The 123,153-nt window shown below is 38.3% G+C and overlaps 1 protein-coding gene across 2 annotated transcripts; it reads left to right on the top strand.

The window, feature by feature from the left end:
* Positions 1-42,536: 42,536 nt before the first annotated feature.
* Positions 42,537-115,708, top strand: ZDHHC15 (zDHHC palmitoyltransferase 15; the record flags this gene model as incomplete). 2 transcript variants are annotated; one of them, XM_080719512.1, is made up of 11 exons in its annotated part: positions 42,537-42,672; positions 62,551-62,577; positions 73,928-74,022; positions 76,491-76,611; positions 82,740-82,809; positions 84,508-84,540; positions 85,291-85,411; positions 90,861-90,993; positions 93,233-93,359; positions 100,216-100,319; positions 115,662-115,708. In XM_080719512.1, the coding sequence occupies 11 exons, from the start codon at positions 42,537-42,539 to the stop codon at positions 115,706-115,708; spliced, it is 1,014 nt and encodes a 337-aa protein (XP_080575638.1). The 2 variants fall into 2 exon arrangements, with proteins under 2 accessions (XP_080575638.1, XP_080575639.1); XM_080719513.1 differs by lacking the exon at positions 62,551-62,577.
* Positions 115,709-123,153: the final 7,445 nt, after the last annotated feature.

Genomic DNA, 123,153 nt, shown 5'->3' with positions numbered 1-123,153 from the left:
GTTCTAGCCCACCTTCCAATCTATGTAGGTATGACCGTTAGCCAAGGGGCTCATCACCCTGCCATCCTGACCAGGGTGTGAGGAAGTCATTAGTAAGGTAGTACTAATAGATGGAGAGGAAAACATTCTCTATGAACTATAGCACATCTTCTAGCATATTCTGTGCTCAAAGTCTCCTCATAAGCCCGGCTACCTTATGAATCTAGGCCCTGTACCTGTAAAGACCATACCTTTCTTTGTGCTGTCACTTCCCTCTGCAAGAAGATTCCTGAACACAGCTCACAGAGCTAAGCAAAGTCAAGACATACCCCCTACCTACAACATTCACTCCATGGTAATTTGTGTTAAGGGGTGTTATACCCTCTAGTGGAATAGTTGAGTATAAAAATAAGTAAGGTTTATTCCATACATTTATAAAACCATAAGAAGCAGAGAACAGTGCTATAGAGTTATACAGGGTATAAGAAAGACAGGTCAGAAAGAATCAGCTTTAATTACAGGATCATGTACAGGGGATGTGACTCAGTGGTAGAGCACTTGCCTAGCAGATACAAGACCATAGGTTCAATACCCAGTACTGCCAGAGTTATTTTAGTTATAAGGATCAGAGGGGGTCTCTCTCAGTGGCTAACAATCAGGATATGGAAGCAGTTGCTAAGAGAAAATCTTTGAAAAGAAATTTCAAGGAAGGATGAAGAGCAAATGAAAGACATGGGGACAGACTTTCTTGGGCTTGGTGGTAATGGCACACAGGGGACAGTATTTTTTAAACAATAGGTCCCTAGTTCTGTGACTGGAAACAGGGTTCCAGCTGCTTCATGATAGAGAGGGTCTATTAATATAGATGCAATGGTGTCAAGCCAGGCTGTCACCTTCCTTCTCCTTACCCACGCAAGGGACAAGTTCTGTGTTAACTCTATCTCAAAAATGAAAGTCTTCACTGGTATGGTGGCACCCACCTATAGTCCCAGTGCTTAGGAGCCTGAAACAGGAGGATCATAGGTTGGAGGCCAGCCTCAGCAACTTAGTGAGATCTTATTTCAAAATAATAAAAATCATAATTAAAAGGGCTGGGGGAGCTGAGTGTGCTGGCTCACGCTTGTAATCCCAGCATTTGGAAGGCTGAGACAGGAGGATCTCGGCTCGTGGACAGCCTCAGCTACTTAGTGAAACCCTTTGCAGCTCAATGAGACCCTGTTTTGAGCTTCTGGGAAGATGGCGACCGAGAAAAGCAGCGTTTACAAGCCCTACTAAAACTCGATCTCTATTGCCACAAAATCAGTGCTTTTCATAGCCAGAAAACGCCATCAGCAGAGAAATAAAAAATGTAAACACAAGGGACAGAGAAAAAAAAAAGACTAGAAGAACAACCAGAGACCAGAAATCAAGCCTGCAAGGTAGCAGCGGGACCACGCCGGCACCATCTTCCCTCACAGCACCAGGATCTAGAGAGGAAAGGTAAGCAAGGAGCTGAAGTGAGCAGCTGCAGATCATTTGGGTGTAATTCAGCAGTTCTTTCAGCGCAAAGAACATCTAAAACTCCCAGTGGTCAAGCTCATCACGCCTTCCAGGGACTCAGAACAGAGCTCAAAAGCAGAAAAGAAATACTCCAGCCTCACAGCCGAGGGCGTGGCAGCGGCGCCATATTGCCAGCAGCTCCAGCCTCATGGCTGAGGGCATGGCAGCGGCGCCATATTAACAGCAGCAACAGCGAGTTCACTGTGCTCTCGACAGCTCCTGATCAACACCCACAATAACCGTGAGTGAAATTGTGGCCCCTAAAGGAGAAATCCCTGTACTGCATGCCCAGGGACTTTGATAATCTCCCTGGGTCTGAGATTTTGCAGTCCAACCCAGTGAAGGAGTAGCGGTGGCAGATATTACCACAGACTCAAGATACAGAGCACCCTAAGTGAAGTCATAGTGATCCAGGGAAGGCACACACTTCTGAAATCATGGGAAAGAGGAACAACAATAGAGCAAAGAATGCCCACAACCCCACAATATCAGAACCTGATAACACAGAAATTCAGAGATCTTCAGAAGATCAAATCAGGAATATAACTGTTGAAATAATACAGGACCTTTGAAAAGAATTTAGAGAGAGTCTAAAAGACATAAACAATGCACTCATTGAGGTAAAGGCCTCAATTCAAAGTATAAACAATCAATTAGACCACATGGAGAAAATAATCTTGCTCCTAGAAGAGGATCACTCCAAAAACGAATGCATAATTTATAACTTAGAAAAAAAATCCGACAGCAGGAATCTGACATTGAAGAAATATGGCCCATTTTAAGAGAGGTAACCTAAGAATAATTGGAATAGAGGAGGGAATAGAAGGTGAAAACAAAGGGATCGATAATATCTTCAAAGAAATAATAGCAGAAAACATTCCAAACATAGAGCAAGAGATCGATACACAGGTCCAGGAAATGTATAGAACTTCCTTTAGACAGGATCAGAAAAGAAGTTCCCCATACCACATAATTGTCAAAATGACCAATGTGGAAGCCAAGCAGAGAATCTTAAAGGCAACAAAAACAAAAGGCCAAGTGACATTCAGAGGCAAACCAACTAGAATCACTCCAGACTTCCCAAACCAAGTCATAAGAGCCAGAAGGGCTTGGAGTAACATATTCCAAACTCTGTAAAAAAACAATTTCTAGCCCCCAATTTTTTTACCCAGGAAAACTATCTATCAAATTAGATGAGGAAATAAGAAGCTTCCATGACAAACAGAAACTGAAGGAATTTATGTCTTCAAAACCAGCACTAGAGAAAATACTCAAGGAGATTAACTACAAAGAAGAAATAGTTAATACACACCAGAACCAGAGAAACAAGATTTTCCATCCAGCAGACAACTAAGCAAAGAAGAACATATTCATGTGTTTATTGGTTAAAATCTTTGGAGATTCACTATTTATTTTAGTCTTTTACCTATTTCTATATTGTATTGTTTGCTTTTATTGTTGCTAATTTTTAGGATTTCTATTTGGAATATTAATATACCTTCAGATATAGCATTTGGAAATATTTTACCCCATTCTATCAGTAACTTTTAACTGTTTACATTGTCTTTGGATGTACAATTTTTTTTTATTTTTTAGGAAGTTTGTTTATTCTGTTGTTGCCTGTGCCTTTGAAATCATATCCAAGAAATCACTGCCAATTTCAATGTTGTGAAGTGTTATGACCCAGGTTTTCTTCTAAAAGTTTATAGTCTTAAGATTTACATCTAGGTCTTTTATCTATTTTGAGTTAATATTTTTATATGGTGTTAGGTAAGGGTCCAACTTGATTCTTTTTCATATAATTATTATTTTTCAACAATATTTAGTGAAAGGATCATTATTTCCTTCACCAAATGTTTGTGGAAACCTTGTCAAAAATAACTAGCAGCACAATTTGTAATAGCCAAAATATGGAACCAACCCAGATCACCATCAACAGATGAATGGATAGCAAAACTATGGGAAATACACACAATGGAATTCTATTCAGCCATAAAGAAGAACAAAATTATATCATTTGAAAGAAGATGGAAAGCCCTGGAGAACATTATGTTAAGTGAGATCAGCCAAGCACAGAAGAAGAAGATACATATGTTTCCTCTAATATGCCCAAACTAGGAAACACAAAGAATACCAGAGGGACTCCAGATATTGAAGGGGAAATACTAGCTAAGTTTGGATGGTAAGATAGGAGAGGAGGAAGGCCGGTCTTGATTAATAAGGGTCTACACCTGAACATGTGTAAAATTATGAATAAGACATGGTTAACCTGGACAACCATTGGTGGGGGGGGAAGGGAAAATGGGGGCGGGGGGGAGAGGGCACCAAATATAGTGTAAATGTATACTATTTATGTTCAATAAAAAAATTGTTATAATAAAAAAAATGATTGGGAAACCAAAAAAAATAAAATAAAATAACTTGACCATATATGGAAGAATTTATTTCTAGGCTTTTTATTTTACTCCACTGGTTTATATATCTGCCTTTATAGCAGTACTATACTGTTTCAATTAATGTAGCTTTATAAGGTTTGAAATCAGAAAATGTACATCTTCTAGCTTTGTTCTTTTTCGAGATTGTTTTGGGTATTTAGAGTTCATATTTCTTGTTAGGATAGATTTTTTTCTGGAAAAATTGTATGATAGTTTCACCTTAAAAAAATATCCTCTGGTAAGAAAGAAAGCAAAAAGAAATATTGAAATGTTATCTCTAAGTGATCAAAAGTTTGATATCAGACAAACGAATCTGTTATGTGAGATTATTGTTAATTTTGGATAAATTGCTATAATATTAGATGTCAACCACTAAGCCAAGCATGGGAAGGAGAGAGGGGGAGGGAATGGTGTGGGGTAGGGGCTAACTGGGCAATGCATGCACATATATCTACACGTTTTTTTTTATCCCATTGTGATGTATGAATGCAGTCCACCAATAAAAAATAAAAATAAATAAATAAATGAGACCCTGTTTCAAAATAAAATAAAAGTAATTAAAAATTAAAAATAGGGCTGGGGGTGTATCTCGGAGGTAGAATGCCCCTGGGTTCCATCCCCAGTATCATACAAAAAGGGCTGGGGCTGTAGCTAGAGGTAGAATGCCCCTGGGTTAGATCTCCAGTACCAAAAGTAAAAAATAAAGAGTCCTGATCCCAGGCATCCTCTCACTGCACCAGATTTCTGAGAATCTCCTGATGACTAATTCTCAACCTTCACTCAACCTATTACACTGTTGCCCCAGTGACATTTCCAGTCACAGACCCACATCACTCAGCACCATAATACAAACATTTATAAGCATTTAGTTATTGCCCATATATGGAATGTACTCAAATCTCCTCTGATTAATACCTGACTCTTTCCATAGGACAGAACAGCACTATCCCACTGGCTCCCCTTAGAAAGGCCCTGAAACTGGACACAGTGGCACATCCCTGTAATCCCAGCACTTGAGTGGCTGAGACAGGAGGATCTCAGGTTCCAGGTAGCTTCAGTAAGTAGCAAGACCCTTAGCAACCTAGTGAGACCCTGTTTCATGGGTTCAATTCCCAATTCTTTCTTTCTGTCTTAAAGAAGAAGAAAGACCATGGACCTGGGGTAACTTGTTCTTCAGTCCATGCTGAAATCCTTTCCCTGGAGGAGGGACTCACAGATACCATAAAGTTGGAATTTCCATCATTCCAAGACTCACTTTTCATTTTTTTGTAAAAAGGAAAAACTTTCAGTTATTTAGAAGAAATGTTAAATGAGTATGTTACTGGGGAATATTTCCTTGTGATGAGTGTGAGACCATAATCTCTTGCTATTTTAATTTAGAACTTACCTTGTAAAAAGACATGAGGCTGTGGCAAAGCCTTTAAAAATATCTGAATTGATGTTTTTACAGGTACACTGTTTACATTACAATAGTGAGTGGGGAACTTTAATTAGCTTTGATTATAAATATATATAACTTTAATTATATAATTGAATAAGGGACTATTAATTTTCTTTATTTTTCACCTTGGATATTTATTTATTCTTCTAGTCTTATTGCAACTTTGTACTCTCTGACAAACATTCCCTTATCCCCACTCCCAGCCTCTGTTAACTACCATTCTACTATGTTTTTATGAGTTCCATTATTTTAGATTTCACAAATAAATGAGAACATACTGTATTTATCTTTCTGTACTTTGCTTATTTCTCTTAGTATAATATCCTTCGGGTTCATCCACGTTGGCACAAATGGTAGAATTTTGCCTTTTTTTAAGGCTGAGTATCAGGTTTCATCTTTCAAAATCACTAATCTGATTCTTTTTTCATTCCTAGACCTAAAACATGTTTTACGTTACCTAAAATCTAAGCCTGGAATCCCCAGGGTTGACCATATAAGGACCATCAGTTTCTAATTTCTATCTGCTTTGCAAAAGCAGACCTTTAAGTAGACCTGAATGGCACTCACTAAAGGTAATGGGGGGGGGGAGTTAAAGGGATGCTGGATTTGATCAGTGTATGCTATACATATGTATTCAAATATCACAGTGAAAGTACTTCCACTGACATTATGTACATATGTGGGAATACTAATGTTAATCTCAATACCCTGTATGGGGAAGAAGGAAGAATGGGGAGGGAGCTGCATGTCTCTCACTATCACTCTGAATTACATTATCTGAGTAGACTATAAAGCACAATAAAATAATAAAAATTTCGCCACTCAGTAAGCTCCCAATAAAGGCTAGATAGCCTTAAAAAAGAAATATCACATTGAACCCCCATTGATATATACAATTAACACATGTTAGTTAAAATAATTTTTTAAAAGGTTCCACTTTCCCTAGATAACTCATGATCCATCCATTGTGGACTATTATGTCCCTAAAATAATCTTTGAATTTTCTAAGATTGGATCCTTTTACCTGGTCTTGTGATAAAGTGAGCCTAGGCCTTAGCTTCAGGAATGCCATGATGTTACCCTAGGTGACCCAAGGCACTAATGTTCATCACCAGGTACCTTGTTAGTCACATATAACTGCCTGTTTGGCTTCCATAACTCCTGCTTGGCTTATACCTACAGAGCATCAGAGGCCATTAGGAACTTTATATCCTTAAAACAAAAGATGGACAATAAAAGGGACAGACATGAGTTGTTGAGCTCCTGCACAGTGCTATTCCTGTACTTTCTGTTTGACTTGTATACCCACTGAATAAAACTGTTGATTGTCCATTCTATGGGAACTGAACTCTTTACTCCTGACCTTGTGATTTTTTTCAATTTTTATTTTTTATTATTTTTCTTTTAATAGATTTTTATTGGTGCATTGTAGTCAAACATCACAATGGAATACAAGACTTGTGAGGGTTTCCAAGCACACATCATCCAATTGGCCCTTATCCAATCCCCATCCCACTCCCTCCCCCTCCCTCAATCCTATACTTGATTTAGTGATTGACTTTGATAGATTTGTTTATATACATCATGTGTTATAAAGAAAGTCCATCTTCCCCCATCCCATTCTTTCTAATTGGTCACCTTAATTGTTCCTCCATAGGGCCCCTTCTTCAATCAGATTGCCTCCTATTACCCATTTCTTCCTAGTTTTTGCATATCAGGGAAAGCATCTGATTTTTGTTGGTTTCTTTTCTGTGATATTTCTCTGTGTATGCCACATTGCAAGTTCTGATCCCACTCTTGAAGGCCCCGGCACTGGCCTGGCTGACTGGTAGACTCTATTTCCGGCCTTGCTGACTCCAGTACTGGCCTTGCCTTAAAGGAAGCTCCTATCCCAGCCTCATTGGCTCCAGTTATGGCCTCACCACATGGCAGGCACCGATCCCGGCCTCGCTGGCCCTGGCACCAGCCTCACTCCTTGGCAGGCTCCAATCCTGGCCTCGGAGGCCCCAGCACCAGTCTTGCCTCACAGCAGGCTCCGATCCTGGCCTTGCTGGCTCCGGCACCAGCCTCTGACCTTGTGATTTTTTTTTAATTTTTAATTTTTTTATTTTTATGTGAAACATATTGAAAATGCCATACATTCAGTCTGTGCTTGGTGCCCTCTCTCTCCCACTTCCCCTCCCCCCCAACAATGAGTGTCCAGGTTGACCATGCTACATTCATTCTTTTACACATATTTGAATGTAGCTCTTCCATTAATCAATCTCAGTCTTCTTCCTCTCCTACCCTTCCATTCTAGCTTTGCTGAGGTTTCCCCTCCATTACGAGAAGGGACATATGTTTTCCCTGACCTTGTGATTTTGATGCATAAAAAGAGCCTTGAGAAACTGCTTGGGGCTGCACTCAGGACTAAACATGCTGCAGTGACTAGTCGCTGGCCAGCTAATAAAGGCTTTCTATTCTATTGGCTTAAGCTAAGTCTGAGTGGTCTTCTCTGGTAGTCACCCTATAACAGTCTATTTGCCCCCATAATTATGCCATTCAAGGCCATGATCACATGGCCTCACTGAGATGAGAAATTTATGTCTTCCCATAGCTGAAATTTTTGTCACTCCCCCTTTCTATCATCAAAGACTATGTCTATCACTGTCATAAAATAAGAACCTTGTGATAGACTGTCCACTACTAATCTGTTCCCCTGGAACGGAAAGTAGTCTCACAGGCAAGTAGGGACAGACTGAGAGAAGACACACCCTTCCTATTGTCTCTGGCAGCCAGTTCAAGGTCTTTCCTTGGATCCATTACTAAGGTCATTGTGAACAAATATCCAGGCTTCCAATTTCTCCCTCACCCATCTGATCTTTCCCCTGTTTTTCCAATGTTTTTTCCATACAGGAAGCTAAAATCACTCAACACCACAACAAATATGATTTTTTAAAATTGAGAAATTTTATCGCTTCTCGGCCTTTTGGCTAAGATGAAGTGTAAAACTGAGAAATTTTCCATGTACTAAAGAAAATACTAAACTTCTTTTTGATAAACATTCAATATTTTTCAGGATACAACCTCACCACTAGCACCCACAGACATACCAGTCATCCTAACATTTCTTACATGTGGCTAATGGCTCTTTAACCAAATTCTGAAATAGAAAAATCTTACCCTTCTTTCAGTCCAAGCTCAAATCTTATACATGCCACATTATTAATAACCCCTATATTAATCAAATTCCCAGTTAAGTTGGTTCCTCACTATCTGCTTCATGACTTAATATCCCTAGGTGTTACATATCATTTTCCTCACAAGTGTTAGAAAACTCATATTCTCTTTAACTTTGCAGAATTTCCCATGTTCCTATGACCTTTGCAAGTGCCATACCACACTGCCAAGACATTATCTCTCACTTCTTGCCCAGGCAATGGCTGTTCACACTTTAGGTTTCAGATTAGACATCACCTTCTTCTAGAGGCATGCAAGTCCTGGTTAGGTACCTCTCATAAATTTCTAGTAAACCTGGCACAAACATTTCACTTTTTTGATTCTCTAATGTGTTGTAGTTCTAGGCCAGAAACAAGAAGGTGAAGTTTGAAAACAGTTTTTTGAGCCGGGCATGGTGGCCCAAGCCTGTAATCTCAGTACTTGGGAGGCTGAAACAGGAGGATTACAGGTTTGCGGCCAACCTCAGCTATTTAGTGAGGCCCTCCACAACTTAGAGAGATCCTGTTTCATAATAAAGAATAAAAAATAGGGTTGGAGGTCTTGTTTGGAGGTAGAATGCCCCTGGATTTCATCCCTATTACTGCAAAAAGAAGAAAGAAGAGAAAAAAGTTCTTTGAGGAATTGATAACTAATCAGAAAGATGCAAAAGAATGAGCAAGTGAGGTTGAAGTACTCCACTTTTCATGATCCATGGGGCAGATAAAAAAATCTGAAAGAAGATGTCCAAGAAAATTCCCCAGGTCACATACACCTTAGTGATCTAACCAGGAATAGAATCAGAGTATCACAATGCTGATGTCAGGAGTCTTGCTTCATTTCATGTTCCTTCTCCATAGCAAAAGATGCCCCACTGACTGCAGTTCAGTGTGTGGTTGATGCAAGTAAAGGAATTATAATTCAAATGTTATTAGAACATACAGACAACTTGCTGACAAGAGGCAAATCATGCAGGAATATTTTGAGCTTAAGAGTGCCTTATCTTGTGCTGGTTGTAGTGGCACATGCTAAAATCCTAGTGCTTGGGAGGCTGAGACCAGAGGATCACAGTTTCAAGGCCAACAACTTAGCAAGACCCTCAACAACTTAGTGAGACCCTGTCTCAAAGTAAAAGAGTAAAATAGGGCTGGGAGTATAGCCCCTGGGTTCATTCCCTGGTACTGCAAAAAATAAAATAAAACAAAACCAAGTCATTATCTACTTTCTTATGGATATTTGGGTAATTAAAAATGACCAACACCAGATTAATGTATGTAGGTAGGAAATAGAGAGGAGAGAATTAGGATACTTTTTGACTATTTGCACAACACCCCACTAGCATTACTAGCTTACTTAGTCTCCTAGCCTTTTTCTATAAAAACTTTAATGTATACACCAGTACATTAAAATCATGTACCACCAGTACATTGGTGGTACAAACAAGAGGAATAAAGGGACTTAATAGGACCATGAATTGCACAGCACAAAAAATTTCTGAGTCTCTTTGCATATTAACAGTTAAAGAAAAATGTCTGCTAGTCTCTTTCATATAATAACTTTGCTGGTGGTCATAAACAGGAACCAGGGAAAGGATCAGAAAGCAAAGCATCAACTTTTGGACCCATTATATATTTCTCATACCCATAGTCTCTAGTGCTTTTCTTTCTTTTTTCTTTTTTTCTTTTTCTTTCTTTCTTTTTTTTGGGTGTGGTATTAAGGATTGAACCCAGGGACATTCTACGTCTGAGCTACACCCCAGCTCTATTTTATTTTTTTTTATCTTGAAACAGGGACTCACTACATTGCTGAGGGTCACATTTAAGTAGTTACTGAGATTTGTCTCAAAACCTGCAATTCTCCTGTCTCAGCCTCTCAAGTACTGGGATTATAGGTGTGCACCACCACAACTGGCTGGATTCTAGTTCTTAAATCCTAATCAACTGCTCTGTGAGGAAATCAGATTTGGATACGATACCAATCAATGATTCTTGGCATTCTGGCCCAAGCATTGTATTAAAGAATAATGTATTAAAGAAAAAAAGTAATGTATTAAAGAAAAGTAGGTACATGCCTTGGAAGAGCATCCATCCCAAGCAGAGGAACCAAAATGTCACTCATGGATGAGTACAGTAAACAATAGCAGAAGAAACCCAGCCTGACTCAGATTCAACAGAGCCAGCCCTGGGGAAGTCTTTCTCTCTTTCATCTTATTTAATAGGAATTTATAGATTTTTGAAATATTTTCACATAAAGTATTTTGACTGGAAAGTAGAGAAATTAGGAAAATACTCAATTCTAGACTAACTCACAAGGGGAAGTGACTTTTCCTCAAAATATTCAATAGTGTCTTCATGCCCATATATTACTTTTAAGGAATCTCAAGTCCACATCTTATTGTATGCAGTAGACACTTCCTTTGTTCATGTTCTTTGTCAGTTTAAAGACTCTCCCTCCCCATTGCGAAGAGCAGAGGCAGTTGGCCTAACAATATGGAAGACCTGAAAATTTCTGGATTAGCCCTCGAAGTGTGGCAGGGGAGAGAGTAGTCCTTGGAAACAAATCTTGGAGCAAAAGCAGGTGGTTTTTATTATCCTTATTCCTTTCTATTTGCCCTCATCATTTTGTTCTCTCCTCCATCTGTATCTGTTACTCTAAGATACACATCCTTCCTCTGAGTCACTGAGGCTGGAGACCAGCCATCACATATTTCCTACCCCTATTCAACCCTGTGCTTTTGATCTCTAGAAGGTGACTACATTATGTCTACTATTTATTCACATAGTCTCTATTTATTTGTTAAAGTTATATAAGATTTTTTAAGGTCTGTGCTTTTTTTTTTCTTTTTTTAAATTGGTGTGTTGTAGCTGTACATCTTAATGGGGTACAAGATGGTAGAGGCATACATGCACACATCACTCATTTAGCCGTTCCCCAATTCCCACCCTATTCTCTCCCCCCTCTCTCCTTCTCATGTTTGGTTCAGTGATTAACTTGGATATGGTGTACATCTTGTTCATGCCTCACAAAGACTCCTGGGAGAGCTTTCCACATGACCAATACACCAGCAATCTCAGTCTCTCTCTTGCGCTCTCACTCTCTCCACACCTCCATTCATCAGCAAGATTTCATTTCATTCGTCCTTTATTTCATCCCACTGTCCCAAATCTCATTCAATCAATAAAGATATATTTATTGAATATATATTTGTTGTCTACTGTGATCCATGTATGCTTTGGGAATTTTGAGAAAACCATTACTTGTTCAACTTTGCTTCCAGCTTATACCTGAAAACCACTTGATTAAATACACATGAACCACCAAAATCAGATTCTTGATTGTTTTCTAGCCTGCAAGACATCTCCAAAGTATGTATTTCAGGTACAACCAACTCTTTGAAGCTATAGTTTCCATCTTTTTTTAATTAAAAAAAATTCTCTCCAGATCCTATTTTATTCCTTCTTCCCTGTACCTGCTAGTCAGATTGGTAGTGATACCTTTTTATCTGCTGGACACAGAATTATTTGAACTATTTCCTTCATCTAATCAGTTTTTCAATACAAACCTATGCTTTATTTGACCATATCTTTGTTGTCAGAAAAATTTAAACTTAAATGTTATATTTTTCCAAATCTTTAGTAGTACCTAACAGGAAAGAAGTACCTATTAAAATTTGCCTAGTCTCTTATCATTTCTCTGTATAAATACATAACTACCTACTACACACTCTTCTAAGACCTTTATATATGCTAACTCATATAATCATAACAAATTATTATTTTATCTCTATTTTGCATATGATGAAAATGAGGCCCAGAGAAGCTGAGTAGGAATCCCCAAATAGCACAGCTTCTAAGTGGCTGAGCTTGGATTTAAGCCCAGAAAATCTTTCTCCAAAGCTTGCTTTCCTTGAATGATTCAGGCTCAGTCCTTTTACCTGAAATCCTTGTCTCCTATATTCAAATCATGCTCAGTTCTCGCCTTATTCTAAAGACTTCCACGGATGTCATGGACTAGAATGAAATACTCTCTTTCCTGCTCTAACTGAATGGTCTTTACTTATCTCTCTGTTTCTATATGTCCTATATTGTAAACTCATGAAGGATATATGTGTACTCTCATAGAAACACTGGGAACACACTTGTAATACCAGTGTTTGGGAGGCTGAGACAGGAGGATCCGAGTTCACCACCAGCCTCAGCTACGTAGGGAGGCCATCCACAACTTAGTGAGACCCTGTTTCAAAATAAAGAATAAAAAATAGGGCTGGGGATGTAGCTCCAAGGTAGAATGCCCCTGGGTTCCATCCCCAGAACCACCAAAAAAATTGCCCTATGACAGGCTTTGTTAGATGAAAAGAAGCCGGGTGTGGTGGCACACGCTTGTAATCCCAGTACTTAGGAGGCTGAGACAGGAGGATCATGGGTTTGAGGCCAGCCTCAGCTACTTAGTGAGGCTCTCAGCAACTTCGTGAGACCCTGTTTCAAAATTAAAAAAAAAATAGGCTGGGGGTATAGCTCAGAAGTAAAATGCCCCTGGGTTCAATCCCCAGTACTGCAAAAAAAATTAATAAAGCAGAAAGAAATTGCACCATCAATGATGCTGTTACTGGATTGAGAAGACTCAGATTCAGGAAAAAATGAAGAAAAGAGAAGGAAACAGTGAAAAAGGTACAAAGGAAATGGGGAGACCAATCCCACCTCTTTAGGAATATTTCAGGCAGGGAAAAAAACCCAGCAACTTTTGGATAACAAGACCATCAAATCTGTATGAACATGTTCAATCTACAAGAAACACAATAATACCATCACAAGTAGTCATCATTTACTCTAAACGTTCCAAGCTAAAATAACCGGAAATTGAGAATGAAACAAAGGTGTCTAGCCCACTGTACTAGATTCATTTACACTTTCAATTTGGTGACCATGGCATTATGCCATTTCTGATTCCTTGAGGCATGTGACAAAAGACAGCCTAGTCTCCCCTGAAAGAGGGTAATAGCCTTCCGTGCACTGAATTAGCACATTCAGCATGCATTCTTAGTTGGAGTAAAAGCTTGTAGTGGAGAATCATGGCCATTCCCTGGAGGAGAAAGGGCAGTCCTGGGGACTAAGACATCCATCCTTTCAGTCTGGAGCCTTACTTACCATCTTCTTTTTGCTTTTATACCCTCACTGGTCTTCAACAGAAAAGCAGCCACCAAGGCCTGGGAGATGGCAAAGAGGAGCAGTTTATGAATTCGGCAGATCCTGCCCATGACAAATGAACCTCAAAATTCACTTAAGTAGCAGTCTTCATTCATTGCCTTGTAGATTTAGAAGAAAGTTCCTGGAGAGAAAAGAATACTCTTTTATACTTCAGATTATATGAGTCATTCTTGCAGGGAAGAAAAGGCATCAAGTTCCACCTTCCTGGCCTCTCTGAACAAACAGATGTTATTAATGTATTTCATATGAGAGCACATCTGCGCATCAACATCACTTTTGACAAGGAAGGAAAAATGTGGAGCAATTATACCATTTCAGCCCTGGTCAAGTCATGTTCTCCAGCCTGCCTATCAGAATGTGATGCTGGCATGTTGGCACTAGGGGCAATGTTGTCTAATAAATACATGCCTTACAAACCAAGCCCTAGAGAAAATTTCTGGAACTCTCTGCAATAAGGAATGTAATGGTAATTTCAAAACTTCAAGAAAACAGAGTATTTTCCCCTTTATATTTATTTTGTACTATGTTCCTCTCTGTCCTCTCATTTTCTCAAAATGGAGACCCTCCCACCCCAATACACACGCACGCATGCACACACACACACACACACACACGCACTCACGCACACACACAGCAAATTCCTTTTTTTTTTCCAGAACTAGGAATGGAACCCAGGGGCATTCTACTTCCAAGCTATACCCCCAGCCCTATATATATTTTTTTTACTTTTGAAACAGGGTCTCACTAAGTTGCTGAGAGCTTCACTAAGTAGCTGAGGCTGGCCACAAGCCTATGATCCTCCTGTCTCAGCCTCCCAAGTGCGGGGATTATAATCCTGTGCCACCACACCTGCTGCAAATCTCTTTCATATACTTACTGTTTTGATGACTTCTCTGGTCCCTGCATCTAGATTCTTCCTCTCAGTGCTTTTAAGTGTCTCTATAAAAAACACAAATTGAGCTGGGTTTGGTGGCACACGCTTATAATCCCAGTATTTGACAGGCTGAGACAGGAGGATTGCAGGTTCGCGGCCAGCTTCAGCTACTTGTGAGGCCCTCTCCAAATTAGTGAGACCCTGTTTCAAAATAAAAAATAAAAAATAGGGCTGGGGGTATAGCTCAGAGGTAGAATGCCCCTGGGTTTCATCTTTAGTACCACACACACACACACACACACACACACACACACACACACACACACAGACTGATTGATTGATTTTGTTAGGATTTCCCTGCATGGAAACATCTGATCACATAGGATGTTCCACTTCATATAACAAGGGTTGGCAACAAAATCTTCTCTAAAGGGCAAAAGAACAGCTATCTTTAGACTTTGTGGGCCCATGTAGTCTCTTTGCAAGTATTTAGCTTTGTTGTCATAGCACAAAAGGAGCCATAAACAATAAGACATCTACACGCCTGTGCACTGACTCAGTTTACCCCAGCATCCATCAGTCCTGCTCACTTTTTGACTCTGAAATGACTGAGTAACAATAATAATAACAGGAGAAATTACTGAAAGAAAGTGGTCAAGGCAAAGAAAGCTACTAGCAGTTGTTTCTTTGTGTGTGTGTGTGTGTGTGTGTATGGTATTACGGATGGAACCCAGGGGCTTTCTACCCCCAGGCTATACTCCTAGACCTGTTTTTATATTTTATTTGAAAACAGGATCTCACCAAGTTGCTAAAAGCCTCACAAAGTAGCTGAGGTTGGCTTTGAGCCTGCATGATCCTCTTGTCTCGAAGTTCTTTCTTTCTACTCTCCTGTTTTCAAGGATCTCTGGCCTCTTCTGAGGTACTACAACATAACATTCAAGAGCTGGAGCCATGGAGTCAGACTGCCTGCATTTTGAATACTGGCTCAGTTATTTACTCTCTGTATAAATTATAGGCAAGTCTATGTGTTAGTTTATGTATCTCAAAACAGGGAATAATAATAATACAATCTCTGAGAATTTTTAACATGATTAAAATAACAGCACACACAACACCCTTATAACAGGGCCTAAAGGGCCAGGCATGGTGGCACACTCTTGTAACCCCCATACCTGGGAGGTTGAAACAGGAGGATTGCAGGTTTTGTGGCCAGCCTCAGCTATGTAGAGCGGTTCTGAGCAACTTAGTGAGACCCTGTTTCCAAATAAAAAATAAAATAGGGCTGTGGGTATAGTTCAGAGGTAGAACACCCCTGCATTCAATCTCCAGCACCAAAACAACAAACAAACAAGGTAAGCAGCCACTAAGTGTCAACTCATTATTCTGGAAATCTGGACAGAGCCAGCATTCAAAGGACTGTTCAGGTGGTTTTGACTCTGCAGACTTTGACATAGCTAGTTGTGTATCAGGGCCTGTGTTTTAGAACTTCCACTGTGATACAAAATAGAAAGCTACCTACCAAATATACTCAAAGGATTGCTGTTGTAGAACTTCATGCAATTGGCCTTTTAGCCACATCACAGGAGGGAAGAGTCCTTTCAAATAAAAAACTTAGTAGCAAAGCATTTTTTTCTGCCATTCAAATCAGTGGCTAATTCCTGCAAACTTTATCATACTTTCTAAAAAATATCTAGGATACATGCAAACATTGTGTGTGTGTGTGTGTATGTGTGTGTGTGTGTGTGTGTGTGTGTGTGTGTGTGTGTGTAAGCCTCTGGGCTATACTCCTGATTCTTTATGTTGAAACAAGATCTCACTAAGTTGCAGAAGGCTTGCTAAGTTACTGAGGCTCGCTGTGAACCTGCAATTATCCTGTTTTAGCCTCCCAAGTACTAAGATTACAAGCATGCACCACCATGCCCAGATTTCCCAACCAAACTATTCTGTTCTTTTTTTTTTCAGGTTGGGCATGAAACCCAGGGGCATTTGACCTCCGAGCTACGCCCCTGGCCTATTTTGTATTCTTTGTTTCGAAACAGGGTCTCACTGAGTTGCGGAGGGCCTCACTAAGTAGCTGAGGCTGTCCACGAACCACAATCCTCCTGTCTCAGCCTCCCAAATGCTGGGATTACAAGTGTTTGCCACCACTCTTGGCAAACTTCTCTGTTCTTACATTCTTCCTCTGACTCCTTTATCTCTGTTTTTCAGAGCAGTTTTGTGCAAACCCAATACAAATATACTTTTTACTACCCAATTTACAAGCCATAGATTCTTCCTTGCTACTTGATAAATGAATCCTCAATTCCTCTGCTGGGTATTCAAGGTCCACCACATGTTGTCTCCATTGCACTATTTTTGTGTATGGTTGTGTCGGTGAGAATTGAACCAGGGGCATGCTAACTCTGAGCTACACTGTCCTTTTTTATTTTTTTGAAATCTGATCTTGCTATGTTACTGGGAGCCTTACTGAGTAGCTGAGGCTGGCCATGAACCTGCGACCCTCCTGTCTCAACCTCCCAAGTACCAGGATTACAAGCATGCGCCGTCACTCCCAGCTGTCCATTCTATTATGTTAAAAGGGAATTCAGTTCATACATTTTATCTGCATCATTAGTATTTTATATTGAACTTCTTCATTTTTAAATTGAAATAAAGCAAAAACAAATTTGGGCATACAGTTCTAAGAATTTTTATATGGGCATAGATTCATATAATCCTTACTCTAATCATGACAAAGTACAGTTACATCATCCCCAAAATTTCCTTCATGCCATTGTTTAGGAGTCACACCTAATTGCTACTCTCAACTTCTGGGAATACTAATTTGTTCTTTGATGCTTTTTGTCTTTCTTAGAATGACATGTGGATGAAATACTAGAGTCTGACTTTTTTCACTCAGCCTCTGATAACTGTCAACTTCATTGTATTAACAGTGCTATTTGTTGCTAAATAATATTCTGTGATATGAATGTACCACAGTTGTTTTTTTTTTAGCCATTCACCTGTTGAAGGGCATCTGGGTTCTTTCTACTTTGTGGCCATTACAGATAAAACTACTATGAACATTCATTTACAAATTTTTATGTGGATATAAGCTTTAATTATCTGGGAAAAATGCCTAATAATTCAATTACTGTGTCATATAGTGTCTTGGTCCATTTTCTGATGTTAGAATAATAAAGACTTGGTAATTTATTTGGGGGGTGTCTTTTTTTATCTTTTTGGAACTGAGGATTGAGCCCAGAGTACTGTACTTGTAAGGCAAGCGCTTTGCTACTGAGCTACATCCCAGCCCCAAAACTTGGTAATTTATAGTGAACAGAAATTGACTTAGATCAGGATTCTACGTAGGGGTTTGGAAACCAGTCGAGGAAGTAACCGCTGAGCTAAAGCCGACCCTAGATCAGGATTCTAGAGCCTAGGAAGTCCTAAAGTTTGGCATCGGCAGGAGGTGAGAGCTCTGTTGCACAATAATATGGTAGAAAAGTAAATGAGCACATACAAGACAGAGAGAGGAAAAAGTCAGACAGAATTCATCCTTTTTATCAAGAACTACAATTAACTCATCCACTCCTATGAAAATGGCAGTAACACATTCACAAGGACAGAGCCTCATGGCCTAATCACTTCTTAAAGAGCTCACCTTTCAACACTTAGAATGGCAATTAAATTTCAACATGCATTTTGGAAGGATGGTCAAGCCATAGCTTATGGTAATTGCATGTTTAGTTTTTAAAGAAACTTCGAAACTGTCAAGAAGGAGGCAGCTAAAGGCAGACAGAGGCCATCCAAAAATAATAATAAGGTAGGCTCACTTCAAAAGGGAGAATAATGAGGATGTTAGATGATGTCCTGGCAGTGGCACTCATGAGAATGTAGTGAAACAAAAGCTTTATAGCTGTTTTCTTAAGTTGGTTTACAATCCAGAAAACAGAATGGTGGGACTCCTTCACTGCTCTCTTTGGTAGTCAAAGGATGACTATCTAAGCAGGATGCCTTGCCATCTCAGAAAGTAGGATTCCACCTTGATTTACTAGCACTGAGGCAGCCAGAAAAATCTCCAAAGAGAGATAATAAGTTGCTTGCCTTGTAATACCAGGGCTGAAGAGCAAAATAAATAGCAGAGCCTTAACAACAAAGATTTCCATTCAGGCATGGTGGTACACACCTGTAATCACAGTACTTGGGAGGCTGAGACAGGAGGATTGCAAGTTTGAGACAGCCTCAGTATCTCTTATCTTTGAGGTTTAGGTCCCTTCCTCCTCCTCCTCCTCCTCCTCCTCCTCCTCCTCCTCCTCCTCCTCCTTCTCCTCCTCCTGTTGCACAATAATATGGTAGAAAAGTAAATGAGCACATACAAGACAGAGGAAAAAGTCAGACAGAATTCATCCTTTTTATCAAGAACTGCAATTAACTCATCCACTCCTATGAAAATGGCAGTAACACATTCACAAGGACAGAGCTGTCGTTTTCTTCTTCTTCTTCTTCTTCTTCTTCTTCTTCTTCTTCTTCTTCTTCTTCTTCTTTTCTCTCTCTCTCTCTCTCTCTCTCTCTCTCTCTCTCTCTCCTCTCTCTCCCTCTCTTTCTCTGTTAGGTTGGCTAAGGGTTTGTTAATCTTATCTTTAAAAATTCCAGTTTTCATTTTATTAATCTTCTGTTTTGCTTTTTATTTTCTATTTCATTCATTTCTGCTCAAATTTTGATTATTTCCTCCTTCTGCTGCCTTTGGGGTTAGTTTTTTTTCCTGCTTTTCAGGGGCCTGCCTTGAGGTACAGCATTAGAATGCTTATTTGGAGTCTTTCTGTTTTTTTATGTGGGCACTCAATGTTATCATTTTTCCTCTGAACACTGGCCTTAGAGTGTACCATAGATTTTTTTATGCTGTGCCTCTATTTTCATTTGAGTCTAGAAATTTTTGTATTTCTCCTCTTATTTATTCTCTGATCCAGTCTTCATTTAGTAATGCCACATTTAATCTCCATACATTTGTGTAGATTCTCTGGATTTCTTGTTGTGGATCTCTACTTTCACTCCATTATGATCTAAGAGTACGCATCAAATTAATTTTTTGAATTTGCTGGTGCTAGTTTATGGCCTAGAAAATGGTCTATTTTGGAGAAGTTTCCACGAGCAGTTGAAAAGAATGTATATTCAGCTGCTCTTGGAAGAAATATTCTGAAAATGTCAGTTAGGTCAATTGTTTGACAGTGTTCTTCAGGTCTGACCATCTTTGCTAATCTTTTGTCTGGATAACAGATTGGTATGAGAGGCATGTCGATGTCTCCTGAAATTATTTTATTGCAGTTTATGTGCATTTTTAAGTCAAGAAGAGTTTGTTTTATGTAGGTAGGTGTGCCAATATTAGGAACATACAAGTGCTGGTTTGATTGACATGAATTTTTTTTAACTTTAGCTTATCTTGAAAGCTTTCATTTCTCCATTAATTTTGAAGGATAACTTTGCTGGATATGGCAGTCTTGGTTGGAAGCTGTTTTCTTTGAGGGCTTGAAGTACATCATTTCATGCATGCCCTCCTGGCTTTCAGTACTTGGGTTGAGAAATCTGGAGTGATTCTTATTTTTTGACCTCTGAATGTCACCTGGATTTTTGCTCTCAACCCTTTTAGGATTCTTTCCTTGGCCTCATTGTTGTACATTTTTATTATAATGTGGCATGGAGATGATCTTCTCTGGTCTTGTCTGATTGGGGTTCTGAATGTCTCCTGGACATGGATGTCCTCGTCTTGATCTAAGTTTGGGAAGTTTTCTGATATTTTTTCTCTTAAATTCTTAATTCCCTTTGTCTGATACTCACCATGTAACTTTGATGTTATATTGAGTGGAGGAGAGAGAAGGTCCTCTGTCTGTAGACCCAGTGAGCCTGGTTGCATGACCTAAGAGCAGCACTTTGGGGTCTGTGCTTATGATGAGATTCACACCACCACCACCCTTTTGTTATTTCCAGGAGGGAAGTGCTAGAAAGAGCCCTGCAGACACTACCCAGACTCCATGGACCTTGCCGCTGGTACAGGGTCTGTGGAGGGATGGGCCTTGTTGGTGCGGTGATTCACAGTCTCTTTGCAACACAAGTTGGCCTTCTTGTAGCTTGGGCTCGTGCTTCCACCATTGAGTCTATAGCGGAATCTGTACGATTTTGCAAGCAAATCCTGCTAGCAGTTCCTGGCTGATGATGCTCCTGGGTCTGGGGTCCTGCTAATGCTTCTTCCAGTGTAGCCTCTAGGGGGCGCTCCCTGACCTAAGCCAGTCTGTCGACCTTGACTCCACAGATAGGCCTTGCAGGTGGTGATGCTTGCCAGTGTCAGCTCTGTGCAGCAGTTTGAGATCTGGTCTGTATGGGCTGGTCTCCAGAGCTGTGCGGATAAGCACTGGTGCTGGGTCAGTGGGAGGAAAGGGCCCCTAGTTTTACTGGGAAAACATGGGTGCTGGGGCACATAGCTTCCTTGGTTGCCACCCGTAGGCAGAGGAGCTCCTCAATGTTCCTTTCAGGCCAGATGGTACCATGTTAAGGGTTAAAACTGCTTCTGCTGGGACCTGGCTAGTGGGAAAGGGGTGAGGCTCCATATTGCGCCCGCGACAACCAGTGGTCCAAAACGTTTCAGCGAATGCCAGGAAGAGGAGGAACCTCCAAGGGTTTTGGTGCTGGGCAGCCTGCGTCAGCGGTACTCATTGGGCGGGCTGAGGAGGGCGATAATCTGCACTGCATTGCCAGGGAAAGTAGCACCAGGCACTTGTGCAGTGCAGCCCGCTGGAGGGGTTTGGACCCCATTCAGCGCTGTGGAGTGCCGGCACAGGGCTCAAACCCCTTCTGCCGATCCCACTTCTATGAGGTTGGGGGAGAGGGTGCTCCACTCCCCTGGTTTGCCACTGATTTATCAGTGTCCCAGATAATGGCTGGGGAAAATTTCTTTATCAGCTTCTGGCTACAGAGCTGTTCCACATATCCAAAAGAGCCACCTTTATGGATTAGAGTTGTTAATTGTTTCTACTTTACTCGCTTACCTCAGGAAGGCTAAGGGAAAATTCTTTCAGTAGATTTTCTTAGTGTGCTCCAGGCTTTGTGTCCATCCCATTGGCCATGTTGAGACACCGTCTTCCCCCATTTCCTTCTATAAGATGAATTTTTCCTTTTCTTATGATCTCAGAGTCAAAACAGGCGCCAGATACCAACAGGTAGCAGCAGAATCTTATTCTGAGAGATTATGTAGCCTGAGAACATTCTGATCATCAACTTCAGCTGCAGCATAGCAGACAGATGATTAATAAAGTAGGCCCCAAATACTGCTATCCTTAGAAGGGCCTGCTCATAATGTTGGTCCTTGGCTGGCATATGAGAACTTGGCTCTTAGAGTATTCCCAGTCAACAGTCAATTGATTGGAAGTAGCACACTGGTCCTAGACTATTTGTGCAAGCAAGGTGGTTTATGCTGAACACCTGCCTTCCTTTTGGGAGACTGGTATTTTGGTTTGTGCTAGGCACAGAGTGCTAATATAATTAGTCACCAATACAAATCTTGAGTCCAAATTCTCTAATGGGATTCCATGGTACAAAATATTCCACGCATAGTGCTGCATTTCATTGCTGGGGGAGAGCGCATGCTATATAACCCTTTGTTAGAGAAAGACAGTATACAAAGTCTGCACACAGACTTCTCCAAGACTCTACCTGTGCCTTTTCTCCTTCTGATCTAGCTATATATCCCTGCTGCATCAGTACAATAAAACTTAATAAATACAAAGACACGCTGAGTCCTGTGAGTTTCACAAATCACCAAACCTGGAAGTAGCCAAGGGGATCTTGACATAAAATTGCTTATTTATCTAGCTACTCACATTTAACCCCAATGTTCAATAAGTGTTCTATGACTTGGAAGAAGTAACCTGAATTTCAGTTATGTGGTTCTACCATATTACCTTAAATAGCCACTGCATCCTATTCAAAACTCTGAACATGGCTAGTTATGAAAAAAAACTATTATACAACACTTATTGAATACCTACTGTAGGTCAGGTATTTTGGTTTCAATCAGAGGACAGGTATGGAAGGTCCACACTATTACTCTATCCTATTCTAGTCACCAAATTCTACATGAAATATCATGCCATTGGACTTCATGAAAAAATTTTATTGTATCGTTCTCCTTCCTAAGGGCACTATATTGCAAGTGACAGAATCCCTACTAAGATGATTTGTGTCCCTTTTTCTGGAATCCCATTCACGACTAGTACTGCCACTTAACATTTATTGAAGAAGTATTCCATTTCCATGAAATTTGTAACCTGAAATTGACTGAGACTCTCATTTAAAATCATGATACTGAAAAGCACTCTTGTGAACCCTCTATATTCAGCCTAAATGCAGATCTCCCCTGTTATGTTCCTATACTATGGACTATGAGGAAAAGAAACAGGCATGCTTTATCAAAGTTCCAGAAGTACACTGACACTGTTATACTTCCTCAAACAATGTAACTAGTTCTATGTTACCAGTCTAGTTTGACTTCTGTTTATAACAATTCTTGACAGTATTTACCTAAATACCAGTTTACAATAATGGCTGTCACTTCCATAATTCCCTCATACTGTCAAGCAATACTAAATCCTGACAGGCCCCACAGTACCCAGGAAGCCTACAGGCCAGTTAAGAAGATCTACAAAACAGTACGATGAATAGCTCCAGGGGAGATTTAAAAGTGTGATACACTGTCTTCTCTCTTTCAAACATATCACCATTATCTAACTGTGCCAATAATGTCTGTGGCCATTGAAGACCATGACAGCCTTTCATGTTCCAATTGCTTCCCACTCAAACAGTTTTAACATCTCTTCCAACACTCCCTGCTATATCATACCCATCAAAGCCATCCCCTGTCTCTCCACCTGCCTGGGAAACTTCAAATCGGAAACCAGAATACATGGTGAAACAAGTATTTGATTCTCACTGGTACTAATCAGTTGTAATACCTAGTGTAATTGGATGAGTATTAGCTAGAACAGTTATGGGAGCTTTCCTGCCACTACAGAGTGCACCTGAATATGCTAGAATTTTCCTTCAGGCCAGTACGCCTCAACCCAGAAAACAGTAATGTCTGTCCTGCCATTGTTTCTTTCATCCAACTGACCTACCTAGGCATTACACATTGGCTTACTCATAAAACCAAGCTACAGACAGTGTTGTGGTTTGGATAAGGAATGTCCCCGAGAGAAGCTCATGTGTTGGCAGTGCGGAAATGTTCAGAGGTGACATAATTGAATCTAGGCTCTAGTTTCATTAGTAGATAAATCCATGGATGGATTAATAATTTGGATGGATTTACTGGGCAGTAACTGTAGACAGAATGTGGCTGGAAGGAGGTGAGTCAATGGGTTGTGGCCTTGAGGACTATATCTGTCCTGTCTCTCTGCTTCCTAGCTGCCCTGAGTGTGGAAAACTGTTCAAAATTTAAATAGCATTGGTTAATGGAGTTATAAGTTTCTTTATTGCTTTGGCAGAAGGCTACCTTTCTTAAGAAAACTGAAGGCAGTGACCTTGATGCGTCTCTGCTATCTAAACTACTTCACTTCATTCTGTAATTGTTTCGGCTTGTTTTGCTGAAGGACAGAAGGCTGCCCTGTGAAAAACGCTGCAGTAATGATCGCCCACATCCTTGCAAAACTTTCAGACAAAAACTTACCTTCTAAAACATTTCTAACATAATGCCCTACTTCTATAGCTAGAGACAAACAAGAACTTGATGACCCGATCATAACCTTGTAAATGCAAAATAAAAGAACTGAATTTTGTTTGAAGAGTTGGTTCTCTGCCCTTCTCCACCCTCCACCTCCTCAAGACCAAATATAAAGTTTCAAGGGTATTTTTTCATCACATCATCCCGAGCACTGCTGGTACAGAGCCTGATACTTCAGCATCTTCCCTCTGTCAAACCCTGCTGCCATGATGTCTCCACCTTAGAGCTGGCCAGCCATGGACTGGACCTCTGAAGCCATGAACCAAATTTAGCCTTTCCTTCTCTAAGTTGTTCTTGTCGGGTATTCTAGTCACTTTGATGAAAAGCAAACTAAAATAAACATTATCAAGCATTCTAATAATCAACTCAGACCTTCCTCACTGCCTCTCTAAACTCTCCTCACACTTGTTCCTTCCATCCCAACCACTATCCCAATTACTCCTGCCATTGATTCCAAATCATTTGCATTTGTTCTTTCTCTAATCTTTATGTTTCCTTGGCTCTAAGTGTTTGGTTCTGAGTCTTAGGTTCAAATTCCTGCCTCAAACTTTCTTTGACTTGGAATAACCTTTATGGATTACCCCTCCTGCTTCCCTATATTGCTTTCAGCTCTTTGTTCTCTGGTGTAGGCATCCCAAGGTGGCTTGGATGTAAACTCTACTCTTATCTCGAGTCCAACAATCAAGTGAGATTTCTCCCTGAGATGCAAGAATGGCTCAAAATATACAAATCAATAAATGTGATACATCACATTAACAGAATAAAGGCTAAAATATCATATGATATTTTCACCAGGTGGAGAAAACACTTGAAAACATTTAACATACCTTCATGATAAAAATACAACAAATTATATATGAAGAACTGTGCCTCAACATAGTAAAAGCCACATATGGCAAGCTCACGGTTAACATCATACTCAAAACCTGAAGGGTCTTCCTCTAAGACCAGGGATAAGATGAGGATGCCACCCTTACCACTTCTGTTTAATATAGTACTAAAAGTCTAAGACAAATCAAGCAGGCAAGAAAAAGAAAGAAAATGCACCCAAATTGCAAAGAAAGAAGTAAAAGTCTGTGTTTGCAGAAGATATTAAGTATAAATAACCCCTAAAGAACACAACAAAACATGTTGGAGCTAACAAATGAATTCAGTAAGATTTAAGGATATGAAATAAATATAACAAGTCAGTTGCATGTTTATATACTAACAACAAACTATCTAAAAATAAATTAAGAAAATAATCCAATTTGCAATACCACCAAAAATAACAAAATACTTAAGAATAAGTATTTTCACCTCCTAACTGAGGAGATGAAGGACTAGACACTGAAACTCTGAAACAATGCAGAAACAAATTAAAGAAGACAGCCAGGTGCCATGGAACACACCTGTAATCACAGTACTTGGGAGGCTGAGACAGTAAAATTATAGGTTCGAGGCCAGCTTTAACAATTTAGCCAGACCCTCAGCAACTTAATGAAATTCTATTTCAAACTAAAACATAAAAGAGGGCTGGAGTTGTAACTCAGATGAAAAATGCCCCTGGATTCAATCCCTAATACCACTCCCTAAAAATAAAGTAATTAAGGAAGAAACAAATAAATAAAATACACTATGTCCATGAATAGGAAAAACTAACATTGTTAAAATGTCCATACTATCTTAAGAGATCTACAGAGACAATGCAACCCCTATCAAAACTCCACAGACACTTTTCTCAGAAATAGAAAAAACAAACCTGACATTCATATAGAAACACACATTTCAGAATAGCCAAAACAATTTTGAAAAAGAGCAACATATCTTGAGGCCTCACACTTACTGATTTAAAATTATATTATAAAACCATAGTGATCAAAACAGTAGTGTCCTGGTATAAGAAACAAATAGAGAGTACAGCCATAAATCCATGCATACACACTTAACAACAATGTTCCAGAAGGGTGTCAGAAATACTAAATGTCGGTGGGATAGTCTTTTAATAAATCTTCTTGGGAAAACTAGATACAGGCATAGACATGGTGGTGCACACATGTAATCAAAGTACTTGGTAGGCTAAGACAAGAGAATTTCAGGTTTTCAGATAGCTTAGCAATTTAGTGAGGCCTTCCATAACTTAGCGAGAACCTATTTCAAAATAAAAAAATGAAATAGGGCTAGGGTTGTAGCTCAGAGGTAAAATGACCCTGAATTCAATCTCCAGCAGCACCAGAACCACCACAACAAGAAAAAAACCCACAAAACAAAAAATAAACAAAAAACTGGATATTCACATGCAAAATAATGAAATAGGTTCTAAGACTTAAACATAGATATGAAATCACGAAATTTCTGGAGAAGGCTCCTGGATATGGTCTTGGAAATAATTTTTTAGTAGGACACCAAAAGCATATGGAATAAAAAGTAACAAAACAAGTGAGACTACATTAAATTAAAAACCTCCTGTGTGGCAAAAGAAACAATCGACACAGTGGAAAGACATGTGTCCTATATAGGGTGAGCATCCCAAATCCAAAAATCTAAAACCTGAAATGTTCCAAAATCTGAAAGCTTTTGAATGTCATGTCAGTGCTCAAAATGTTTCAGATTTTATAACAGGTCAAAGTTTGTGTTTTGGGGATAGGGATGCTCAACCAATAAGTTTATACAAATATTCCAAAATTAAAAGCACTTCTAGTCCCAAGCATTTCAGATTAGGAATTCTCAACCTGTATCAACACATTAACTTGCATAACTTAAATGTATACCATTTTTATTTGCCAGTTAGACCTCAATAAAGCTGAAGGTTTTTTTTAAATAAAAAATTTAGCCGGGCGTGGTGGTGCACGCTTGTAATCTCAGTACTTGGGAGGCTGACACAGGAGGATGGCAGTTCGCGGACAGCCTCAGCTACTTAGTGAGGCCACCCAAAACTTAGTGAGACCCTGTTTCCAAATAAAGAATAAAAAATAGGGCTGAGAATATTGAAATAGGGCTCAGATGTAGAATGTCCCTGGGTTCAATCCCCAGTACTGCAAAAAAAATTTAAAAATATTTGTGGTTCAATATTAGAACCCTTTTTTTCTTTCTCAGCATTATTCATTAAGAATCTGAATTGGGATGACTTCCGGGAAGATGGCGACCGAGAAAAGCGGGGCTTAAGAGCCCCGCTAAAAACAAATCTCCATTACCACAAAATCAGCGCCTTTCATAACCAGAAAACACCATCACCAGTGAAACAAAAAATCACCAGGCTCCAGAGAGAAAGCGGACTGAGAACAGAGCCACAGAGGAGATACACCGGCCTCGCACCCGAGGACGCAGCAGAAGCGGCAGAAGCGGCAGCAGCGCCATACTGCCGGCGGCACCAGCGCCATACTGCCAGCGGCACCGGCGAATTCACAGGACGGCTACAGCAAGCCGAGGTGAGCCACTGCGGAACAGCTAGGCGGGATTTCTCCGCGCAGAGAGCATCTAAAGCTCCCAGTGGCCGAGCTCAGCACACGCTGCAGGGATTCAGAGTAGAAATCAAAATCAAGAAGAAAAACGCCAGCCCCATAGTCGAGGGTGTAGCAGTGGCGCCATATTGCCACCGGCGGCAGCAGCAGCGAATTCATCGAGGCCAGTACAGCTACATCTGCGTACTCAAGAACAGTGAGTCAAATTGCGGGCCACAGAGGAGAAATCCCAGTACTGTACTCACTGGGACTTCACCCAGCGGGGGAGGGGCGGTGGCAGAGATATCACACCATAGGAGAACGTGCAACCTGGCACCCCCCACAGTCTAAAGCAGCCTCTATCGACTCTCTGGGTCGGAGACTCTGTGATAAAACCCAGTAAAGGAGTAGTGGGGTCTGAGATACTACTGACTCGAGATCCAGAACACCTTAAGTGAAGTCATAGTGACCCAAGGGAAGAACCCAGAGAAGGCACAAACATCCGAAATCATGGGAAAGAGGAATAACACTGGAGCAATGAATGCCCACAACCCCACAACATCAGAACCCGATAAAACAGAAAATCAGAGATTTCTAGAAGATCAAATCAGGAAAATAACTGTAGAAATAATAGAGGTGCTTCGAAAAGAACTCAGAGCCAGAAAGAGATAAAGGATGCAATTAATGAAGTAAAGGCCTCAATTCAAAGCACAAACAACCGATTAGAACACATGGAGAACAGAATCTCGCTCTTAGAAGATGAGCAATCCAAAAATGAACGCATAGTTTCTAATCTAGAAAAAAATATCCAACAGCATGAATCTGACATTGAAGAAATATGGGCCCATTTTAAGAGAGCTAACCTAAGAATCATTGGAATAGAGGAGGGAAAAGAAAGTGATACCAAAGGGATCAACAATCTCTTCAAGGAAGTAATAGCAGAAAATTTTCCAAACATAGAGCAAGAGGTTGATACACAGATCCAGGAAACTTATAGAACTCCCTTTAGACAGGATCAGAGAAGAGGATCCCCACGCCACATAATTGTCAAAATGACCAATGTGGAAGCCAAGCAGAGAATCTTAAAGGCAACAAAAGCAAAGGGCCAAGTGACATTCAGAGGCAAACCAATTAGAATCACTCCAGACTTCCCAAACCAAGTTATGAGAGCCAGAAGGGCTTGGAGTAACATATTCCCAATTCTGAAAGAAAACAACTTTCAACCAAAAATTTCCTACCCAGCAAAACTTTCTATCAAATTAGATGGAGAAATAAGAAGCTTCCATGACAAACAGAAACTTAAGGAATTTATGTCTTCAAAACCAGCGCTAGAGAAAATACTCAAAAAGATTAACTACAAAGAAGAAATAGGTAACACACTCCAGAACTAGAGAAACAAGATTTTCCATCCAACAGACAACTAAGATTGGTTATCTGTGGAGACTCATTATTTATGTTAGTCTTTTACCTATCTCTAAAGGGTATTGTTTGCCTTTATTGTTGTTAATTTTTAGGATTTCTAGTTGGAATATTAATATACCTTCAGATATAGCATATGGACATATTTTATCCCATTCTATTAGTAACTGTTAACTCTGTTTACATTGTCTTTGGATATACAATATTTTTTTTTATTTTTTAGGGAGTTTGTATACTCCTCTGTTGCCTGTGCCATTGAAATCATAACCAAGAAATCACTGCCAATTTCAATGTTGTGAGGTTTAATGACCCAGATTTTCTCCTAAAAGTTTATAGTCTTAAGATTTATATTTAGGTCTATTATCTATTTTGAGTTAATATTTGTATATGGGATTAGGTAAGGGTCCAATTTTATTCTTTTCCATGTAATTATTATTTTTTAACAATATTTAGTTAAAAGATTATTATTTCCACCACCAAATGTTCGTGGAAACCTTGTCAAAAATAACTTGACAATATAGGGAAGAATTTAGCTCTAGGCTTTTATTTAACTCCAATGGTTTATATATCTGCCTTTAGAATAGTACTACACTGTTTCAATTATTGTAGCTTTATATGGTTTGAAATCAGAAAATATATATCTTCTAGCTTTGTTCTTTTTCAAGATCGTTTTGGGTACCTAGAGTCCATATTCCATATTCCATATTAGGATAGATTTTTTCTGAAAAATAAATATATAAATATATGATAGTTTCACCTAAAAAATAGAAAAAAATATTCTCTGGTAAGAAAGAAAGCAAAAAGAAATATTGAAATGTTATCTTTAAGTCATCAAAAGCTTGGTATCAGACAAATGAAACTGTTATGTGAGATTATCGTTTTTAATTTTAGATAAATTGCCACAATACTAGATGTCAACTACTAAGCCAAGCATGGGAGGGAGGGATAGGGAGAGAATGGGGTGGGGATTGGGTGGGGGCTGACTGGGAAAAGTGTGCATGTAAGTCTACAAAAGTATGTATCCTACTATGATGTCTGAATACAGTGCACCAATAAAAAATAAAAAAAAGAACATTAAATATCCACATAGTAATACAAAATTATGTAAAATATTCTTGTTAAATATCAATATGTCCTCCAGAAACTTATCTTCCCACAATGTGACCAAATTATCTTATTAGCAACTCCGAGTTAACTATCTCTGTAGAGTTTTCACTACAAGTTGATTAAATTTAGGAAAAAAAAAAAAAAAAGAATCTGAATTGGCTTGACTTCCGGGAAGATGGCGACCGAGAAAAGCGGGGCTTAAGAGCCCCGCTAACAACAAATCTCCATTACCACAAAATCAGCGCCTTTCATAGCCAGAAAACACCATCACCAGTGAAACAAAAAATCACCAGGCTCCAGAGAAAAGCGGACTGAGAACAGAGCCACAGAGGAGATACACCGGCCTCGCGCCCGAGGATGCAGCAGACGCGGCAGCAGCGCCATACTGCTGGCGGTACCGGCGAATTTACAGGACTGCTACAGCAAGCCGAGGTGAGCCACTGCGGAACAGCCAGGCGGGATTTCTCCACGCAGAGAGCGTCTAAAGCTCCCAGTGGCTGAGCTCAGCACACGCTGCAGGGATTCAGAGTCGAAATCAAAACCAAGGAGAAAACGCCAGCCCCATAGCCTAGGGTGTAGCAGCGGCGCCATATTGCCACCAGTGTCAGCAGCAGCGAATTCAGCGAGGCCAGTACAGCTACATCTGTGCACTCAAAAACAGTGAGTCAAATTGCGGGCCACAGAGGAGAAATCCCAGTACTGTACTCACTGGAACTTGACCCAGTGGGGGAGGGGCGGTGGCAGAGATATCACACCATAGGAGAACGTGCAACCTGGCACCCCCCACAGTCTAAAGCAGCCTCTATCGACTCTCTGGGTCGGAGACTCTGTGATAAAACCCAGTAAAGGAGTAGTGGGGTATGAGATAGTATTGACTCGAGATCCAGAACACCTTAAGTGAAGTCATAGTGACCCAAGGGAAGAACCCAGAGAAGGCACAAACATCCGAAATCATGGGAAAGAGGAATAATACTGGAGCAATAAATGCACACAACCCCACAACATCAGAACCTGATAAAACTGAAAATCAGAGATTTCTAGAAGATCAAATCAGGAAAATAACTGTAGAAATAATAGAGGTGCTTCGAAAAGAACTCAGAGAGAGCCAAAAAGAGATAAAGGATACAATCAATGAAGTAAAGGCCTCAATTCAAAGCACAAACAACCGATTAGAACACATGGAGAACAGAATCTCACTCTTAGAAGATGAGCAATCCAAAAATGAACGCATAGTTTCTAATCTAGAAAAAAATATCCAACAGCAGGAATCTGATATTGAAGAAATATTGGCCCATTTTAAGAGAGCTAACCTAAGAATAATTGGAATAGAGGAGGGAAAAGAAAGTGAAACCAAAGGGATCAACAATCTTTTCAAGGAAGTAATAGCAGAAAATTTTCCAAACATAGAGCAAGAGGTCGATACACAGGTCCAGGAAACTTATAGAACTCCCTTTAGACAGGATCAGAGAAGAGGATCCCCACGCCACATAATTGTCAAAATGACCAATGTGGAAGCCAAGCAGAGAATCTTAAAGGCAACAAAAACAAAGGGCCAAGTGACATTCAGAGGCAAACCAATTAGAATCACTCCAGACTTCCCAAACCAAGTCATGAGAGCCAGAAGGGCTTGGAGTAACATATTCCAAACTCTGAAAGAAAACAACTTCCAGCCAAAAATTTCCTACCCAGCAAAACTTTCTATCAAATTAGATGGAGAAATAAGAAGCTTCCATGACAAACAGAAACTGAAGGAATTTATGTCTTCAAAACCAGCACTAGAGAAAATACTCAAAGAGATTAACTACAAAGAAGAAATAGGTAACACACACCAGAACTAGAGAAACAAGATTTTCCATCCAACAGACAACTAAGACTGATTATCTGTGGAGATTCATTATTTATGTTAGTCTTTTACCTATCTCTAAAGGGTATTGTTTGCCTTTATTGTTGTTTTTAGGATTTCTAGTTGGAATATTAATATACCTTCAGATATAGCAATTGAAATATTTTATCCCATTCTAATAGTAACTGTTAACTCTGTTTACATTGTCTTTGGATATACAATATTTTTTTATTTTTTAGGGAGTTTGTATACGCTTCTGTTGCCTGTGTCATTGAAATCATAACCAAGAAATCACTGCCAATTTCAATGTTGTGAGGTTTAATGACCCAGATTTTCTCCTAAAAGTTTATAGTCTTAAGATTTGTATTTAGGTCTTTTATCTATTTTCAGTTAATATTTGTATATGGGATTAGGTAAGGGTCCAATTTTATTCTTTTCCATGTAATTATTATGTTTTTTTTTTTTTTTTGGTGGTACTGGGGTTCCTGGAAGCCCTTCTACATCCGGGCTACATTCCCAAACCTATTTTTGCATTTTTATTTGGAAACAGGGTCTCCTAAGCCAGCGCGCGGGGCTAGCTTCGAACCTGCGCGATCCTCCTGTCTCAGCCTCCCAAGCGCGGGGATTACAAGCGTGCGCCACCACGCCCGGCCATGTAATTATTATGTTTCAACAATATTTAGTTAAAAGATTAATATTTCCACCACCAAATGTTCGTGGAAACCTTGTCAAAAATAACTTGACAATATAGGGAAGAATTTAGCTCTAGGCTTTTATTTAACTCCAATGGTTTATATATCTGCCTTTAGAATAGTACTACACTGTTTCAATTATTGTAGCTTTATATGATTTGAAATCAGAAAATATATATCTTCTAGCTTTGTTCTTTTTCAAGATTGTTTTGGATACCTAGAGTCCATATTCCATTTTAGGATAGATTTTTTTCTAAAAAATAAATATACAAATATATGATAGTTTCACCTAAAAAATAGAAAAAAAATATTCTCTGGTAAGAAAGAAAACAAAAAGAAATATTGAAATGTCATCTTTAAATCATCAAAAGCTTGGTATCAGACAAATGAAACTGTTATGTGAGATTACCATTTTTAATTTTAGATAAATTGCCATAATACTAGATGTCAACTACTAAGCCAAGCATGGGAGGGAGGGATAGGGAGAGAATGGGGTGGGGATTGGGTGGGGGCTGACTGGGAAAAGTGTGCATGTATGTCTACAAAAGTATGTATCCTACTATGATGTATGAATACAGTGCACCAAAAAAAAAAAAAAAAGAATCTGAATTGACTGTAGTGTAAACTTTTCTCCATCTTCATGGTGATTATAATTTTTCATGAAAGTAACACATTGAAAGAGTATAAAATATTTGAAAAGGAACATTCAAACCAACCATATTTCCACCAACTAGAGAAAACATTATTAACCTTGGAATAAGTCTTTCACATAAACAGTAGGTATTTGGGCATGGCTTTGAGAACACAACAATTTTTAAATTTAGCATTAACTTGATTTTTTTTTGTGGTACTGGGGATGAAACCCAGGGGCCCTTCAACCTTCAAGCTACATCCCAGACCTATTTTATATTTTATTTGGAAACAGGGTCTCACTAAGTAGCTGAGAGCTGGCTTTGAACTTGTGTGATCCTCTTGTCTCAGCCTCCCAAGCCCTGGAATTACAAATGTGCACTACCACACCCGGTTTAACTTGATTTTTTTCTCAGAAATTTTTCAAATATTTGAGAAGAGTACTACGAGTTTAAATATTTAGACAATCACAATGGTTAATCTGGATTGTCAATTTAAATGGATTATGAAACAGCTAAGATTACGACTTGGGTGTGTTGATGAGATTATTGGTTTATGGAATGGCAGATTAAGCGGGAAGACCTGCCCTGAATGTGGGCAGCACTGTTCTGATAGCTGCAGAACCTGGATAAAAAAGAGGACAATGCTGCATGAGGGTTTGCATGGATCTTCCTGAGAAAAGTGCATCTGCCCTTGCCTGGGATATTGACCTTCAACTCTTCCAAATGGACTTTCATCATCATTTGTTCTTTCTTTCTTTCTTTCTTTCTTTCTTTCTTTCTTTCTTTCTTTCTTTCTTTTTTTTTTTGGTGGTACTAGGATTCCCAGAAGCCCTTCTACCTCCGGGTTACACTCCCAGACCTATTTTTATTTTTTATTTTTTTGGAAACAGGGTCTCTTAAACCAGCGCGGCTGGCTTCGAACCTGCGCGATCCTCCTGTCTCCACCTCCCAAGCGCGGGATTACAAGCGTGTGCCACCACGCCGACTTTCATCATCATTTCTCCAGAGAGTGTCCTGGCCTTTCCATCTTCGTCTGGGACTGCATTATCAGTCACTCCTATTCTGGGCTCCAACTTTTGGACCATTGGACCAGCTGCTGCTTCCTGTGGCTCTCCACATGCAGGTGGCCCCTTGAGACCATACTGCATTGGACTGTAAGTTAATTTTATAAATCCCCTTTATCATATACATATCCTGTGGTTTCTGTTTTAATAGTGAACCCTGAGTAATACAGAAAAACCCCTACCCCATTGTAAGAAAATATAATTTCTTTAAATAAAAAAATGGGCATATCCAGCAGGCAGAAAATCTGTAATGACATAGATAAAGTGACCACCATTAGCACTATTTTATTCAACAACCAAAAACACATTCAATTCAAACACACTTGGTATATTCACCAGTGTAAAACACAAAACACACCTTATATGTAAAAGTACAGAAATCATGGAGTGTCCACTCTCAGACCCAGTGTAACTAAATTAAAATTCAATAACAGAGGGCTCAGTGGTACATGCCTAGTCAGAAGGCTGAAGAAGTAGGTTTGCTTGAGCCCAGGGGTTCATGGCCATAGTGAGGAGTTAATAAAATGTAGGTAGAGAGGGAGACAGTTCATGGGGAAAGAACATTTCGAGGTCACTCATAAATCAGCCTTAAGATGAAAGAAAACAAGTGCAGAAAGTGATCCAAGTTGGAGTTCAGGGGGAAAAAAAGGTTAAAAAATCAAACCCAGATGTGTGAAAAAGGGTCCAAATGACTTAAAAAGCTTATAGCTCAATAAAAACCCCTGATGGAGACAGCTATAGCAATCTTATTGGAGGTGCCGCCCCCTTTGTGGAGGTTTTTTACTTTGCCTGCTTAGCTCTAATTGTTATTTCTTGCCAAATAAAAATCTTTCTGAGTGCTGCACTTGCTGTCTGTGATTCCATTCAGTTTCAGTGACTCAATGATCTCAGCACACACATAAGACACATTAATAGTGAGACCCTGACTCTTAAAAAATAAATCAATACTATAAAGAAAAGAAAATACTCAAATTTGTGGACCATAAGTGATACATATTCAACAAAGTAATGACAAGTGAAATTTTGAAATATTTTGAACCAAACGAAAATAAATCTCATGAACATTTGTGAGATTCAGTAAAATCAGTGCTTAAATGGAAATTTATAGCATTTCATGCATATATTAGAAAACAAAAATGATCCAAAACCAATTATCTGCTGGGCGTGGTGGCGCACGCTTGTAATCCCCGCGCTTGGGAGGCTGAGACAGGAGGATCGCACGGGTTCGAAGCCAGCCTCAGCTACTGAGTGAGGCTCTCAGCAACTTAGTGAGACCCTGTTTCCAAATAAAATATAAAAATAGGTCTGGGAGTTTAGCCCGGAGGTAGAAAGCCTCTGTGTTCCACCTCCAGTACCACCAAAAAAAAAAAAAAATTATCTGAGCAGACCGAGAGGGTTTAGAGATGATGGAACAGAAAAAGGCAGCACATTGTGGTTACTTTGAGACTCAGAGCTCAACCAGTGTGAAGATTGCTTCTTGGCAAGAAAAGAAAAGCAGTGAGAACTCAACAGAAGAAAGATAATTAAAATACAGTTGAATTGAAAGCAGCACAAAGAGCAGAGAACTGAAAAGAGCTCCACGCTTCTCATCTGGTGAGCAGAGAGCCATCTTCATGAGCACACGGGGAGCTGGCCTCTGCCAGAATCTGGCAGCTCTTAGCGATGAACTCCAGTAAAAAACTAAATCCTGTTGAGCCAGTTATTGCGGAGAATCAACACAAAAAGGCCATAAAATGCTTTTCTCCACACTCAAATACCTCAAGTAGGAAATGAAAGAAATACAAATAAAAAAAAAACCCCTGAAATTATTTCTATTTATAGATGACATAATCCTGTACTTAGACGACCTAAAAAACACTCTACCAAAAGACTGTGAGAGTTGATTAACAAATTCACCAAAGCAGGAAGATATAAAAATCAATCTACAAAAGTCAATAGATTTTCTATATGCAAACCATGAATCCAGTGAAAAAACTCCAGAAAATAATTTCATTCAAAATAATAAAACACCAAGGAATAAATCTAACCAAAGAGGTTAAAGACCTCTACAACAAAAATTATGAAACACTAAAGAAAGAAATTGAAGATCTCCCTTGTTTTTGAATAGGCATACTAAATATTATCAAAAGGACTATTCTACCAAAAGTGAGCTACAGATTAAATATAATACAATCCCTATTAAAATACCAATGATTCTTCACAGAGCTATAAAAATCAGTCCTAAATTTCATAGGGAGAAACAAAAGACCCAGAATAGCCCAAACAATTCTCAGCAATAAGACCCATACAGTCACAACACAGTTCAAATTATACTACAGAGCTATAGTAACAAAAACAGAATGGCACTGGCACAAAAAATAGACACATAGATAAGTGGAGCAGAATAGACAACACAGAAACCACATACTTCTAGCCAATTGATTTTTTATAAAGCTGCCAAACACATACATTGGAGAAAAGACATCCTTTTCAAAAAATGGTGTTGGGAAAACTTGTTATCCATTTGTAAGAAAATGGAATTAAATCCCTACCTTTCACCCTGCACAAGAGTCAATTCAAGATGGATCAAGGATCTGGAAATTACATCAGAGACTTTGCAATTACTAGAAGAAGGCATACGATCAAAGCTCCAACATATAGGCACAGGTAGAAACTTCCTCAATAAGACCCCCAAAGCTTAGGAAATTAAAAAAGAATTAATAAATGGGATTGAAATAAACTAAACAGTTTTGGCACATCAAAGAAAACCATCAAGTGTCTAAAGAGAGAGCCTACAGAAAAGGGGAAGATCTTTGCCAGCTATCGCTCTGATAAAAGACTAATCATTAGAATATACAGAGTACTTTAAAAAACTCAATCACAATCCAGTAATGGGCAATTGAGCTACATAGACACTTTATAAAATAAGAAATATAAATGACCAACAAATACAAGAAAAAAATGTTGAAAACAAAATCATTAGCAATCAAGGAGTTGCAAATCAAGACTATGCTGAGATACCATCAAACTCCAATTAGTATGGCAATCATCAAGAAGCCAAACAACAATAAATGCTAGAGAAGATGTGGAGAAACAGGAACTCTTCTACACTATTGATAGGACTACAAAGTAGTGTAGCTGCTATGGGGATCAGTGTGGAGGTCCCTTGGAAGACTCAGAATGGATCCACCATATGATCCAGCTAGACCACTCCTGGGCTTCTTTCCAAAGGGACTGAAATCAGAGAATTACAGTTATACATGCATATCCATTTTATAGCCGCAAGCACAATTCACAAGAGCCAAATTATGGAACCAACCTAGGTGTCCATCAACAGATGAATGGATTACAAAATTACAGGCTATACATGCAGTGGAATTTTACTCAGCAATAAAGAGGAAGGAAATTGTGTCATTTTCAGGAAAAAGGATGGGCCTGGTGAACATTATGTTACGTGAGATTAGGTAATCACAGAAAGTGAAGGCTCATATATTTTCTCTCATATGCACAAGCTAGGGAATAATTGGGATTCAAGAGGGACGTTAGGTAATGGAGGAGAAACTCCAGTGAAGTGATGGAGGGGGTCAAGGGAAGGTTGATGTTGCATGGGGAGGAAGAATAAATGAAGGAAACACTGCTTGTGAAGTTATGTACACACGTGAAATTTCCATTGCCAATCTCAATATTATGTATGGGGAAAGGAAGGAAATGGGGAGGAAGTATGTGGGAAGCTCACCAAGTGCTGTGGGTATATATGTCCCTATCACTCTGAATGTGTGAGACTACAATGCACCAATAAAAGTGTATATGTGAAAAACAAAATGAAATCAATTATCTCAGCTTCCTATTTGAAAACTAGAAAAATCTGCAAGTCGGGCTTTGTGGCACGTGCTTGTAAATCCCAGCATTTGGGAGGATGAGACAGGAGGATCACAGTTTGAGGACAGCCTCAGCTACTTAGATGGGCCTTTGCAACTCAGTGAGAACTTGTTTCGAAATAAAGAATAAAAGATGGGGCTGAGGGTGTAGCTCGGAGGTAGAACGTCCCCGGGTTCCATCCCAAGTACCACAAAAAAAGAAAACTAAACCACTAAACCAAGCATGAGAAGGAGGGATGGGGAGGGAAAGGGGTGGGGATCGTGTAGGGGCTAAATGGACGATGTGTGTGTGTATGTCTACAAAAGTATTTTTTATCCCATTATGATGTATGAATACAGTGCACCAATAAAAAAGAAAAGTAGAAAAATTAGAATAAATAAAATCTAAAGTAAGCAGAAGAAATGGCATAATAAAAATTAGCAGAGAAATCAATAAAACTAATAACAGGATATCAATAGAAGAAGTCAACAAAAGGGAAAACCAGTGTTAACAAAATAAATATAAATACAGATTACTAATATCAGAAATGCAAGAGGGGATATAACTACAGATCATGGATATTAAGGGACAAAAGGCAATATCATAACCAATTCTATGCCCACAAATTTGATAACTTAGATGACATGGACCAATTTCTTGAAAGATACAATCTTTCAAAACTCTCACAAAAAGAAACAATGTAAATAGGTCTGATCTATGTCTACTAAACAAATTGTTATTTTTAATTTTTTTATTCATTTTTGTGGTACTGGGGTTCCTGGAAGCCCTTCTACCTCCGGGCTACACTCCCAGACCTATTTTATATTTTTATTTGGAATCAGGGTCTCTTAAACCAGCGAGTCTGGCTTTGGACCTGCGTGATCCTCCTATCTCCACCTCCCAAGCACGGGGATGACAAGTGTGCACCACCACTCCTGGCCTCTTATTTCTTCTTTTTTCTATTACAGCAACCATGTTTACTTTGTTTAGGATGTAAAGGGAAATTAAAGAAGGCAGAAAAGCAGGAGAGCTGTTTCTCTGTAACTGCAGGCATGGGTGGGTATAACACATACTGGGGAATAAATAAAATGTCAGGTAGAAAAAAACACAATATTCCTGGAGGTTCTGGGTATCCAACCCAGGACCTCATACATGCAAAACATGTGGAAATACTCTATGCTACTCTATGATACTGTAATGGTGGATATATGCCATTAGATATTTGTCAGAGCTCATAGACTGTACAACACCAAGGATGAATGAATGCTAACATTAATCCTGGACTCTGGGTGCTAATGTGTCAATGTAGGTTCATCAGTCGTAACAAATTTACCACACGGAAGATTTTGGTATACAAGGAGTTAATGCATGTGTTGGGGTAGAAGATTTATAGGAAATCTCTGACCTTTCCTCTTAGTCTTGCTGTTAATCTGAAACTACACTAAAAACGTATAATCTTTTTAAAGTTTTCTTTTACATTTACCTTTGTACGCCTTACGATTTATGTCACAACTACTCAACTCCTTTACCATAGTGGAAAGCTGCCATAGACTTTAGGTAAATTAATATACATAAATGCGTTCCTATACAACTTCATTCATAAATAAAAACAGTCAGTGGGCCAGATTTGATCCATGAGCATTTGCAAACCTAGTTGTATATATTTGGTTTTATCTCTCTAGTGTTTGGCCTTCTGTGCTAGCATATATTTGAGCTATCCCTACCATAAGCCCTCACCTGAGACTATTTTTTGACTGATATCCAGGCTACTTTAGAAGAAGATTTAGGCAAAACTCATCATGTCCAAAAATGAAAGTTATCACCTACCCTTACTAAACCTACTCTTCTTACCACAGCCCCTATAGGGATTGACAATATTGCTCACCCATGCACTGAAGTTAGAAGTCTGGTAGTGAGCTTTGATTTATCTCACTCCCTTATGCCGCCTGGTCAACAAATTCTGTTGATTGTCTCCCCAAAACACTATTATATCTGTCCTCATATTCACTCTCCTCATCAGCTCTCTTAGGCCCATCCCTTCCTGGCTCTTGGTTAGACTACTGTAATATCTTCCGGCAAAGCCAGATTACTTGCAGTCCCTAAATACACTGTGATTTTTATGTATCTTTGCCACTATGCATATCCTTTTCCTGGAATCCTTTCCATCGTAACTCCTACTCACATTTTTTTCTTTTTTCTTTTTTTTCTAACACCGAGCTACACTCCCAGCCCTCTTTATATTTTATTTTGAAACAAGGTCTCATTAAGTTGTTGAGACTGTCCTCAAACCTGTGATCCTCCTTTCTCAGCTTCCCAAGTACTGGGATTACATTCATGTGACCCTGCATGGTTTATTTTCTTGATGAACACTTAGCCATTATTCAAAACCAGCTTAGACTGTCCTCTTCACATTTAACCAATGTGTCCTTAATCCTGCTTAGCTTCAATGGAATACCCTTGACAACCCAGAAATATATATTCTAAGAGCCTCAAATTCACAACTAATTGGAAAGTTTAAGTATACACATCAGAACATTAGGGCTGGAGTAATTAATTGGACTATTTAATATTGTAACTAAAATAAGCTCTGCATTTCATTACATCATTGTTTCAGCAACACCAACCTTTAAATTAATCTGGAAACGGTAAAGCCCTTATTGCTTTAGGAAATTTATTGCATACATAACCATAAATCAACAGCAGCGGGCAACCTTAAAGAAATCTTTGCTCCCAAACGTTAGTCAAACAACATTGCATCAAACGTTGGTTTCAGCAAAAAGTACAATTTCTTCATGTAAAAGACTTTTGGAAATCATTAAATCAGTGAATGTCAAATCCATAAATGCTAAAAAAAAAAGGCTGCCATAATTCTATTATTTTACTATGTAAAAATAAACGAACGAACACATGTATTATCCTGATGAGCTTCTTGGGTACGGGTCTTATTTTATACCAAAGTTGACCTCACAGAAAGCAGCCACTCCAAAAACGTTTGTTGAATTGAATCTCCTCCTAATTGGTCTCCCTGCTTGTTTTTTCCTTTCCCAAATCTCGACAGTTCCTTAACAAAAACATATCGGTGGTATCATTCCATTGTCCCCAAACCTTTGGTGGCTGCTTGTAATATGCTTTGCAAGATCCTGTCCCTCTTGCCCTGGCGAGGCAGATAAGAGCCTTCACAGCCTGGCCTCAGTCTACATTCCCAGTCTCATTCCCAGCCTCTCCATTTCCCGAGCACTCTCTTCATGCCACACTAGCCGTTCCTGGAACACTTTGGCAATTGTATTCCTTCATGAGTCTGCAAATGCTGTTATTTCATCTGTCTGAAAGGTCCTCCCACATTCATCTGCCCAGAGAAATCTTTATTTCTTAATAAAGCTCAGTAATCACTACCTTTGGAGCTCTCCCTGGTTCCTCTTGGAATCACTCCCTCGTTTATTTTTCTGTGCCATAGTTTTGATTCTGAGATAGGCTTAAACTCATTCTGCAGGAAGAGTAAGTCAACCGATTTACCCCCGCAGCGACTGCGGCACTACGTGTTAAGCATATTGTTCAGGCAGCAGTAGGAGGATGGGGCTGGACGACCTTTAAGTCATGAGATGCTACGGTGGGTGCACATCTTTCACACTCTTTGTGTACTCGTGTGAGTGTGTGGGAGGAAGAGGGAGGGGGAGAGGCCGAGACAGGGGCAGAGGGAAACGAAATCGGAGAGAAAAAGGTGGACCCAGTGCAGTAAGAGCAGATGGGCGGACCCAAATTTCTTCCGCTTTACAGTTTTGCAGAGGTCCAGCCCAGCTTGCAGGGCTGAGGCAAGGGGGTGGAGGGAGAGGCGGAAAGGGGGAGGGACTGCATTCCCTAGGAGCTCGTCGGCCCAAGACTGACCTTCCGCTCCCGCGGGGTCAGTTCCTTGGCGTCCTCACTCGCGCCTATTGTGCCCCGTAGGGAGCACCCGGCAGCGCGGGGCCCCACAGGTGGCATCCGCTGGGTAAGAGGGTTCCCGCCAGGCTAGGCAGTGGAGCGCCGCACAGCCCGCCTTCCCGCCTCTCAGCCGCCGCCCAAGCAGTTTCTCCCCAGCGCCAGCAGGCCTGCTCGGTCGATCTTCGAGCTGAAGATGCGGCGGAGCTGGAAGATGGCTCTGTCTGGGGGGCTGCGGTGCTGCCGCCGGGTTCTGTCCTGGGTGCCAGTGCTCGTTATTGTCCTCGTCGTGCTCTGGTCCTACTATGCCTACGTCTTTGAACTCTGCCTGGGTAAGTGCGGCTGGGCACCTAAGGTGGGGAAATTATGCTCCAGCATAACCGCTTGCCCTGCGCTTTACCCCGAGTGCCCTGTGTTCTCAGCCCGCATTCTGCGGTTTTTCTTTCGCTCCTTGCAGAGCTTCCTGTCCCCAGCCTCTGGCTTACCATTATACCTCCTTCCCCTTCCCACCACGGTCTCACCACGTCGCCATCGCCTCCCACATTGGACTTCCTATTTCTTTACCCTACCCACTGTAATTCCCTGGCTCTTCGCACTGGGGACCCTTTATCTCCTGCGGGACCACCACTTGTGCCTCACGCTCTTCCCTAGGGGCGCCCACCCTACTCAATTGAGGAAACTACATACCTTGTGTCCTTAACCTGTCCGCCTGCGCAACAAATCGAATCCCACCAATGCAGTCAAGGAGGAGCCCCACCATTTTCCCTCCTACTAGCATCAGACTCTGATTCCCCATGGAGAATCCCAAAGGATTCCCCGTGCTCTCTTACTAGCAACCCTTCTCCCCACATTGAGATCCATCCTTTCCCTGAGATCCTCTCACACCGGCTCCAGTGCTTCATATCTTCACCCACTTGTGATCGCACAGTACACTCTGTTCTATCCCGCTAGCGCTCCCCTTTTCACAGAGTAGTAAGCCGTCCATTCTCTTTCCCTACGTGCTCTAGCTCTGTTTCCCAGCTTCTCTAATGGGATGAGGGTTCTAAACGAAATCTTCCTCCCTTCTACTCTGATTTTATCACACGGGGGTTCGCTCACCCTCCTGCCTTCCTGCTTTGAGGAGCATCAATTCCTTCTCATTAGGGGCCCCACGTTCTTTTATGACACCATACTAGGGACTCTGCTTTTTGTCAAATTTATGATCCTTTTCCCTTGGCTTCCCACTCTAGACTCTTCTCTTCACTTTTCCCTTCCCCACAGGGTTCCTGCCATCTCTATCTCATCCTTTTAAAGGGCCACCACGTTTCTAGTCCTGCTTCCTTCTTGTTATCTTTTTGGGGAAACCCTTTCCTCACCTTCTAGGGTTCTTTTTCACTGTTAACATAACCTCGTGCCATCCTTTTCCTCTGGTATTTGTCATTATTACTTCCTCTAGGACTGCATTGCCACAGACAGTCCTCTTCTCAAACTGAGGAAGCCCCATCTTTTCCTACTGGAGTTTCTAGTAGTATTTCCTAGTCTCCCAGTGGGAATATAATTTCTTGTTCCCTCCTGTTGGATAACCCCTTTAGTGACTCTGTGGTAATCTCTTGTACTGTCTTAACAGGACAGCACTGCATCTCCTCTTTATTTGTAATATGGTCCCCACAGTGTATCTTGTGCTTTCAAACTCAGAATTCTACAGTATTTCCCAACACAACTTGTAGTCCCTTCTTTATATTTTTCCCTACTTGAATTGTCTCTGGTCCCCTGTCCTTATTACTAATGTCCTAATATTCTTGTAAGTTTACAGTAGCCTTCATATTATATTCTGTCTCTTTACAACAGAGCCCCTACTTTTCTTACAGTGCAATTGCCCCTGCCTCTGCCTTTTACATTAAAGAATCCCCATCTTCCTCAAAAGAGACTCTACTAAAGTTTATTACCACTTCAACATCAGCATCTCACTGCAAACACGCTTAAACTTGTGACCAACAATGTTCCCTTACTCATTTTTTGTCCTCTGAAATTCAAGACCTTCCAAGATTCCTTGACTTCTTTCACACCAGAACTTCTCACCTTTCAAATTATGGTTGGGGTGCTGTATTTTCAGCCTGATTCCACTTATAACACCCTTCCCTAACATATTTGACAAAGCAATATTCTACCCTGCGTAGATTGGGGTGAACTAGGGAAGCAAAAGATGACCACCCTTTCCAATATAGAACTTTCTTCTATATACATCAGAGTTTAAATTTTCTTTACTTCCTTAGAGATATAATGGAAAATACAGAAAGAGCTTTTAAAGTTAAATTCACTAGTAGCTTTCATACATACAAGTTTAGGCTGTTTTTCTTTTTTAATACCAGTCTCATATTAAGCAGTGAATGGGAAGTTTTCTATTCCCAGACCTCCCTCACTTTGTCTTTTTTGGATGATTGATTAAAGGGTCAAAAATTCAGCTCCATTATTACTGTGTGGACATTGCTTCTAGGATCAATGCCTTATTGTAATAAACACGATTAAACATATTTTGGAGCTCTTTGGTACTGATTCACCCAAACTCCCCCCCCCCAAATTTTGGAAAATCAATAATGAAGTCAGGCATGGTGACACACATCTATAATCTCAGTACTTGGGAGGCTGAGATAGGAGGATCACAGGTTTAAGGCAATTTCAGTAAATTACAAAGAACCTCAGCAACTTAGTGAGATCCTGTTTCAAAATAAACAATAAAACAGGGCTGGGGCTGTAGCTCAGACGTAGAATGCCTCTGGGTTCAACCCCCAGTACCGCACACACACACAGATAGAGAGAGGTATAGCTCAGAGATAGAATATCCCTAGGTTCAATCTTTAAAACTAAAAGGGAAAAAAATCAGTCATGATAATTCCCAAAACGTATATAGCTTTTACTTTGTGCCAGAAAATGTTCTAAGTACACTAGGTATACTAACTGTATTAACTTAAAACCTCACAACCATATGAAGCAGGTACCATTCCTATCCCCATTGTGCAGATTTGTAAACTGAGGCACAGGTGAGTAAATTTAGATAAAGACCAAGTTAGAATCAGTGAAAATTATTAGCCTTCTCTGCATCCTTATTTAGTCATATAATATTAAAAGCTGAAAGCTTAGGACTTATTTATTTTGTTCCATTTAATGTACTTGCATAGCACTTGCAAAATGCCAAGCACTGTTTCTAAGTGACCACACACACACACACACATTCCTCTTAGCAAATTATAACGGAAGTACCACTATTATACCCAATTTACAGAGAAATAAACAGAGGTATTGATAAACTAATTTGCTCATTTAATATCATAAAGCTAGTAAATGCCCAAACATGGATGGCAAATCCAGCAGTTCACTTTTAACCTCCATACTATCTTAACATCCTGCCTCCTCTGAACTAACACAGAGGTAAAGACTTGTGACACACAGGCCAGATGTAACCTGCAGGTGTATTTTCTTTGGCCTGCACAGTGTTTTACTAACATTTTGTATCAGTTACTATTATTTAAAAGTCAGGATAAGCTGGGTAGAGTGGCATACCTCTGTTGTCCCAGCACTTGGAAGGCTGAGGTAGGAGGATCCTTTGATTCCAGGAGTTCAAACTAGCCTGGGCAATATAAGTGAGACCCCATCTAATAAATGAATAAATAAAAATAAGGCAACCTTGACTTCCAGTTCTAGCTCCATCGTTCTACCCTGCCATCTTTACAATCTCTTGACAAATGAACAAACTGGATTTCAGAAAATCTAAATCAATTTTTTTCTAAAGTCACACATGTAGTAAAGAATAGAGAATTGGAAGACAAGGCTGTCTCATACCACAGCCATGCCCTTTCCAGAGCAACCAAAATAACAGATTGGAATTTCAATGCAATTTCCAAAAGTAATATTCAAGAACTAACTTCTTTTTAGGAATAGAACCTATGACCTCCTTAATATCAAGTTAGAGCTGAAACCAAACCAAACATGGTATTTTTGCACTATGCTTCTTAGTTTGAATTCTGCTAGTTCCTAGCCAGGAGATTACCTACTCTCTCTCTCAGCCTCAGTTGACTCACATACACCTTGCTCATATAATTGTTTCCCCATATCACAAGTACTTGCTGTACCTACTATACACCACGTATTGCTGGTGTCAAGCCTAAAGAATACAGTGCCCGAAAAGCTTGAATTACAGTTCACAGCACATTGTAACAACTCATTGTTACAGTGAACCCCTAACAAGGGGTTCCACTTGACTCAGGAAGGAAGATAAGAGGCTTAAATTTTTAAAGGAGGAGAGTATTATATGGGACTAAATTTTACGTAACCTAAAATTAACCAATTGAAAGTATTCACTGCAGTGCCATTTAGTGCATTCACAATGTTGTGCAACCATCGTTTCTACGTTCTCTTTACTCCAAAGGCTTAAGCAGTCATTCCCTGTTCCCTGAGCCCCTAGCAATCATTAATCTGCATTCTGTTTATTTATTTACCTATCCTGAATTTTTCAAATAAATAACATCATATAATAGGTGTCCTTTTGTGTCTGGCTTTTACTTAGCACAGTGTTTTCAAGACCCATCCACATTGTATCATGAAACGGTGATTAATTCTTTTCATCTACTATTCCGTTGTATGACTGTACCATAGTTTGTCCATTCATCTGTTGATGGGCATTTGGACTGTTTCCATCATCTATTCTGAATATTGCTACCATGAACATTTGGGTGTGAAGTGGCATCTCATTGAGGTTTTATTTGCATTTCCCTAATGCTTGTTGACCATTTATGTGTCTTTGGAATAATATCTATTCGAACCTATTTTTAAATTGATATTTTTATTGCATTTTGAGTCTTTTTGTTTTGGAATTGTAATTTTTAAATATATTCTAAACATTCTATCTTTATCAGGTAATTTATTTGCAAGTATTTCCTCCTGTTAAAGTGAGTTGTCCTTTCTCCACATCCTTACCAATACTTGCTACTTTCCACTTTAAAATATAGCAACTGATGACTTATTTAAAAATTAAATAAAATTTAATTATTAAAATTGATAAATAAATTATTAAAATTAATAAAAATAAATTATAGCAATTGTTGATGAGGATATGGAGAAATTGGAACCTTCCTATAATGCTGGTGGGGATGTAAAATGGTACAGCCTCTGTGGAAATTACTTTAGAGTTTCCTTGAAAAGTTAAACATAAAATTACCAGATAACCCAATAATTCCCACCCTTATCCCTAGCATATACTCAAAAAAATAAATAAAGGCAGATTTTTTTTCTTTTTTTAATTTTAGTACTGGGGATGGAACCCAGGGACACTCTACCTCTGAGCTACACTCTAAGCCCTATTTTTATTTGTTTTATCTATCCTCAGACAATTGTTGTATTGACTTTAAGGTAGGAGTCCAACTTCATTATTTTTTCTATGTAGCCATCTGGTTGTCTGAGCACCATTTGTAGCAGAGACTATTCTTTTCCACACTGACCTAATTTTCAAAACTCCATTGACCATGGATGTATACATTTATTTCTTATTCACAATTCTGTTCCATGGATATATTTATCTGTCCTTCTGCCAGTACTACACTGTGTTAATTGTCATACCTTTGTGATAACTCTTTAAATCAGTAAATGTTCATTCTCCAATTTATTTTTCTTTATGATTGTTTTGGCTATTCAGGATCACCCCTAATTCTGTATACATTTTTGACTCAGCTTTTTCACTTCTGTAAAAATGGTTGTTAAGATCTTGATTCAGAATATAATTTATGTTTTTATTTATTTTCAACTGTTTCCTTAGATCAGACCTGATATGTTTCATTAATCAATTTTAGGAAATATATAAATATCCAGAAATGGTGAGTTCTTTTAAAATTAAAAATAACCATAAAATCAGAATATTGATGTTGTAAAACTAACTGACATAAAAATATAGAAAGTTGAGCAAGAAAAAAAGTCTAGAAAGAAAAAAAGAAGAGATATTAATATGAATTGCACTGAGCCTGTATATTACTTTGAAGCGAATTGCCATGTGAGCCATCTCAAGTCTTCCAATTCATGAGCATAGGAAGTTTTCCTAATAAATTTTATTGACTTTCAAAAATATTTTATAATTTTAAATGCATAGATCTTGAGACTTCTGGGTCAAATTTATTCCTATATATTTTACTCTTTTGTGCTATTATAAATGGAATTATTTTCTCTATTTCTATCACTAATTATTTATAGCTAGAGTATAGAAATAGGACTCATTTGGGGTGTTCATCTTGTCTTCCACAACTTTGCTTTCAATTTGTTCATTAGATCTAAGAGGATTTTTTGTGAATTCTTTGAAATTGTTTATACAGAGGATCAAGGTGTATGCCAATAAACATACTTGACTTCTTTCCAATTTATTTATTTTTCTTCCCTAATTCTACTGGTTTGATCTTCCCATACAATGTTGAAGAGATAGGGTAAAAACAGGATCCTGGTCTTGTTCGTGATTTTAGGGGGAAATTTTTTCAGTCTTTCTCTATTGAGAATGCTGTTACATGTGGGTTTTCCATGAATGCCTTTTATCAAGCTAAGGAAAATGCTCAAGCTATTGCTAATAGCTCAATTTCTTGAGCATTTTCCATTAAAATGTGTAATATATATGTGTATATGTGTGTGTGTTTATATATATATATAATACATATACATATACATACACACACAGACACAGACACACACAGACACACACACAGACACACACACACACACACATATATATATATATATATATATATATGTATGTATATATGTACTAGGGATGGAACCCAGGGGGCATTCAACCTCCGGGCTACACCCCCTGCCCTATTTTTTATTATTTATTTTGAAACCAGGTCTCATTGAGTTGCAAAGGGCCTTGCTAAGTAGCTGAGGCTGTCCTCAAACTGCAATCCTCCTGTCTCAGCCTCTCAAATGCTGGGATTACAAGCGTGCACCACCACGCCTGGTTCTTTTATTCTTTATTTTGAAACAGGGTCTCACTGAGTTGCAAAGGGCCTCACTAAGTAGCTGAGGCTGTCAGCGAATCGCAATCCTCCTGTCTCAGCCTCCCAAATGCTGGGATTACAAGTGTGCGCCACCACGCCCAGCTAAATGTGTAGAATATTTTTACATGCATTTAGAGCATCAATTACGATGATTATGGATTTCCCCTCTTCATTATATTAATATGGTATATTTCATCATTGATATATATATATATATATAGGGAATGGAACCCAGGGGCATTCTATCTCCAAGCTACACCCAGCCATATTTTTTTATTCTTTATTTTGAAACAGGGTTTTAAGCGTGCGCCACCACACCTGGCTTGATTTTCATATGTTAAACTACCCTTACATTTATTGGATAAATCCTACCGGATCATAATGTATAATCTTTTAATATATTCCTGAATTTGATTTTCTAGTATTTGCTTGAGGAATTTTGCATCTATGTTTATAAGAGAATGCTATAGGTAGTTTTCTTGTTATGTGTTATCTAGCTTGGACATCAGGATAATACTGGTTTCATAAAATGAATTAAAAAGAGCTAGCTTCTTAAAAAAAGAGCTAGTTTTTTAATGTTTTGGAAGAATTTGAAACATATTGGTGTTAATTCTCTGTTTAATGTGTGTTAGAATTAACCACTGAAGCCATGTGGTTCTCTGGTTTGGTTTGCTGGTTATTTTTATTACATATTACATCTTTTCCTGTTATTGATTCGTTCAGATTTGCTGTTTCTCACTAACTCGTTGGTAGGTTGTTCTTCAACATTTATCCATTTCTTCAAGTTTCTCCAATTTTTCATACTAGTCATTTGTGATCTTTGTATTTTTATGGGGAAAAAGAAAGACAAATCAAATAAGTAAAATTATAAATGAAGAAGAGCTATTCTGTATCTGATTTATTTCTGCTCTAACCTTTATTTTTCCTTCCTTCTGCTGACTTTGTGCTTAGTTTGTTCTGGTTCTTTGAAATGATAAGTTAGATTGCTGGCAATCTTTCTTCTTTGCTAATATAAAAATTCTTCTAAGTATTCTTTCTGCTTCATCCCATACATTTTGGTATATTGTTTTTCTCAAGATATTTTAAAATTTTTCTCAGGATTGATATTAATTTTTAAATGTATAGTAGAAATTACTAGTAAATCTATTTTTGCATTGGCATTTCTTTGCTGGGAAGTTATTATTATTATTATTATTATTATTATTATCATCATCATCATTTGTATGTTACCTAATAAAACAGGATGGGAGAGGGAAGTGGGAAATTCCTAATGTACCTGATATTCACAAACATATCAAAATCAATCACTAAGCCAAATATTATTTTTAATTATTCAATCTTTTTGTTAAAGGTCTGTTAAAAATTTTGTTTTACTTTTGTTTTGGTAAGAAAGGTAACATAAGATCTATTTTTTAACAATTTCTTAATGTCCAATACATTATTATTGACTAAAGATACAATGTTGTCCACTAGATGTTAGAGTTCATTCATCCTGCCTAAACTTCATGGTCACTTCCTGTGTCCCTCATTGTTTTCCCTTGGAAACATTTTTTAGTCACTTCAGATACTTTGTATATTTCTAAGAATGTGTTTATTTCCTTTAGGTTATCTAGTTGGTTGGCACACAGTGGCTCCTAGAATTCCATTATACTCCTTTCTATTTCTGCAAGTCATCCATTTTTCTAGTTTTCTAGTTTTTTTTTCCTCATTTAATCTAGTTTAAGGGTTGTAAATTTTGTTGATCTTTTCAAATTCCCTGAGCTTTCAGTTTCATTAATGCTATTGCTTTTGTGTTTACTGTTTCATTTTTTTCTTCAATCTAATCTTTATTATACTTCCTTTTCCTAGCTTTGAGTTCAGTTTTTCTGGTTTAGTTCCCTAAGGTATAAAGTTAGGTACCTAATTGGGATTTTCGCTCTTTTTCAATGTAGAGATTTATGGCCATTAGTACAACACTTCCACTATAATCTATAGAGTTTGGTAGATTGATTTTCTTTTTTGGTTTCAAGTTATTTTCTAATTAATTCCGCATATTATTTAAGTGCGAATTGATTAATTTCCCCATATTTTTGGATTTTGTAATTTTTATTATTTTACTGATTTCTAATTTCATTCTGTTGTGGTTAGAGAAAATACCCTATACAATATCACTTAAATATATCAAGACGCCGGGTGTGGTGGTGCACGCTTGTAATCCCAGCGCTTGGGAGGCTGAGACAGGAGGATCACACAGGTTTGAAGCCAGCCTCAGCTACTTAGTGAGGCTCTCAGTAATTTAGTGAGACCCTGTTTCTAAACAAAATATAAAATAGGTTTGGGAGTATAGCCTGGAGGTAGAAAGGCTCTGGGTTCCACCCCCAGTACCACAAAAATAAAAAAATAAAAAAAAATAAATAAATCAAGACTTGCTTTATACCCAATGTGCGGTATATTCTGGATAATGTTCCATGTGCACTTGAAAAGGGTGTGTATTTTACTGTTGTTGGACTGTTCACCTGTCTGTTAGCTCTAGTTTGTTAATAGCATAGTCCACCTCTTCTATTTCCTTATGGATCTTCTATTTTTTCTATCCATAGTTGAGAGTGGGTATTAAAAGTCTCCAGGTATTGATGTAATACTGTCTGCATCTCCCTTCATTTATGTCGGTGTTTGTTTTCTAAACTTTGGGGCTCTGTTTTGGTGTGTATGTATATTTGTAATTGCATATTTATTTATTTATTTATTTATTTATTTATTTGCGATACTGGGGATGGAACCCAGGGGCATTCTACCTTCGTGCTATATCCCAGCCCTATTTTTTATTCTTTTGTTTTGTTTTGTTTTTAGTGGTACTGGGGTTCCTGGAAACCCTTCTACCTCTGGGCTACACTCCCAGACCCATTTTATATTTTTATTTGGAAACAGGGTCTCTTAAGCCAGTGCGGCTGGCTTTGAACCTGTGTGACCCTTCTGTCTCCACCTCCCAAGTGCAGGGATTACAAGCATGCGCCACCATGCCCGGCTTATTCTTTATTTTGAAACAGGGTCTCAACTGAGTTGCAAAGGGCCTCACTAAATAGCTGAGGCTGTCCACGAACTGTGATCCTCCTGTCTCAGCCTCCCAAGTACTGGGATTACAAGTGTGAGCCACCATTCCCGGCTTATTTTCTTTTTTTATTGGTGCATTGTAGTCATCCATCTTAATGGAGTACAAGATGGTAGAGGCATACATGCACACATTACTCATTTAGCCCTTCCCCAATTCCCACCCCATTCTCTTCCTCTTCCCTCTGTCTCATGTTTGGCTTACTGATTGATTTGTTTGAGACTCTATGTTATGTACATAGGGAGTTTCCCTCTCCCGCTCTCTCATCACCCTCAGGTCACCTTATTTGCTCATCTATAGTATCTCCTTCTTTGTCTAGAGTTCCTCCTATGATCCATTTTCTCACTAGCTTCCACACATTAGGGAGAGCATCCGATTTCTTATTGTTTGTGACTGATAAATCTCACTTAGCATAATGTTCTCCAGTTCCATCCATCTCCAAACAAATGATGTAATTAACTTAAAATCTATTTTGTCTGATATTAGTTTAGCAAGCCTAGTTCCTTTTGTTTACTTTTTACATGAGTAACTTTTTTCATCGGTGCTTTATAATTATACATCACAGTGAGATTCAGATGGATATATTCACATATGCACACAACATCACTTGGAGTGCTTCCCCTTCCACATCACCCCCGCCCAGCCCCCCATACATGATAATGAGACTCAGTGATGAACATATATGCACATAATGTTGCTTGGTCTGTTTCCTTCCCCAAGCCGCCGTTTCCCCTTCGCCTCTTCTTCCACCCATCTCTTTCCATTATTCTACTGGTCTCTCGCCTCATTTCCCTTTTCTTTCCTAGTTTTTTTTTCTCTAGCTTCAACATGTGAGAAAAAACATGCAACCCTTAATTTTTTTGTTATTGTTTTGGTGGTACTGGGGGTGGAACCCAGAGGCTTTCTACCTCCGGGCTATACTCCCAGACCTATTTTATATATTTTTTTGGAAACAGGGTCTCACTAAGTTGCTGAAAGCCTCACTAAATAGCTGAGGCTGGCTTCGAACCTGTGTGATCCTCCTGTCTCAGCCTCCCAAGCGCGGGGATTACAAGTGTGCGCCACCATGCCTGGCATCAACCCTTGATTTTTTGAGTCTGGCTGATTTGAGTCTGGCACAGTGTTCTTCAATTTCATTTGTTTTCCTGCAAATCACATAAATCTGTTCCCCTTTGTAAATGAAAACACTCCATCATGTGTATATACCATATTTTCTTTATCCACCCAGCTGTTGACAGACATCTGGGTTGGCAATTGTGAAATGTGCTGTAATAAACCTGGGTATGCATGTAACACTATAGTATTCTTACTTTAATTCTTTGAGAATGATAACAAGGAGTGATTTAGCTGTGTCATGTGATAGTTGCATCAATAGTTCTTTGAGGGTCCTCCATACTGATATCCATAGTGGTTATATTAATTTAATCTTGATTCCACCAAGAATGTATGTTCCTTTTTTCCCACATTCTTGCCAGTATTATTGTTTGCATTTTCAATGATTACTCTTCTAATGGGTTAAATGGAATCTCAGTAGTTTTGATTTGCATTTCCCTGTTTACTAAGGATATTGAACATTTTTAGCATATAAATTGGTCATGTTTATTTCTTCTTTTGATAAGTGCCTATTTAGTTCAATTGTCCACTTATTGATTGAGTTATTTTGGGGGGTATTTTTAAGTACTTTATATATCCTAAATTTTTATACTTCTATTTAAAACTAATTTATGTGCTTAGATATGAAGTATGTCTCTGTGTAGTTTTGATTTTTTTCTGAGGAATCTCCACACTGATCTCCATAATGGCTACACTAATTTGCAATCCCACCAACAATGTAGAAATGTTCCTATTGCCCCGCATCCTTGCCAGCATTTATTGTTGTTTGAATTCTTGATGATTGCCATTCACTTTCTGTGACTAGCTAATCTCAGTTAACATAATGTTCTCCATGTCCATTTCTTTTTCTGTAAATGACACAATTTTCTTCTTTATTTCTGAGTATAATTTCATTGTGTGTATATACCATAATGTTGTAATCCATTCATCTGTTGATGGACACCTAGGTTGGTTCCATAATTTGGCTCTTGTGAATTGTGCTTGCGGCTATAAAATGGATATGCATGTATAACTGTAATTCTCTGATTTCAGTCCCTTTGGAAAGAAGCCCAGGAGTGGTCTAGCTGGATCATATGGTGGATCCATTCTGAGTCTTCCAAGGGACCTCCACACTGATCCCCATAGCAGCTACACTACTTTGTAGTCCTATCAATAGTGTAGAAGAGTTCCTGTTTCTCCACATCTTCTCTAGCATTTATTGTTGTTTGGCTTCTTGATGATTGCCATACTAATTGGAGTTTGATGGTATCTCAGCATAGTCTTGATTTGCAACTCCTTGATTGCTAATGATTTTGTTTTCAACATTTTTTTCTTGTATTTGTTGGTCATTTATATTTCTTATTTTATAAAGTGTCTATGTAGCTCAATTGCCCATTACTGGATTGTGTTTGAGTTTTTTAAAGTACTCTGTATATTCTAATGATTAGTCTTTTATCAGAGCGATAGCTGGCAAAGCTCTTCCCCTTTTCTGTAGGCTCTCTCTTTAGACACTTGATGGTTTTCTTTGATGTGCCAAAACTGTTTAGTTTAATGCCATCTTTTTAAAAATTTTCTGAGATTTGGGGATCCTTTTGAGGAAGGTTTTGCCTATGCTTATATTGGAGCTTTGGTCTTATGCTTTCTTCTAGTAACTGCAAAGTCTCTCGTGTAATTTCCAGATCTTTGGTCCACCTTGAGTTGACACTTGTGCAGGGTGAAAGGTAGGGAATTAATTCTATTTTACTACAGATGGATAACCAGTTTTCCAAACACCATTTGTTGAAAAGGATGTCTTTTCTCTAACATATGTGTTTGACAGCTTTATGAAAAATCAATTGGCTAGAAGTATGTGGTTTCTGTATTGTCTATTCTGCTCCATTTGTCTATGAATCTGTTTTTGTTACTATAGCTCTGTAGTATAATTTGAAGTCAGGTGTTTTGTGGCTGTATGGGTCTTATTGCTGAGAATTGTTTAGGCTACTCTGGGTCTTTTGTTTCTCCTTATGAAATTTAGGACTGATTTTTCTAGCTCTATGAAGAATTATTGGTATTTTAGTAGGGACTGTATTGGATTTAATGTTGTTCACTTTTGGTAGAATGGCCATTTTGATAATATTATGCCTATCCAAGAGCAAGGAAGATCTTCAATTTCTTTCTTTAATGTTTCATAATTTTTATTATAGAGGCCTTTTACCTCCTTGGTTAGATTTATTCCTTGGTGTTTTATTGTTTTTGATGTTATTTTGAATGGAATTGTCTTCAGGGTTTTTTTCTAGTGGATTCATGATTATTGTATAGAAAGCTATTGATTTTTGTATTCTGCTACTTTGATGAATTTGTTGATTAGCTCTAGAAGTCTTTTGGTTGAGTTTTGGGTCTTCTAAATAAAAGGTCAGGTAATCTGCAAATAGAGATCATTTCAGTTCCTCTTTTCCTGTTTGAATTCCTTTGATATCTTTATCTTGCCTTATCACTCTGAAAGTAGTCTCAAGGACTATATTGAAAAGGAGTGCTGATAGTGTACATCCCAGTCTTGTTCCTGGTTGTAAAGAGAATTACTGCAGTTTTCCCCCATTCAGTATGATGTTGGCTGAGTTTATATTGCCTTAATGGTGTTGAGGTTTAGTTCCTTCTATTTAAATATTATGTGGTGTATTTTTTATGTAAATGGGTGTAAAGAGTTTGTCAAATGAATTTTCAGCATCTATTGAGATCATCATGTGACTTTTGTCCTTAGTTCTGTTTATGTGGTGAGTGACATGTATTGATTTGCATATGCTGAATCAGCCTTGCATCCCTGGAATGTAACCAACTTGGTCATGGTATACAACTTTCTTGATGTAGTTTTGAATGTGTATTACTACTTTTGTTTAGAATTTTTGCATCTATGTTCTTCAAAAATATTGGTCTATAATTTTATTTTCTTGAGGGATCTTTATTTGGTTTTGGTATTAAAGCAATATTGGCCTCATAGAAGGAATTTGGAAGGAACCCATCTCTTTCAATTTCACAAAATAATTGTGAAGTATTGGATTTAGTTCAGTTGGCCTCTGGCCTTGGTGTTTGTAGCACCCAAACACCACCGAGCTTGAGTTTATACCCTTCTGAGCCTGCAGCATGGTTGGCTGTTATTTTAACCTGCAGACACCACTGTTGGTGGTCCTATGGTGATTTCTGGAGACCCTTCAGGGCCACAGGGAACTGCTGACCCTAGGTCCCACCCATCCAAGCGTTCCTAGGGAATGTCTCCTAATTCAGTTCATGTTTCTGCTATATTTGACTATAGCACCTGCCTCCACCTCTGCAGGGATGATTGGCCAACTCACAGATGCCTCGGGACTGTTCATTGTCACACAAGTCCCTGTAGCCATGTAGGCTTCTGCTGGGAAGCAGTCTAAACTCAGGGTCTTGATGAGTGCTGTTAGAATTTCTGAAGGAAGGGACAAGTTCAGCTGCAGCCATGGGGATTCTTTGGGTGGTTCGGCCGGTTGGTCTATAGATTCACAGTGGTCTCAATGAGTTGGAATATGGCCACTGTGGACCCTTCAGGAAGGGCCTGTCATTTCTCAGTCTGTGTTCCAATGCAGCCACAGGATTTTGCTAGGCAATTTGGCTGGGCAGTTTGGGTGTCAATGTTTCAAGGTATTTAAATGAGAAGAGAAGAATGTGATTGATTTGATGATAGTTTTCTGCAGTCACTGGCTTGACAAGATTCCACTTCTTTGCTGGAGTTAGTCTCTGAAAGCCTCCAAGTGTGAGCAGCAACCAGTTCGTCAAGGTTGTGTCACCTCTGCTCTCCAGATAAGACATGCCAGCTCTTTTCAGTCCTCTGTTCTCTGTGCTGCATTCAGTCTCAAGTTGACTTCTTTCAGTCAGATGTGGGGTCACATGTCTGTAATCCCAGTACTTGGGAGTCTGAGATAGGATTATAGTTTTGCAGCCAGCCTCAACAACTTAGCAAGGCTCTCAGCAGCCTAGTGATATTGTTTCAAAATACAAAATAAAAAGGGCTGGGGATGTGACTCAGAGGTAGAATGCCCCTGGGTTCAATCCTCAGTGCCACACACGAAAAACAAAATTGGCTTCTTTCATACTAGTAATATGCAATTAGGATTCCTTTATATCTTCTCATGGCTCGATAGCTCATTGATTTTAACACAGAATATTCCATTGCATGGTTATAGTCCATGGTTCAGTTATCTACTCCTCTACTGGAAAGTATATTGATTGTTGTTCATGTTTTGGTCATTTTGACGTAAGCTGTGAAAACTTTTTTTTTTTTTTTTTTGGTACTGAGGATTGAACCTAGGGGCATTCTACTTCTAAGATACACCCCTGGTCCTTCTTAATTTTTAGTTAGAAACAGGGTCTCACTAAGTTGCTGAAAGTCTTGAAGTGTTGCTGAGGCTGGCCTCAAATCTGCAATTCTCCTGTCAGCCTCCCAAACACCAGGATTATAGGAGTGCACTACCATACCTGGCTCTACTAAAACATTTTTATGTGGATATTTACATGTGCATAAGCTTTCAACTCACATGGTTAAATATCAAAGAGTATGGTTGCTAGGTCATACAGTAAGAGTATGTTCAGTTTTATAAGAAACTGCCGAAATAGCCAGGTGCAGTGACACACACCTGTAATCCCAGTACTTCAGACGCTCAGACAGTAGTAGGATTGCAGGTTTGAGGCTAGCCTTAGCAACATAACAAGAGCCTATTTAAAAATAAACCATAAAAGAAATTGGGGTATAGCTCAGAGGTAGAATACTTTGGGGCATGCTACCTTTGAGCTACACCCCAGCCTTATTTTATTTTTCATTTTGAAACAGAGTCTCGCTAGGTTGCTGAGAGGATTGCTAAATTGATGAGGCTGGCCTTGAACTTGTAATCATCCTGCCTCAGCCTCCCAAGTACTGGAATTACAGGGGTGCACCACCATACCCCACTCATAGAATTCTTTAATACAAAGCAACAGTTATTTCACCAAGTCTTCCCTTTTGCTCTTGTACTTTTTTAAAACTAGTTCCAAAGCTATGCAAAAGTTGAGTCTGATAGGTTTTATTCCCTCTTTAGTTGCTTTTAGGGAGGGATGGAATTCTGGAGTTCCCTATCTGCCATTGTTGGTGACAACAGTATCCATTTTGGTAACATCTAGGAACTAATTCTCCTCAAAAGGGAGAAATTCTTCAGAGAGAGAGAGAGAAGAAATGAAAACTGGTAAGACGAGGACAATTTTCAAGAAAGCAAGTTTCTGCAGAAATAAAAACTATCGCCAGGCGTGGTGGCACACGCTTGTAATCCCAGCATTTGGGAGGCTGAGACCAGAGGATTGTGGTTTGCGGACAGCCTCAGCTACTTAGTGAGGCCTTCTGCAACTCAGTGAGGCCCGGTTTTAAAATAAAGAATTAAAAAAAAAAATGGGCGGGGGGTGTAGTTTGGAGGTCAAATGCCTCTGGATTCCATCCCCAGACCTACAAAAAAGAAACAAACAAACAAACAAAAACAAACAAAAAAAGAAAGAAAGCTATCCATTCAAGCCTATATTACTCTTTCTATTACTACATCTAAAATAGTAATCCATATGTCAGATACTTAAATATTTGATATTTGAGTATCAATATATCATACCAAATTTGTTAAATAACTCTAGTGGCTTTGTGTATGTATGTGTTTCTGGGGATTGAGCCAAGGGCACTATACCTCTGAGCTACATGCCCATCTCTATTTTATGTATTTACTTGTTTGTTTGTTTGTTTGTTTGTTTGTTTGTTTTGAAATAGGGTCTTGCTAGGTTACTGAGGGCCTTGCTAAGTTGCTGAGACTGGCCTTGAACCTGCAATTCTCCTGTCTCAGCCTCCCAAGTACTTGGATTACAAGTATGTGCCACTATGCTCAGTGGCTCTTAAACTTGGATGATAATCAGAATCTTCTGCTGAATTTTTAAAATATAAATTACTGTATGTTCACCCGGAGACTTACTGAAGAAAATCATAAAATCTATATTTTTATCATGCTCCCTGAGTAATTGTTAAAATCATTCAGCTTTGAGGATAACTAACTCAAAAGTAAATAAATGGCTTCTATCAATAATTTTTTTCAGAGGCATAAATATAAACTGGCATGATTAACTTGTTTTTCAACAAGAAGAATATAATCAGAAATGTATGTTACTTTCTTATTTCAAATTTGATTCCCTCCTAAGAAATATTGAAAAGTAAGAATCAGTTATTCATTTTGACATTAAATGAATTATTTTAAAACCATCATGTATAACTTCAGGTTTCCACAACATTTTTTTTATTATCATACTTATTTTATCCTGAACTTACTATGAAACCTAACCCAACTGAGTAATTCACCTTTCTCATAAAAATAGCAATAAGTAACCCACATTAATGAAGTTCTTATTATGTGCCAGGTACCCAAGTACTTAAGACTTATTTTTATCATTAATTTTTTATACAACCCCATAACAAAATTTTATGTTCATTTTATGGATGAGAAAACTGAGGTACAGAATAACTTACCCAAGGTCACAAAACAAATGTCAGAGCCAGAATATAAATACATACCAAAATATATGTTGTAAATCAGTATAATAAACTCCCTTCTCAAACATGTTTTAATTTAAAATGAACTTCATGTTGTAAATGGGCATTCAATTCATTAGACTCTTAATTTTTTTGAATTTCCCACTTTCACAAGTCTTTTTGAACTACACTAACTCTGTAGCTGACAGCCACGTGTTTATTATATACTTCAAATAGAGCATTTGCACTGAGATGTTGTGGAAGCATAAAATGTACACCAGCTTTCAAAAACTTAGTGCAAAAGCAGAGTATAAAATATGCAATTAATAATTTTATATGATAGCATGTTGAAATGAAGCTTTCATATATTAGGGTAAATAAAATATATTACTAAAATTAACTTCACTTGATGTGTTTTAACATTTCTCTAAACGTTCCTACTAGAAAATATAAACTACCTGGTTTGCGTCTTTCTGCTTGATATCACTGCTATCGAGTTTCTTCCATGTATTTTTTAATATAGTTATTGACCATTCCCACTAAGCCACACGTTAGAATTATGCTACCCATAATCTTCTCTCAACCTAAAATATGTATGTACTTAAAGGAGATCATGAGATACACTTTGGTTTGAATACCAGTTTCCAGTGATGAAAAGATATTCCACATACTCTACCTTTCTATAACTTTTCTATCTAGTTGCAAAAAAATTAGTAAGAAAATGAGAGAGAAGTGGAAAAACAGTGTAAAAAGCTAGTTGATGATAACTTCAGTCATTTAACTTTCCAGCAGTGAACTGAAATCTGAGGAAGTAGAGCAGTTATAATTACAGATGTCACTATATTACTCTATAATCGTGCATGGCAAGTTCCTCATAGACTTGGCCAACTGTATACTTATCTAAGAGATTCACAATAATGGATTCATTTTGTAAAAGTTTAGTACGACTCTTGTGACATTTTCATGGGCATGAACTCACTTACTACACAAGTAGCTTTATGAGGTAGGGACAGTTAGGGAAGTTAAGGAACTTGCCCAGGATCACAAAATAGTGCAGCTGAACTTCTAATCCTGTCTGACATCAAAACTGGCATGCAATATTCATACTGTGTTACCTCCAGATACCTGAATATTCTTTTGGTACCAGGGATTAAACCCAAGGACATTCTACCTCTGAGCTACACCCGTAGCCCTGTTTTATTTTTTATTTTGAAACAAATTCTCACTAAGTTGCTGACATCCTCATTCTATTGCTGAGGCGGGCTTTGAACTTGTGATCCTCCTGTCTCAGCCACCCAAGTACTGGGATTGTAGGTGTGCATACCACAACTGGCTAGCTACAAGTAGGCGTGATGGCACATACCTGTGATCCAGTACATGAGAGGCTGGGACAGGAGGATCACAGGTCCAGAGCCAGTCTCTACGACTTTGTGAGGCCCTCTGCAATTCAGTGAGATCCTGTTTTAAAATTAAAAAAAAAATAGGACTGAGGTATAGCTCAGAGTTAGAATGCTCCACTGGGTTCAATTTTCAGTAACACACACACACACACACACACACACACACACACACACACATTTCTGCAGTGAATGTTTTGGGAAAGTAAATACAGTTCCTGACCTAAATATTCTTTTTAAGACTTTATGATGGGCTGGGTGTGGTGGCGCACGCTTGTAATCCCCGCGCTTGGGAGGTGGAGACAGGAGGATGGGGCAGGTTTGAAGCCAGTCTCGCTGGCTTAAGAGATCCTGTTTCCAAATAAAAGTATAAAATAGGTCTGGGAGTGTAGCCCGGAGGTAGAAGGACTTCCAGAACCCCAGTACCACCAAAACAAAAAAAGACTTTACGATGATGCAAAAGTATACACATACACATATAGCCATACAGTCCCTACCTCATAAAATTACTTGTGTATTAAGTGAGTTCATGCCCATAAATGCTGCTTAGCACAGAATATCTAGCACAAGGTAAGTATGTAATGTATATTTTCATTTTCAGAATAATATTCAGTAAATCATTAAATATTTAGTATTTGATTACAAAATAGACTTTCTGTTAGATGATTTTACCCAACTGTAGGCTGATGTAAGTGTTTCAAGAATTTTTAAGGGAGGCTAGACTGAGCTATGATGTTCAATAAGTTAGGTATATTAAAACTATTTTTAAGCTGGGCGTGGTAGCACATGCTTGTAATCCCCGCGCTTAGGAGGCTGAGACAGGAGGATCACAGATTCACAGCCAGCCTCGGCTACTTAGTGAGGCCCTCTGCAACTTAGTGAGACCTTGTTTCAAAATAAAGACTAAAAAATAGTGCTGGGGATGTAGCTCAGAGGTAGGATGCCCCTGGGTTCAATTTCCAGTACTGCCACACACCAAATTTTAAAAAAAAGCATTTTCAGTTGAATGATATTTTATTTCATAATGCTGCATTTTGTAGTGATGCTGTTGACAAAATTTCCAATATATAATTAATTTCTCTCTTTCTCCCCCCCCCCCACAGTGACTGTTTTGAGCCCAGCAGAAAAAGGTAAGTAGAAGTTATAAATTGTATTGGTTTAGGACTATATCCTTTCTATCTAAAAGTAAGTTAAGCTGGGCGTGGTGGCGCACGCTTGTAATCCCCGCGCTTGGGAGGCTGAGACAGGAGGATCGCATGAGTTCAAACCCAGCCTCAGCTACTTAGTGAGGCTCTCAGCAACTTAGTGAGACCCTGTTTCCAAATAAAAATATAAAATAGGTCTGGGAGTATAGCCCAGAGGTAGAAAGCCCCAGTACCACTATATATATATATATATATAGTAAAAGTACATAAGTCAAGCAACTTTCACGAGAATACACTTAGGTGATTGGAAAGTTTAGAATGATGGTTTTCAGGAAACTAACCAGCAATTGAGCTGAGCACATTTTCAGTGGCCCCTGTGGCTATAGGATGGGGGTTGTAAATTACCTGAATATATGAAAGAGAAGAGCACAGGTTCCAAATCTACCTGCTTTCTCTTGGTTTATCACTGTTGCTCTAGGCATCTGCCCTTTCTTCTCCATCCATCCCTTCTTCAAGGCACAGAGTAAGGGTCCCACAGGGAGCCACAGTGCTAAGACCTTCACCATCGTAGGTCTTGTATATTTACTGAGCTCCACTCCTCATTACCATCTGGCTTCACCTGCAATTTATGCTACCTTCTTTTTTGTTTGTTTGTTTGTTTGTTTGGTACTACAGATTGAACCCAAAGGCATTCTACCTCCAAGCTATACTACTAGCTCTTTTTTAATACTTTTTAAAATTTTGAAACAAGGTCTCATTAAATTGCTGAGACTGTCTTTGAACCTGCAATTTTCCTGTCTTAGACTCCCAAGGACTGGATTATAGGCATGCACCACCATACTTTGCATTTTTTCTGCCTTTCTAAAATACTGAAGCATTTTTTCATTTATTTATTTACTTACTCAGGTGCTGGGGATTAAACCCAGGGGCACTCTACCTCTGGGCTATACCCCTAGCCCTATTTTTTTTTACTTTGAAATAGTGTCTTACTAAGTTGCTGAGGCTAGCCTCAAAACCTGTGATCCTCCTATCTCAGTCTCCCAAGAACTGGGATTACAGGTGTGTGCCACTATACCTGGTTCATTTTTCCATTAAAAAAATGCAAGCTAAGGGGTGGGGTGAGGGAACTAGGGTGGAGTCGAGTAGAATCTCACCAAGTGTTCTTTGCCTGTATATCCCTATCACTATGGACTTCATTATGAGGTGAGACTGCAATGCACCAATAAAAATATATTTTAAAATGTAAGCTAAGCACGAGTCTTAACTAACCTTTAGCTCTACGTTATTTTGTCAGTGGTAGCCAGAGTATTTTTGTCGCCACTATTTGTTGCTCTTAGTTCTCATTTAATGTAAATTCATTACTATAACTCATTCAATTTTTAAAATTTATTTTATTTTGTGTGGTACTGGGGATGGAACCAGGAGTCTTCTACCTCCAGGCTATACTCCTGACCTATTTTATATTTTATTTGGGAACAGGGTCTCATGCTGAGAGCCTCACTAAGTAGCTGAGGCTGGCTTTGCACATTCCTCCTGTCTCAGCCTTCCAAGCGCGGGGATTACAAGCTGCGCCACTACACCTGGTTATAATTCGTTAATTTAACTAGCATTCATATTACTCTATTTGAAAGCTCCTGTTGGCTGTAATTCATTTGGCAGAGGACCACTAAGCCAAGCAAGGGAAGGAGGGACGGGGAGGGAATGGGGTAGGAATTGGGTAGGGGTTAAATTGGTGATGTGTACATGTATGTCCACACAAGTTCTTTACCCTGACATGATGTATGAATATAATGCATCAATAAAAAATATATATTTCAAAAAAAGAAAGTACAGAGCAGTGTGATAGGAAGAAAAGAGACTATAGTAATTAAAAGTGTCGATTCTAGAACTAGATAGTCTGAATTCAAATACTGGCTCTGCTACTTCCTAATAAATTATTTTGCCTCCTCATGCTCATTTTATTTATATATAGAATAGAAACAGTAATACTACCTAATTCATAGTGTTTTATTGGAAACACAATGAGTTAATACACATAAAGTATTTAGAAATGAACAAAGTATATCCTGATGATTCTATTAATTTGCTATTGTTGGTAGCATTAAAGTAAGTCTTATATTGCTTTTTATTCTTAGGAGTGGTTCGTAAAGTCAGAAATCATCTTTGGTATACAAACATTAAATAATTATAAAGAAATATTTAACACAATAAACTTCCAACACAAGTTTGGTTGGGGCTTATTTAATGCTCTACAATTAGAGAAATAATGACAACAATATTTTTCTTGTTATTGGAAACTACAATTAATTGTGTGGGGTACCCTGCTAAGTTATATATATATATGTATATATGTATGTATATATGTATATATGTATATATACATATATATTGTTCTTTAATATTTATATCAGCATAATGATATATATTCTTATATCCATTTTATATAGAAGGAAACTGAAATGAGTATGGTTAAGTAACTTATCCCAGGTTATCTAACTAGTGAATGGTAGGATTCATACCCCCATTATCTGGCCTCCAAGGCCATGCATGCTCTTAAGCAAACCCACATTTGTATTTTACTTTTTAATGCATAACTCCTATGTTTGTTTATCTGAGCTTTTTATTCAGAACTTGATGTTCAATGGCTTTTTTTCTAGCATCCAAAATAGCATATCTTCATTTTTGTATGTTATTGGTGAAGTTATTGGTGAACTTAACTAGAACAGTTTGAAGTCTCATTTGTAATGTAAGCTCAACTCAGTTCAACACCTTCCTGGTAGCATCAATTCAGTTACCAGCATTCAAGTTCACCAGGACTGTTACAAAAATGTATGATTTTTATTGTCTCTTCTGACTTTAGAATTCTAAGCTTCCAAAGCACTCTTTCCCTGACATTTCTTAAGTTTATCAATACAGTAAATAACAAGATTAGATTTTGCTTCTTCATTCCTCAGTGGAATATAATGGAACAAACCGCAGGGCTTAGGAGACAGAAGATATAAGTGAGAGTTCTAGCTGTATCATTTGCTAGCTGTATGACCTTTGGAAAGTAACTCAACTTCTTTGAACCCCAATTTCTACAAAATGGGACTAGTTTAAAAACATCTTATGGATTTACTATAAGCTAGTGTAAGTACACAGCAGTAATCTGCTTTGAAAATGTGCGGTATTAGTAATCACACATTACTTCTTTATGCATCAGTATTGTCAAAGATAGAATCCATAAACTAAAAAATAAGATTCAATTGTAACTTGAAAGTCAAATGTTAACTTTTCAAGAGCTACTGATGACCAGAACATTTTTACTAAGAGATACTGTGAAATCTCCTTTTCAGAAAGTATCAGACACCCAACTATCTGGAATAAATCAGTGAGCCTAGAAACAAGCCAATAGACTGATGACTATCTGAAATTCTCACTGACCTTGTGATTTTCTGACTTGTGTCAAACTCCTATACCATTAAAATAAATCAAACTTCAGTACATGGTTACCAATAGGAACATTGCTTGGCATAGGCAAAAAAGTATAAGCCAAAATCATGAAAGTCTCAAAGCATAAAACTTCATTTTACCTTACTTATCACAAACATCTCCAAAGTTTAGGAAGGCTATAGTCAAACATACTGCAAACTGTTTTCCTGTTCTGTCTACTTAGTGGCTCCTGAAGGAGTGACCCCCAAAATTCACATCCACCTGATACTTGTGAGTATGCTCTTACTTTGAAATAGGACTTTTCAGATGTAATCAATGCCTAAAACAGTGGGTTCTCTTTAACATGGAAAAAGCAAAACTGAAAGGGACTATAATTCACATTCATAAAGATAGGCAGTCTATGTGTTTTGTTAGCTTAGTATTGTTCACCAAATCCAAGCACACAGTGATTAAAATGTTCTTTGAAACTTCAAAATGCTAAGTTTGGGCTGCATACATAACTCAGTGGTAGAGTACTTGTCTCGCATGCACCAGGCCCCAGCACTGAAAAATAAATGCTAAGTTTAAGAAAACTAAAATGAAGCCCTACTTTGCATAGTGGCTGGCAAATGTAGAAGACTCATTACTCACCCAAGAATTGGTATAGACTGAAAACATAATAGCTTCATGATGAGTGGTAGATGCCTAATGGATAATTAGGAAAAAATCAGGATTCTTGGGATATAATCCTAACTTGTGAGATTGGTATTGAGGAAAACCATGTCCTTTCATAGCATAATGCCATATTTTGGCACCAGAATTTGATCCCACTATCAGATTAAAAACTGGGATGTAGCTGGATAAACCTTAGAAACAACTTGACAAAATCTCAAATGCTAATGAGAGAATCTCTCTTTTTAAAAATTTTTGGATGCAATGCTCATGAGAGAATCTCTCATGAGAGAATCTCTCTTTTTAAAAATTTTTGGATGCAATGCAATTATGCATTATGAAATTCAATGTGATGCATCTATATATGCACACAATATTTCTTGATGTGTTTCCTTCCACACCCCACTGGCTATTCCCCTCCTTCTGCCCCTCACATGCTAGTGAGCGTCATAGTAATACCTTCAGATCTGAACACAATGTTATTTTTTCTATCTCTTTCCTCAAGCCTCCTTTTTCTCCACCTCTCCTCTTTCCCCCAGTTTCTTCCCACTATTCTATTGTCTTCTCTCCTCATTTTCATGAAATCCCTCTCCTTTCCTCTTCTCTCTCAACTTTCCACATAAATCATGAGCAATTCTTATGTTCTCATTAAGTGTCCTTAGTTCCTTGGCCACAACCTGTGGGCCTCTTGCCTCATTCTCTCCATTCCTTCATGTAGCTGAAATATAAGGCCTATCTCTTTGTTAGAGCTTATAAGGTAGTGGAAGTAAAGTAAGTCAGGGAGCACAAGCATTAGAATCAACATTTCTTTGTTAAAAATTCTGCTCTAAGAGAGATATGACTGTCTAGCTGGAAAATGTCCCCATTATTATAACCTGGGGATTACTATCCTTAGCCAAAATAGAATTTTTAGTGAGTACTCTTTCAGTTGTTAAAGCTCCAATTGCTATTCCTATTTGAATTACAGTGTGTAATTGCAAAGTACTCTCTTCCCATTTACCCCTGGTACCAACTCAAGTGATTTTAGTCATCTATTGATATAAAAGATACTACAGAAAATAATGTCACTTTAAACTAAATAGTTTCCAACAATAGCTTTTAAAGAGAAAGGGTATGTTGGATAATTACCACAATAACAGCCTTAGCATTCCTGTGTCTGAAATATGTAGCAAAGCTGCTTTCTTTTCTTCTTTTTCCCACTTTGGTGCTTGCTACATTCAGAGCAGTCAGTCTGCTACATTTACGCAAGAATGTATATGCAGGCATTGTGTACACACACACACACACACACACACACACACACACACACTCACTCACTCATTTCCTACTACTCCCTGGGAGCAACTCCTAGCTAATAACAACTTCATGCTACTTCCACCAGATCATTTCAGATTTCATAATTTATCAAGGTATTTATGACCTTTAGGAAAACAACTCAGAATGTCTCTACTTTCAAAAGCTGTTCTCACAATGAGCTATTCACCTGCAACACAGTAACTAAACACAGAACTGCATGCTTAGGTGCATTTTTCTTTTTTTAAATTTTGTATTGGTGCACTGTATTCATATATCATAATGGGGTAAAAAAACTTTTGTAGACATACATGCACACATTGCCCACTTAGCCCCTACCCGATCCCCACCCCGTTCCCTCTCCATCCCTCCTTCCCATGCTTGGCTTAGTGGTTGACATCTAATATCATAGCAATTTATCCAAAATTAACAATGATAATCTCACATAACAGATTCATTTGTCTGATATCAAGCTTTTGATCACTTACATATAACATTTCAATATTTCTTTTTGTTTTCTTTCTTACCAGAGGATATTTTTTTCTTTTTTTAAGGTGAAACTATCATACATTTATTTATTTTTCAGAAAAGATCTATCCTAACATGAAATATGAACTCTAAATACCCAAAACAATCTCAAAAAAGAACAAAGCTAGAAGATGTACATTTTCTGATTGAACATTTGGTGAAGGAAATAATAATCTTTTCACTAAATATTATTGAAAAATAATAATTTCATGAAAAAGAATAAAATTGGACCCTTACCTAACACCATATACAAATATTAACTCAAAGTAGATAAAAGACCATATCCAAGAAATCACTGCCAATTTCAGTGTTGTGAAGTTTTATGACCCAGGTTTTCTTCTAAAAGTTTTTAGGTGGATTTTTCTTTGGCAGTCCGGATATGTTTCTTATAGCTTATTCTGCCCCTCTTGCAAACCCTTGCACCTTGTGCAAGAAGTAAGGAAGGAAAAAAGGAAGGGAGGGAGGGAGGAAGGAAGGGAGGGAGGGAGGGAGGGAGGGGGGGGCAGCTTTTGGCATTCACATGGTAATTTTAGCTCCAGCAGCTTCTGATGCCCTGTGACTATAATAGCTAAGATAAGTATAGGACTCTACCTATTTATTCAGAAAAGATGTTTTTCCATTTCATTCCAATAAGTAGTAACAGTTCAGGGATACAGTTCATAAGCTGTTCTGTTTCCCTAGTGATTTGAAACTTCAATGGAACATCATACTTAAAAAGAAAGATTCATCTGGGAGTGGTGGCACATGCCTGTAATTCCAGCACTTGGGAGGCTGAAACAGGAGGATGGCAAGTTCAAAGCTAGCTTCGGCAACTTAGTGAGGCCCTCCACAACTTAGTGAGACCCTGTTTCAAAATAAAAAATAAAATAGGGCTGGGGGTATAACTCAGAGGTAGAATGCCCCTGAATTCAGTCCCCAATACCAAAAGAAAAAAGGAAGGATAGAAGAAAGAAAAATAGAAGAGAAGATTAAAAGATTCAGTGTTTTTATAGTTTATCAGGATGACTTTTTATGTACAAAATTCATTTTAAAGGAATATGTTGCTTTTTTTATTGGTACATTATAGTCATACATCTTATTTGGGAATATAGCTTAGGACCATTACACATATATGACTCATGAGGCCTGCGTATAGGTCACGAATAGTCACTTTAGAGTATTGAAAAAGATAAAGTATTTCCTGCCAGTGGTGTTGGAGGGGAGCTTCCTCCTTGGGATGGTGGGTTGGGCAACCAAATGGCCTATAAGACCATTTCTCTTGATTCTAACTCAGAATGACCTGGAGGAATTACTAGATTCTTGAACTTCATTTTGTAGTATTGATTCAGAGTCTTTGGTATAGGGCTTGGCAATATGCATTTTAATAATCTCTCTGGGTGAATTGGAAACAAACCAAAATTTGAGAATTACTACTCTGAGGAAACAAGCTCTAGACTGGGAGTGAAGGAATCTAGATTCTGTTTCCATTACTCGCAAAACTTTGTTGTGTAACACTGATAAATCACTTGACCTAGAGCTCTGGACTTCTGTTACCCCTCTGTAAAATGAGAGGGTTGAACTATATGATCTTTATGGTCTCCCCCAACTCTAAGATTTTTACAAAATCTGTAGTATAATTCCTATTAATACCAATCTACTACATAGCCTTGACTTAGTTATCCTCAAGATTTTACATTTTCTATTCATCTATAAATATTATTCATAATTTATATGAATCCTTGCAATACAGGAATGAGATTCCAGGTGTTTAATTACAAAACTAAATCAGTTATTAATGTTAATTACTAATAATTAACTGGATATGGGCCAATTTAAATTCCCACATTTCCCATCTCAATCATTTGAATAGGAAATATAGCTCATGTTCTCAAAATACTGCAAAGTGAGCCAGGTGTGGTGGCGCATGTTTGTAATCCCAGCATTCGGGAGGCTGAGACAGGAGGATTGTGGTTTGCAGACAGCCTCAGCTACTTAGTGAGGACCTTTGCAACTCAGTGGGACACTATTTCAAAGTAAAGAAATTAAAAATAGGGCTGGGGGTGTAGATCAGAGGTAGAATGCTCCTGAGTTCCATCCCTAGTACTATAAAAATAATAATAATAAATCTACAAAGTATAAGAGTTAGTTCTGCACCATTCACATGATCCAACTTGGTTGTTATTACCCTTGATTTGCACAATGAGAGGGTAAACATATAATTGTTTCCTCCTGATTCTTTTAAAGTTAAAAGTTCCATACTTCTGTTCCATACTAAAGGAACATGGGTTAACATGGAATTTTCCCCATATAAAACCTCATAAAAGCCAGGCGTGGTGGCGCACGCTTGTAATCCCCGCACTTGGGAGGCTGAGACAGGAGGATCGCACAGATTCGAAGCCAGCCTCAGCTACTTAGTGAGGCTCTCGGCAACTTAGTGAGACCCTGTTTCCAAATAAAATAGAAAAAAAAGGTCTGGGAGTATAGCCCGGAGGTAGAAAGCCTCTGGGTTCCACCCCAAGTACCACAAAAAAAAAAAAACTCATAAAAAACAAATAAAAAAGCCAAGCACAGTGGTAGACAACTGTCATCCCAGTACGTGGGGGGAGGGGAGCTGACTCATGAAAATCACAGGTTCCAGGGCAGCCTCAGCAACTTAGCGAGACCTGGTTTCAAAATTTCAGAAATAGGGCTAGAGATGTAGCTCAGAGATTGAAAACCCTTGAGTTCATTCCTGAGTACCACAAACCAACCCCCCCCCAAAAAAAAGAAACAAAACTTTAGTGAAAGTTAACACATGAAAAAGTGGAAAGGTCTTGCCTAAGATAAGAAATTCTGATGGCACTTACAAAAGCTAAACTATGGAGAAATACTCTCATTTGTTAGTGATAAGAATGTAAATGAAATATAGCTTTTCTCAATGAAAACTAGGGAGTATCTTCCAAAAGGCTTACTTTTGGCCTGGTAATTTCACTTCAGGGAATTGATTCTACAGATATTTATATATGTGCTGGTTTCATATGTACAGAGTACTCACTGAAGCATTATTTTCATTATCAAGAGAAGAAAGAAAATGAAATTTCTACCAGACACATCGGGTTTAATAAATTATAATACATGCATGCAATGGAATCTCATGCAACCCTTTAAAAGGAAACTAAGAAAGCTCACTCTCTCTCAGTTATATTAAATGAAGTAATCTCCAACTTAGAGTAAGTGAAAAAGAAGATATATGGTACAAAACAGTATGTAGAGAATATTGCTTGGTATTTTTGTGGAAAGGCACACTATTTATATAGTTTTATAAATTAAACAAATCTTAAAGGACCCACAGTAAAGTCTTGGCCTTGTGACATTTGTTGCTTCCAGGGAAGGCAACTGGGTGGCTAAGTGAACAGGGATAAAAGGAAGGTTCACTGTGTACTTTTCTATACCTTCAAATTTTTTTGTGGTACTAGGGGTGGAACCCAGAGGCTTTCTACCTCTGGGCTATACTCCCAGACCTATTTTCTACTTTATTTGGAAACAGGGTCTCACTAAGTTGCTGAGAGCCTCACTCAGTAGCTGAGGCTGGCTTTGAACCTGCACGATCCTCCTGTCTCAGCCTCCCAAGCGCGGGGATTACAAGCCTGCGCCACCATGCCCGGCTACCTTCAATTTTTGAACGTTGTGCATGTATTACTTTTCAAATGAAAGACAGTAAAAAATAAAATAATGCAAAAAATCCATCCTTATTGAGCACTTACATTTATAAACATATAAAAGCAAGAAGATCTGGAAAGATATGCATCCAAAATCAAGGAGGTATAGAAAGTTAGATCTATATATGGGGTGGACATTAACGTTTTAGTGTATGTTGCTTGAATTTCAATATATGATTTTATAATTTAAAAAATCAAGAACAATCCAGCACATAGAAACAGGTCTTATACTTCTGGGCTGGGAGCATGGACCAAGAGAATAAGAGTTCAGCCATAAATGTATAAGAGGTTCAGGCCTCTCAGTTTGGCCTTGAGTCACCGAATTCCCTAGAGTCTTTATGATGAATTGAAATAATAAGACCACACCATTCATGGGCTCGCAATAAAACAGAAAACTGACCTTCATCTTATAACTACCTCTGTGGAGAATGCCAGAATTCCATGAATCATAAGAGCTGCCTAAGAGATGAAGGTTTGGAAAACAAAGGCAGTAGAGAGCCATTTGCACAGCTGTTTGAAAGGTACATCTCACACTTGAAAAGTATGCAATCTTTGGTGCTACTGAAAAGAACGTGGTATCTACAGTCATAAATCCTATGTTTAATACCTGGCTACATTGTAGAGCCATAGATCCTCAAAGTCAGTGCTACCACACACATGGGGAGGTAAGGCTGTATTGATCCAAGAGGGTGGTAGTATCCTTGGGTGCAATTGGGGATAGCTTTGGGTGTAATTAAATAAAAATCAGAGTGGGGTGCTGAGTGATTTTCTTTCTCAGAAAAGAAATGGGGGAGAGGGAGGATGGTAAGCCAATAAATTTGGGGATCTGCTTTTTCATTTTTTTTGTACTAGGAATTGAACATAGGGGCATTCTACCTCTGAGGTACACCTCAAGACCATTTTAAAAATGTTTTTGACAGAGGGTCCCACTAAGTTGCTGAGGTTGGCCTCAACTCTGCAATCCTCCTGTCTCAGCCTCCAAAGTACTAGGATTACAGGCATATATCACCATGCCTGGCTAAGTTTGGGAATTTGTATTATAGTCTTGATGTGATTTTGCTTAATCAACTGCCCTGTACTATTACCTAATATATAAAAAATGATATAATATGTATGAAAGCATGCTGTAAATGCTAAAATGATATGCAAAATATATCACTATCTCTCAGCACCCACAGTGGCAGAGGTAGTAACAATTCATTATTGTTTTCATTAACAATTCATTATTGATTGGTTGTATCAATCAAGCAAAACTGTCGCTTCTTTTACATTATCATAAAGGACATTTTTCCCTTTACTTACAGAATCACCTGACAACTTTTAAAGTAGACAACAGACAGAAAGTGTCTGGTTCAAAATTTGGCATTATGACTTACTTCTGTCTTTGTATGGGAAAATGACAGCCATTAACATTTTTAATTATACAAGAGAATACTCTGTAATATGGAAAGTTACAAATTTGTCATGAAGCTTTGTCTTTTTGAACTCTTAAAACTGATTTTTAAAAAAGCTAAGTGTAATGGTGCATGCTTATAATCCCAGTACTTGGGAGTCAGAGACAGGAAAATCACAGGTTCGCGACCAGCCTCGGCTACTTAGTGAGACCCTCTGCAACTTAGTGAGACCCTGTTTCAAAATAAAAAAATAGGACTGGGATTGTAGCTTGGAGGTAGGATGCCCCTGGATTGAATTCCTTAGTACCACCAAAAAGAATTGATAAAAAGTATCAACACTGACAATTTTTTTTATTTCAGTTATCTACCTCATACTCTACCATGCCATCTTTGTGTTCTTTGCCTGGACCTACTGGAAATCTATCTTTACACTACCACAGCAGCCAAATCAGAAGGTAAGTATTTAGGTTATTTCATATAAGCTAGGAACAGAGGAAAACAGAGATGCCAATAAATTAAGAGGGCAAAAAGAAGAGCAAATCTCTTTTTTGGCAAAAGAAAACCACTCTGGACTCAGTAGTATACACATATAGTTCTGGTAATTGGGAAGCTGGGACAAGAGGATCACAGTTTCAAGACTAGCCTCCATAACTCAGCAAGCCTGTGTCTCATAATAAAAATGGCTAAGGTTATAGCTCAGTGGTAGAGCGCCACTGTGTTAAATCTTCAGTACCACAAAAATCAGGGTAATCATTTTTGGCTTCTGAGAGGAGGCCTTGTTATGTTTCCCAGGCTGGCCTTGAATTATTAGGCTCAAGTAATCCTCCTGTCTCCACTTCTCTAGTAGCTGGGCTTCCAGTCACACACCATCATGCTTGACCATGAATGAAGGTAATAAAAGTATATAAATTAGACTACATTAAAATTTATCTGTGTTAATGGATAAAATTAACAGCATGAAAGAGCAGCCTGTAAATTAATAGAAGAAAATAGTTGCAAATCTTCTATCTGGTAAAGGGCTTATATCTAGAATATAAAATAACAACTGCAATTCAACAACAATAAAAATACTCAATTTAGGGGCTACTCAGAATTGAATGCATGAGCCGACGTAGTGGCGCATGCTTGTAATCCCAGCGCTTGGGAGGTGGAGACAGGAGGATCGCGCAGGTTTGAAGCCAGCCTCACTGGCTTAAGAGACCCTGTTTCCAAATTTAAAAAAGCATAAAAAATAGGTCTGGGAGTGTAGCCCAGAGGTAGAAGGGTTTCCAGGAACCCCAGTACCACCAAAAATAAATAAATAAATAAATATTGAATGCATGAGTATTCTACCTCTAAGTTATACCCCCAGCCTTTGTTGTTCTTTTTTTATTTTGAAACAGGGTATTAATAAGTTGCTCAATGTTTTACTAAGTTGCTGAGGCGGTCCTTGAACCTGGGATCCTCATGTCTTAAACCTCCCAAGTACTGGGATTACAGGCATAAGCCACTGTGCACGGCTTCAAATAGCTCAACTATTTTTGGAATTGCAGGTTCAAGGCTAGCCTTAGCAACTTAGTAGGACCCTATTTCAAAATATGTAAAAAAGGGCTAGTGGTATAGTTCAGAGGTAGAATGCCCCTGGGTTCAATCCTCAATACCAAAAAAAAAAAAAAAAGGAATCATCATATGCGCTTTTCTATGTAAGCCTTTTAGCATAATATCTTTTTTTAAAAAATTTTATTGGTGCATTGTAATCATACATCTTAATGGAGCACAATATAGTAGAGGCATACATGTACACATCACTCAATTAGTCCTTCAGAATCATCCATGTTAATGAATGTTTCAGTAGTTTATTCCCTTTTATATCTAATAGACCTTTTATCATAATCAGTTTATCCATTAACCTATTAAAGGGCACTTGAGCTGTTACCATTTTTCTACTATAAAAATTGCTATTAACATCCATGTTGTGTTTTGGGGCATAAACACACACACACACACACACACACATACACATACACATATATCCACATGTATTCATTTATCTTGATAATCTAACTAGGAGTGGAATTGCTGAGTCATAGTACTTGTTATCATCCAGCACTTCTGTACCAGTCTTCTGAAGTAGGTATTATTACCTCTGTTTTTCAAATGAAGAAACTTAGAGTGAGAATGTCTGCCTTTCCAAAGTGGTTTTCTAACTATTAAGTGACAATGATGAGGCTTAAACCCAGAAATTCTGACCACAGACCTTTTCTGGTCTATCTACCCCTTGTCCCAAACCAAAGAAAGGTTTCACATATATTTGAAAATTTGCTGATATATCTTTTGTACATTATCAAAGCGTTGCTTCTAACATGGCAACCAGACACCATACTAGACTAAAAATTTCTGAACTGAATACTCAGAACATCCAAATTCTGCCTAGTTTTCAATATTAGAACAGGCAGGCTGTGTTACCGTCAGTCTCTTGCAACTTCTCTGAGAGTATCATCAAGTCACCTGTGAAAAACACCTGAAACCTCAATAAAAATGGTTAATCATCAACAGGATCCAAGTGGCAACATGTCACACATCTGATACAACATCATGGTATAGTATAATAGACTGAAAGGAGCCCAAGTGTTAGAGTCAGATGAACTGGGTTTGGGACTCAGCTTTCCTACTTATTAGATGAATGAGTACAACCTTGGATAGTTTATCTCCTTAAGTTTTACTTTATTTATTTATAAAACAGTACCAGCTATCTTATAGAGTTATTAAGAATGATATAAAATCCAGATAAGATAATTGAAATAAATAATGTGCCAGAGGAGTAATAAGCCAGATCAACACCTAGGCTTTAAGATAAGAAATACTTCCATTTAAGCAGTTATTATTTTAAATATTTTCTATGAACCTTGGAAAATAAAGTTCTGTGCATCACTTCTGCTTCCAGTTCCATTTGTCCTATACAGACAAGGAGCGTTATGAAAATGAAGAGAGACCCGAGGTCCAGAAGCAGATGCTTGTTGATATGGCCAAGAAGCTACCAGTTTACACAAGAACCGGGAATGGAGGTCAGTTCACTGTAAATCAGCTAGAGAGGTAGCTAAGCAAAGATCTCAGAAAGACTAAGACATATCCATTCTCAGGCTAGCCTTTCCTTTCACCTATTTTCTGAAAATCACTATGGGATTTTTTTTTCCCTCAACATTTTATTATAAAAGTTTCAAACATCTCAGAATTGGAAGAATTGCAGACATTTATAATATCAAACACTGGATTCTTTATCGTCCCCTTTTGTAACCTCGTTTGATTTACAAAAACAGGACAGCAAAATAACTTAGGTCGCTAAAACTGTACAAAAATAAAACTGATTAGACAGTTGTAAAGATCAGTATCTTAATGTTACAGACCACTCATCCGTTATGAAAGAATATCTCTACCCAAAGTGATGGGCACTGTGCTAAATTTATCTACAAACTGACAAAACTAATTGTTTTCTGTAATTATCACTATCAAATATAATTCTCAAAAGAAGCATGATATGGAGTGGAAAGCCAGGGCGTCATTCCACAATGGTGAAGGCCTTTCTTCTTCCCAAACCAAGGAGAGGAGATAAGAGTTTTAACTCTAAAACTATTAAGTTTCCCAGAATATGACAGCTACTCACATCAAACACTGGATTCCAACATCTTACTATATTGCTTCATCACATCAGTGGCCACATATCCATTCCTCCCTGTCTCCATATACCATCAAGTCATCTTATTTTTCTCATGTATTTTCAAGGCAAATAGCAGACATCAGTATGCACTCACTTAATATTTTATCATTTTTGGTAATAATCACTTAGAAAACATACACCATACTGTGTAACCCTAATCTGTATAATCATTACCATCGCCTCATAAAGTTCTATCATGCCCCTTTTCATTCTCCCTTCATATAACTACTATTCTGATCATTTTCCACTGCAGATTAATTTTGTTTGCTTTAGAATTTTGTATAAATTAGAATCCTACAGTAGGCACTTTTGTTCCTGCTTTCTCTTATTCCACATAATTTTAGATTAATTCATATTTTGGTAAATAAATTCTTTTTATTGCTGAGTAATATTACATTGTGTGACTATATCACATTTAATTTTCTTCTTCACTGATTGATACACATTTGCATTATTTCCAATTCTTAGCTAGTGTGGGTCAATCTGGTATGAATATTCTTGTACAAGCATTTATAAAAAGATAGGTCTTCATTTTACTTGAGTAAATATCCACTATGGAATTTTACTCTTTGGTTTTACCTGTATGACTAGAATAGTACTTCTTGAACAGATTCTCTACCTTTTGAAATTTGAAAAGCAAGGTTTTTTCTGACAAGACATCCTATTTCTGATAAGGAGGGTAATGTTTTAAGACTTTGGGATATATACTGTCAGACACTTATGTTCATTTGTTTATTTATTTAGTCAATTAATGTTTATTAAGATACCATATGACAGGTGGGGAAATTTCAACATGGTCTTGGAATTGTTAGATATAATGACTTATTGTTAATTTTATTGGAGTAGTAATATAGAAATTATGATTTTTCAGTCTTCATGCATATTAAAATAGTTGTGATTGGAGGTGATACTATATGTGTCTTTTGCTTTAAAATGCTCAAGTAAAAATCCAGTGGAAGAAATAGATTGAACAAAGATGGTACAATACTGATAAATATTGAAATTGGGTCATGATATATAGGGTTTATTATTACCTCTATTTTTACTGTTTGAAAACTTCCATAACGCTTATTTTTAAAAAGTGAGTAATGTGTGAAGCAATAGTCCAAGTATTGGATCCAGAGTTGAACAGAGAGGCAAAATCTCTTATATAGTTTAAATTCTTATAAAAAGAATGCAGACAGGGCCAGGTATGTAACCCACATGCCTGTAACCCCAGTACTTAGGAGGCTGAGACAGGAGGACCAGCAACTTACTGAGACCCTGAGCAAGTTAGTGAGATCTTGTTTAAAAATAAAAAGTAAAAAGGGTAGGAGGTATATCAGAGGCAGAATGCCCTGGGTTTAATCCCCAGTACCACAAAAAAAAGTTAAACAGGAAATTATATAATTTCAGGTAGAAAATAATATGATTAACCATCTAAACTAGACAGATATGGGGTGAATTTGGCTTAAAGATATGTGTCTATGTTTTCTTGTTCACATAAAATAATTGTACATGTTTATGGGGGTACAGTATATATTGTATACATATATACAATGTACAATTTTAAATCAAACTAATTAGCATTTGTCTCCTTAAACATTTGTCATCGGGAACCTTTGAATTCCTCTTTTCTAGGTCTTACAAAATAAGTAATAACTTGTTAAGTATGGTCACCCTACTATGCTGCAGATTTATTCCTTGTTTGTAAATATAAATATATAATATATAATGGTACTAGTGGTGGAACCCAGGGGCTTTTCTACCTCCGGGCAATACTCCCAGATCTATTTTTATGTTTTATTTGGAAACAGGGTCTCACTGAGTTGCAGAGGGCCTCACTAAGTAGCTGAGGCTGGCTTTGAACCTGTGAGGTCCTCCTGTCTCAGCCTCCCAAGCGCAGGGATTACAAGCGTGTGCCACCACACCCGGCTGTAATTTTATTCTGATACCTATTATTCAGTCTCCCCACTATCCTTGCTGGCTTCTATTTACCACTATTCTACCCTCTACTTCTGTGAAATCAACTTTTTTAGCTTCTGCATATAAGCAAGAATATGTAGTACTTGTCTTTCTGCATCTGGCTTATTTCACTTAACCTCCAGTTCCATCCATGTGGCCACATATGATAGTCATCCATCCTTTTTATGGCTGATTAATTACACTATATATGTGTACAAAGTTTTCTTTGTCCATTCAATGTGTCTTTTAAAACTTTTCTTTTTTTTTCTTTTCTACACCCTCAGCCCTATTTTCTAGTCTAATTTATTTCTTTATTTTTGTGGTACTGGGGCTGGAACCCAGGGTCTTTTTTTTTTTAACTGTGGGCTATACTTCCAACCCTATTTTATACTTTATTTGAAAACAGGGTCTCACTAAGTTGTAAAACTTTTCATTTGTCACTAGTGTTTTTTTTTGGTACTAGATATTGACCCCAGGGACATTCTACCTCTGAGCTACCCCCAGCTGGTATAGCTGGCAAGAGAAGGCAATATATCAGGAGTAGGGACCATGGACATTTGGACCACTTTATATAACTTCCTTATGCCTTCAGGACCTGCTTAGGCCTGATCACATGTACACATCTACAGCCTCAGTTTTTAATATGGAGCATCACCCAACTTCATGGCTGGGTAGATCAGATAATACCCAGTTCACGATGGACAACTCAGGCCACATGGTAACTTGGTGGCCCATGGCTACTTAATTAGTCTCTACTGGCTAATTAGGCCAAAAAATATTTCTCAAAAGAATAGTTATCAGTGGAACATAGTAGGGCTTTACCTAGAACACTAAGGGCTTGCACTGCAGTTCATTTATAGGGTCTTGCTAGAGGCTCCAAACAGCTACCCTATCTTTCACTGTATTGTGTTTGCTGGATCATATGACCCAAGCAGCCAAGCATTTCACACAGCATTCCAAATTAGTACAGGTAACTCAGTAAATGGGCTAGAGTATCACTCTCAAAGGAGGAATATGTTATCTTCAAAAAGATACACTAGAGCCAGGTGTGGTGGCACACGCTTGTAATGACAGCATTTGGGAGGCCGAGACAGGAGGATCACAGGTTTGTGGACAGCCTCAGCTACTTAGTAAGGCCCTTTACAGCTCAGTAAGACCCTGTTTCAACGTAAAGAATACAAAAGTAGGGCTACAAAAAAAGAAAACACTAGGCACTATTCTTCCTATTTTTTTGTAGGAGGGGCCAGATGCAACAATTTATCTTTCACCTTCAGAAAGATACCTCAACGTGCCACCCATCGTGGGGCCCCTAGAAATTTCACAAAAGTAGAAGGCCCCTGATTTTTTTTTTAATTTATATCCTCCCTTCTGGCACACAAATGCCTTACCATCAAGTCTAGAGTCATTGCTATTTCTTACTCACTAGGTCAAATAATATTACCAATGTGATGGATCAGTGTGATATTTTATGGAAGGGAAAGCTGATCAAGAGCCCTGCAAACTAACTTGTGACATAGCACTGAGAAGTTGATATACCCTTGAGGCAGGAAAGTGGAAAAGTGGTGGTGGCCTTGCCAGCTGGAAGCAAACTTCCTCTAGTGGATCTGATGCACAGGGATGGGCATACAACAATTCACCACATCAGTAACTGCATACCAGGTACCTCAGGATGTCTTAATTTATTCAAGCAATGAAACCACATCTGGTATGGTGGCTATAATTGAAGTCACCCCTGATTAAGCTTACAATAAAGTACTATCATTCTTCAAATTACATATGTCTTTATAGTAGGTATTGTGGTGGTGGGAGGCAAGGATGAAAGCAGAGTGATCAGTTACACAACTCTTTCAGGAAAGATGATATAGAATTAAACTATGGCAGTGACATTGACAGTATCTTTAACAATATGGTAAAGGACCCAAACATACTAGCCGCTCTTCCTTTCTCCAGCTCATTTATACTTATATCTTTGATCATACACACACCCCCATTGGTAGAGATAAACACAGAACTCTGCTGACTTAGCAGCCTATTGTGTTGAATCAGTTATGTTGCTTAATATACATTTTCAATAAAATTATTTTGTTAGTTTAAATTATCCATAATCTCTCTTTTTACTTAATAATCACATGATATATGATCATACTCTACCAATGAATATGGAGAAAATGAGAAGGAAAGAAGGAATGGAAAATTTCTTTAATCTAAGGGGAAAGAAGGAAGGGAGAAAGAAGAAGGAATTTTTTAAATATCAGAATTACAGGGTGAATAGAATTCAGAAAAAATGTATAGGTTATAGCCCCGCCACTCACTTGCTCTGTGGCCTTGACAAAATCACTTGAAATAGTCCATGTGTTTACTTCATTACCTGAAGTAATTTCTTCTTTCTTTTTTTGGGGGGGGGTCTGGGATGGAATCTGGGGGCATTTGACCTCCAAGGTACACCCCTGCCCTATTTTTTATTCTTTAATTTGAAACAGGGTCTCACTAAGTTGCGGAGGGCCTCATTAAGTAGCCCAGGCTGTCCACGAACAACGATCCTCCAGTCTCAGCCTCCCAAATGCTGGGATTACAAGCATGCACCACCACGCCAGGCTTTTCTGAAGTAATTTCCTGAAATGTCTCTCTTTTTTTTTTTTTTTTTGCAGTACTGGGAATGGAACCCAGGGGCATTCTACCTCCGAGTGACACCCCCAGCCCTATTTTTATTCTTTATTTTGAAACAGGCTCTCACTGAGTTGCAGAGGGCTTCACTAAGTAGCTGAAGCTGGGTTTGAATTGAGATCCTCCTGCCCCAGCCTCTCAGATGCTGGGATTACAAGCTTGAGCCCCACACCCAGCTTGGAATGTATCTTCTTTTTAATAAATTGTTTTTGTTTTGTTTTGCCTGCAATGCTGGGGATTAAACTCAGGGCCTCATACAAATTCTTATTCTAAGAATTACTCTCTTTACTTATGTTGCAGGAGTTTTCTCCACCTTACACAATCTAACCTCTGGAGACAGGAGTTAAATTATGAATCCTTAGCAAGGTGTAGTGGTGTACACCTATACTGCCAGGACTTGGGAGGCTGAGGCAGAGGGATCATGGGTTTGAAGCCAGCACATGTTGATAAGTCTGTCAAATAAAAAAGGCTGGGAGTGTACCTCAGAGGTAGAATGCCCCTGGGTTCAATCTCGAGTGCTACACAAAGTAAAAATAAAAAATAAACTATGAATCCTTGTTTTCATATAGGAAAGTTGGAATAAATAGAGGCTAAATTATTTCCTAAGGTCACTTACACAGTTAATAGTAGTTTTATAACAAAGTATTATGGTCAGATGTACAAGTGTTACTTCAAAAGGTGCCTTCAAGATTGAGCCAATGAGAAAAGCACATACGAAAATTTTCCTATATGATTGTCTTCTTGTTTGGCAACTCGAGATGTATTTGACTATCTGTAGTCAGTGTATAACGAGCCATTCCAATGGACTAGTAAGATATAGGAACTTACAGTGAGCCCTAACAAATGCTAACCACCTTATTTTTCTCACAGCTGTACGATTCTGTGACCGGTGCCATCTGATCAAGCCAGACCGCTGCCACCACTGCTCTGTCTGTGCCATGTAAGTGACAGCAGTATTTTCCCTGGACTGAGCTTGGCCACTGATGGTTGCCTAGACAACAAAAGGACTGCTCGGAATATATAATTGTGCCTAGATAACAGCATTCCATTTCAATCATAATGAACATATGACAAAGATTCTTATAGGGATGATGATGATTCAGACTCTTCTAAAGATAGAAAGAGAAATAAAGTCATATTTCAAAAATAAACCTTTTAATTTGGAAGAGTTTTAGATATATTGATTTATTGTGAAGATAGTTCTCATATGTTCCACACCGACTTTCCCCTATCAACACCTCCTATTAATATGGTACCTTTGTCACCTTTAGTGAACCAATACTGATGCATTAAGTGAAGTCTGTACTTTATTTAGATATTCCCAGGTTTCCCCTAATACCTTTTATCTGCTCCAGGATCCCATTCAGAATAACACATTACATTTAGTAATCATGTTTTCTTAGCTCCTCTAAGCTGTGACAATTTCTCAGACTTTACATGTTTTTGATGACCATGACAGTATTCAGGATGGGTGGTCAGATATTTTGTAGAATGTTCCTCAGTTGATACTTGTTTGATCTTTTCTCATGATAATTAGGCTGGAGTAATGTGACTTGGAAGGAAGACCATAGAAGTAAAGTGTAATTTTCCTTACATCATATCGAGAGTTCAAGTATATAGGACTACCACTACAATGCTAATCTTGATAAAATGGCTCAGGTAGATTTTGTCAGGTTTCTACTCCATAAAGTTGTTCTCCACTCCCACCCCCACCTTTCTATACTGTACTCTTTGGAAGAAGTCACTATGCACAGCTCACACTGAAGGAATGGGAAGTTATGCTCCCTCTCCTTGAAGATGGAAGATCTGCATAAATTATCCGGTATTCCTCTGTATGGGAGATGTACCTTTTCTCCCCCATTCATTTGTTTATTTACTTAATCACTTATTTATATCAATATGGAGGTATGGATACTTATTTTCCTTTTGTGTCATGACCCAGTACTTCTTTATTTTGTCCAACAAATTGTTCCAGCTCTGTAAAACATAATGTTTATATTAATAACATATAATCTCCCTTCTTTTCTTTCTTTTTATTTTTTTGGTGGTACTGGGGTACCTGGAAACCCTTCTACCTCCAGGCTACACTCCCAGACCCATTTTATATTTTTATTTGTAAACAAGGTCTCTTAAGCCAGCAAGGCTGGCTTCAAACCTGTGTGATCCTCCTGTCTTCGCCTCCCAAGCACGGGGATTACAAGCGTGCGCCACCACGCCCGGCTCTCTCTTTTTTTTTTTTTTGAGTGCTTGTTCTAATTAATATTTCTCTTACCTTTGATTCAAATAGGCTATAGCCATATGTTCTCTACTGTACTTACTAAACTGAATATTGAACAAAACTAGAGGAGACACCTTATGCCTTATCTCCATATCGATATCCCAGAGTTTCCAATCCTTTTAAATGCTGGGCTTCTCGGCATATACCTTGCTGCCATCATAATTCTATGAAGTACTGTTATTATTGTAGCATCCTAGGAATGACTGAGAATACAGTAATCTTAGAGTTGCTATGGTGGAAATCTGGGAATAGCTATACTGGAACCATGTAAAAGTACTGGTGAAACCTTGAATTCAGCTTTGAGGTGATGCTTCATTTCCATGGTCTCACTTACCACACTGTATTTTGTCCCCTTTGTAGGTGCGTTTTAAAAATGGACCATCACTGCCCTTGGTATGTCCCTTTGATTCATTTCTTTCCTCTAAAAGGGTCAAAGTTGCTCAATATGCCCACTTTCCTAAGCATAGCTATAACATTCCTATTTCTGCCACCATAATTCACTGGGTTTTGTATTTGTGTGGGAGACAGAGGAGAGGGAACATTTTAAAGCAAGAATAAATATACCACCAGAGGTATGGTAGCAAATTCCTAGGTCACAAAGCTAATGGTCTCCTGTCCATTAGCTTTAGCAATTGAGCACAGTGATGAAATATAGCACAAGAATTTTCCTCTTCAGCATTGCACATTTCTTTTTTTTTTTTCTAGCTGGCTTGAGATTTGAAATAGTCTGGACTGTGACATTCAACAGTTCTCCAAATTTTGTATGTCAGACCCAGAGAGCCAGTCTGAAATCAGCCAATTATAAAGAGAGCATGCCACAAGTGTAACAAATATAGCTGCTAAGACTTTAATGGGTTTTTAGCCACCAAGAGCCACATGTTAGCTTGAGTGTGTTAGAAGCCAGCTCAGAACTATTAGGTAGGCCAGGTCTTTCTATGGCTATAAATGAAAGAAGAAATAAGTGAGATGTGAACTTGTTTTTCCAGTCTGTTTCTATTAAGGAACTCCTCTTGGGATTTTACATGACACATAATGAAGCAGCAGGAATAAAATGCTTCCATTGCTTAGTTCACTTCTGTATCAGTGTATTCTCAATCAATAGGCTCAGATTTCAAATTTTTTTTTGTTTTTTTTTTTTTTTAGGGTTAACAATTGCATTGGATTCTCCAACTACAAATTCTTCCTTCAGTTCTTAGCATATTCTGTTCTCTACTGCCTATACATTGCTACAACAGTCTTCAGCTATTTCATCAAATACTGGAGAGTAAGTTTTAAAAAAGCCTGAAGGTGCCGGGTGTGGTGGTGCACACTTGTAATCCCAGCACTTGGGAGGCTGAGACAGGAGGATCGCGCAGGTTCAAAGCCAGCCTCAGCTACTTAGTGAGGCTCTCAGCAACTTAGTGAGACCCTGTTTCCAAATAAAGTATAAAATAGGGCTGGGGGTATAACCCAGAGGTATAAAGCCCCTGGGTTCCACCCCCAGTACCACAAAAAATGATTCACAAAGCACTGTTCTGTTAGAAAATTGATTATAACAAATAACCTCTGTTCAGAGGAGAGTTGCAAATTTTTCTACTGAATATATACATACACTAATGGATGCCTACATATGACCAAAATGAAATGGGGGGATCTTTAATTGAACTTTGTATGATAAACACTGGGTTGGGAATTGGAGAACTAGATTCTAATATAGGCTCTGTTTCTTCACTGGCTCATTGGCAAGATCAAATGAAACAAATACTGAAAGTTATTTGTCTTTTTGAATGTAAATCTAATTATCAAAATTTCAGAAAAGTTTTACTTTCATCATTCTACTTGGAGATATCAACCATATCCATCTATTTCCAGTAAAAGGAAGGGAAAGGCATACTTTCTGTTTACATATGTGTACGGGGTCTGGCAAAAGTATGATGAAAGATTTTTTTTATTTCATGCCAATGGACTTTGAAAGAAATCCCTTTTCCTCAACTTCAGTACAATTACTAACATATCCACAGTGATAGTTGTCCAAATTTAATCTGAATAGCAGAAGAGGAATGTGGGCAGTGCTTCTAGTTAGGACTTTGGGAATTGCACGAGAGCCTGTATAACAGGAATATCTCATCTTAGCTGGAGAGGTAAAACAGTATTGAAAGAACATGAATTCTGTAGCCAGAATATAAATTATAATAAGTTGAAGATAACAAGAAAAAGACAAGACACATAGAAGCTAAATAGCCAAGAATAGGTAAATTATAAATTAGTCCTTTGATTCCTACTAGTGTAGAAAATATATTGTTGAAAATCATAGTGACATGGGCTTTCCATTTTCCCTTCAACTTGCTTAAATGATTCAAAGAATTACTAACTTTAAGAATCAAGACTTAGAGCTGGGCGTGGTAGCACACACCTATAATCCTAGTACCTGATAGTCTGAGACAGGAGGATCAGATTCAAGACCAACCTTGGCAACTTACTGAGGCACTATTTCAAAATAAAAAATAAAATAGGGCTGGGGATTTAGCTCAGAGGTAGAATACCCCTGGCTTCAATCCCCAGTCACACACAGACACACACACACACACACACACACACACACACACACACACCAAACCAACAACAAAAGAATTATATAATGGATATCAAAATCTTCAATTCAGAAGAAAGAGCACCATAAGCCATAATAGTGAAGTTTTCTCATAAAATTTTCACAAATAGGAAATGTTTTACTATGCTATATACATCTTGACACCTCTTCTTTGGCCCTTTTCCACCACACAAGATTTGTTTGCTATTGCTCATGTTTCCATGACCTATTTGGCATTCCGTCCACATGCCGAGCTTACATGTGAAGAAAGCCTGCTGCATCCAATCAGCAGGGAAAGTGTCAACCTTGATCTTCACTACAGATTTTTCTTGCTCCTTAACACACTAAGCGACTGTTTAAGAGCCACCCTTCACCCTCATAACAAAGCAAACAATATTGCATTTCACACATTTTGCCATTAGTCCTCCTAGTCAGCCAATAATCAAATACTCCAATGCCATCCAGGACCTATATGCTTTTTTTTCACTCTTGAAAGATGGTAGTCAGGTATGAATTAATTACCCAAAAGGTGGCAGCATTCACAGCAATACCAGAGGTGAACATAGCCTTGTCCTTTTACCATTCCTTCATTTTCCTCCACAATAGCCTAGTTTATGCCTGACATATGAGAATCCAGGAAACCTGTCTTGGCCTGTCCTCATAATGAAAAGGGAATTGACAGTTCAGGGAAATACTTCTTCACGGTGTTTCCAGCCAGAGAGTACTTTAGTGTGGCTTAGGGATGGCTTTCTCAGTTTAAAATGAGCTTCTCCTTAAAAATAAAAAGTAAACACTGCCATGTATTTTAAAAGCCGTGCATCAAGGACACAAGCTGTGCTTCTAAGAACGGCAGCCTCTATTTGTATGGTACATTGTGGTTTTTAAAGCATTTTTCATATATATTATTTCCCCTGATCTTCAGCACAATTATGTGAAGCAGGCAAAGCCAGAATTATTAGTTTTATTCAAACATGATAAAACTGAGGCTTGTAGTAGTTAAGTGACCTGCCCAAGATAATAGCTTGCAAATTTCAAAATGAGGACTTGAATCTAAGTTTCACCCTAAGCATTGTGATTTTGCATACTGTGCCATATCCTGCTGCCTATAATGGTCCCTCTGTGGAGAAGCCTCAGCTCCTTTGGCATAGAGAATTCAGATCATCATCAAATTATTTATCTCCTCTCAATATAAACTTAACAACCACTTTGATAGGAGATTGATCTTTGCCATACGCTAAAGTAGAATGTACACCTCCCACAGTGGGCCATGAATCTCACAGACTGACCCTATGGATTATTTTAGAACCACAATAATAGCATTGTTCTACCAATAGCACTCCCAGCTGTCTCTGTTTATTGCTGCTTTGAACAATTTAGTTTGGTTATGTACTTGAAGGCATTTTTCAACATAGGACTATCATCCTATTCAAACACAATAAATTTTCAATATTAACTCTATAAACTGACAATACAGTGGGAATGCTTTAGCAGAAGAATTCTGAAAGAGTAATTGGGGGAAGGGGCTTCTAGTTCAGCTACACAAGGTATACACTAGCTTTATTTTTACATTTATTTATTTATTTATTTATTTATTTATTTTTGGTACTGGGGCCTGAACCCAGGGGGATTCTACCTCCAAGCTACACCCCAAGATCTATTTTATATTTTATTTTGAAATGGGATCTTGCTAAGTTGCTGAGGCTGGCCTCAAATCTGCAATCCCCCTGTCTCAACCTCCCAAATACTGGGACCACAGGCATGCACCGACACGCCCCACTAAACTGGCTTTACATCAGTTCCATTTGCCCAGCCATATCCTATTGCCCATTCAAATGTGAAATATAAGAAGTAAAGTCAATGTAAGCTTAAATGTGAGCTTTAAATGATTTTTTTTTCTTTTGGTACTAGGGATTGAAACCATGAGCGAATACCTCTGAGCTATACCATATCCTTTTAAATTTTTTTTAAACATTTACATTGAAACAGGGTCTCACTAAGTTTCTGAGGGTCTTGTTAAATTTCCAAGGCTAGCCTCAAATCTACAATCTTCCTGTTCTAGCCTCCCAAGTACTGGGATTACAGGCATGTACCACCATGCCCAGCTTTTAGATACTCTTTAAAAATATTCAGAAAGTAGAAATTATGAAAGCAAAATCTCAGTAAAGACAAATCCTACTACAGAGTGATATCTGGAGCCTTGCCTATGAATTCAAAAGAAAACAAACAAAAAATGATCCAGTCCAATTTCGGAGCTTAGGCCAATATTTTGTGGAGGGCTCATTTCACAAAGGAGATTTTCAGATAGTTTCCTGAAGGTTCAAATACTAGAGGTAGCTATTTCCTTATCTGCTCTCCCCCATGCAAAAAAAAAAAAAAAAAATTGGCGGTGCTGGGGATGGAACCCAGGGGCATTCTACCTCCCTCTAAACTATGAACACCCCAAGCCCTATTTTTTATTCTTTATTTTGAAATAGGGTCTCACTAAATTTTTGAGGGCCTCACTAAGTAGCTGAGGCTGTCTATGAACCGTGATCCTCCGGTCTCAGCCTCCCAAATGCTGGGATTGCAAGTGGACCCCGCCACACCCAGCCCCCATGCAAATTTTAACCAGGCCTCCCTTAAACTGAAAGCATCTGACTTTGACTCACTTCCCTCCTCTTATATCAATCCTTTAAATATTTATACCCTGGAAGATACTCATTATTGCCTTACTTCAAAATAAACCCACATGTCCTTTCTTAGAGAAAAAAAAATCTGTACTACCTGAACTTACCTAATATTGCCAAGCCTTAACCTTCTCCAAAACTGGAGTAAAACAGTATCATTGAGAAGTTAAGGTCCTCTTTACTGAAGAATCAGTTTTCAGGGGTGTAGGCCTATAATTACAGTGACTCACTCTTCTGAGTCAGAAGAATTGTTCAAGGCCAGCCTAGGCAACTTAGTGGAACCCTGTCTAAAAAAAATTAAAGGGCTGGAGATATATCTCAGTGGTAGAATGTCCCTGGATCCAATGCCCAGTACCACAAAAAAGTAACTTTTAACATTATTACGAGAGAACATTTTTAAATATTTCAGTGATAATTATGTCAAAATAATGATCATCAGGAAGAAATATGTAATAAGCATTCCTTCAACTGCTTAATCTGAAATTGAGAATGTTTTGTAAGGTTCTCTTCAAAAGATAAAATGTTCCATGCGATGTGTGCTACAGAACATTAGAACAGTCTTTGTGGTCTAGAATTACATGTAAAAAAATCTGAAAAGGATTGGAAAATAAGATGTCCCAGATAACTATAAAAATCTTTAGCCGCCTATTTTTACAGTTGCCTGTAAAATCCTACTTGGTTCTTACTGTCTAAACAACTGTTCCACAAGATGAAATATTCCAGCATGTTCCTCTTCAGCTATAAAAAAAACAACCACATAAAATTTGTAGCAGCTTTAAAATAAAGTCATAACATATAGGTAGGACATTGTAAAATTCTGCCTGTGGTGTTTTGGCTTCCCACATTCATCACTGACATTTTTGAAAACACATATGTGTAAGGAAATATGACATAGAAAGAATTCAGTGGTTGGGCATAGTGGTGGATGCCTATTGTCCCAGTGCTTGGGAGCCTAGGACAGGAGGATTGCAGGTTTGAGGCCAGCCTCAATATGTAGCAAGGCCCTCAGCAACTTAGCAAGTCCCTGTTTCCAAATAAAAAATAAAATAAAATAAAATAGAACTGGGGTTGCAGCTCAGAGATAGAATACCTCTGAATCCAATCCCTATTATCACACATAGAAAAAAGAATTCTAGAATGAACCATATGACAACAAGATCATTTCTATCCAATAATTCATAATTCTCTAAATGGAGTAAGATCTTTATGGAAATTATGGCCTGAATATGCCTTTTTCATATTACCCTTTTCTAACTGGGATATTATGTACTCTGTTTTACCATTAGCAAAGTTTTGTAGAGTAAAAGTATATCTATAATAAGGTACGATCGCCAGAAGAAAGAATAATTTTATTATAAAATTTTGTTTTAATATTATAGCGAGATGTTTTACTTATGTAGAGAAATATAACCTATATGGAAAAACTAGCCACACTTTACCACTTTAATCTTTTGGTTTGTTTATTATTTCTTTTCTAGGGGGAATTGCCCAGTGTTCGCTCTAAGTTCCATGTCCTTTTTCTCCTCTTTGTGGCCTGCATGTTTTTTGTCAGCCTTGTGATTCTCTTTGGTTACCATTGTTGGCTTGTCAGCAGAAACAAAACTACCTTAGGTAAGACCGAATGTTAAGATTAGGAAAAAAAACATATTAATGCATATCAGAGTGACCTGTGGATTGTTCCCAAGGAAAATAAAAACTTTCAATGAAGTAGTTTAGCTGTAGTGACGTACCTTTGCCTCCAAACATGACAGATGAAAATACATTCTACCAAACTGGAGAACTCTAATGAATGAAGCTTACAGACTGAAGAGAACATGAATGAAATTGTGAATCAAGTGAAGTTGTGATTAAAATCCTACATAAGCCGGGCACAGTGGCGCAGGCTTGTAATCCCAGCATTCGGGAGGCTGAAACTGGAGGATCGCGGTTCGCGGACAGCCTCAGCTACTCAGTGAGGTCCTCTGCCACTCAGTGAGACCCGGTTTCAAAATAAAGAATAAAAAATAGGGCAGGGGATGTAGCTCAGAGGTCAAATGCCCCTGGGTTCCATCCCCAGACCCGAAAAAAAAATTTTTAATTAAAAATAAATAAATAAATAAAATCCTACATAAAACCAGAAATTGCTGTTCCTCTTTATAGTGCATATTGGCTAATAGCTCCCCTAGATTTGCAATTCAGAAGATTCCTAAAAGGTGTTCATGTGATGAAACAAAGGAAGGAATCAGTACAAAAAATAATGTTTTAAGGAGGATGTGAAGGTCAATAAAGATCGAAGAATCTATCCAGGCATGGTGGCACATGCCTGTAATCCCAGTACTTGGAAGGCTGAGACAGGAGGATCGCAGCTTTCAGCTCAGCCTCAGCAACTTAATGTGACCCTCAGCAACTTAGCGAGACCACATTTCAAAATAAAAAATAAAAAGGGCTGAAGATGTAGCTCAGAGGTAGAATGTCTCTGAGTTCAATATATATATATGCATATATATAATTATTGAGCATATTCTAAATATGCTCAATATTATATTTAAATAATATATAAAGTTAATGAACACATTCTAAAACAGAGTCCTGAAGAAAAATCCAAACTAATAACAAGAATTTAAAAGTCTTAGAGAAGAACCAAATCATTAAATAGCTATAATCATTAAGGAGCTGGGTAAGGAATGAGAAATACATTGAACAAGTTCATCTCTAGAAAAGGAGTGCAAGAAGTAAACCTTTTTTGCTCTCAGTTACTCAATGTACTAGGCTTGTTATTATCTGGAGAACTCTATTTTTTGGATGGATTCCAGGAGTGCAGCAATTTTTTATCTATAGAAAAACAAATATTTGAAGAGAAAGTGTTCAGTGTTTAGGGGGTATAACTCAGTGGTCGAACTCTTTTGTCTAGCAGGTGCTTGGCTCTGGATTCAATCCATAGTATTGCCAAAAGAAGTTGAATGTTTAACTAGAATGGATAAAAAGTTGAATGTTTAGAATAGATTTGAGGACAGTATTTTACAAAAGTCACTGTGCTTGGAAGTTCATTTGCTAATAATATTAACAGCTAAGAAAGTATTTGCACCATTTTCTAAATCAAATATATTTGTAGCACTTAGTTGCTAGGGTGGCAAATTGGTGCATTTGGGTTAGAGATCAGCTACGAAGTAGAAAAGTACTAAAAGCTTCATGATAACAGGGGCTGAAAACAAAGAACAACTGGGAAATGGTCAGATGAAGCCATCATCCAATGGTGGAAGTATTTGCTTAATGGGATAAATGTGTGTCTAAAAATAATGTGCACTAACACAATCCACTTCCTCATGAGGTGATTATGGTTCACCCATTGACATGCTATCTAGAGTAAAACTCAGTTTCTTAAATTGCAGGCTTCAGCGTGAACATCTTCATTTTTGAAATGTTTCAAAACGGAATCAATGTCATTACCATCTCTTTATGTGTCATTACTTTGGTGCCAGCTCTACAGATGAAACTGTTTGGCTGTTGTTGCCACTTAGATTCACATAAAGTGCTGTGAAATCTGTTCTTTCACTCCCTAAGTTCACCAGCACATATACATATAACTCCTATAGTTGCTTAATTATTTATACCATCATGCGTTTCTCTTGGCTTTTTAAAAATGAGTACTAATTCTTTATATTGAATAACAAGCTTAAATTTTATTACATGTTTTAAACTGATTTTTATAAAGTAATTTAGCAATAACTAAGAATGAGGGGCCTGTATTAGCGCAGCAAATAGATATAAGAAGAACCAAATCACATTCGTTGAGAACTGTAAAATCAGGACTGCTGAAAATTTGTTGTTGTTGTTGCTTTCTCTTTTCTTCAACTCCCCGATCCTGGTCTAGAGGCCTTCTGCACTCCAGTGTTTACAAGTGGGCCAGAGAAAAATGGATTCAACCTTGGATTCATCAAGAATATCCAGCAGGTGTTTGGAGATAATAAGAAGTTCTGGTTAATACCTATTGGGTCCAGGTAGGTAATTATTATCATTGAAAGAGGTTAATACTGGACCGGGCTTTGAAGTGGGAAATTCAATTTCAATGCAGCAGGTATCAGTCCATCATGACGCTCTAATCACGGTGTGTTTCATTTCTAGGTTAGTACAGACAAATCATGAGGCAAAGTTATGATAAAATAGGCATTCGCATACCTTGTTTGGGTCAGTGTAAAGTACTACCAATTTTTTATAAATGATATGTATCAAAAACCATAAGAATCTACATGTCCGTTGACCCAGCGATTACATTTCTGGGAATCTACCACAAAGACAGAGACAATCTATGCATAAAAATATCTGTCACAGCATTATTTACAGCCAATAATTTGAAAATAACCTCAGTCCAACAATATAGGATTATATATCTCCTAGAAGGGATATTATGTACTCAAAAGTAATGGTTATAAAGATTATGTCACAGTAAGAGAAAATGTCTAGTATATTTTAAGAGAAAATATAAAACCCAAAGTGGTACGTATACTTATTAAAAATATAAACAAACACATATATAAGAAAAATGACAAAGCCAGACATGGTGGTGCACACCTGTAATCCCAGTACTTGGGAGGCTGAGACAGGAGGATCACAGGTTCAAATACAAGCCTCATCAAGACTCTCAGCGACCCAACGAGACCATGTTTTCTATTTAAAAAGTTTTTTATTGGCTCTATAATCATACTTCATGATGAAATTCAGAGTGATAGAGACATGCAGTACTCGGTAGGCTTCCCCCCGCCCCATTTCCACAGCATTCCCTCTCTTTCCCTGTACACAATATTGCGATTAGCATTAATAATTTTGTGTATGTACATATGTCCACTGAAGTATTTTCTTCATCGAATCTCCCTCCTGCCACCTACTTCCCTCCCTTAGGCCACCTTCATTACTCCACTAGGATTTCTTCTCCTTTATCTAGAGTCCCTTTTGTATTCCAATTTTTCTCTAACTTCCGTATATAAGGGAAAACATCTGACCTTTTGTTTTTTGTGACTGATTAATCTCACTTAGTACAATATTCTCTAGTTCCATCCTTTTTCCCACAAATGACATAATTTTTGTTCTTTATGGCTGAGTAGAATTCCATTGAGTGACTTATCAAAGCCAATCACTGCACTGAGCACAGGAAGATGGGGAGTAGGAGGAAGTGGGGTGGGAAATGCCGGTGGGTTCAAGGAGTAGTGTGTGCTTGTATGCCTCTATCACCTTAAACTTCATCAAGATACATGATTACAATGCACCGATTTTTTTTTTGCGGTACTAGGGATGAAACCTAGGGACATTGTACCTCCAAGCTACACACCCCCCCCCGTCCTATTTTTTAGTGTTTTAATTTTTGAAACAGGGTCTCACTCAGTTGCGAAGGGCCTAAGTAACCGAGGCTGTCCGTGAACCACTATCCTCCAGTCTCTGCCTCCCAAATGCTGGGATTACAAGCATGCACTACCATGCCCAGTTTGCACCAATGTTTTTGAAAAAAAGATTTTTTTCTTTAAAAAAAGAATTTTATTATGTGTATATGCCATACTTTTGTATCCATTCATCTCTTGATAGACACCTAGGTTAGTTCCATACTTTGGCTATTGTGAATTTTGCCACTATAAACAGATAGGCATGTGTTAATATAAGGATTTGGTTTCAATACCTTTGGGTAGATACTCAGGAGTGATAAATTTATGTAATATGGTAGGTTCATTCCCATTCTTCTGAGGACCCTCCACACTGTTTTTCAAAGTGATTACAATGATCTGAAATCCCACCAACAATGTAACAGATTTCCTATTTCCCACATCCTCACCAGCATATATTATTGTTTATGTTTTTGATGATTGACATTCTATTTGGGAATGGGTGAAATCTCAGTCTATTTTTTATTATCCTCTCTGATGGCTAATGATCTCTGATTGTTATTGATGTTGAACATTTTTTCAAATATTTATCAGCCATTTCTCTTTCTATTATGAACTATCTATTTAGTTCATTTGCCCATTTTTTGATTGGCTTATTTGTTGTTTTCGCAGTATGTTTCTTAAGTTCTTTATGCATTCTAGATATTAGTCCTCTATCAGAGGAGTAGCTGGCAAAGATCTCACACTTTGCTCTCTAGTAAGGGTCTTGCTGATTCTCTTTGCTACACATGAGTTCTTTAATTGTATGCAATTTCACTTATTAATCCTCATTTTAATTTCTTGTGCCTTGGGGGTCTTATTGAGGAAATTTCTAACAGGGCCTCTATGTTGGAGCATTGGTCCTATGACTTGTTTTTTAGCAATCCCAAAGTATCTGGCCTAATTTCTAGGTCTTTGATCTATCTTGAGTTGACTTATGTGCAGGATGAGAATATGGCATTTAATTTTATATTTCTATACATAGATAACAAGTTTTCCCAACACTATTTATTGACAAGGCTGTCTTTTCTCCGGAAAATATTTTTGGACACTTTGTCAAAAATCCGTTGGTATATGTGTGTGGATTTGTTTTTGAATATTCTATTTTGTTCCATTGGTCTATATGTCTGTTCTGTGCCAATACCATGTTGTTTTTATTACTATACCTCTGTAGTATAGTTTGAAGTCAAGTGTTTTGATGCTTCCTACATAGTTCTTATTACTGAGAGCTGCTTTCCCTATTCTGGGTCATTTTTTTTATTCTATGTGCATTTTGAGACTTACTTTTCTAGTTGTGAAGAATGACCATATTATTTTCATGGGAATTACATTGAATATGTAGGTCACTTTTGAAAGAATGGTCATTTGATGGTATTTATTCTGACTATCCAAGAGTATCAGAAATCTTTCCATCTTCTAAGGCTGTCTTCAGGTTCATCCTTTAGTGTTTATGGTTTTCATCGTAGAAGTCTTTTACCTCCTTGGTTAGGTTCACTCCAAGGTATTTTATTATTGTGTGGGCTCTTATGAATAGGACTATTTTCTGGATTTATATCTCTGTGGATTCATGGTTGGTGTATAGAAAAGCCATTGTTTTTTATAGATTGATTTTGTATCCCACTACTTTGCTGAATTTCTTAATTAGGTCCAGAAGTCTTTTGATTGTGTTGTTTGAATCTTCTAAATACAGGATCATGTCATCTGCAAATAGATATACTTTCAGTTTTCTTTTTCTACTTGTATTCCTTTGATTTCCTTCTCTTTCTTTACTGCTCTGATTAAGAGTTTCTAGTACTATATTGAATAGGAATGGTGATAGCATTCTTGTTCCTGATTTTTAAAGGGAATTCTTATAGTTTTGGCCTATTGAGTATGATAATGGCTTTGGATTTATCATAAATTGGTCTCATGATTTTGTAGAACATTCCTTCTAAGCCAATTTTCTACAATGTTTTTAACAGGAATGGGAATTGGATTTTTTTCAAATGCTTTTTCAGCATCTATTGAAATGATTATATGATTTTTGTTCTTAGCCTTATTTATATGGTAAATTACATTTATTGCTTTCTGTATGTTGAACCAGACTTGCATCCTTGGAATGAAACCAGCTTGGTTCTTTAATCCATTTTACTAGTCTATGTCTTTAATTTGAGGAGTTGAGGTCATTGACATTCAGTATTATTATTGAAAGATGTGTTTTAATTCTTATCATTTTGAGTTTTTTCTGCTTAAGATAGTGTTAATTTTTATTTAGTTGTTCATTTGATTTCATCCATTCTCTGGTTCTGGTGTTTATTTTATTGTATTTTGTTTCTTTGAATGTTTTCTCTAGTGCTGGTATATTAGACATAAATTCTTTTAGATTCTCTTTGTCTTGGAAGATTTTTATTTCTCTGTTGGTTTTGAAAGATATTGTAATACATTTTTGCTGGATATTTTGTGTAGCTGAAAATTGTTTTCTTTCAGAATTTGGAGTACATCATCCCGGCCCTCCTGGCTATCATGACTTGGTTTGAGAAGTATGGAGTAATTTTTTTTTAACCTCTGAATGTTACCTGCCCTTTTTTTTTCTTGCAGCCTTTTTGCTCTTGCAACCTTTAAGATTCTCCTCTTCACCTCTATGTTAGTCATTTTGATTATAATGGAGAATTTCTTCTGTAATCTTGTCTGAATGGGGTTCTGAGTGTCTCCTGAATCTGTGTTTCCACCTCATGTTTTATTTTTTATTCCTGTTCACAGTTTTGGTCTCATTGGCTTAATATCCTTTCTTACTTTCTCCAATCACATTTCCAAAATATTGGATCATATCTACAATAAAATTTCTGAATTCTGGCATTCTGTGCACCTCTGCACTGGTCATTTTCATTGTTCTGAAGTTGTGGGAGCTTATTGTTTCCTTGATGGTCTTCCTTCTCATGTTTTCAGGATTCTTAAATTTGTATTTTTAGCTGGACATGATAGCACAAGCTTGTAATTTCAGCACTTGGGAGGGTGAGACAGGAGGATCACACGGGTTCGAAGCCAGCTTCAGCTACTTAGTGAGGCTCTCAGCAACTTAGTGAGACCCTGTTTCCAAATAAAATATAAAATAGGTCTGGGAATATAATCCAGAGGTAGAAAAGCCCCTGGGTTCTATCCCCAGTACCACAAAAAAATTGTATTTTTGTGTGCTTGCTGATACTTTAAGTAGAGTTTCTATATCTAATCACTTTCCTTTTCTGATATATCCTGTTCTAAAGGTAAATACCTCAAGACATGTCTTAAGGGGCACTGGTTTAGGTAGCCACTGACTCTAATGACTGTCCACTGTCCTCTGTCTCACAGAGCCAAAGACAGAGTCATCTAGAGGTTATATCATTTCAGATTTTGGGGGATGTGTCTCTAGTTTATATTCTCCAGAAAAATCCCACTCATCCCATTGTTTGGTTACTGGGACTACCTTATACTTTGTGCTCTGCTGAGGTCATAGGAGACCCTGCTCTCACATAGGAGTCCCTGTGAGTTCTGTAGTTTCCATGGAGATTCTCTCCTAGCCACTTGGTCTGCTACTACAAGACACTATAAATTCACAATTGTCACAAGGTAAATTGGAGCCTCTCAGAATTCTGTAGGAAGAGTTTGTTTCCTTGTTTCCAGTTCCACAAATTCTGCTGTGGCCATAGTGAAATTTGCTGGCAACCTGGCTGGGCAATCCAGAGGTTAATGTGAAGAGCAGATTACACTTGTCTATACCAGCTGGGCCAATAGGATTTGGTTTCTTCTTTATGAATTTGCCAGCAATCTTATCATGGAGGTAGGGAGCCTCTCTTCTAGCTGGCAGTGCTCAGAGTTAGTGAGGCACACTCCCTACATGTGCCCTGCCATCTTTTTTTTTTAATCATAAAACCCTGATTAAAATTAAAAAGAGCCAAGGACATAGCTCAGAGGTAGAATGCCTCTGAGTTTTATCGTCAGTACCACAAAAAAGGAGGAGAAATATACCCCAAAATGCTAAAATTGGTAAAGGCAATAGTCTTAGAAATTCTTTTTTTTCCCTCTCTTCTCCATTTTTTATATTTGGTGTGAAATAGTAATATTCTTGTGAAGGAAAAATTACAATAGAAAAGAAGAACAATTAGAGACTGATTTTAAGATGATAAATATTCCTTAGGACTGCAAAAGGAACATAGAGAAAGCTGTGAATGTGAGAAGTGAATAGAGCAAGGTTTTGTCCTCTGAGTGACTTTATGAACTAAAGTAAACAGTAAACTAAACCAGCACTGCATCAGAGCTTGTTTACAGTCTTCTTGCATCCCTTTTAGAGCTACTTTTCACACAGGGATACTTCCATATTCACTGATTTAAGGAAACTTTTCTGAGATTGGATGGTAATTAAGGAGAATTTTTCTTCCCCTTCACTCATTACCCTGATACTTCCTCTGTACCAGTTTATATTGCACAGGCTTATTGTTTTAGATATGATATGTTCTATTCTCTTGGCTCTAAATCATAGACAAAACTATGCCAGTGGGTAAGTTGATTAATAACTGTTACCAGCCATTATCTACACCTTATACACACACAAATGCTATTACTACATCAAAGGGAGCTCTAAAATGATTCTTCTCTGGCATAGAAACCAAAAACAAAAATCAGCCCAATTTCCACACAATCTGTACCATTATATTTTCTGTAGGATACTGTAAAAAAATCCATCTACTTTCAACTAAACATATTCATAAACAGGAGAAAAGACATAGGTCATATCAAATGAATAATCAGTAACTCACTCATATATATTTGAAATGTACTCAAATGTTCAAACTGTAACCCTGTCTTGCCAGGGTGACTGCAGTTCCTTCCACTGCACCCAATATATTAATGGCCAGAAATTAATATCCACAAATATCCTCAAACTGAACCCATAGGTGAATAATTTTCCCCAAAATCTGCACTCTGTACTCACCTCACTCTAGCTCTTTCCTATAGCTCCTAATAACCTTTTGCCATATGAGCTAAAACAAAAACAAATAGCAGGGCACTTGGAATAGCAGGGCACTTGGGCATTAGCTGTCACCAATTTAAAGCCACCTATCTCACTATTTTCAATGGTTTTAAGTCTATTCATCTTTCTTGAAAATATAGACTCAAAAGCAGTAAGATAATTGGATATAAATTGGGATCTTCATAATTAAATATATCTAAAGCTTGCTATGCATACTTTACCTGACATTGTGAAAAGCAAATTTCTTACAAACAAAAACACTCCATAGTGATGCAGAAAAATCAACAAGATATGGAAATTGAGAAGAACACAACAAGTAAATGATTCCATGGCAAGAGCCTATTTCAACAGACTAAACAGACAAAATATTCCTAAGAATCACCCTTCTATTTCAAAGAGGACTTTTATATTCACAAAAGGCTGTATAAGTTACAAGAGCTCACCGTCTTCCTTTTCCAACAGCCCTGGAGATGGCCACTCCTTCCCTATGAGGTCAATGAATGAGTCACAGAACCCACTGCTAGCAAATGAAGAACCCTGGGAAGACAATGAGGATGATAATCGAGGTAAGTAGGCATTGTACAGCAAAACCACTTACCTTGAGGCCAGAAAGCAAAAGGAATAAAAAGAGACTAAGATCCCATCATACTTCTGAATGATATTTCTCCAGTGATCTAACAACCTCTCACTAGGCCCCCACTTCATAAAATTTTCACCACCTCCCAATATCACTGTCCTGAGGACCAAGCCTATAATACATGGGACTTTGGGAGATATTTAAGATCCAAACTATAGCACTAGGTAGTAACTATTTGCCTGTTTGTTTTGGTACTGAGGATTGAACCCAGGAGTACTCTACTTCTGAACTATATTCCCAACCCTATTTTACTTTTTATTTTGAAACAGGGTTTCATTAAGTTGCTATTGTTATTGGCCTTACTGAGTTGCTAAGACTAGCCTCAAAGCTGCAATCCTCTTGTCTTAGCCTCCCCAAGTACGGGGACTATTGGAGTGTGCCACCATGCCCGGCTTGTTTGTTTTACTTACTTATTTTTACTGTAAATATTTAAGACATACATCATGATTTTTTGATAAATTTATATAGTTTAATGACTACTATAGGGAATAATTTAGCCTATACATCTTCTCAAATTTACCAGTTATTTTAATCAGCTTTTCCGTTGCCAATACCCAAATATCTAACAAGCACAACATAGAGAAAAGGTTTCTTTGGACTCAAAGTTTCAAAGGTCCAGTCCATAGTTGGCCAGCTCTAAGGCAAATATCACAATGTCAAGACATGGTAGAGGGATGCTGCTCTCACATGATGGTGGCCAGAAGCAGGACATATCTAGTCTCCAATACTATGCCCTAGTGACCCACCTCTACCATTTATGCCCCATATCTGAACCTTAATGCATTGGTAGAATGCTTTCAACACATGAGATTCTAGTGGGGGGGCATTTCAAACCTAAATCATAACACTCTGTCCCTGGTCCCCAAAAGCTCATTTCACAGTGCAAAATGCATTTAGTCTATTCTGAAGAGTCCCCATTATCTTACCGGTTCCAGCATTGTTCAAGAGTCCAAGACCAAAGTCTCTTCTGAGACTAAAGGCAAACTCTTACCTGCGAACCCCTGTGAAAATTAAAAAAGCAGTTACATGCTTCTAAGATACAATGGCACAGAGTAAACATTTGCATTCAATATGGAGGGTTAGGGGCATATAAAGAATGGGATCAAAACAAGACGAAAATACAACTCTACATTTGGCATCCGGGCACATGGTAGTGAGATGCAATCTCCAAAGGGCCTCAGCAGCCCCAACCCTATGGCTTTGCCAGTTGCAGCCCATGGGCTACTCTCTTGGGCTGATCAGTCTGCTTGTTGCCTGCAGCTTTCCCCAGCAGACTTTCCTCATTCCTGGTATCTCTTAGTTTCCAAGGTTTCCATTGCAGCTTCAACTTTATTCTCATAACTTCATAACTTGCCTGCTTAGGGCCCATCCACAGGGATTCAGACTCTGCTACACATTGTTTTACCTCCCAGACCTTCCTTGGAAATCTTGGTGGAGGCCTCCATGATGCCTTAATTTCATCATATAGATGACATCAAGATCTGATGCCAGCTCAAGCAATAGCCACGCCCCCTTTGGCTAGGGCTACAGTGGCCTCTGAGTACCTAGGCAACAGTGAAACAAATCCCCAGGAAACAACTTCCTAGGCACCCCTGTGCAAGCAGGGCACTTCTTAGGCCTCTCAAAGTCACCTCTTTTATATATGTTTCCATGGTTAAATCTTTGATACTATAATGGTGAGTTCTTACTAATTCCTGAGATGTTCTCAGGGTATTTTTCCTATTGTGTCTAAGAAAAGTATATAATTCCTCTTTTTTTTTTTTTTTTTTTTTTTTGGTGGTACTTGGGGTAGAACCCAGGGGCGTTTTACATCTGGGCTATACTCCCAGACCTATTTTGTATTTTATTTGGAAACAGGGTCTCACTAAGTTGCTGAGAGCCTCACTAAGTAGCTGAGGCTGGCTTCGAACCCATGCGATCCTCCTGTCTCAGCCTCCCAAGCACGGGGATTACAAGTGTGCGCCACCACTCCCAGCTTATATAATTCCTCTTTAGGGGCCATGATCTCTTCCACAGCCATATCTTCTTTGACCCAACTTCATGTACACTTTTCTGGTCAAACCGCAAATATGTAAAATATTTCTCCTCTGCCTTCTAGCCTTCCCATCCCTTTTGTGTGATTATTCTTGGGTTATTTCTTCTGTATGGCTAAAAATTTCATCCCCAGTGCTGCTTTTAAGTCCAAGGGTACTTGATTACTGACCTACATCCTCAGTCCTCTCTTCCCTCCTCCTCCTACACCTCCCCCTTCCTTCTCCTCTTTCATACTGAGAATTGAATACAGATTCATTCTATCTCTGGCCTATAGTTCCCGTTCTCTTTTAAAATTATATTTTGAAACAGGCTCTTGCTAGGTTTGCCAAGAATCTTGCTAAATTTGCCAAAGCTCTTACTGAGGCTGGCCTTGAACCTGTGATCCACCTCTGTCTCAGGCTCCCAGGTACAAGGATTACAGGCATGTACTACCAGGCCCAGATTTATTCTTTATTTTGAGAAAGGGTCTCCCTAAGTTGCCTAGGCTACCCTCAAACTTGTGATCCTCCTGTCTCAGCCTCCTACATCACTGGGATTACATATGTGTGCCACTGCACCACACCTGGTTGGCTACAGCTTCTTTTATTTTTTATTTGTTTGCTTTTAGTGATTTTATTTTATTTTTTAAATTTTATTTATATGTGGAAAATATTGAAAATGATATACATTTAGACTGTACTTGGTACCCTCTCCCCCCACCCCATTCCCTTTCTTCCCCCCAGCAATGTATGTCCAGGTTAACCATGCTATATTCATACTTTTACACATATTTGGATGTAGCTCCTCCATTAATCAACCTCAGCCTTTTACCTCTCCTATTCTTCCATTCTAGCTTTGCTGAGATTTCTCCTCCATTAACTAGAATCCCTCTAGTATCCCCAATGTTCTCTAGTTTGGGAATATTAGAGAAATCATATGTTCCTTTTCTTTATGCACTTGGCTGATCTCACTTAATGTAATGTTCTCCAGATTTTTCCATCTTCTTGTGAATGCCATGATTTTGTTCTTTATAGCTGAATAGAATTCCATTGTGTGTATTTCCTATAATTTTGCAATCCATTCTATCTGTTGATGGAGACCTAGATTGGTTCCATATTTTGACTATTATGAATTGTGCTACTATGAACATAGGCATGCATATGTTACTGTAGTTCCCTGATTTCAACCCATTTGGAAAAATACCCAGGAGTGGTATAGCCAGATCATATGGTAAGGAATCACTACACTGATCTCCATAGTGGCTGAACTAGTTTGCACTCCCACCAACATCCTTGCCAGCATTTGTGGTTATTTGATTTCTTTATGCTTGCCACTCTGATTGAGGTTAGATGGAATTTCAGCATAGTTTTGATTTGCATCTCCCTGATGGCTAGTGATGTAGAACATATTTTCATGTATCTATGGGCATTTGCATCTCTTCTTTTGTGAAGTGTCTGTTCAGTTCAGTGGCCCATTTCTTGATTGGGTTATTTGTTTTGCTAGTGTAGAGTCTTTTGAGCTCTTTGTATATTCTGGATATTAGCCCTCTATCAGAGTGGTGGCTGGAAAAGATCTTCTCTCATTCCATAGGCTTCCTCCTTAGGTTCTTGGTGGTTTCCTTTGATGAGAAGAAACTTTTTAGTTTGATGCCATCCCACTTGTTAATTCTTGCTTTAATTTTCTGCACTTTGGAGGTCTTGTTGAGAAAGTTACTGCCTGTGCCTATATGTTAGAGTGTTGAGCCTATGACCCCCTCTAATAACTTCACAGTCTCTGGTCTAATTTCTTTTTTTTTATTTTTATTGCGGGTCTGGGGATGAAACCCAGGGGCATTTGACCTCTGAGCTATACCTCCTGTCCTATTCTTTATTCTTTATTTTGAAACTTGGTCTCACTGAGTTACAGAGGGCCTCACTAAGTAGCTGAGGCTGTCCGCAAACCACGATCCTCTGGTCTCAGCCTCCCGAATGCTGGAATTAAAAGCGTGCGCCACCATGTCTGGCTTGATCTAATTTCTAAGTCTTTGTTATATCTCGAGTTGATTCCTGTGCATGATGAGAGGTAAGGATTTAGTTCCATCTTTCTACAAATAGATAGCCAGTTCTCCCAGCACCATTTGTTGAAAAGGCTGTCTTTCCCCAGCGTATGAGTTTGGCCCCTTTGTCAAAGATTAATTGACTATAGGTGTGTGGGTTTGTTTCTGTATCTTCTGTTCTGTTCTACTGCTCAGTATGCCTGATGTTGTGCCGATATCATGCTGTTTTTACTACTTTTGCTCTATAGTATAATTTGAAGTCCAGGAGTGTGATGCCCCCTGCATGGTTCTTATTTTTGAGAATTGCTTTGGCTATTCTGGGTCTTTTCTTTCTCCATATAAAAACCATGACTGATTTTTCTAGGTCTTTGGTATTTTAATGGAATTGCATTGAATCTATAGATCAGTTTTGGCAGAATGGCCATTTTGATGATATTTATTCTGCCTATCTATCCATGAGCACGGGAGATCTTTCCATCTTCCAAGGTCTTCTTCAATTTCTTTCTTTAATGTTTTATAGTTTTCTTTGTAGATGTCTTTTACATCTTTGGTTAGGTTTATTCCTAGGTATTTTATTGGTTTTGAGGTTATAGTGAATGGAATAGTTTCATTTATTTCTTTCATTGTGGATTCATTGTTGGCATAAAGAAAAGCAACTGAGTTCTTTAGGTTGAGTATCCTGCAACTTTGCTAAATTGGTTAATCAGCTCCAGAAGTCTTTTGGTTGAGTCCTTTGGGTCTTCTAGATAAAGGATCATGTCATCTGCAAATAAGGATAGGTTTAATTACTCTCTTCCTATTTGAATTTTTTTATTTCCTTCTCTTGTCTTATTGCTGTAGCAAGAGTCTCAAGGACTATATTGAAAAGGAGAGGTGATAATGGGTGTCCTTGTCTTATTCCTGATTTTACAGGAAATTCTTGCAGTTTTTCCCCATTCAATATGATGTTGGCTTTGGGTTTATTTGCAGTTTTTCCCCATTCAATATGATGTTGGCTTTGGGTTTATTGTATATTGCCTTAATGATGTTGAAATACATTCCTTCTGTTCAATTTTCTGAAGTGTTTTTAACATAAATGGGTGTTGGATTTTGTCTAATGCTTTTTCAGCATCTATTGGTATGATCATGTGGTTTTTGTTCTCAGTTCTATTCATGTGGAGAATAACGTGTATTGATTTGCATATGTTGAACCAGCCTTGCTTTTCTGGGATGAAACCAACTTGGTCATGGTGTACAATTCTCTTGACATGGTTTTGAATGCATATAGCTAGTATTTTGTTTAGAATTTTTGCATCTATGTTCATTAAGGATATTGGTCTGTAATTTTCCTTTCTTGGGGTATCTTTATTTGATTTGGGGATCAATATGGTACTGGCCTGATAGAAGGAATTTGGGAGAATTCTATCTCTTTCAACTTCCTGGAACAAGTTGTGAAGTATTGGTATTAGTTCTTCACTGATGGTTTTGTAGAATTTAGCTGGAAACACATCAGGGCCTGGGCTTTTCTTTGATGGCAGAATTTTTATTGCTGTTTCTATTTCTTTGCTTGCTATGTCCTCTTGGTTCAGTTTAGGCAGGTTATATGTGCTTAGAAGTCTATTGATTTCTTCCATGTTTTCCAGTCTATTGGAGTATAAATTCTCAAAATAGTTTCTGATAATCCTTTAAATTGTCCCCTGTCTGTGGTGATGTCTCCTTTTTCATTTCTGATTTTAATAATTTGAGTTGATTCTCTCTTTTGGTTAGGTTGGCCAGGGGGTTGTCAATCCTATTAATCTTTTCAAAGAACCAGGTTTTTTGTTGTTTCTTTGAATTGTTTTTTTTTATTGTTGTTGTTCTCTATTTCATTTATTTCTGCTCTGATTCTAATAATTTCCTGCCTTCTGCTGGCTTTGGGATTAAACTGTTGTAGTCTTTCCAGGTTCTTGAGTTGTGTCATTATGTTGTTTACTTGGTGACTCTCTGTTCTTCATATGTCAGCACTCAATGCTATGAGATTTCCTCTCAACATTGCCTTCAAAGTGTCCCATAGATTTTGGTAAGTTGTTTCTCTATTTTTGTTTATTTCCAGAAATTTCTTTATTTCTCCCCTAATTTCCAATCTTAGTTCAATAGTGTATCATTCAGTCTCCATGTATTTAAATAGTTCCTTTTGAGTTTCCTGTTGTTGAGTTCTACTTTCATTCCATTATGGTCTGAAAAGATGCAGGTAATTATATTACATCTTTTGAATTTGCTGGTGCTTGCTTTGTGGCCCAGGATATGGTATAATTTTGAAAAGGTTCCATAGGCTGCTGAGAAAAATGTGTATTCTGTTTTTCCTGGTTGAAATATTCTGTATATGTCTATTAGGTCCATTTGGTTTACAGTTTTATTTAGTTCTGAAGTCTTTACTCATCTTTTGCCTTAAAGATCGATCCAGTGGTGTGAGAGGTGTGTTAAAGTCTCCCAATATATTTGTATTTGGGTCTATTTGAGATCTGATGTCCAGGAGGGTTTGTTTTACAAATGTGGCTGCACCTACATTTAGGACATAAATTACATTTACTATCAATATATCTTCTTGGTGGATTGTTCCTTTTAATAAAAGGAAGTGCCCTGCTTTGTCTCTTCTCATGTGTTTTAGCTTAAAATCTGTTTTGTTGGATATCAGCATTGCTACCCCTGTCCATTTTTGCTCTTCATTGGCATGATATATTTTTTTCCATTCTTTCACTTTCAATCTATGAATGTCTTTGGCTATAAGGTTAGTTTTTTGCAAACAGCATATATTTGGATTATCTTTTTTAATCCACATTGCCAGTTTATGTCTTTTGACTGGTGAGTTAAGTCTTGACATTCAGAGTTATTATAAAAATATGATTTTTATTTCCTGTCATTTTGTGTTCTAACTTCTGTTTGGTATAATATTATTTCTTTACTTAGATACCCTGCTGATCAACTTCATCTCTTTTCTGGTTCTGTACCTTGCTTTTTTCTGCTTTATGGTTTATTTCTTTCAGTGTTTTATCTAGTGTTGGCTTTGAATTCATGAATTTTTGAGATTCTCTTTATCTTGAAACACTTTTGTTTCTCCATCAATTTTGAATAATAATTTTGCTGGATATAGCAGTTTTGGTTGGAAGTTGTTTTCTTTCAGGGTCTGAATCATATCATTCAAGTCTCTCCTGGCATTGATAACATGGGTTGTATAGTCTGAGGTAATTTTTATTGTTTTGCCCCCAAATGTCACACATTATTTTGTTCTCACTGCTTTTAAAATTCTTTCCTTGGCCTCTATGTTGGTCATTTTGATTATTACATGGCATGGGGAGATCCTTCTTTGATCTTGTCTTAATGGTGTTCTGTATGTCTCCTGAATGTGTAAGTACAAGTCTCTTTCCATGTTTGGAAAATTCTGAAATTATTTCTCTGAAGAGATTATGAATGCTCTTGGTTTGTACCTCTCTCCCTTCTTCAATGCCTTTTATTCGTAATTTAGGTCATTTCATATTGTCACATAGTTGTTGGATGTTTAGGTTTTGTTGCTATAATGACTTCTGTATGCTGTTGACTGTGCTTTCAATTTTGAATGAGCTGTCTTCTAACAATGATATTCTATTTTCAATTTAATCTAATCTTCCAGAATTTTTTTCTATTGCTGTCTTCATTTATTGACTCTTTCATTTCATTCCAGACCTCTTTCTGATTCTTTCTTAGTGTCTCTATTTCCTCTTTCATTTCCTGTATGCGTGCTTTGAGGCCTTTCATCATATTGTAGATCAGGATTCGGAATTCTCCTTGCATTTCTTATAGCTCAGTATTTGTGATTTGCATTGTTTCCTCACTGTTCCTAATTCTTTTATTTTCAAGGTTTTCATGCTTGTTTTTCTGATATTTTGGCATCTTTTGTAGTTATTATATCTAATCCAATCTTAGTAGTAGGAATTTAGATGTGTCAGCAGCTAAGCACTACTTCTTCCTATGGTGAGGGTTGGGTGATGGTGGAGGAGCTGAGGTGATGGGTTCAGGAGTCGTGTAAGGTAGAGGATATGATTAGATTGAGGAAGAATTTAAGTGTAATAAGATAGTATCTGGTTGAGAATGGGAGAAGGTTAGCTAGTAGGACTTGTAGTTAGTAGAATATTTAAGTATGGAGATATAAAATACCTTGAGTATTAAACAAGGAGATAAAGGAAAAAATAGTTTTGAGAGAAGAGATTAGATAGGCTTGAGTAAAGAAGTTTGTAAAGGGAGTGGGGGAAGGAGCAAACAAACACGAATAAAGTAACCAAACAAGATACAAAAGCTAATTATTATACATCAAAGACAAACAAACAAAAAACAACCAAAAGAAAAAAAAAGAGTAAGAAAGAGAAAAAAAGGATAAAAATAAATAAAAAGAACTAGTGACTGTGTGAGACAACAAAGTAAAACAAAATATCAAACAAAAAACCCAAATAAAAGGGAAAAAATTTAAAAAACCCCCAAAACACCAAAACAAAACAAAAAACCCAGTCCCGCTAATTTATGAATATGGGCGGGCCTGTGTAATCTTCTGGAGTATTTTTCAATGACTCTTATTTGCTCCTTACCCTATTTTCAGCTTCTGAACTCACTCTCTGAGTGTTTGGGCCCCTCTCTCACCTCTGATAGCTTTGCATTTAGGTGTCAAGGTGTCAGGAGTCACTGTTAATGAGTTCTGTGCAAGTCCCGGGTTCTGTGTATTTCCAGCCTGTAGTCTGTGCCTCTGAACTCTCCTCCTAGAGCTCAGGCCTGTGCTTCCCTACCCGCAGAGGTGGAGGGCATACAGTTGTCCCAAAGTGTCCAGGGAACTTCCCAGTTTTTCTTATTTCCCAGGACAAATATAAATTCATAGTAATCAGCCTTTCGATGACTCCCTTTCATGGACACACAAATTGAAAGCTTCAAAACAAGATTTCCAAGAGCATGTATTTTGTAGTTATTTGATAGGAAATGAACTCAGTTATGATTCTGGTATAGGTACCAAGGTTAGCACTTACCAATTATAATTATATTACCTCTATCCATTATGCTTTAGTTACCTTATTTCCTGTAAAGAAGCCAAAACCCATTCCTTTTCTTTTTCTCTCCCAATTATTCATTAGGCTTGATTAAGAGTTCAGTATAGAGCTCCAGATTAGGATCAAGAGATATGATTAGATATTTGGGGTGTCTAATTAGATATTTGGTATGTGGATATTTTCCAAAAGGCTACTTTTTACTCTTATTCCTCCAAATGGGATACAGTACCATTCTGGGATAGAATGGATGGCTAGTTGACCAAAAATCTAACAGGAAAAGGAGAGTGAAGGAAAAACTAATATTTATTCACTTTAATTGGGAGGTAAGAGATGTATGTGAAAAGTTACCTAACAAAACACAATATAAAGCTGGGCATGATGGCACATGCTTATAATCCCAGTACTTGGTATGATGAGACAGTAGGATCATGGTTCGTGAACAGCCTCAGCTATTAGTGAGGCCCTTTGCAACTCAGTGAGACCCTGTTTCAAAATAAAGAATAAAAAATAGGGCTGGGGTGTAACTCGGAGATACAGTGCCCCTGTGTTCCAACCCCCAGTACTGCAAAACACATACACACACGTACGCACACACACACACACGCACACACGCGTGCACACACACACACACACACGCACACACACACACAATATAGGATATGTTACTGACCAAATGAATTAAACCATAAAGTTTGTTTTATGGCAATTTAAAGGAAAGTTTGTTTCCTGTGGGCTAGGCTGGTCATAGAGTAGGTAAAATTTGGACTATAACAATTAGATAGTATCTGGATTGGTGGCAAGAGAAGAAGCAACAGCAGGTATAAGAAAGCCACAGGAAACCCCAACTTAAGTGAGTGAGACCAGAAGAAAAGAGACTAGTCCAAAGAGGTTGACCAGTAGACTAACTAAATGGGAGTTAATTGAAGTCAAATACCTCATCACCTTCACCTCAGTATTCTCTGCAACCCTAGCAAAATATAGTTGCACATAGAAAATGATTCTTAAAATGATTCAAAGGCACAACTAACATTTGTTGAATGTCTACTATATGCCAAGTGATGTACAGACTCTGTCATATTTAATAACCATAATCTCTTTTTGAGCTGTACACATTAAATAACTCCATTTTATAGCCAAAGAGACTCAAATTCAGAGAAACCCAAAGTCATACAGCTAAGTAAGTGACAGATCTTTAACCACTGTACCACCCACTATTTCTCCTTTGCTTCTATTTCCTTTCATTTTATGGGCCTTTTAAAAACCCATTTGAAAGAAAATTATCTGTGTCTGTGCCTCTTTAACCAGAAATAGAAGGATGGAAAAACACACAAAGAGCTGCAGCATGGGAAACATTTCTCAGCTCTGCCACTAAGATGAATGAGGACTTTAGGAAAGTCCTTCTCTCAGGATCTCAGCTTCAATTTCATGATCTCCAAGCTATCCTTAACTCTAAGGTGTGAGGTTTTATGAGCCCATTTAATACTTAGAAGACATAAGCTGAACAATCATGACCTGGTATTTGTCACCAAACACTTCTCTTTTAAAAAAGAAAAGGATGCCTATTGCATAAAGACCACTATAAGTTTACATCATTAATCCACATTCAGAATCAAATTTAATTATTCATGTGCTCTCCATATATACATACAGTTGTTTCCCCTTATCACTTCTACCTAGCACTTTGGCCACTGTTCTATAAAGGACCCATTCTCACACTTGTCATCTCCCTTTGCTCAAGAGTAGGAATCTGAGAGATACAAAGAAGGAAACAGACCAAACAATGCCTTGTGTATATATGAATGCATCGCTATGAATCTCACTATCATCAATTACAATATACCAATAACATCATTTAAAACAAAACAAAAAGAATAGGAATTTTAGGTCTCATCCTTGAAAGCATCAAATAATATACTGAATTAGGGTAGGGATATGCCTTTGGGAAGTTAGGCCATTGGCAAATGACCTATTCCCTATGTTTCTAGTTAAGAAGGAGGTATCCATGCCTTCAGCTACTGGAAAACTTACCTCATAAAATAATGTCATGGACATTCATTTTACTTTTAATCTACATTGTCCAACTCTAAGCTCTGAATTAGTATATGTTTGTGAAATAATGCAAATCTTCAACTACTGAGCTTGATTCAAAAATCACTTCTTGAGATTACACTTCAAACATGGTACTATGGAGGAATATAAAGGTAACACACCATGTGCTATGTGAATATATGGGGGTATAGCTTGAAGTTAGAATGCCCCTGGGTTCCATCCCCAGTACTATCCAAAATAAAAATAAATATATAAATAGGGCTGGGGTATAGCTCACAGGTATAATGTCCCTGGGTTCAGTCTTCAGTACAAAAAAGTGTAACAATTATAAATAAAAAGGAGGTCTCTTCCCTCAAGGAATTCACAATTGCATGGAAAGATTAGAAATCACTTAAGTCTAACCCAAGATGTGGTGTGGGTATTGCCATAAAAGTGATGCTATTAATTACAGACCTAATGTAGGCTTAGCCTTGTGCTAAGTACTGTGATACACATGGTAAGTGTGTGAGTGTTAGTGATGCTTCAACACTGAGTATATTAATAAAGAGGGAAAATGTACAGGCTCTCCTCAAATTTTGAAGAAGAGGTGGGGCTTAAAATGGATGTTGTTAGGATGAATAACATCAGGATAGATGCTAGGAGGAAGGAAATAACATTTTAGGTAAAGAGGCACAATATGCATGTGATAAGGAGGCCATCCATTCTGAAGCAAAGGGGACATTGTGTTGTAAGCAGTGGTCTTAAGGGATACAACATAAGGTCAGGAGGTAGTGGACAGTGAGGCTTGATGTAGGAAACATCTTTTAATTCTATGGTCTTATATTATCAGTTAATATTGATATAATGAAGGATAATTTGAGAAAGTTTATTCAGGTACTGATACTCAGGATGAATTATAATTTGGGAAGATAAATAGAAAAAGCAACAGAAAGCTGGGTATGTGTCAAGGTAGCTTCATGAGTGCTAATAACTATCAATGGAGAGGTAGCATCAAACCCAAGACACATTTTAAATAACTGGACATCGTACCATTGACTACAGAGCTCTGTGAGTCATTAATTAGAGATGTCCATCAATCCCACGAAAGGTGTAGGAGATAATCAAGAGAGAGATTAAAACTAGAAAAAGGAGATAAAATGTAAAATGAATCATATAAGCCGGGTTACCGTGCATCCATGTGAATGAGGACATGAATGGTGAAAGATAAAGCCAGAAAGTCAAAGACTCACAGTTTAATGGAGGGTATCCAAAAATACAGTGAGCGAGAGATCATTGCCCCTGTTTTACAGATGAAAAAGCTGAGTCTGGGGAGGGTAATATGACCTTTGTAAAGGTCATAAAACAGTGATGACTCAAGTTCTTTCTAACTCCACATTGTACCATTTTCTCTCTTCTTCCCAATTTCTGTAAACCAGTGCCTGGAAGGAAGTAAATGTATACTGTTATAGACACTTCACATAGTATCAAGGGTTGATGTGGGAACATAGATTTTTAAAGGAAAGGAGATCTAAGACAAGACAGGAAGAAAACCTGAGCTAAGCCAGCATTCACTAGGACTAAAATGACATCATTCTTGGTTCAAGCCAATACGTGTTGAATAATGGTGAAGTTGCTACTGCATAGGTAGCAAGAGTAGGTAGGGTGGGGTAAGAATGTAGAAAGACAATGTGAGTTGACTTTCTAATGTGAGTTTGACTTTCTAAATTCTACATTTGACTTCTATTATGCAGAGCCTGGTTTTTTGAAGTATCTACATTGTTTAATTTAGTTTTTGCCAGGTGAGCCTACCTATGCAGTCTTGGCTAAGCTCACTTTGAGAGTGAAACCATAAAGGAAACTGGTAATTGAGTTTTTTTAGCTCAGAAATCAATGGTTTTAATTCAAATAATTATTTGGTAGAAATGTTCTGTGCCAAATACAAGTGTGAGTTGCAGTGGAAAAAAGTGAGAGAAATCCACTTAGCAGAATCCTAGACATCAACCTCTGGAAAAGTTCATTGCCAAACCACACCTAAAAAATATGGAGACAGCCAGCCATTTGCAACGAGCAAACATCAGAAGAATAGTATTAGCTTGGTGTGATGGAGCATAGCTGTAATCCCAGTACTTGGGAGGATGAGACAAAAGGGTCATAGGTTCGAAGACAACCTCAGCAACTTAGTGAGGCCCTTTGTAACTTAGATCCCATTTCAAAATAAAAAAGAATAAATAGAGCTGGGGGTATAGTTCAGAAGTACAATGCCCTTGGCTTCAATCCCCAGCATCAGAAAAAAAGAACAGTATCATCAGGGCATGGTGGCACATACCTTTAATCCTCGTACTTGGGAGGCAGAAACAAGATAATATCAGGTTCAAGGACAGCCTGGGCAACTTAGCAAGCCACTGTTTCAAAATGATAAAGTAGGGCTGGGAGTGTAGCTCAGATGTAGAGTAACCGTGAATTCAATTCCCAGTACCAGGAGATTCAATCTCCTGTACCCACCCCAAAAAACAATAGCATCACTTCCTAAAAACAGCAAGGCAAGGAAGTTCATTGCACTTTCAGAATTGTCTTTCCCTGTCAGCTGACGTCTCAGTAGAAATGTTAGGTGAGATGAGATGTTTCCACAAGCAACGGCTGCATCCTTTTCCTTTTGTTGGACAAACGCAAGTTACTCTCTATTCTGTGTTGAAGACCCAGCCAAGATAGTTGTTTTCTATTCATATTTAATGGCAATAATACCCTAAAGCTGGGTTTCCAGACAAGAGAGAATACTGTGCTTCTGTGCCTGCTCTAGGGCCATGATTAGAAAGCAAAACATAGAGCTGGGGATGTTGCTCAGTAGTAGAGCACTTGTTTAACATGTACAAAGCCCTTGGTTCCATCTCCGGCATTGCAAAAAAAGAAAGAAAGAAAAAAAAAAGGACAAACACTCTCAGAAACATCTTTATTTTTCCTGGAAGAAAGCAACCTTGAGCCTAAAATCTGCCTGATTAACTCAGTGACACGAGAGGCTGCCAGCCTGCCATGGCAAAGCTAGCTCACTCTGGCATATAAAGTCTTTAGAGACTTCGTAAATAAGAGAACACTCTGAATGGCACATTGATTTCATAAAAGCAAATGTACCAGGCAGAGACTGTAGGTGATGACCACTGTCAATTTTTTAGCTCTGAGCACCAAGTACATTATTATGCTGGGAGAAGGAAGAAAGTGATTATCTGTACATTAAGCGCCTGGTTCAGGGTATACTGTGCTCTTCCAAAAAGCTAGAGGTCAGAAACAAAACATTTGTACCATAAATGATGTTGCTTGTTAATCCCAATGTCTCTTATTTTCTAGATACCTCATTCCTTTTGAAATACACCAACACCAAAAGTACTATAATAGCTCTCATTATGTCCAGTGGAATAACAGCAAGACAGAGTAATTTTGTGGGTAGCAAGACCCAAAACATTCCATTAGAGTCAGATGGTGTTGAGCTGTCAGCACAGCTATTTAAGTCAAATACTAGGCAGTATTATGGATCAGATAATGTTGATAAATAAAATAATCGTAGCTCATTGTATAGCAAGCTGATTACTCTTGGAATGTGAATGTCTGGGCTGTTTACAAATGCTCCCACCTAGCACACCACCTTCTAACGATCTCTATCTGCTGCCTCCAGGAACTGGACAAGAAGAAAACATGCCACTGAATGAATAGCTACCCATATAAGATACAGAGGCATTCAATCACTGTCTTAGTCTCTTTTTTGTTACTATAGCAAAACACCTGAGGCTGAATACTTTATAAAGTAATGATATTTATTTGGCCCACAATTGATAGCTGGAGAGTCCAAAAAGTATGGCAACAGCATCATGGCAAAGCCCCCCTCCTGCCTGTTTCACAAGGTAAAGAAACAGAAAGGTAAATGCCCATATATAAAAGGGACCCAGCACATGGAGTAGCCTTATTTTATAGCAACCTGCTCTTATAACAACTAACTTGGGCCCCATGACAACTACTATTCCTTCTGAGCCCAGCACACCCAGTGACCTAATCATTCTCCATTGGCCCTGCCTCTTAAAGGCTCCACCACCACAAGAACCAAGTTTCCAGCACTGAAACTTTGGGGAATATACTCAAACCATAGCCAAACTGTAATGGTCACCTCTACTTTTTGATCTTACAGATTATCCAGAAGGCACATCATCGCTTGCTGTGGAAACAGAAACGTAGCAGTTTTCACATTTCCTGCGTCTCGCAGACAGGTCAGTATTCTGTGGGGGACACATTCAGTGCTACCTTATGCTGTTAAACAGCAGGCTTGGAGACATAACAGGAAAAGGAGTGAATTCTCATTCAGGCAAGTAACAAGTGCAATTCTTCACTCCCATTGCACACAGAAGCAGAAGTTCTGTGCATAATTGTCCTGTGTACTGAAAAGGATGCAAACTCACAATTATATTACTTGTGCTAAAAAAAAACAAGAGATCCAAAAACAGCCAAACATTATATTTGGGTTATTTACTTTAATACTGTGAATTATAAATCTTGCCCTGATGTATTCCAGGTCTCTGAAATGATAGAGATTACAAATAGGTTCTTTTTGCCTGACTCCATTATAGCAGTTAATAACCTACTCTTACCAACTACCAGGCAAAAAGCACTCTCCCTACACTCCAACCCAACCCAAATGCAACCAATCTGTAGTCAGTCGCAGGAAGATTTACACACAGAATTTTCTTCAGCTTAGTAAAAAGCTAAAAAACCTTCTCTTTGCAACACTTAGGGCTTTGTGTGGTAGTACACACCTGTAATCCCAGGCTACTTGGGAGGCTGGGATAGGAGGATCACAGGTTCAAGGCCAGTGTCAACAAGTTAGTAAGATACTGTTGCCAGATAAAATTAAAAGGGCTGGAGTTGCAGCTCAGAGAATGCCCCTGGCTTTAATCCGGAGTGCCATGAGAAAGAAGGATTTTAGTTATAGAATTAGAAATACCATGCAGCTCAAAGATCTGATCTGATAAGTCTTCTAATTATTTTCCCAAGCAAGAAGTAGCATTTATTCAGAACCCTATTGGATCTATTTGTAAGTTCTCATGTCTTCAATTCTTTCCCTTATAGAACTTCAGCTATGTACAAATAAAAATACCGTTTAAGACTTTGGCTATGCCAGACATTTTGCTATGCATTTCATATATGCTCTTATTTAAGCCTCACATCAACTCTTTGAGGCTAGCATTATTATTCCCATTTTACTTATGAGAAAACTGAAGTATTGAAACACTTCTTTAAGATTACACAGCTAGTAAGGGACTAGCGAAGGATTGTATCCCAGGGCTGCCTGACTTCAGATCACACTACTTACACTATAGCATTACATTTTTGGGGGGTGGTACTGGGGTTCCTGGAAGCCCTTCTACCTCCGGGCTACAATCCCAGACCTATTTTTAAAAATCATTTTTATTTGGAAACAGGGTCTCCTAGGCCAGCACGCGCGGCTGGCTTCGAACCTGCGCGATCCTCCTGTCTCTGCCTCCCAAGTGCCAGGATTACAAGCGTGCGCCACCACGCCCGGCCTATAGCATTACATTTTAAAATCTGAGCTGGGCGTGGTGGCAGCATGGTGGCTCACGCTTGTAGTCCCAGCATTTGGGAGGCTGAGACAGGAGGATCACGGTTCACAGACAGCCTCAGCTACTTAGTGAGGTTCTTTGCAACTCAGTGTGACCCTGTTTCAAAATAAAGAATAAAAAATAGAGCTGGGAGTGTAGATCAAAGGTACAATGCCCCTGGGTTCCAAATCCAGTACTAAATAAAAAAAAGCAACATGCCTTGGTTTATTTACTGTGCATCTTCACTTATAATCAAAGGTTTAAAAGGAAAGCATTAAGTCCATTTTCTTATTCGTTTTCTTATCCAAAGCCTTGATTAAATGTTTAATGTTTAGGTAAAATGACTTGTATGCTGTTCGTATCTAGATTTTAATTATTTATAGGGTCTCTTCTCTCTCTCTCTCCCTCTCCTCCCCTTCTCGATTGGACACCCAGAAGCATTTTACCTCTGAGCTACACCCCCAGTCCTATTTTTTATTTTTGAAAAGGGCTACACCCAGCCCTATTTTATTGTTCATTTTGAGTTAGGGTCTGACTAGATTGCTGAGGCTGTTCTTGAACCTATGATCCTCCTGTCTCAGACTCCCAAGTACTGGGATTATAGATGTGCGCCACCATATCCAGCTCCCTTGCACTTACTTGACTGTTGTATCGTTCCTTTTTGTGCAGATCATGGAACTGTGTCTTTATTGAAATACTTTCCAGAACTATTAATATGCTAAGAAATTTTGTGACTCTCCAAAAGTAAAATAAATTATCTTATAAACTTATAGGAACATGTGACCCTTTTTTTTCAGAACATCTTTTTTTTGTAGTATTGGAGACTGAACCCAGGGGCATTCTACCTCTGAGCTTTACCGGCTCATCTTGAGTGAATATTGAACCATGAAATACATTTTTATATGCTTCATGCCTTTTCCCAGGAATCTTTCCAAAGAAATTTAACTGATGAGTTTAGTGGAAACAATCATATTCTGATAATACAAGAGTGTTTGAGAACATAGGAGGGAGTATTTTATTTTATTTTATTTTTAACAATTTTTTATTGAACATAAATAGTTTACATTTAAACTATATTTGAAGCCGGGCGTGGTGGTGCACGCTTGTAAACCCCGCGCTTGGGAGGCAGAGACAGGAGGATCGCGCAGGTTCGAAGCCAGCCACGCGCGCTGGCTTAGGAGACCCTGTTTCCAAATAAAAATGTAAAAATAGGTCTGGGATTGTAGCCCGGAGGTAGAAGGGCTTCCAGGAACCCCAGTACCACCAAAAAATAAAAATAAAAACTAAAAATAAACTATATTTGGTGCCCTCTCCCCCCCCCCGCCCCCGTTTTCCCTTCCCCCCTTTCACCAGTGGTTGTCCAGGTTAACCATTTCTTATTCATAATTTTACACATGTTCAGATGTAGACCCTCATTAATCAAGATCGGCCTTCCTCCTCTCCTATCTTTCCATTCAAACTTTGCTGATATTTCCCCTCCATTATCTGGAATCCCACTGGTATCCTCTGTGTTCCCTAGTTTGGGCATATTAGAGGAAACATATGTACCTTCTTCTGTGCTTGGCTGATCTCACTTAACATAATGTTCTCCAGGACTTTCCATCTTCTTGCAAATGATATAATTTTGATCTTCTTTATGGCTGAATAGAATTCCATTGTGTGTATTTCCCACAGTTTGCATTCCCACCAACAGTGTCTGACCGAAAAGTTTTTAATTAAATTAAAGGATGGGAAGTAAAATGAATATCCATGTTTTTACATTGTAAAACTCACATTTTTTCATTTTGTTGCAAATACTTATATATAAAAATAAATTACTGCCATAGTTTTTACACAAAAAATATACTGATTCTCCATTTTATTTTCTTCAAAGTAAAAAGACAAACTTGGGAGAACATTTGTAGAATATATAGCACACAAAATTTATATCCTTAAATTAGAATGTGCTTGCAAATCAATAAGCAAAAGAAAAACACAAAAGTTAGAAAAGTGACAAAAGATGTAAAAAAAATCAATAAAATTAAAATGAAGAAGGAACATGAATATTGTTCAACTTTACTCTAAATAAGTACAAATTTAACATAACCCAAGTGGAATTTTTGTTTTTAAATCATCCATTTTTTATAAATTATTGTACTTGGTATTGGCAAGGACTCACTGAAATAAATGCTCTCATATGCTGCTTATTTAAGTTTAAATTCATGGATGTTTTAAAATTTGGTGCATTGTAATTTTACACCATATCGAGGTAAAGAGTATCATAAAAATGCATGCACACAACTCTTAGGTGCTGTCTCCACCGGGCCCCCACCACGATCCCTCAACACCCCTACCATGAGGTCTTTGAGAATGGAATTAGCAATTTTGTATATGTCCCAATAACATTGTTTCAACTATTGCATTCTTTTTAAAAAATTTTTATTGATGCATTATAATCATACATCTTAATGGGGTACAAGATGGTCAGTAACTACCATGGAGTCTCTCCTTATCTATCCAATGTTGCCCTTATTTCTGAATGTCTCTCTAGCTTCCACATATAAAACATACATCTACTAATTTTTTTGAGACTGGCTATACTTGCTTAGTATGATATTCTTGAGTTCCATCCATTTTCCTACAAATGGTGTGATTTTGTTCTTTATGCCTGAGCAAAACTTCATTGTATTTATATACCAAAGTTTTGTAATTGATTCATTTGTTGATGGACACCTAGGCTGGTTCCATAATTTGGCTATTGTGAACATGGATATGCAAGTATTGCTATAATATTCTGACTTTATTTCTTTTGGAAAGATGCCCAGGAATGGTATTACTGGGTCATATGGTGATTCCATTCCCAATCTTCTGAGAAACCTCCACACTGATCCCCATAACAGTTGACTAGTTTGTAGTCTCACCAGCAGTATAATAGGGTTCTTAATTCCCCACATTCTTGGTAGCATTTATTATTATTTATGTTCTTGATTGCCATTCTAACTGGAGTTAGATTTAATCTCAGTGTAATTATAATTTGCATTTCACTGGTTACTAAAGATGTTGATGAGTTTTTTTGTGTGTGGTACTGGGAATGGAACCCAGGGGCCTTCTACCTCTGGGCTATAATCCCAGACCTATTTTTTAATATTTTATTTGGAAACAGGGTCTCTTAAGCCAGCAAGGCTGGCTTCAAACCTGCATGATCCTCCTGTCTCTGCCTCCCAAGCGTGGGGATTGCAAGCGTGCGCCACCACACCCGGCTATTTTCTCATATATTTGTTGGCCATTTGTGTTTCTTTTTTCAAAAAGTCTATGCAGTTTCATTGCCTGTTTTTTGTTTTTCAAGCTTCTTATGATCTTTGTACAATCTAAATTGTAGGCCTTTGTTGGATGGGTAGGCAGTAAAAAGATTTTCTTCCATTCTTTAGTTCTCTGTAGATTCTTGACAATTTCCTTTGTTGCCTAGAAGCTTTTTAATTTAATGCCATCCTATTTATTAATTGAATTTTAAGGGTCTTATTGAGGAATTTGCTACCTGTACCTATTATGTCTAGGAGGGGAGTGCTAGAGAGAGGCCTGGAGACACTACCCAGACTCCATGGACCTTGCCACTGGTGCAGGGTCTGTGTAGAGGTGGGCCTTGTTGGTGCGGTGATCCAGTCCCTCTGCAACATAAGTTGGCCCCCTTGTAGCTTGGGGCTCTTGTTTCTGCTGTTAAGTCTATAGTGGAAGCTGTACAATTTTGCAAGGAAAGCCTGCTAGCAGTTCCTGGCTGATGTGCCCCTGGGTCTGGGGTCCTGCTAATGCTTGACCTCAGCCAGTCTGTCAGCCCTGACTCCACAGCTGTGGCTAGGCCTTGCCAGTGGTGATACTTGCCAGTATCAGCTCCCCGCAGCAGTTTGAGATCTGGTCTGTATGGGCTGGTCTCCAGAGCTGCACAGCAGTTAGGAGTGAGACTACTCAACACCTAGCAGATAAGAACTGGTGCTAGATCAGTGTGAGGAAAGGATCCCTAGCTGGGCTGTGAGGATGTAGGTGCTGGGCCACATAGCTTCCTTGGTCGCCACCCAATGGGACCTGTTTGGTGGGAGGAGGCAGGGCTCCACACTATGCCTGGCACCATGAGCTGGCCCAAACTATTTCAGTGAATGCCAGGAAGGGGAGGAACCCCCAAGGCTGTTGGTGCTGGGCATGCCTGCTTCTGTGGAGCCTTTTAGGTAGGTGAGGAGGGGGGACCCCGCACAAGATAGTCCAGGGAAGTGACACTGGGTTCAAGCCCCTTCTGGGGACACCACTTTAGCAAGAGGTGGTGGGAGGACTACACCCTGTGCAGAGTGGAAGCCTCTTCTGCACCTGCGCAGTGGTGTGGGTGCTCCCATGAGCGTTGGGGTGGGCATGGCTGGGTCTCCTGTGTGGCCTTTGTCTGCTCGGCTGGCTCTAACTCTGCTTGGACCGCACACTAGTTTAGGCTTAGAATGCAGAGGACTGTATCCCAGATTATGCTTGGGAAAAAGTTCTGTAGGGACCAAGGACGCTAGGGTAGGCCCTTTCCTATTGGCTGCTTTGTATACCCAAAGGAGCCATTCCTATGGATCAGAGACCGTCAGCTGTGTTGTTAGATGATAGGAAGTTAATTTGCCTCAGAAAAGCTAAGGCAAAATTCTTTTGGTCAATTTCCTTTCTTTTCTTTTTTCTTTTTTCTTTTTTTTTTTTTTTTTGGCAGTATTGAGGATTGAACCCAGGGGCATTCTACCTTGGAGCTACACCTCCAGCCCTATTTTTCATTCTTCATTTGGAAACAGGGTCTCACTGAGTTTCAGAGGGCCTAAGTAGCTGAGGTTGGCTGCGAACCTGTGATCTTCCTCTGTCAGCCTCCCAAGAGGTGGTGGGAGGAGTACACCCTGGGATTACAAGCGTGTACCATCTGATCATTTTTTGAGGGCAATTTGGTGATACATATAAAAAGCCTTAATTTTTTTATGGTACTGGGGTTCCTGGAAGCCCTTCTACCTCCGGGCTACACTCCCGGACACCTATTTTTTACATTTTTATTTGGAAACAGGGTCTCTTAAGCTAGCGAGGCTGGCTTTGAACCTGCGCGATCCTCCTGTCTCCGCCTCCCAAGCGCGGGGATTACAAGCGTGCGCCACCACACCTGGCAAAAGCCTTAAAATTTTAACAAAAATTTATTTGGCATCCAACTTCATTTTAAGAGTGTATTTTAATGAAATCATCAGAGATATACACAACTGTTTATTATCAATTTATTATTATTATGGCAGAAAATCTGAAACAAAATCAAATATCTAGCAATTGTGGAATGGTGAAATAAACTGCTTCATCATTATGATGATATATTTTGTAACTATTAAAATTACTATTTTAAAGAATAATATGGCTATGTGAAAAGCTATATGGATATCATTTTATTTTTTATGGTGCCGAAGATCTAACCCATTGCCTCACTCGGGTTTGACAGGTATTCTACCACTGAGATATACTCCAGCCCAAAATTCAAGTATATTTGTGTCTGTTTTATCAAGACAAAATTCACATACTATATAAATTTTTTAGTACTAGGGCTTGAACCCAGGTATATTTTACCTCTGAGCTATACCCCCCAGTCCTTTTTATTTTTTATTTTGAAACAAGGTCTCACTAAGTTTCTGAGGACCTCACTAAGTTCCGGAGGCTGGCCTCAAACCTGCAGTCCTCCTGTCTCAGCCTCCCAACTACTGAGTCACCACACCCAGCTCACATACTATATAATTTGATCACTTACAATTCAGTGGTATTTAGCATATTCACTATCACTGGATGAATTATAGGATATTTCATTACCGCCAAAAGAAACCCCATTCACATAAGCAGTCGATCTCCATTCTTCTCACTCTCACCCGTCAGTAGTCACTAATCTACTTCCTATCATTATAGATTTGCCCATTTGGGACATTTCTTTTAAATAGGATAATTCAATATCTGATTGGGTGAGAAGGTATTTTTAAGTTAAACATGACCCGGAATAGTGATTCCAAAGGCCCTGAGAACTATGGAGTCAGACACTGGGGGTAGCCCTGAGCATCAGCT

Source organism: Muscardinus avellanarius (genome assembly GCF_963383645.1).
Source record: "Muscardinus avellanarius genome assembly, chromosome: X".
NCBI classification, from domain to species: Eukaryota; Metazoa; Chordata; class Mammalia; order Rodentia; family Gliridae; genus Muscardinus; species Muscardinus avellanarius.
Note: the sequence above shows the minus strand (reverse complement) of the source record. Positions and strands in the feature narration are given on the sequence as shown.